We start from the raw sequence: 117,184 nt of genomic DNA on the forward strand, positions 1-117,184 counted from the left end.
TATCATGGCTGAAGTGCCCTTGAGCAAGGCACTGAACCCACAACTGCTCCGTAGGTGCTGTAGCATAGCTGCTCTGGGTCTGTCTGTCTGTCTGTGTGTGTGTGTGCTCATTGCTCGTGTGTTCACTGCTTCAGATACTGTAGGTTAAATGCCGAAGAGGAATTTCACTGTGCTTGTGTACATGTGACAAATAAAGGCTTCTTCTTCTCTTATAATGTCTCCTGTAATATACTGCTTTTATTCTGAAAAAAGTTTGCATGATGTCCTAAAAAGTTCTGAATTTGTTCTGAACAGTGTTAACCTTAGCTGTGTTATTGCACACACAAACACACACACATGTATCAACACAAACAATTTCCCTTGATTGAGTGTAAGCTGTTAAAAGAATACTCTGACATTTTTCAGCCTAATCTCTATCCGCTGCTCCTGTACTGCATGTGTAACTACCACAGAGACACATTTTGACAAGAATATATGAAAAGCATTTTTGGACAATGCTTCAGTCAAAGTTGTTCAGAAATTAAGCTTTAAATTGGGATAATTTCACAGATGAGACTATTTTCTCAGAAGGAAGAATGAATTTGTTGAATTTGCTGCTTTTCAAGAAGGTTCCGGGTTCGAGCCCCGTGGCCGGCGAGGGCCTTTCTGTGCGGAGTTTGCATGTTCTCCCCGTGTCCGCGTGGGTTTCCTCCGGGTGCTCCGGTTTCCCCCACAGTCCAAAGACATGCAGGTTAGGTTAACTGGTGACTCTAAATTGACCGTAGGTGTGAATGTGAGTGTGAATGGTTGTCTGTGTCTATGTGTCAGCCCTGTGATGACCTGGCGACTTGTCCAGGGTGTACCCCGCCTTTCGCCCGTAGTCAGCTGGGATAGGCTCCAGCTCGCCTGCAACCCTGTAGAACAGGATAAAGCGGCTAGAGATAATGGATGGATGGATGGATGGATGGATGGATGGATGGATGGATGCTGCTTTTCAGTCTGTCACTAGCATTGGCAGGTCAACAGCAATGTGCCAGGCGTCAGCCTCATGGGGCCTGGACATCACAGGAGCCTTCAGGAAAGACAAAGAAACTAGAATTACTTTTAATTGTTCAAGGTTTATATTTTAAATGTTTATATATCTTGGTAAGGTCCAGATGTCCCCACAGTGACAGGAATATCTGACAAATAACCGAAGATCTGTTTTTACTGGGTATCACACTGCAGTCATAAACTGCTATTAATAAGATAATACTTTGTTGTCAGTGGAAAGTCCTCACAAAGCTAAAAAAAACCCGAACATGTGTGTGTGTGTGTGTGTGTGTGTGTGTGTAGTGCTTCCACAACCTTAATTTAATTTATTAATCGCTGCTGAGGAGGATACAGGTTCAAATGGCATCAGTGTAATTTATTGCAATAAATCATATTTGACAAGAATAGATTGTGGCACCTTTCACACAACAAATAGTGAAGGATAAGTGAGTACATCGCTCTCTCTCTCTCTCTCTCTGTCTAGCTTTCTTTCTATGCATGTGTATCCCTCCCCATCTTCCTGTCTCTCTTGCTCACTCTCTCTGTCTAGCTTTCTTTGTCTATCTGTATCCCTCCATATCTATCCGTCTGTCTTTCTCTTTAGCTTTCTTTCTGTGTATCTGTATCCCTAGACTGTCTGTCTGTCTGTCTGTCTCTCACGCTCTCAATCAGTTAGCTTTCTTTCTGTCTATCTGTATCCCCCTCTATCCATTTGTCTGTCTTTCTCTTGAGCTTTCTTTCTGTGTATCTGTATCCCTCCCTCCCTGTCTGTCTGTCTGTCTGTCTCCCCCCACTTCTCTTTCTGCTATACTGGCATAAGAGATTTTTGGCAGACTATTTTCTTTTGTGTGTGTGTGTGTGTGTGTGTGTGTGTGTGTGTGTGTGTGTGTGTGTGTGTGTGTGTGTGTGTGTTTTTATATACCACTGAGGACCAAATGTCCTCGCAAGGATAGTAAAATCTGACAATTTCGACCTTGTGGGGTCCTTCGGATGCTGTTGTGTTTTTTTTGGTTGGTTGGTTGGTTGTTTTTTTTTTTTTTAAATGTAAAATTAAAAAAAAATAAAAGAGCCAAAAAGTTTCCTTTTCATTACTAAGGTTAGGGTTAGGTGAAGGCATGGCATTAATTATCTGCAACAATAATTATGTCAATGGAAGGTCCTCACAAGGACAGTGAGACAAACGTGTGTGTGTGTGTGTGTGTCTGTGTGTGTGTGTGTACTAGGAGATCTTGTTATGAATGTGTGCACCTTTCACTTTTCAGTCATCAACACAAAAGCTTTTCCTTGCTTTTTAACTATTTAGCATTCCCAGGAAGCGCATGTGTTCGGTGTACACCTCAGCGGCTTTGACATGCTGAAATTTCTTATGACCACTCTTTTTTTTCCTTTTTTTTAATCATCTCCACAACACACTGCATGGAGGTAATAAAGTGGCCAGGACAGGTTCAGGTTCACCATAAATGTGCTCTCCCTCTCAGATTCAACTGTCTGGGAAAGCAGCTGCATTATTGATTTCCAATCGATATTTTATACTGTGCATTGGTGTGCACATATACATGATCAGAAATGTTGAGAGATCAAACAAAGCAAAGTGTCCAAACTGCCGGGAGAAGCGTGCGGAGGTAACAAAACACACATCAGGAGTGAAGAAAGAAAAAAGTGAGGCGTAACTTCTGAAGCTTTTTTATAAAACTTTAAAGCAAGCGTCAAGTTTGTTTGTATAGCACTTTTAACAATAGACATTGTCCCAAAGCAGCTTTACAGAATCTGAATGACCCAAGACATGAACCAATTTTATCCCTAATCTATCCCCAATGAGCAAGCCCGTGGCGTCGGTGGCAAGGAAAAACTCCCCCAGACGACACGAGGAAGAAACCTCGAGAGGAACCAGACTCAAAAGGGAACCCATCCTCACCTGGACAACAACAGACAACATGACTATAACATTAACAGTTTTAACATGAAGTCAGTTTCGTTGATGTTATAAACTCTTCATTGATGGGAACTTGAGTGCAAAACTGTTCATGACAACTGCAGTCCTAACGTTAGCAAGTCAACTGTAGTCCTCAGCCATAAAAGCATTACTGTAAAAGTCCAGAGCGTCCTCCAGGTGCGACTTTCAACTGTCCACATGGGGCCGTCCTCCACAGGAGCGATGTGATGAGACTCCAACCAGACACAGGGCACCAGGACGGATCAGGCAGGTCCGAGGAGCAGAAGAGGTCAGCACCTCGATCTCAGGATTGACATGTAACTCAGAGGGACAGATTGGGGGGGCACAGGTTGTTAGGTATGCCCAATGTCACCTGAATAAGTAGGAGCAGTATACATATTGCACTGAGTACAAGCAGGGACTCCGGCAACTAACTATGACAGCATAACTAAAAGGAGAGAGCCAGAAGGTAACACAGGCATGAGGGAGCCCCGGGACATAAAGCAGCAGCCACTACACCATCAACAAACTCAAGCGAGTGGGGACTGACAGCATCCATACATCCCAGTTTACCAAAACACTCTGTCTGAGGACCCTCCAGATCTACTCCTTTACCTCATAAACACCATTAACAAAAGGCTTGACTAAACAGATGTTTTCAGCCTAGACTTAAATGCTGAGACTGTGTCTGATTCCAGAACACTACTTGGAAGGCTGTTCCATAACAGTGGGGCTTTGTAAGAAAAGGCTCTGCCCCCTGATGTAGCCTTCACTATACGTGGTACCAGCAGATAGCCTGCACCTTTTGATCTAAGTAGGCGTGGCGGGTCATAGAGGAGCAGAAGTTCACTCAGGTACTGTGGTGCGAGACCATTCAGTGCTTTAAAGGTCAATAGTAGTATTTTATAAACAATACAAAATTTGATTGGGAGCCAATGCAGTGTGGATAAGACCGGGGTGATGTGGTCATATTTTCTAGTTCTAGTAAGGACTCTTGCTGCTGCATTTTAAACTAACTGGAGCTTGTTTATGCACTTATTGGAACATTCAGACAGTAAGGCATTACAATAATCCAACCTGGAGGTAACGAAAGCATGAACTAGTTTTTCTGCATTGTGTAGTGACATTAAATTTCTTATCTTAGCAATATTTCTGAGATGAAAGAAAGCTATCTGGGTAACGTTATCAGTGTGAGTTTCGAATGAAAGACTGGGGTCAATAATCACTCCGAGGTCTTTTACTGCTGCACGTGAAGAAACAGAAAGGCTATCCAGAGTTACTGTGGAATCAGAAAACTTACTTCTAGCTGCATGTGGTCCTAGTACAAGTACTTCAGTTTTGTCAGAGTTAAGCAGAAGGAAGTTAATAAGCATCCAGTGTCTAATGTCCTTTACACATTCCTCAATTCTATTAAGCTGGTGTCTCTCATCTGGTTTTGCAGAAACATACAACTGTGTGTCATCAGCATAACAGTGGAAACTAATACAATGTTTATGAATAATATCACCCAGAGGTAACATATATAAAGAAAAAAGCAGCGGACCCAAGACAGAACCTTGTGGAACACCAAACTTTACCTCAGTATGTCTAGAAAAATCACCATTTACATCAACATACTGATAGCGATCAGTTAAATAAGACCTGAGCCAGGAGAGGGCCATTCCCTTAACTCCCACAACATTTTCTAGTCTATCCAGGAGAATTAAATGATCAATGGTATCAAATGCTGCACTAAGGTCAAGCAACACAAGCAGCGAGACACAGCCCTGATCAGACGCCAACAGTAGGTCATTTACGGTACTACTTTAACCAGAGCTGTCTCTGTGCTATGATGAGGTCTAAATCCTGACTGATACATTTCATGGATGTTATTCCTATGTAAATATGAGCATAACTGCTGTGTGACAGCTTTTTCAAGGATCATGGAGATAAAGGGGAGGATTGATATTGGCCGATAATTGGACAGCTGACAGGGATCAAGGTCAGGTTTTTTAATCAGGGGTTTGATAACTGCTAGTTTAAAGGATTTGGGTACATAGCCAATCGTAAGAGAAGAATTTATTATTTTTAGAAGCGGTTCAATTACTCCAGGCATTATCTGTTTGAATAGACGTGTAGGTAAGGGATCTAGTACACAAGTTGAGGCTTTTGATGCCGAGATTAATGAAAGTAATTCAGTTTCTCGAAGGGGAGTAAAACATTCTAAATGATGATCTGATACAGTTATATTGTTAACTACAGGGTCACTTACATTGTCTGACCTTAAATTAGCAGTTTGAATTTTTTGTCGGATATTCTCAATTTTGTCATTAAAAAAATTCATGAAGTCGTTGCTACTACGTACTGCAGGTGTGCATGCGTCTATAGTGGACTTATTCCTGGTTAATTTTGCTACAGTATTAAATAGGAATCTAGGGTTATTAGCATCCGGTCTGGGTTTAATGGGGACTGATATCGACTATTCAATTTTTGCATGTGTTTTTTTGTTTTGTTTTGTTTTTTTATTGGAATGTTGTTGTAATTGCAATACACTGAGCAACAAGTGTACTTGGTTACTTAGTAATGTTGTGTCAAAGTTTACTGAGCTCAGTGAAGGTGAGGCTTTGCAGTGTCATATACAGTACACTTTAGCCTTTGCTTAGACATTTTTCTACTTTTTCCGTTATTTTTTAAGCATTTTGTCATCAGAACAAATCCAAATAAAATTCACGCAAAGGAAACACCAACTCACTGAAAGCGAAGCATGGAGATACAGAATGTTTAAGATGCACTTTATTTATTTATGTATGTATGTATGTATGTATTTATTTTTAATGATCTTTATTGAGGATGCGAAGGTCACAGAAGTGATTAACAGAAGGGTCCTCAAAAAATATAAATAAAATAAAAAACTATAAAAATAATACGGGTAAAATTGTGCAGTTATGAAATTCTCATCTCATCTCATTATTTCTAGCCGCTTTATCCTGTTCTACAGGGTCGCAGGCAAGCTGGAGCCTATCCCAGCTGACTACGGGCGAAAGGCGGGGTACACCCTGGACAAGTCGCCAGGTCATCACAGGGCTGACACATAGACACAGACAACCATTCACACTCACATTCACACCTACGGTCAATTTAGAGTCACCAGTTAACCTAACCTGCATGTCTTTGGACTGTGGGGGAAACCGGAGCACCCGGAGGAAACCCACACGGACACGGGGAGAACATGCAAACTCCACACAGAAAGGCCCTCGCCAGCCATGGGGCTCGAACCCGGACCTTCTTGCTGTGAGGCGACAGTGCTAACCACTACACCACCGTGCCGCCCAGTTATGAAATTGTGCATTTTAAATATAAAATATCTTTTCTGACTGGAAAACTAATTTGCAGAGGCCGTTTTTAAACTTTCTTAATGATGTCACTTCCCTGAAGGACTTCTCAAACTTGTTCCAATCGTCTACAGCAAAATTTGATGTCCACAAGCCCCAGTTTCTATTGGCTGCTGTTTTTCGAATATTACAGTTAAATCTAGTGTTATAGTTGTGATAAGCCTTATTGAAATTAATTTCAAACGTACGAGCAGATAGCTGGTTTAGACAAGTAGCTTGATGTTCAGCACGTCTGTGGCTCAGCGACTTCCACTTAAGCTTTTCTGACGCTTACTTTCACCTTTTGCCGACTTTATCTGGGTGAACTTTAATCTGTGACTTCATGAACCTCAGTCTTGTTAGCTTTGTTAGCCAATAAAAACCAAGATGGCTGACTTGTTGTGTCATTTCTTGGTTTAAAAAAATGGAAGAGCTGCTTATTATCCCCCCAGCACAGAATGCGGAGGGATATAGCTATCACTCTGTCAGTCCGTCTGTAAACATTTTAGGTTTTGGCGCATAACTCAAAAACTATTAGGAATTTTCTCACGAAACCTCACAGTTATGTCAAGTGACTAGGGCAGTTGTGCCTTTTGACATTTTGGGTTTTCTGTGATTTCTATTTTTTCTGTATTTCCATGACAACCAATTCAACTTTGGAAAATTTGGACTGGGGTTTCATGTAGGGCCCGGGGGGATATGTCATCTCCTGATGACTCTTGTTATGAAGTAGCAGTCAGACTTGATGTTTTCTTACTCTTGCTTATTTCATCCACTGACAGATTCGTGGTAAGACCCTGTTCTGTTCTCTCTGCATGCTACAGTATGGCTTTCTTGTTCGCACTGATGCAGTGCAGGATGGGAAGGTGTGAAGAAGTGTGAGGCCTCTGTATGCAGCTGTGGATATTTTCCCAGCTCCCTTCAGCACTAATACACTAAGATATGTTTGCTTATTTATTTACCATTACACACGCTGTCTTTTATTCATCCCTGTTTCTCTATCGTTCTTTTTCTGGTTGTTTAACGGTTGGCAGATGCAGTGTGTTCATCACAAGGTCTCAGACGTATGTGTTTGTGCTGGCTGCTTTTTACAGACTAAACTGGTATTGGGCCCCAGCAGCTGCTTTCGATCAAAACACCAGCGAGCGTGGAGACTCCACCTGGCAAAACAAGATGGGGGTGAGGCTGACAAGAGCTTTACATCTCTGCTAACATAGGAGTCATTTTCTGAAGGAAACCACCTGATTCCTGATTCAGACACCTTTAAAAAAATGCTGTAAAATAGTGACTGTTGAAGTGTCTGCTTTTATCAGCTGAAAGATAATCAGACTGAGTTATTGGATTGGAAGAAGTCTAAATGCTGAACACTATATTTATGTAAGAGGATTGTACAGGAGAGAAAGACGACGTCTCTGCCTGATTTTGGAACTGAAAACAAATCCACCAACCCTGTGAAAAGCAGCAGCTGACAAGTCATGACATATCAGTATGGAGTTTTTGATCACCCACAGTGCGAGGCAAATCAGTCTCAGCCAGTGCTCGGTGTCTCATTAAGGTCAGATGTGTTGTCTTTAGTAGGTATGAAAAGTTTACTTTTGTCCACTGTCTGTGTTGATATGGTGCAGCATAACAGTTGTGAACTCCGAGAACCCAGTGTGGTGCTGGAGAGTGCATGTGACCTTGTATAAAAGCTGTCACATAATCCTACAATATCAACACAACACAGCTTGTGTCTCACCACTGGACATCCACAGGTGTGTCACATTCTTCTCCAGCTGGAACCGACGCTGGGGCACAAGGGCAGCCTGCTCCCGTCTCTCTGCTCCCCTCTGCAGGTGGGTGGATGTTTAATGAGTCTTAATTGATTGGCAGTGGGAGCATTAGGAACTCTGGGGACAACAAAAACATTTCTTCATACCCTGGTTTGTGACACTTGTCTGTGATTGTCTCAGCTTTGCTGGACTGGACATGGTATCTCAAAAACACTACAGAGTTTACAGTGGTGCTTGAAAGTTTGTGAACCCTTTAGAATTTTCTATATTTCTGCATACGTTACCTAAAACATCATCAGATTTTCACACAAGTCCTAAAAGTAGATAAAGAGAACCCAGTTAAACAAATGAGACAAAAATATTATACTTGGTCATTTATTTATTGAGGAAAATGATCCAATATTACATATCTGTGAGTGGCAAAAGTATGTGAATCTTTGCTTTCAGTATCTGGTGTGGCCCCCTTGTGCAGCAATAACTGCAACTAAACGTTTGCGGTAACTGTTGATCAGTCCTGCACACCGGCTTGGAGGAATTTTAGCCCATTCCTCCGTACAGAACAGCTTCAACTCTGGGATGTTGGTGGGTTTCCTCACATGAACTGCTCGCTTCAGGTCCTTCTACAACATTTCGATTGGATTATGGTCAGGACTTTGACTTGGCCATTCCAAAACATTAACTTTATTCTTCTTTAACCATTCTTTGGTAGAACAACTTGTGTGCTTAGGCTCGTTGTTTTGCTGCATGACCCACCTTCTTTTGAGATTCAGTTCATGGACAGATGTCCTGACATTTTCCTTGAGAATTCGCTGGTATAATTCAGAATTCATTGTTCCATCAATGATGGCAAGCCATCCTGGCCCAGATGCAGCAAAACAGGCCCAAACCATGATACTACCACCACCATGTTTCACAGATGGGATAAGGTTCTTATGCTGGAATGCAGTGTTTTCCTTTCTCCAAACATAACGCTTCTCATTGAAACCAAAAAGTTATATTTTGGTCTCATCCATCCACAAAACATTTTTCCAATAGCCTTCTGGCTTGTCCACGTGATCTTTAGCAAACTGCAGATGAGCAGCAATGTTCTTTTTGGAGAGCAGTGGCTTTCTCCTTGCAACCCTGCCATGCACACCATTGTTGTTCAGTGTTCTCCTGATGGTGGACTCATGAACATTAACATTAGCCAATGTGAGAGAGGCCTTCAGTTGCTTAGAAGTTACCCTGGGGTCCTTTGTGACCTCGCCGACTATTACATGCCTTGCTCTTGGAGTGATCTTTGTTGGTTGACCACTCCTGGGGAGGGTAACAATGGTCTTGAATTTCCTCCATATGTACACAATTTGTCTGACTGTGGATTGGTAGAGTCTTGTCAGGAATGGTGAGCTGAGGTAAAGTGAGGACCCAAGAGCAGACTCAGAAAAACAGGCAGTGTAAAGAGAAAACTTCTTTAATTCAAAAGAACAGGCAGGCAAAAACAGGGACAAAAAACTGGACAGAAAAACTTGACAAAAAACAAGGAAAAATTCAGGCAGGGGGAATCAAGAAGACACAATACCAATGAGCTGTAGTGAGGCGAGGAAAGTCTACAAGAGACAGTCTGGCAAATGGAGTAGCTCCAAGCAGTTCTTAAAAAGTCCTGGCTGATGGGAGAGGAGTGGTAGCAGGTGTGGGAGTGCCGCTTCAGGAAATGGCCTTCAGCAAGGCAGGACTGACTTCCTGTCCTGGATCTGGCCTGGAGCCAGCATGGAAGTCCCACAGTCTAAGGCATACGGATAGATGGACTTGACCGGACTGTGACAGAGTCCAAACTCTTTAGAGATGGTTTTGTAACCTTTTCCAGCCTGATGAGCATCAACAATGCTTTTTCTGAGGTCCTCAGAAATCTCCTTTGTTCGTGCCATGATGCACTTCCACAAACTTGTGTTGTGAAGATCAGACTTTGATAGATCCCTGTTCTTTAAATAAAACAGGGTGCCCACTCACACCTGATTGTCATCCCATTGATTGAAAACACCTGACTCTAATTTCACCTTCAAATTAACTGCTAATCCTAGAGGTTCATATACTTTTGCCACTCACAGATATGTAATATTGGATCATTTTCCTCCATAAATAAATGACCAAGTATAATATTTTTGTCTCATTTGTTTAACTGGGTTCTCTTTATCTACTTTTAGGACTTGTGTGAAAATCTGATGATGTTTTAGGTCATATTTATGCAGAAATATAGAAAATTCTAAAGGGTTCACAAACTTTCAAGCACCACTGTAGATCTCCACTGTAAAGCAGCTGTAAACAGCATGGTTTGGAGTGTGTTATTCGTTACTAATTTGTCTCACACACATTCGACAACATTAAACATAACTATAAACATCTAAAAATGTGTTGTTCTTTAATAAATGAAAAATTGCTGACCAACTTCTATTGTTAAATCGGAATAAAAGACATCCGGACATGCTGTTAGAGGAAATTAATCAACTTGAGCGTGGTCACAGCCGTCTCATAGCCACCGACGGGTTTTGGGCATTTACATCATCTTATCTGTGGTTAACAAACATTTTAAAGAGGATTATTTGTGATTTATTTTTTTTAAACCGAGTGTAACAGCTCCACTAGCAGCTGTACAACAAATCACACAGAATGATATGAAGCACAAGGCTGTGGGCTAACTGTAATGAGCCGATATTCTCTGCTGTAGGTTCATGCAGGGCGGCACGGTGGTGTAGTGGTTAGCGCTGTCGCCTCACAGCAAGAAGGTCCGGGTTTGAGCCCCGTGGCCGGCGAGGGCCTTTCTGTGCGGAGTTTGCATGTTCTCCCCGTGTCTGCGTGGGTTTCCTCCGGGTGCTCCGGTTTCCCCCACAGTCCAAAGACATGCAGGTTAGGTTAACTGGTGACTCTAAATTGACCGTAGGTGTGAATGTGAGTGTGAATGGTTGTCTGTGTCTATGTGTCAGCCCTGTGATGACCTGGCGACTTGTCCAGGGTGTACCCCGCCTTTCGCCGGTAGTCAGCTGGGATAGGCTCCAGCTTGCCTGCGACCCTGTAGAACAGGATAAAGCGGCTAGAGATAATGAGATGAGATGAGATGAGGTTCATGCAGCCAATCAGCAGCAGCCGTGTCACATGACTACACAGCATGAGATGCCCTCCTAGCGTTGAACTCCAATGGGATGATATTTTCCAGCCCATTTTGGTGACGTTTCCATCATATGCCATCAGTAAGCGTGTTACGGACTCAGTTGCAGGTTAATGAAGTGGATTATTTACTCTGTCATTATTTTTCTGCTAAAATATGTTTGGAGGAGAAACTGAACTTTGATAGACTGAGCACATGTCTAATCATCTCATCTCATCTCATCTCATCTCATCTCATTATCTCTAGCCGCTTTATCCTGTTCTACAGGGTCGCAGGCAAGCTGGAGCCTATCCCAGCTGACTACGGGCGAAAGGCGGGGTACACCCTGGACAAGTCGCCAGGTCATCACAGGGCTGACACATAGACACAGACAACCATTCACACTCACATTCACACCTACGGTCAATTTAGAGTCACCAGTTAACCTAACCTGCATGTCTTTGGACTGTGGGGGAAACCGGAGCACCCGGAGGAAACCCATGCAGACACGGGGAGAACATGCAAACTCCACACAGAAAGGCCCTCGCCGGCCACAGGGCTCGAACCCGGACCTTCTTGCTGTGAGGCGACAGCGCTAACCACTACACCACCGTGCCGCCCGTCGTCTAATCAAAGAACAAATTAAATAAAAGGACAGATGACAAAACAGTAAGTGTGTGTGTGTGGGCTAAATCAACAACAATAGAGACCATGATTCGGAGCAACCGCCTCCGTTGGCTAGGCCATGTATGCCGGATGCCAGATCATAGGATACCAAAACAACTGCTCTTTAGTGAGCTCGCCAAAGGCAAAAGATCCCGCGGCCGCCCAAAGAAAAGGTGGACCTATCCATATTTGGTTTTGATGATAAATGGTATGAAGCCACAGCGGAACGACCTAAATGGAGAAACCTCATTTCCGATGACAAAATACTGTCGGAGTTGAGACTGCAAAAACGAGCTGAAGAGCGTAGAGAACGACGACATAGAAGGGTCCCCCATTCTCACACGTGAGAGGGACCATAAGAAGAAGAAGAAGAAGTGTGTGTGTGTGTGTGGGGGGGGGGGGGGGGGGGGGTGTTCCGGTTTGAACAAAAGGGTTACAGCTTTTCTGTGTACTGTTTGTTATTCGCTGTCATGTTATTATTGACTAACAACCAAAAAAAATACCACCAGCCGCCACGGAAGGTGGTAATAGTAACCCTGCTTCATGTTGAGACACATCACACAGTTGATTATTTTCCGATGACAGTACACCTCAACTCTTTTATTCCTTATGTATCATAGATATTTAATGTATATGTGAAATGTAGTGTCTTTGCAAACTCCACACAGAAAGGCCCCCATCAGTCACTGGGCTTGAAACCAGAACCTTCTTGCTGTGAGGCAACAGTGCTAACCACTGCATCACCATGCCACCCCACAGCAAGAAGGTTCTGGGTTCGAGCCCAGTGGCCAACGGGGGCCTTTCTGTGTGGAGTTTGCATGTTCTCCCTGTGTCCGTGTGGGTTCCTCCGGGTGCTCCGGTTTCCCTCACAGTCCAAAGACATGTGGTTAGGTTAACATGGGGCGGCCATGAAGTGCCCTTGAGCAAGGCACCTAACCCCCAACTGCTCGCCGGGTGCTGTAGTATAGCTGCCCACTGCTCTGGGTATGTGTGTGTGCTCATTGCTCACTTGTGTTTGTGTTCACTGCTTCAGATGGCTTAAGTGTGTGCTTGAGTGTACGTGTGATAAATAAAAGCTTCTTGTTGTTCTAAATTACAGAGACCGTAGCTTTAGTTTCTTTACATGGTTTTTTTTTCTCTTTTCCATTTCTCTCTCATCACACAAATGTGTGCTATCGCTATTTTATTTTTTTTTATCTATTATATTCTTATTGTTTTCTTTCTGATCGTCTTCGACAAAGAAACACTTTTTCCATGCTTTCCAGTTCCTTTGCTCCTCTTGTTAGTAATCCTGTCTCTGTAAAATCCTGACACTCTTTCTATCTGGTCAGCAAGTCTTTCTTATATTTCAGACTGTTTTGTCATAAGATTGTCAAAATGTCCAGCATTTTATATTTAGCGGTAGTAAGTGAAGGATTGTGGAGCTGCGTTATCAGCATAATGACTAACCCGTCCTGTCTTAGAGACTTTTTCCCGATGAGATGCTGTGATGCTTTCATATCTGCTATGATGCTTTATGTATTAATACACATGGTCTGGGTCTGATTTTCATTAATGCTCTTGAAGAGATGCTAATGTTACCTGACACCTCATGACCCCGAGCTCGCTGCAGATTGAAAACCCCGCTGAGTGAAACTACCTCTGCTCTTCTCAGCTTCCCTCAGCCTGGACAAGACAGGAGCCCTGATGAAGAGTGTGTGAAGTGTGTATGTGCGAGTGTGCAGAGACAGTGAGGTTGTGGCCGATACTCCAGTCTCAGGTGTGATGCTGAACAAACGGGGCTTTGTTGTGTAGTGAGAGGGATGAAGCTGGTCTTAAGCCCACTGTTATCACTTCTACTGTAGAGAGAAAGGATTAGAACTGACACTACAAATCAAACTCTCTCTCTCTCTCTCTCTCTCTCTCTCTCATTCTGTTCTACACAGTAGGGCAAAAGAAAAAAATACACGTGTCGTATGTAGTAGTGTTATCTATCTGCTACTGAACTACCATAGAGTCACTGATGGAAATGTTACTCATCTCATCTCATCTCATTATCTGTAGCCGCTTTATCCTGTTCTACAGGGTCGCAGGCAAGCTGGAGCCTATCCCAGCTGACTACGGGCAAAAGGCGGGGTACACCCTGGACAAGTCGCCAGGTCATCACAGGGCTGACACATAGACACAGACAACCATTCACACTCACATTCACACCTACGGTCAATTTAGAGTCACCAGTTAACCTAACCTGCATGTCTTTGGACTGTGGGGGAAACCAGACCACCCGGAGGAAACCCATGCGGACACGGGGAGAACATGCAAACTCCACACAGAAAGGCCCTCGCCAGCCACGGGGCTCGAACCCGGACCTTCTTGCTGTGAGGCGACAGCGCTAACCACTACACCACCGTGCCGCCGGAAATGTTACTTCCATTTGTAAAAAAAAAGTTGTTTTAAAACAGGAAAATTTCTTCGCTGGTTAAAATCTGTGTCGTAGTTTTGTATTGAATATGTTTTCAAAAAACATAGGTCTTAATATACAGTATGTTATTATATCAAGTCAAGTCAATTTATTTGTATAGCGCTTTTCTCACCAGAGCCTTTTATTTTATTTTCCCTTCTTTTTATTTATTTATTGTGTAGTTTGATGTTTGTTTTTGTTTGAGTGTTTTTGTCTGCCGGTTGTGGTGTGGCTCCGGAACCAGTTTTGGGCGTCGGTTCCCTCCAGGCCTTGGTTTGCCGTGAGTGATGCCTGTGCTCCTAGCTATAGACTGCAGTGAGCTCGTTGCTCATTTTAACATCGTGGTTATCCAGCTCTCTGTGCAGCAGTGCTTCAGTGCTTGGCGCAATGTTGCTCGGTGGCATTGCGGCGGCTGTGCAGGCGGTTTGGGACATACCAGCACTCTGCGTGGCGGTGCGTCTGTGCTCGCTTTGTGGAGCCATGGCGTGGTGTTCCGAGTGATGTTGCCGGGTGGCGTCGCGGCAGCTGTGCTGGCGGTGTGGGACTTGTTTTCGTGCGCCTTTTGGTCGGACTGTGGCTGCTACACCATTGGAATGACATCCTGACCTCTATTTGGTGGACTTCCCCCTCCCCCATAATTGTAAAGTGACCTTGGGTTTTGAGAAAGGCACTATATAAATGTAACTTATTATTATTATTATCATCATTTTAACAACAGACATTGTCGCAAAGCAACTTTACAGGAAAATAAAGACTCTAAACATATGAGCTAATTTTATCCCGAATAAATGTATTTATCCCTGGTGAGCAAGCCTGAGGCGACAGTGGCAAGGAAAAACTCCCTCAGACGACAAGAGGAAGAAACCTTGAGAGGAACCAGACTCAAAAGGGAACCCATCCTCATCTGGGTGATAACAGATAACTCACTTCTATAATAGTGTCCTATATAGGCACAAAGTACAACTGTGTAACCAGGAAATTCATGATAGCAGGAAGTCTGTTTTTTTGACGTTATCAACTGTTCATTGATGGAGACTTGAGTGCAAAACTGTTCATGGCAACTGCAGTCCCAGAGTTATCGTGGCATTTGCAGTCCTCAGCCATCGTAGCAAAACTGTAAGTGTCCAGACCCAATATCACAGCGCTGTTGATTTCTCAAGTCTGTTCACAGGGTGTTGATTCATTCTCTATAACAGCATGGCTTTAAGCAAATTAAAAAAAAAAAAGAAGAAGAAGGAAAGAAAATTGCACAGTGAAAAGATGTTGTACCGTATAGCTGTGGCTCTGGTAATGACTTTTGCTCGGAGATGTTTAGCATTTAAAGGAACAGTCCACCGTACTTCCATAATGAAATATGCTCTTATCTGAATTGAGACGAGCTGCTCCGTACCTCTCCGAGCTTTGCGCGACCTCCCAGTCAGTCAGACGCAGTCAGACACGCCGTCACTCCTGTTAGCAATGTAGCTAGGCTCAGCATGGCCAATGGTATTTTTGGGGCTGTAGTTAGATGCGACCAAACTCTTCCGCGTTTTTCCTGTTTACATAGGTTTATATGACCAGTGATATGAAACAAGTTCAGTTACACAAATTGAAACGTAGCGATTTTCTATGCTATGGAAAGTCCGCACTATAATGACAGGCATACTAACACCTTCTGCGCGCTTCGGCAGCGCATTGATATCTGAGCTCCGTATCAATGCGCTGTCGAAGCGCGCAGAAGGTGTTAGTACGCCTGTCATTATAGTGCGGACTTTCCATAGCATAGAAAATCGCTACGTTTCAATTTGTGTAACTGAACTTGTTTCATATCACTGGTCATATAAACCTATGTAAACAGGAAAAATGCGGAAGAGTTTGGTCGCATCTAACTACAGCCCCAAAAAATACCATTGGCCATGCTGAGCCTAGCTACATTGCTAACAGGAGTGACAGCGCGTCTGACTGACTGGGAGGTCGCGCAAAGCTCGGAGAGGTACGGAGCAGCTCGTCTCAATTCAGATAAGAGCATATTTCATTATGGAAGTACGGTGGACTGTTCCTTTAAGAAAGACTTCAGGGAAAGCTGTTCCTGTAGGTTTTCTGACACAAACGTCTTCAGGATAGAGGCCTTTGAGTTTTTATGATGTCGTAGCTATTTGACAAGCTCCTTTTTTTTTCCGTTTTAACATATTAGCTGAGAGAGAGAATAAAGAGAGGTGAGTGAGGAAGCAACTGTCATAACGAATGTTATAATAAACAGGAACAGTTATTCCACAAAATTAAATGTAACTATAAACCGATAAAAGTATGATTCTGTTCTTTAATTTCTAAAAAAAAAAAATCCATCATTGAGAAACGAACCAGGGTTTTTCCTCCCATTTTTCTCCCTAATTTATTTTCAGTCAATTCCCATCCAACACACAACAGCTACCAACCAGGGAGAGCAAAGGCGATGAGTTTTTCTAGCTTCCTCCAAGTCACATGAAGCCAGCCGACCCCAGTGATATCCTTTTCGGGGTATAAAATGAGTGAAACACTATAAGACATGCTGTTTTAGGAAAGTAATTAACTTCAGGGTAGTAACAGGTACTCCACTTTGTGTCAGGCTGTATCACACCACCTTGTGGTTGATTATTTTTCTATAACCGCACCCCCTATCCTACTGCATTCCTGACTTATTTAAATTATATTTAAAATATCGTAGCATTGTATTAGTTGGCTAGCAGTCCAGTAAATGTCTTTTCCTGACCATGTGTACACACCCATCCAGAAAAGTCACATTAACTTCACATATGAATTCTGCATTTCTTTTAAACAACCAGGGAGTGATGTCACATGATCTTTCAGGGAATAACTTGGTGAAATGCACCTTCACAGCTTTTTTTTCTCTTATGATACTCGTATTTGAACAACAGATGATCACGTGGCATGTATGTGCATTTTCCATAAGGGGAGCTGCACAGTGGGCGCTCCACACTCACTCACTCACCTTTATTAAAGCACTGCATGCTGTGAGAAACGATGCAGATAGCGATAGCACACAGCGAGAGCTATTTGTTTTCGATCATGTAATTGTAATCGCACATGCAGATATATGACATTATAAACACACACGATTCTGCGAATGAACGAACGCAAACATGCATGGCGTTTGTAACGTGAGATGGATGCTGAGATAGATGCTGTCAGACCCAGGCTCGCCGTGTGCTCCGGCGCAGAATGTTATTTACTAAACGAGTGAAGAGTGATTACCATGAGGAATGCAATAAACACACGGGCGATGGAGGAAGATCCATCATAATTGATGTGTTGCAAAGCAGATTACACACATTAGCACACAGCGGTTTAAAGCTGACAGTGCTAACCAAACATGAAAAATTCCATCATGCGAGGAGCGGAGGGGGAAAAGTGCTGTTTTATTCTTGGGATGTTAGAATTCATGGCAGGTCACAAAGCAGCATTAGCATTAGTGTGTAAGCAATCTCCACCTTTGCGTCTCCAAACGGAACAAGCTTTTATTTGTCCCTGATTCGCTCTGCTGGTGCTTCGGCTTCTTAATACCACCGAAATCAGCATAACATTTAGAATCCATAACTTATGGTTTTATTTAAAAAGGACTATTTATGGCAACAGTAAGCGTTTATTATCATTATTGTTGAAGATGATGATGATGGTGGTGGAGGTGGTTGTGCTATTATTAGTCGTGCTAATAGTATTGTATATGTTAGTATTAGTTGCAGCAGTAGTGCTTTATTTATTATTTTTGTTAGTCTGCTTCTGATTATTATTATGAGTAGTAGTAGTAGTACCAGTATGTTATTTATGATTGTTATTGTTCTTGTTCGTAGTAGTAGTAGTAGTAGTAATATTGTCTTAATTATTTAATATTAGTAGTAATCGTAGCATTGATTAAATAATAGTAGTAGTATCGCTACATGTTAATATTAGCAGTAGTAGTTTGGTAATATTTATCATTAGTATGGTCAATAATAATAATAATAATAATAATAATAATAATAATAATAATTTATTATTATTATTATTATTATTATTATTATTATTATTATTATAGCTGTTAGTAGCAGTAAAAGTAGTATGAATATTTCATTTATAATAATTATTGGTGATAGTAATATTGACAGTATTGCTAATTATTAGTATTACTATTAATTATTTGTAGTATTTATAATCATAATAATAATAATTATTATTATTATTAGTAGTAGTAGTATGTTATTTCTTTGTTATTAGATTTTGTTCATGTGTAAAATTCGTCCTGCGTATTTCATTTTGTGTTCAGTTGAAAATATTTCATGCTCTTATAAGTATAGTATGTTTTTTCCCCCCGAACATATCATGTGAATGTGCAAAGTCCACACACGATGGATTTTTCTTCTTTCTCGTTGTATTTATCTCTCTGAAAATGTAATATTTTCTTGTGTTTGGTTCCTGTGATTATTTTAATTTGGACTATCATCCTCGTAATTACAGAACTAATTAATTGTTCTTTAACGAGACCGAATGTTGGCTGTATTTGTGAGCTGGAAAGCTCTTCAGAAAAGTGTCATTAGTTCCACACCCACTCTCAAGCCCTCTAACTCACACTTCAGATTAATCAGCCTCAGCAGCACAAAGGTAATGAAATATTCCACTGCTCCTAATGCCTCCCACAACATTCCTGTCTTTTGTTACCAAATACGGAAAGGGAGACGAGCCTCTCACATCATGTTGTATGTGAATTTGTTAAATGTGTGTGGAAGTCAGGCTGAATTATTCATGCTGTAAAAGAGATAGTAAAACAATAGTTTCCCTCCAGCAACACTAAACACAATACAACACTCACGCTCAGCCTTCTGTACAGAGCCATATGCACATTCGCTCTCACTGATTTGTGTTGTACTCGACACACTAATAAAGCAGTGCAGCTTTTTACGCTGCGCTGAACACCCTTACAGTTTGCAGCAGATATTTTACATAAATGCATATTTTACATAAATTGTAAACATGAACTGTCATTAGTGGAGTAACTATTAAAGCAGTAAAAAAAATTTTTTTTACATTTTTTTTTAGAAATTTAGTTTCACAGGAAGTTTTTTTTTTTTCTTTTGTAGTACACTGTTGTGATAGATTATCGGTGACCTTTGTAGGATTAATTTCAGGTAAACTAGCTTTTTAGGTATTGCAGCAGTTTAGGTCTTAATTCTTCTGAGAGATGTGTGTTTGAGCAGAACTAGTGCGCCGAGACGTAACCCCAATCCTGCTCCAACACTGTCCTCTAGTGGCCCTCACCTTCTGCCCGCGCTGGGGAAAAGAAATGACCTTTTATCCCATTCAGTGCCTCACACATACACCTAGAACTACTCCAGCTGTCATGTTCAAGCTTCCACTCCTTCACTAATGATCTTACAATTGCCCACTTGCCACACTGGCACTGAAGAATTCGTGTAATTGGAATTTCAAGAGTTTGCTCCTCTTATAATCAAGTCTCTCAGGAATACAGGACCGAGTGAAACCGAAGCGTCAAGCAGCCTTGAAATGTTTTTTTTATATACAGTATTTTACAGAGAGAGATGGTTTGGTTTATTCGTTTGTTTTATGTGTGCATTTTAAAGAGTATCACGTCAACATCTTTTAGTAAATAAACTCATGATCACGGCAGTAATATAGCATTTTGTATTCATAAAATTCATTTAATCTTCAAATTATTAACGTCCTTAAAAACCCTGAACAATCATAAATATTGTATTTCCCTTTTGACTCATGAATTCTTTGGTATGTGCCTTCACCTGTTAGCTCTGTCTTCCTGTCTCATCATCATTCTCTCCAGGAGCATCTTCCTCCATCCCTCCATGTAACCCTAGTGCTCCTCCGGTGACTGTAGATCTTTGGAATATGGTAAAATGGCGCTGCTCTACTCTGCAGCCTGTAATAGGCGTAATAGGGTCAAGGCTCTGCATTTAATAAACAATTACCCATAAATATTGAATGAGTCCGTCTCCAAAGGGCCGGGAAGAGGCCTGCTGTCGGATGAATAATGCACAGAGCCATGGTCAAATGGGCCGAGCCACGCGGCGCCAATTATCTCTGTGTGCTAACGAGCCTCCCAAACCTGACACACTAGCCGTACACTCTCCTAGATGCACCCAGAAGAGCAATGAACAGCTACACACCTCACACACACACAGGTTTACACACACTCGGATTAACCTTTTACTGCAGCTTATTTTATTTGTCTGATTTCCCCGCAGTGCTTAGAGGAAGGCCGGCTGTGTTCTCGCGGTCCATGACTCCAGACCTGTCGCTCCCATTTTGAATTACAAATCAATCGCAGGTCCCGTCCACCACTCTACCAAGGTCACTCAGATTAGCAGAGGTTACAGCAGAGTGGAGGACTAGCCGTGGATTAGCATAGTCCCATACAGGGGCTTGAATTAAACAGAAGCACACATTCTGCTGCTCCTCTATATTTGAATCCGGGGCAGAGATAGACAGACTCGGGGAATTGGAGCTCTGGCCCTGTGGATCAAATGGGAACGAATGCAGTTAAACGGGCCTGTTAGCCGTGCAGGACCAGTGCCCCTGTGGGATATCAGTGCCCCCAAAGCCCCCTACAGACCCCCACTTACTGCTTTTAATGAGATAAGCACCTAGCCCTTTTACACGTACTGGAGATATTACACACGGGAACACCAAAGGTCTCTCCAAAGCAGAACAATGTCTCTTTAATGCATTTATCTGCGTTTAAGTCATTTGTAAATGAGTAAATATTTATCACATTATCTCATTTTCTGATTTTGCAGTTAATCATGTGCTGAAATTGTATGTAATTAAATTACGAACAATGCACAGGTTATGTCTTTTGCTTTTTTTTTATTTATAATAAATATCGGATCAGTGATATAATCTATTAAATTAATTTACATAGTTCATCTGTTATATTTTAAATCATTTTAAAGTCCAGCATCTGGATAGTTTAAAAGAAATAAATTCTCACAAATTAAAATCGTCCCATCACTGCGTGTAAAGAATTCAGTTACGTTTTGGTTGATGGCTTTGCTCATCTGCGTGAAGTCAGAAAGTCGGTTCAGACATGAGGCACTGTTTTGATTATTTAAAAAAATAATAATAAATATATATATATATATATATATATATATATATATATATATATATATATATATATATATATATGTGTGTGTGTGTGTGTGTGTGTGTTTTGAGAATTATTTTTAAAAGATTTTATTTTGTGCAATTTGAGTGAATCACTTTTATTTATAACAAAATTATAATTCAAGTATGATATTCTAACTTTCTATTTTTACATCGTAGCTCAACACTAATTAATACATCTTTTTTGAACGGTTTTTCATTTTATTACGTCTGAAATGGAAACATCAAGTATATAAAGAGTCGATGATGATTTTTTTTTGTGAGATGTGTACAGTGTGAATGCCACGACACGTATCTATTTATCAGTCCTACAAATAAATGTACAGTTGTAAATGAATATGCACTCATGCATGCGAACGTGAGAGTGGGAGATGTGAGTGTCCTCTGCCTGGGATTTCTAAATTAGCATTAAAGAAACCTCCTGGCTAGATTGTGTGTGTGTGTGTGTGTGTGTGTGTGTGTGTGTGTGTGTGTGTGTGTGTGTTATATCGTATTAATGACACCCTCTCCTCTCCTTAGCTGTATTTGTCTTCTCACATCCTGTCCCTCTTTAGGTGATTTAAAACACACGGCTCTTTGCCCTGGCTTTATTGTGGAGCGCAGCACAGCGTGGCCCGAGACACCTTTTTGCCTCCCCACTCCGTCTCCATCTGCAGCACATCTGGAAGTGTGCACCCCAATAATTGGAAGTCAATTTGTTTGAAGTTATGTTTTTGGCATCTGGTTTGATTCAATCGGACTGTCTGGAAATCGCATCGGTGGCTTTTATAGCGCTGACCGCAGCTGGAGGGTTTTCATCTCTTTGTATTCTGTTGTTAATATGCCGTTCACCAGCCAGTGACGTGGGAGTCGCTAAAGTATGGCTGGGTGCGGTCACCATAAACACAGAATAGATTCAGAGCCCCAGAGGATAGCTGTGGACTGACCAGGCACCACAGTGCGCACACACACACACACACACACACACACACACACACACACACACACACACACACACACACAGGATCCACTCACTAATGAACCTTTAAATCCAGCATGTGATGCCGCCACATCAAGTTTTTTTTCTGTCTCTTGTTTGAGTCACTTATTGATTATGAATTATTTATTGTTGTTAGATCCATATAATGTAAATGCCACTAAGCCATGACAATTCAGTACTGTCTTACAAACAAAAGTTTAGTTATAAATGATGCACTTGTACAGTATAAGCACGGGAGAGCTGCAGGTTTGTGGTGTGCAGACGGCTTTAGGTTTGTGTGCGTGGACATGTTTTTATATCTCTATTTTTCTCAATATCTATATTTACAAATGTCCCCACAAGGATAGAATTTTTGTTATTGTTAGTTAGTTAGTTAGTTAGTTAGTTAGTTAGTTAGTTAGTTAGTTATGACCTTGTGGAGACATTTGCCTGGTCCCCATAAAGAAATTTATTTATTTATTTATTTATTTATTTATTTTTACACAAACCAGCACTTTTATTTAAAAAACAACAATAAAAAAAAAAAACCCTGAAAACTAAAATGTTTCCTTTTGGTTACTGAGGTTGAGGTTAGGGCCAGATGTAGCATAGCATTAATAATTATATTAATGGAAGGTCTTCACAAGGATAGTAAGGTGTGTGTGTGTGTTTCATGTTGATGCAACCCCTTAAGTCTGAACTGTTACTACCACAGACCTTAATAAAGCCTTTAATATGTAGGCTTTGTTAAAAAGTGCAGTACACTACAGTATACCCGAGCTGCTCCATTAAATCCTACATTTGCTTCATTTTTTTTAGCATTAATGCAACTCAGTGCAAATAGCTGAACCGAGCTTTGAGCAGTGTGTATATCCTATAGCTAGTTTTAATGATGGAAGCTGGGACTGTTGTGGAGAGGAAGGAAGGAAGGAAGGAAGGAAGGAAGGAGTTTGTGTGCATGCAGAGGGAGGACGCAGTGTGTTACCTCCATCTACTGGTGAAGTAGGACAGTGAACAGAGAAGGGTTAAATAAATTACAAAATGGCCACACAAAACACAAAAATAAAACACAAAAATAATTTACTGCTGTTCAAAGTTAGTGAAGAATCCTGATTAGGGTGAATGAACAGATGCGTTACAGCATAGGGTTTGTTGCATGAGTTAACACACAAGACATAACCTGACTCGATCTTTAATCAGGCAGGTCCACGTCTAATCCTCAGTCGAGAGCTTTAAATAATAGCTCATCCTCCAGAATTACATCCTGATGAGGACTTTGTGAAGTATTATGTATTAACCCTGTATTAACTCAGGTTTTTCTGTAATACCTGGGATGGAGCTTTAGTGAAAGGAAATAACGCATGCTGGGAAAATTCACAGCAAGTTCACGTGACTTTTTTTTTTTTTTAATTGCTGAAAGCTGATTCAGTTCATTTCACTTTTATTTGTATAACACTTTTAGGCATGTACATCATCACAAATATGTTTTACAGAAATATATAAATTCTGGATATAAATTGCACATTTATAAATTTATCTCTAATGAGCAAGCCAGAGGTAGCAGTGGCAAGAAGAAGAAGAAGAACTTTATTGATAAGATATATATGTTATTTACCAGCTGGGAGGTCTGTATCGTGAAATACCGTAACCGAGGTCTTGAAAGTACTGAGCGAGGCCCTCTGGCTCGAGCTCAGTATTCAAGGCTGAGGTCATGGTATTTCACCATACGGACCGATCTTAAGCTGGTAAATAATATGTTTATTTTTTTACTTTACCAAATTCTAACAGAAAACGAGTGCGCCCGAAAGGGAAAACCGAGCCAAGCCGCCATTTTGAATCCTCATTCACGGCTGAAATGCAAATGGCTTCCTCCTCGGTATACAAGTGCACTTCCATGGCAGGAAAAAAACATTTTGCCACCTATGTAGTCCCCTATTTATACAAAATTGAGTCATTCAGGATTCAGCCATGTTTTTGCTCGGCGTTAGAAAGTTAGAGGCTTTTAGCTTTCTCCTGAAATCTCATCTCATCTCATTATCTCTAGCCGCTTTATCCTTCTACAGGGTCGCAGGCAAGCTGGAGCCTATCCCAGCTGACTATGGGCGAAAGGTGGGGTACACCCTGGACAAGTCGCCAGGTCATCATTTCTCCTGAAATGTTTTCTTTTATTTCTTCTTCCTCAGGGGAGTAAAACTCACTTTCACTGTGAAGACTGTCGTCATCGCTGTCCATGCTGTAAAATTAATGCTATTCTCCTGAGAAATGCTGGCAAAAAATGTATAAGATTTTTGATAATCTTATAAATAAATCTTATTAAAAAAAGATAAATGTTGACCAAAAATGCTACTATGTTTGTCGTTGTTGTGAACGAGTGAGTCGCCAGAGGTCCATAACCAGGGTCCGTAACTGGGGTCCGTACCGTAGGATACTGATCCGCTCGCCAGCCAATCAGAGCGCAGGATTTGGACGGTGAAAAAAATAAAGCCTTTTATTATCCCACGAGGGGAAATTTACATTGTTACAGCAGCAAAATATATAAAGACAAAAAGATAAGGCAGTGAAGGAGTAGTGCAAAAGTACTAAGTATACAAAGGATATATATATATAAAAAAATAAACTACAAATTTAGAGATAAAAAATTAACAAATTTGCATAAATTAACAGGTTTGCAGAAATATAGTTAAGATAAGTGTATTACAAAGGTGGTATTGCACGTGTAAGTATTGCACAGGTATTATTACCAGTATTATCCAGGTAGTATTACACAAGTAAGTAGGTATATCTCACAAGAGCCATTTTAACCATGTAACCATCGCTGTAAAGTACTGATGCTGATTATCATATGTACTGTACACTTAAAGGTCCCATGGCATGAAATTTTCACTTTCTGAGTTTTTTTAACGTTAAAATGAGTTCCTCTGACCTTCTTAAGTCACCCCAGTGGCTAGAAATTTCATAATGTGTAAACCAAACTATGCCCAACATTTGAGAATGGCGCGTCAAAACGGCGCGTTGATAAGCTCTTCCCTTTACTACGTCAGCAAGGGAGATGATCCCCACACCCCCCCTCTGGATTCCCACCCACTGTATGGATTGCCCGCCCAGTTGTAGTGAGGAGACCATAGAGGACACAACAACATGGCATCACCTAAGCGAGCGAAACATGGAAATTGCGCTGTACATGGATGTGACAACACAGAAAAGAGTCTGTTTTTACTGCCGACGGGAGAGCCCCTGAAGACGCAGTGGCTTAATTTTATTTACTTCAATAATACGCCGTCGAGTCTACCTAAGACGGTGTATGTTTGTCGGAAGCATTTTCCTGAGGAATATTTCCACAACTTGGGACAGTACAGGGCAGGTTTTGCACATCAGCTGTCACTGAAGCCTGGGTCCGTACCAAGCATCCCTGCCGCATCAGCAACAAACACCGAACAAGTAAGTGTATAACTGTTAAGTCGTTTTGCCGTGTTTTAAAATCGGTGCGTTAGCCTTGCAATGGCTACATTAGCTGTACAGCTAACCGCTTCCTGCAGTTAGCCAGGTACTCTGCGCTACAAAACCAAAAAGCAGCAGCATGCTCTGTTATAATAGCCAATCAAAACAGTTTTTACAAAGACACCCACATTCTTTTTTTTAAGTCACTCGTTCATTTTATTTGTTTGTTTGTTCAGTAAAAACCCAAACATTTGTTGAATTTATTTTATTTCCTCGCGTCGCACCTTAATGACGTCAGCGCGAGGTATTTTTACCTTCGCGGTTTGTTCCTTCTCTCTCGCCATAGTAAGACACCCACATCCGCTTGTTCTGACCCACTGGAGGTAGCGTCACAGTGCTGTTAGCCAATCAGAGGTAACACGTTTACATGTCATGAATATTAATGATAAGACCCGCCCCCACCCTCTACCCTTCCCCGCCTCCTGCTTCTCATTAGCAAAACGACGCACTGGGAAAAGCGCTGAAATGGGGCTTTCTCCCAGGAGGCTATATCTACGTGCCGAGGGTTCATTTCGAGAAAGGCTGCGGATATAACATCCGGAAACCTCCACGAGCCCGTTTAAAGCATCAACAAACCACCATGCCATGGGTCCTTTAAGCGCAGTGAAATTCCTCCTCTGCATTTAACCCATCTGAAGCAGTGAACACACACATGCACACACACATACCCAGAGCAGTGGGCAGCTATGCTACTGCACCTTGGGAGCAGTTGGGGATTAGGTGCCTCGCTTAAGGGCACTTCAACCCAAGGTCACCCCATGTTAACCTGACCACATGTTCCTGAGACGACATGACGAAGAAACCTTAAGAATGTCATTCATTGCATGTGTTTCACAGATTAAAGCTAAAAGCAGAGACATGAACCCTGGCAGACTGCTCTCTCAGAGTACACTGTAGGGACGAGGACTTTTTCAGTTTCTACATGAAACTCTTTCAGTATTTCAACTTTAATCTAGAAACCGGTGCGGTTAATAGTGACGTGTGAGAAATCTTCATAAATCTGCTATAATAAACTCAGTAAGGCAAGGGCACAATGTTGCCAGGCGTCCTGACATCCTAAACATCTCGTTTGGTATTTGTAGTAGGCAGAATGATCAAGCTGTACTTCTCAAAGTGGCTGAGAAATATGAAGAGTGGAATTACATTCATGAAAATTATTTCCACAAGAACTCCAGGTTTAATCAAAACACACATATAACACACATGTAAACTGTAGTTCGAGTATCCATATTTGATAAAGCTAGTGATATGGTGGAGAGACGCTGATGCTTTCAACTTCATTATGGAGAAACATATGTCTAATATCTAATAGCATTGTAAAACATTAATTTAGCCGGGCTTTGATGAATCCACAGCCTCTCCACTGCAACACATTCACATGGTTCTCGCGCTGCTGTTTGTTGTATTATTCATGCATTACTTCATTTCTGAATTTGCTTAAAAATCTCAGCTAATGAGACGTTCCTTCAAAAGACTAATGATCATACAGAACTGAAATAAAAATTTTAATAAAATTGGCTCAAATCAGCTTGACTAAACAGCATAGAGGCTGATAGGTATTTATATATGTGTTTAATATATATATATATATATATTTAAAAAAAAGAAAAAGGCAGGGCGGCACGGTGGTGTAGTGGTTAGCGCTGTCGCCTCACAGCAAGAAGGTCCGGGTTCGAGCCCCGTGGCCGGCGAGGGCCTTTCTGTGCGGAGTTTGCATGTTCTCCCCGTGTCCGCGTGGGTTTCCTCCGGGTGCTCCGGTTTCCCCCACAGTCCAAAGACATGCAGGTTAGGTTAACTGGTGACTCTAAATTGACCGTAGGTGTGAATGGTTGTCTGTGTCTATGTGTCAGCCCTGTGATGACCTGGCGACTTGTCCAGGGTGTACCCCGCCTTTCGCCCATAGTCAGCTGGGATAGGCTCCAGCTTGCCTGCGACCCTGTAGAAGGATAAAGCGGCTAGAGATAATGAGATGAGATGAGATATATTTAAAAAAAAGAAAAAGGCAGGGCGGCACGGTGGTGTAGTGGTTAGCGCTGTCGCCTCACAGCAAGAAGGTCCGGGTTCGAGCCCCGTGGCCGGCGAGGGCCTTTCTGTGCGGAGTTTGCATGTTCTCCCCGTGTCCACGTGGGTTTCCTCCGGGTGCTCCGGTTTCCCCCACAGTCCAAAGACATGCAGGTTAGGTTAACTGGTGACTCTAAATTGACCGTAGGTGTGAATGTGAATGGTTGTCTGTGTCTATGTGTCAGCCCTGTGATGACCTGGCGACTTGTCCAGGGTGTACCCCGCCTTTCGCCCGTAGTCAGCTGGGATAGGCTCCAGCTTGCCTGCGACCCTGTAGAACAGGATAAAGCGGCTAGAGATAATGAGATGAGATGAGAAGAAAAAGGCATATTTAAAAAAGAAACTCAGTGTAAAATCGATTACCTTTATTTCCAGTGAACAGCTAAAATAAACTCAACCAATGGAAAACATGTAACATTAACAATCATATCCTTAATAAGTAATTAACCGTCATGTCATGTGCTTTTAAGTTGCATCTGAGTCGCATTAAACATATGTGAATTAAGAATGAACGAATTGATTTGGGGGGAAAAAATCGGCAGAATTAAGTATATTTACTTAATAAAGTAATACAACTTTTTTGTTTGTGGTTATTTGTATATTTTTTGCTTATTGTGTTTGAGGAGAAATCTGCTAATTTGTCCCAATAAATAAATTGCTCCTCATTCCTCTAACCCACTGATCCTCGAACCTCAGGACCCCACCAACACTCCGCATTTTTCCTGTCATTGTGCTGCATGAGTTTGGATGCAGATAAAATATGGAGAGCCCTGAAGGTCTGCCCCGAACTCAGTGTGGCAGAGGGGTGCAGCTGTGTTTTAACGCAGTTCAGCTTGTGTGTAATTACGGGTTTATTGTGTGTCATTAGTGTCCTGCAACGGGGAGACGTCCTCATCAGAATGTCACTTAAACGGCAAACCTCTCAGCTGCTGGATCTTCAGACAGGCCAAGACCTCATCAGTCGCACAGCAGTGTAGAGAAGCTATAAACCACAATCAGGCCTGTGTGTGTGTGTGTACTTGTACTTGCTACATATTGAGGACTGGAACACATTTTTAACCAACAAATTTGGGACATTTTTGGGAAGTGAGGACATTTTCGCTGGTCCTCACTTCTTTAAAGGGCTGTTTGGGGGTTAAGACTTAGTTTTAGGGTTCAGTTTAAAATGAGGTTGAGGTTAGGGTAAGGGTTAGAGATGTAGTCGTGATGGTTAAGGTCAGGGTAAGGGGCGAGGGAATGTATTATGTCAGTGCGTGTCCCCACAAAGATAGAAGTACAAGAGTGTGTGTGTGTGTGTGTGTGTGTGTTTCAAAAATGTTTAAGATTTGCTTCTACATATTTAACCCCTGTTGAACCAAGATGGAATATCATTGTGTTCAGACGGAATTAAAGAAAAGCAGACTTGGTTTATCAAAAAGGGGTTTAATGCATTTTCTCCACCCCAAAGATATAAAAAAGAAACTTTGTTAGATTGCCTAAGACACTTCTTTCCAACAATACGGGGATTAGGATGTATAAATACACAAAGTGATATTTTCCTTTAAAAATACTTTAGAAGAAAAAAGACGTTAGTTTTATTGCGATTAAATTACATCACTTCCTCTTGTATATGTTGATAAAGCTAACCCTGTTTTAGATAAGGCGTGACAGAAGAGGGGGGGAAAGCTCCTCTCCTCCATCATCTCTTCACTTTTACTTTTCTGATCCTTATGAACAATGCCATTAGGTTACACTTCAGAAATATGCAGTTTTAATAGTCCAGTGATGTGTGTGACCAGTGTTATAAGTATCGACAGTAAAGGCTGTCTGTCCGACACAGCAGGCTGTACAGTAGTTACAGAAGATCAGTTCATCTCCCCTTTTTTGATGTTTCTGACTTCCAGGAGAAAAAGACGTGTGTGTCTGTGTCTAACGAAAAAGCTGGAGGTCAGTCACATATGCCAGGTCTCGAAGTGGAGGAAAACAGTGGTCAAAGGTCATCGTTGTCATCCGTGCTAAAGCTGCTCCTGCGGCTGCTCCCCTTCGAGGGATTGGGCGAAGTGGCTGAAAGCAGCGGGTCAGTCCCGAATGGAGACAGCGCCTCCTCCATGAGGAGCTCGTCCAGCCGCTGCTCCTCCTTCAGAGTGGCACTAAAGAAGTCCGTGAAGTGTGACAGTGGATCCGAGAAGGTCGTCGAAGAGGCGTCTGCGTGCTCACCAGAGGAGCTGCTGTTGCCTTCTTTCCCAGCATGGAGCACAGACAGGGAGTTCCTCTGCAGGTACTCAGGGCCGTTGAGCTCATCCTGTGGGTAGAGAGAAGTCTGCGCTCCAGGAGTACTCGCAGGAGCTGGGAGTGCCTGCTGCTGCTGCTGCTGTTTCATGAGGTGAGACGAGAGCTCCACTGCTCCCAGATTACTGGGCAGACCGTGAGCACGAGCTTGGATCTCTAACTCCTGTTAAACACACATATATGCTCAAGCATTAGATATCAGATTGTTGTCTCTTCACTTAACCATAATCCAAGTGTCTCTGGGGTACACGCTACTAGGATCTCCCCTGATCATTGATGATGAATGGAGTTGAAGCAGAACCCTAATGAGGTCAGAGGTCATTACTTTTCACTAAATGGTTCTGAAACCATACAAAAGATCACAGAATGCAGCACTCTGTTCTACACCTTACCCCAAGAAGATGGAGAGCTCACTAGGATAGTGCTACCTGTCACTGCAATTTGTGTAGGTAAAAGTGATGTCAGTTATTTTTAGGTGAGAACACTTTCTTCGTGTTCTCTGATTGACTACTACTAGGCTATCAGCTCATATACCGTGAGTAGAGAAAAACAAAATGGTAGAGCGCATCAAGTCAGATATATCACTTTGTTATCAAGTATTTAAAAGAAACAGAAATAGCTAAAAGAATATAGGTTTTTTTTCCCCCAATATCTCCTGTCCCGGCACGGTGGTGTAGTGGTTAGCGCTGTCGCCTCACAGCAAGAAGGTCCTGGGTTCGAGCCCCGGGGCCGGCGAGGGCCTTTCTGTGCGGAGTTTGCATGTTCTCCCCGTGTCCGCGTGGGTTTCCTCCGGGTGCTCCGGTTTCCCCCACAGTCCAAAGACATGCAGGTTAGGTTAACTGGTGACTCTAAATTGACCGTAGGTGTGAATGTGAGTGTGAATGGTTGTCTGTGTCTATGTGTCAGCCCTGTGATGACCTGGCGACTTGTCCAGGGTGTACCCCGCCTTTCGCCCGTAGTCAGCTGGGATAGGCTCCAGCTTGCCTGCGACCCTGTAGAAGGATAAAGCGGCTAGAGATAATGTGATGTGATCTCCTGTTCCACACTCCAGCCCAGTCAGTGGCGGTAAACTGGTTTGCCAACAAAAAAACCCTAAAGAAGAAAAACGAAATGGCGGAGCGTGTTGCTGAACCAACCGAGAATTAAATAAAAACTCTACTTGAAAACACCCCCCCCCCCCCCCCCCCAAAAAAAATACAGAAAAGCAACAAAATATAGAATGAAAGTTTATCGTGGTAAAAACGGATCTTATTTTTATTTTTCAAGAATTATTATTATTTATAACATTTTTCACAAATTGCTACTGTCATTTCGCCGGTTGTGTTTACATTCTAGGCGGAAATTATTTTGTCGGACATGTTGTATCGAATTTGCAAAAAATAAAAATGTCCCTCAAAATCCAGTGAATGTGGATAGAATAAAACAGTTATTCCACTCAATCTTGTCATACATGGCTTATAGCCGACTCGGCACTCTGCGTTTCATCGGCTATCAGCTCATGTACGACTCGATTTCGTGGAATAACTGTTAAATGTACATAGTAATGTTCTCCTCACATGCTGACAGCTATTATTAAAAACATCTTTGAACTGTGCAGCTGCTTCAGAGAATATGATATGGACCTCCAACCTCCAGCCAGCCAGGATAAAGTATATATGAGTGACTTTCCTGTAGTAATAAATAAATATTTATTGTCGTAAGTCATGGGCTTAAAAAACATAGGTCTGCCATTTTCATTTGTAAAATACATCGTCTCGACATTAGATACAAGCCCTGTGTAGAAATCCAAGTGGAAGATCAGTAGCTGCTTGATAGGGGAAATCCGGTTAATTACATTGGAGGCTAATTGGGATGTCTGTGTGTGAGGACTTCTGTAATGTCGCTGCTGCCTGCTCTGTGAGTATCTCAGTACTGCGGGATTGTAATGCATAATTTCAGACAAGCGGAGATGGGAGGATTGCCTGTCCTGCGTTATTAAGGCCCCATAATCTAATTCCAGGTGCATTCCTGTCCTAGCGCTTTAGCTATTAATCAGGCAATTTCCTTCAACTCCCCGTGTTTCCAATCAGAGTTCAGTTACAGACATCAGTAAGACATGGGGCAGTTTCTAAGAGCGTGTGATGATAGCTGCTTTGGTCCATCTTGCTCATATTATCCACGCTTCCTTTTTGTTATTATTTGAGATGAACTCTATTATCTGCGTTCGCTACCTGAATCCGGAGCAGTAGTCTCCTGTTGGCCTGCTCCAGCTTCTTCTGGCGGCTCTCCAGCTCTCGCGCATGTTGCTGCTCTTTCTGAAGCCACTTAATGTACTCCACTGAGGCCTTGAGGATGGTCCCTTTGTTCCAGCGCATATCACTGCCAGGGAACAGAAAAGATAACCTTTTTCACACATGCTTCGCGTCAGCAGAACCTTCACACACAGAGGAAAAATACCTTCACAGAAACCCTATTTTATAGCACGAAGAAATGGTGATTTACATGGCCAATTATTCATTCTCAGATATTACATGGGAATTTGAATGGGAATTTTAATAGAATAGTTAAGTGTGTCTGCAGAAAGTCTATTCCGTGGTCTTTCTGTGGTAAAAATTAATCCTCGAGTAAAAATAGGTGTCACCTGAGGAAAAAAAAAAGAACTTTGAGAGCCGAAGCTGATTGGAGCCACTGCCAGTTCCATGACTTGGTAAAAGGAAGGGAGTGTGGTAAAACTGTGTCTTTCTTTGGAGGAAGATGTTGAGCTAACCTCCTTTATCTTATGTTAATGGCACAGTGATAACAAGAAATTTCCATATCGGTGGAAGCTGAGCCACTGGATTGCCTTTCTGGAGGTTCAGTTGTCCTAAAACCTTTATTCGCATGCTCCGTGCTTTCCCTTTGACCCCATTTCCATCATTCAGATGAGTTTTGGACTGAACTACTGATGCCACTTCATATTGGGTGAGTAAAGAAAGTCCAGTCGGCCTGAGGGTATAGCTAGGAAGATGGGGCATTGTGTATTTTGTGCAATGATTCCATATTTAGTTTATTTTTTGAGGTTATTTATAGACTAACAGTTTAGATTAAGAGGTTAGTCTGGGGTGTCAAAGTCAAAATCTTTCCTGTGCCAGGACCTGGTCTTCCCAGGCAGTCTCCCGTCCCAGTACTAACCAGGCCCTTAAGTCTCATTGGGCGGCGTCAATCTCCGCTTCTATAGACATCAGCCTCTTACCTATACAGCTAGGGGCTAGTACTCTGGTAGCCGCAAGAGTTCAACTCCCCATTCTCATCTATATTGCAGCGTACCTTGCCAGATGGCAGTAGGTACCATTTTTATGATGGTCTTTGGTATGACCTGACCGTGAGTAGAACTCGCTATCTCCCGATCAAGAGGCAGACACGCTAACCACTAGGCTAGCTCGCGGTAGTGTGGGGTAAAAAGGTGCCACTTACGGGTCATTGGACTTCGGTATCAGAGTTCCAAGCTCTTTGATTCTGTAGTTGATGTTATATCGCCGCCTTCTTTCAACTGTCAATAACAATAACAATGATTACTATATATGTCATACACACACACACACACACACACAAATGTAAAAAACATCTTACTCAAATTGTGATTGTCTTTCTTCTGTCTTTCTTTTGCTAAGACTCTGGTGTCATGTTCTGTTCAAAAAGATAGAAGAGAAAAGAAGAAGGCAGGGTTTTAGAAAAAAAAGCACCACTTCACCCTTAACTTTCATAAACCAAAAAGACATAAATGAAATTGCACTGATGGTAGATGGCAAATAACTTAACCCCTTCAATGCCCTTGGACGAGTCACGTACGTCATGAAACCTTTTACCGCTGTGCCTTATGACGGAAGAATGTTTTCGGCATTGACCGTAATTCATATGTGCCACTGTGAAGTAAAAGTAATGTGCCATGTAAGGTACATAAAAGGAGGTGTTCATGACGAGTAGCGTACGTCATAAGGCACAGCGGTAAAAGATTTCATGACATACACTACTGTTTAAAAGTTTGGGGTCACTTTGAAATGTCCTTATTTTTGAAAGAAAAGCACTGTTCTTTTCAATGAAGATCACTTTAAACTAATCAGAAATACACTCTATAGAGGGCTACCAGATGACGTCACTGCGCCACGAGATTTTGTTAGGCGCCATATTGGAAGACCAAGTACATGCACTCACAATATAAAACAAAGTACGAGCGAGAGTAAAGTGACACAATGGCTGATAATTCGGGTTATGTGAGTACATTACCAGCTGCAGAAAGGGCACGGTATGTGGAGAAACTGGCTGTGATTGATGGGTTTGACCCATATGATAAGATTCGCGGCAAGGGAGAATGGAAACATAAGGAGGACCTGACACCAATTCTGCCATCTGTTTGCTACCCAGACATTGTAAACTATTTGATGTTTACACCCAGTGCCTACACTGCTGATGACTTGAAAGCCTACAAAGGGCTACAGGCTTACAATTATGTTGTTAGTGGCTTGGTTCGTGATATTACAGCTGTTGTTAAGAATAACCTACACATAGTTATGGCCAAAGTAATCTTGTTGATATTTATCTTTTAATAATATATCTTTTCAGTTGAAAAATTAATACTTTTTGTTACTATCAAGGTATCCATAATTTAGGTTAATTTATCCAAATTATACATATGTATTTATGATATGCCTACACAACAACTATGCTTTATTTATATAATAGGAGGGAGAGCAAGCCCCAAACCATCCTAAATTATTATTATTATTATTATTATTATTATTATTATTATTATTATTATTAAATTGTAGAAGTCTGGGAGGCTTGCTCCTCATCCAGTTATCAACTTGGGGCCAATTTAGCATGTTTTAAATCTGAATTTCTTGCGTTTGCTTACCTCAAAGCGTCCACAGATCATGCACAGACTTATCCATTATATCCACAGTTTTTTGCCAAGTCTCACACAGGTTTCTTTCAAGTCTACTGTTGGGCCAATAAATCATAAATAAAACAGCTCAGATTTGTTTGTTTAAGTCGTTTGCCACTCCACTTTATTCTCGTGGGTTCACATACCGCTGCCGTTATTTTCCCCTAATCACGAGTTTGTTGATCTTCCAAAATGGCGCAGGGTCTGTTTACTTCCGGTTTCGGGTGGCGTCAGTGAAATCCCTCTATACATTGCTAATGTGGTAAATGACTATTCTAGCTGCAAATGTCTGGTTTTTGGTGCAATATCTCCATAGGTGTATAGAGGCCCATTTCCAGCAACTCTCACTCCAGTGTTCTAATGGTACAATGTGTTTGCTCATTGCCTCAGAAGGCTAATGGATGATTAGAAAACCCTTGTACAATCATGTTAGCACAGCTGAAAACAGTTGAGCTCTTTAGAGAAGCTATAAAACTGACCTTCCTTTGAGCAGATTGAGTTTCTGGAGCATCACATTTGTGGGGTCGATTAAATGCTCAAAATGGCCAGAAAAATGTCTTGACTATATTTTCTATTCATTTTACAACTTATGGTGGGAAATAAAAGTGTGACTTTTCATGGAAAACACAAAATTGTCTAGGTGACCCCAAACTTTTGAACGGTAGTGTACGTGACTCGTCCAAGGGCACTGAAGGGGTTAATGCGAAACTAAGCTAAGTTCACTATGAACCTGTTGAACTTACAACCATAACTGTATGCATACACACAGCAGTATGAGTTCTATCCTCATTCCCATGTGTCCTTAACACCACTTCTGTGCTCGCTTCTGAAACACCCTCACTCACTGACAATTAACTCAGCTTTGCAAAGGAAAAGTACTCCCTCGTTCCGAATCTCACTTGCATTCTTCCAAATTATGTAAATGGAATCCGTGATTAGATTTCTCGATTCATTTCTGCTGATTCGATAGGAACGTTTAAGCTGTGTGTAACCGCTCTGTGTCCTGCAGCACACTTCTATGAAAAAGATAGTAAGTGACTTATTTTCTTCATTGGAGTGAAGTGTTCTTGAGGCATCCTTAACATTTCCTAAATCAATTAGCTTTAGTTGATGCATGACATTCACGGGTTGGGGGGAGGGGGCTCTCTTTCAAGGAGCTCTTTGTGCAATATGTACGATACAAGAGATACACCCCATCGTATTCAGTTAAACGAAGCATTGAAAATGAGAAATGCGTGTAGTGAAAGAGGAAGTCGAACAATGTGCACTTTGAGTCGCTGTAATAAAGCAAGCAGACACTGACATGAAACATGCTCGTGTGTTTTCCTTACAAATTCAACCTTGTTATGTTACGGCACTGGTCATGGACTCGCAAGTGTTAGACTAGATGCATCCATGTTTTTACAGTTTCGGGATGTTTCGGGATCTTAAAAGCGATAATTGATCTACGGCAGTCTTTCTGCAGCTTTGCTCCGTACCTGTGACTTCCATTTTAACAGAGAGCTTTGTGGGGCATGAGGGGGGTGGCAGTCCACCATGAGAGGCAGTCATACCTTGGTCACCGCCATAGACTTCCAGCATGCTGCTGTTCAGGGCCACCTTTGAAATAAACAAGAAAAGGAAGAAAGAGATGAAGTGTTTTGAAGAAACCTTTATTCGTCACATGCACGCTTCAAGCACAGTGAAATTCATCCTCTGCATTTAACCCATCTGAAGCAGTGAACACACGCACATACACCCAGAGCAGTGGGCAGCCCAGAGCGCCTGGGGAGTAGTCAGGGGTTCGGTGCCTTGCTCAAGGGCACCTCAGCCCAAGGCCGCCCCACGTTAACCTAACTGCATATCTTTGGATCGCGGGGGAAACCCACGCAGACACGGGGAGAACATGCAAACTCCACACAGAAAGGCCCTCGCCAGCCGCTGGGTTCAAATGGCTACACCACCGTGCCATTTTTTTTTGGGGGGGGGACATGTTTCACTGACCTTCATATTTCTATTCAAATATTGTGGTGTTTGTATCTGTTTTAGAGAAAATGACTGATTATTTTTGTGTTTTCAGCTCGATTGAGGATGTGACTTCATGTTACGTACAGTATGTGCGGATGTACATGTGGTTAGGTATGGTACGTATCTAATCTCAGAAGTCCCTGTCACTTGCTGGCATTATAGAAAACCTGGACATGCCTGATCACACTTGTTTACCAGTCTTTCATTTTTCGCCTGAAATATTTGACAGGTGTGTTTTGTGACGGAACGTGCCATCTGTCAGGGTTAGCCTCCTGCTGCAGCCATTCAACATGCTGTATATACAGCGGAGTACAGTCAACACACACTGTGTGGATTACATACTGAAGGATTTAAAAAGATGGCATGTAATCAGTACTAGATGAAGAGATGGGCAGATGCGGTGTTTGACTGTTAGCTTTGCTGTGTGTGTATGGCATTATCTCAGTAGAGGAAAATCGTGCTGATCAAAAATGAAAGATTGTTTCAGTCCCTTGACTCCTGGCATCGTAATCACGTCAATCCATTCCCATCCGTGTTCACGGATATGTTGACACGTGCAGCAACGTGATGAATCGCACTGTATGACTAATTAAAATCAATTGATCCATTTAAGCATGGTATCATTTCTGAACAAGCCCACTGGGAGTCGAGGCATTAGCCCAATCCAATGCCTCACTGCATCGCTGAGACATAATCTGTCTTCTGTTCTCTCTCTCTCTCTCTCTCTCTTTCTTCTCCCATCATGTCCTCTGTAATGCTGGACTCCTCTCCGTTGCTGTCTTTTTGCGTGTGGTGGAACGCAATGCAACAGTTTCTCTTTCAGTGATGCATTCCTCTGTGGTGAGTTCAGGTGTCATTATAATCACTACTCAAGCACTTCTTTGTCCAGGCTAAGCGTCAGCAAAATGTTGCCGAATTTCTGCCCAGTCAAAGAAACACAGGGAGCGCTTATATCCCTAGATGCCTGTGTGTGCATTTTTATTCCTTCGCTAAATTGTGGTTCTTAAGATGAACATGAAACTTTTTCCACATTTGCATATATATATGCATTTCTCTCTTTGTTATCTAGTCACATTACTCCCATTCTCCCTCCCGTAATTTAATTTTGGCCCAAAAGTATCTGTCAGAGTGCTCACTAAGAGTAGAGGAACATATGTATGTTAGGCTTGCACTCATTACAACTCATTTTCTGCATACCACTCAGTTCCCTGATTGTATTAAGTGACTAATCTATATTGTTACACAGCAAAGAATGTGTCGTTTAAGCCTCTTCCCCACACACATCGTGAACTTTGACTCTTACTTGGACTTAATCTGACCTCACAGAAAACAATCCCCCCCCCCCCCCCCCCCCCCCCCCCAAGCACATCAAGAATCAACATTTCGGTTTGATCTTTCGAAAGAGATTTATCAAAGCAGACTAGTCTAAAACCTCAACAGATTTGTGTTGAAGTAATTTAAGTAATTAGAGTCTTATCATTTCTTAATTCTTATTCCGTAGCAACATTTCATTCCTGAAAATGTTAACGTTAATAGGGTTTATATTAGATTTTCAGTGGCAAGTTCACTGATCCACACACTTAAAGAATGAACTTAATTCATACTCACGTTATTTTGCATTATGATGCTAGGCGACATACACTCCAAGCTCCCATCATTGAACCCGGATTCAAAGCCAATAAGATCATCAATAACTTCATCCACTGGAAACTAAAGGAAAACAATGATTACTTTCATTATAACACACTTACCATGCTCAAATGTCTGTTTTCAGCTTTATCTTCAAATGTTAATAGTCATTAAGTCACTGTCGAGGAGAATGGTGCAGAGGGAGGGACAGGCTGCTTCTTAATCCAATAACAAGCGTTTCATCATCTCCACACAAGAAGACTGCATGGAAATGGCTTTTATCATATTAGTGAGCCCTTTTACTGTGGTATTGATCAGCGCAACATGTTTGCTGTTACTGATGAATGGTGTGGGGGAGAATGAGGGTTGGAGCATGGTACTCACCTCAGTGTCGTGACTGTTAGCGAGGGTGAACAGGGTGACGGGGCTTCCAGGCGTGCTGTTGTCACTGACAGGTGTCATATGGCCGTTACGCATGACAGGCATCGTACCCAGGGCCTGGCCCGGGTGTGGGTGGGCCTGGCCGGCAAACTTGGTCCCTAGAGTCAGGTACTGTTTGACCTGCTCGGCCTGGGCTTGGTGGAGGTGGTACTTGGAGTTCTCCAGGTGGTTCTGAACCTGAGGAATGAGAAGAATGGTCAGTATTACAAATTGTACTTCTATAAAGGTTTATAAAGTTTAAATTTTGCATAAATAACATAGCAAGGAATAGTCCTTTTAGGAAAATGCACCATATGCCCTAACTTAGACTAATCAGAGGTTATAAAAGAACCAAGTGACTTCAATATCTCTTCTTGACTTTTTTTTTCCCCAAAAACAGATTTCACTTCTTACAAAATATTTAACAACATGTAATGAAATGCTAGGTTGTACATGATAGTCAGCTACCTCCAGCCTGATAGCTGAGGCCATTTCTCAAGCTGAACCTCATATCCATACCTGACATTCAGCCAATAGATAGCTTCAAAAAACAAAATCGCAAGACAAACAAGTCCTTACACTGGCAACTTGGGGTCCGTCTCGCATCATGTAATAGCTACAGTCAGATAAATGTGGCATTCTCAGAAGCTGTGTCTCCTCTGCAGCTCTGAGAAGGAACTCTGGTAGGATCCCAGGCTAAAGATATTTGTTGAGTGGCTACGTTGTGACTCTCTCCTCCTATCCAGCACGCTTTATAAACCGATTGGGTGTAGTAAAAGACCTAATTAACAGGGAGGCTGGCTTGCCCTTTTATGGCCTAGTGTGCTAATCACCTCAAACAGAGAGCCATCAGAATACTGATCTGTTGGTTTGATCACCATGGGATGCCTGTGTTTTTCCTATATCACCAATTCAAGAGGACCGCCCTATTCTGTTTGTACGACATAGCCTGTCCCCAAACTGCCCCCCCAACCCTATTCCACTTCTGCTTCAGGGTCTCGAAAACAAATGCTGCTTGTTGTGTGTGGTTTCTCAATAACCCCAGGGCTCATCTTAGACACAGCTCTCTGAGAACCATTGTCCTCTATCAGCTCTCAAAAACTAACTGTCAAGAACTGGACCCTTCTCTTATTTTAGTCCATAACGCATCATAGAACTATATATAGGATGGACCTATTCAGTTTCTGAGCGACCAAAATGACCCTGTTTTGTCTTTGTGTTGTCTGGGTTCACAAATGGCCAGCTGCGAAGTTACCCGATGGCGGCTGAGTGTATTTCTAGAACATCCAAAAATAACTTTTATTGCCATGTGGCTAAAAATATACTCAGTGACTGTCAAGCTTATTTTGCCTAATGGTCTTCTGAAAAATTTTATCAATTTTATTTGAAATGACTTTTGAATCATAATTATTTGTATATTGATAATATTGAGATAATTATTTTTTTGCTTGTTTTAGACTAATTCAATCTCACCAGCAGACCATGCTGCCCCTCAGAATACATCCAAAGCTATTGAAATGAAATCAAAATTTTGTAACAGGTGGGGTTTTGTTTTATTTTGTTTTACTTTCTAGATATCTGAGTACCCAAAATGACCCAGTGATGACCCGGACATCGAAAATCAGATTGAAATGCATTTTTAAGAGTTCAGCGCATCTCTTCTTTTCCAATTTCATAATGTCAGCTTGTTTTGTGATTTGTTCGAAGAATCAGATTTTTCTCTGTAAGAAAAGGTTAACCGATCTCCAGCATTTCAAGATGATGTGTCCAGTAAACTTGGTAGTAGGGATGTTCAGGCTGCCTGTGGTTTTGGAAGAATGAAACCCTTTGTTTTCTTTTTTTTTATTATAAATGTAGGAGATATGCATATTCGTTTATTCAAAGTTGATTCCATCTGCATGAGCTGATGAGTAATGTAAATATTTTGAAAAGTTGGTACTTTAAATACAGTCTTCACTACTGCAAAGAAAATGTTTTATATGCTTCTTCACAGGAAAAATAAATCTTATACATTTTCCGTTGTAAATTTGGATATTTGCAACAAAGGGTCACAGATTTGTCCAATTTAAGAGTGGTTGAACTGGTAGACCCACAAATATAGAAACAATACAAGAGTTTGTTTGGTTTTGTTTAAATAATTCCAGATGAATTGTGCAGCAGTACAGAAGATTTTGTGCAGGGGAAGCACAGCTGTAGCTTCATAACTTCATCGTGTTTATTTAACTCACTCAGATAAGGAATGCTGCACTGGCTGTGCACAGAGCTAATCTGATAGGACATAACGAACACACACACACACACACACACACTTTCACCAGTGTAATAGGACAGCTTCTGCTCTTGAAATTATCCCTCATGTTGTGCCTTTAGGTTTAAGACACTACAAGTCATGTTTACACCCTGTAGTTAAATTGTATGGTACTAAAAACAGTGACATGCTGTAAACTTTAAATATATAGACTAATAAGATCTCCTGCTAAAGCTGCATCCACAGTGTAGTTATATTCCCCGTCTTGCTCAAATCAATCCAGCAGTTTGATCTTGAACATGGTATCACTCAGTTGCATGAGAAGGAAGAATCACTAAAGAGTCACTGATGTAAATAAACGTTTGCATTACCTTATTGATTTGTGGTGTCTAGAAATGTTAGTCCATACATCAGGCTCCTAGACAGGCACTGACTGTGAACTGGAAATGGGAATGTAATCTATATTATGGCACAGACGTTGCTCAACTCTGTTTCAGTATTAGCCAAGTTCTTGTTTCACTTCAGGTCAAGTTATGAAACACCGGGGTGGGTGATTATCACTAACTGTAGAAATCATGGATAAAACCTTAACGCCCACGGGTCATCAGATAAACTTCTCTCAGCCTGAAAGTATTTTACGGTATATGGCATATTATACAGCACAGCTAAATGTACATTATTTGTATAGAATTAATATAATTAACGCTATATTGGTTTGCCCTCAAGAAGTGTATGAGCTCCATTGTGTTCAGTCACAGAGGCATGCAGAATCGTTGCACCACAAAACTTTCTAAAGGGAAGAGAAAGTAAAGCAGGAATAAAAAAAAAATGTGAAATTCATTAACCCAAGCTTTCTCAAATTTCTTTCCTAGTTATTTATGTCTGCTATCTTTATATATATATATATATATATATATATATATATATATATATATATATATATATATATGCCGACGCAAAATCTCCGGCATCAAGTGGCAGGACCGTGTGCCTAACACCAGAGTGCTTGAAATGTCTTGCCAGTCCTCTATTCCTACCATCCTGAGCAAGACAAGAATGAGATGGCTGGGCCACATCAGTAGAATGGAGGACACTCGCATCCCCAAGCAGCTTCTGTTTGGCGCTCTTACTGGAGGACAACGTCATTGAGGACGCCCTAAATTATGCTACAGAGATGTGTGCAAGGACACAATGAAGAACCTCCAGATCAGCCCTGATGCATGGGAAAGAACGGCTAAAGACAGGAGCGAATGGAGTGCAATGGTCTACAGGGGAGCCTCAGCGTATGAGAGACAGCAGCGTAGTAACGACGAAGCAATGCGGCAATGCAGGAAGGTCAGAGCTGCCTCCTCCTCAGCATCCGTCGAGTCGATCTTCCCCTGCCGCAAATGCATTCGCCCATGCCACTCCAACATTGGATGAATTAGCCATGAGCATGCATGTCACTCATCTACAAGCAGCTGCTAAGATCGTCTGCGAAGACGCAAAAGAGCCAAATATATATACAGTATCTCCATCCATTTTGTCATATCACTACAATGACATGGCCACTCTGACAGCTTCAGCCATCAAAGTCTCTAGGGAACGTTACAGTAGTGGTTTCCCATTGCGTTCTACTGGATTATTACAGAGATTTTCTCCTTTCAACCATTCACACCTATGGACAATTTAGAGCCTAACCTGCATGTCTTTGGACTGTGGGGGAAACCAGAGCACCTGGAGGAAACCCACACAGATACAGGGAGAACATGCAAACTCCACACAGACAGGCCCCCGTCGGCCACTAGGCTTGAACCCAGAACCTTCTTGCTGTGAGGCGACAGTGCTAACCACTACACCACCGTGCCACCCAATATATACAGTATGAATACACGCCCCAAATCAGATATGGTGTAAAATGTATGGGAAATGCAAATAAGAATAGAATCAGAAAACAGTATGAACCAAAAATATTTCATGCTTTGTCTGGTCAACTTCATTTCATTTGTTAATATACATCCATTCCTTTGTTTCAGATCTGCAACACATTCCAAAAAAAAGTTGGGACTGGGACAATTTAGGGCTAATAATGAGGTAAAATCATATCATTTCAAATCATAATGATATGATTTGAAAGAGATGATATCAACAGGTGTCCGTAATCATGATGTGGTACAAAATCAGTATCCAGGAAAGGCCTAGCCTTTGAGGAGCCAAAGATCTCCAGTTTGTCAATAAATGCATGAGAAAATTATTGAAATGTTTAAAAACAATGTTCCTCAAAGAAAGATTCGAAGGGATTTGGACATTTCACCCTCTACGGTGTATAATATCATTAAACGATTCAAGGAATCTGGAGGAACTTTGGTGCATAAAGGGTAAGGGTTAAAGCCTAAGCTGAACAGCTGTGATCTCTGATCCCTCAGACGGCACTGATTCAAGAACCATCATTCATCTGCAGCTGATATTGTCACATGGGCTTGGGATTACTTTGGCAAACCTTTGTCAAGCACTACAATATGGAGTTACGTCCACAAATGCCAGTTAAAACTTTACTGTGCAAAAAGGAAGTCTGATGTTAATTGTGTCCAGAAGCACCGTCAATTTCTCTGGGCTCGGAGGCATCTGGGATGGACCATCACACAGCAGAAACATGCACTGTAGTCAGACGAATCAGTATTCCAGGTCTTTTTGGAATAAATGGATTCCGTGTGCTCCAAAGACCAAAAGGACCATCCAGACTGTTACCAGCAACAAGTCCAAAAGCCAGAGTCTGTCATGATATGGGGTCGTGTCAGTGCCTTTGGCAAAGGTAATTTACATTTCTGTGATGGCAGCATTAATGCAGAAAAGTTTGTTGAGAATTTGGGGCAACACATGCTGTCATCAAGACAACATCTTTTGCAGGGGATGCCCATGCATATTTCAACAAAACAATGCAAAACCACATTACAAAGGCATGGCTGTGGAAGAAGAGGGTGCCTGTCCCCTCTGTCCCCAATAGGGAATGTGTGGAGAATTTTGAACCGAAAAATATGGCAACGACGACCCCATACTGTTGCACACATTAAGACCAGTTTACAGGAAGAATGGGACAAAATAACACCTGAAATGCTTCATCACTTGTTGTCTTCAGTCAACATCTGTTAAGGAATGGCAACATTATAAAGTGGTAAAGGCTTTACCATGCTTTAAATGCTTTATCTGAAAAATCAGGTAAGATAAATCTGAAATCCAGTAATCCTATTTTTCTTCTTTTTTTCTACACTGTAAACAATTGCTGTAAAACTTACGGTATAGCACCGTATTATTTTACAGTAAGATACTGTGTGACGCTTATACAGTAAATAACTGTAGGTGGCTACATTTATACAGTACAGTGTACTGCTACCGTAACGCGCGAAGGTTTCTGGGAATTTTTTGGCGCTAAGCACGAAGCGAGTGGACGGATGCTGATGCAACCCACTCACCCACTGCCGTGAATCTGGTAAGGGAGCAGGAAGCGAGCTCTTTTGCAAGTTGCCTCTAAATATAATAAGCTTTACTGGATGTTGAACTCATACTGATTTGTTTTTATAACTGGTATGTGGCAGCGGGGGCGTGGTCAAGCGCCGGTCTGTGACAGGAGGGCGGAGTCAGGGAAGGTAAGTGGCAGAATCACTACACCTGAGAGCAATTAACCTGTGTTTGTGTGTCTTCCCAGTGACCGCGCCCTACTTAAAGAGGGAGAGCAGAGAGCAGAGGAGCTCACCCCCGGACTAGACGCTGGTTGTGTGTGTGGGGTCAATGAAAGATTGTTCACTGAAAAGTGTGACAATAAAGCCCTATTTCGAACCTGATCTCTGTCCTGCCATCCTCTGTGCTCCACCCACGCATAGCGAACTGTCACAGTGGTGCTTAAACCAGGGAATAGTGGAGCACAGTAGCCGATCAGCCCCATGGAGTCCTCCCCGTTCGCTGATCTGGTCCACGCCCTCGCCACGGCCCAGCAAAGCCAGCACCAGGCGCTAGTCACCCTCCGCAAGGAACAAGAACGGCGCTTCGAGGCCCTGGTGCTGGCCCAGCAGGAAGACTGGGAGGCGTTCTGGCAACTCCTCGCGTCGGCAGGGTCCACCAGCGCTCCCACTGCGGGCCCGTCCCCCCTCACCTTAACCAAGATGGGTCCGCAGGAATACCCCGAGGCTTTTATCACACTCTTTGAGCAAGTCGCAGAGGCCTCGGGGTGGCCGATGGAGCAGCGCGCGGCGCGCCTCCTCCCCCTGCTAACGGGAGAGGCGTAGCTGGCCGCGCTACAGCTCCCCGCCGACCGCCGGCTGGCCTACGGGGACCTCCGCCGGGCTGTCCTCCAGCGCGTGGGGTGCACCCCGGAGCAGCAGCGCCAGCGCTTCCGCGCCTTGCGCTTGGAGGAAGTAGGCTGGCCATCCGCGTTTGGCCAGCAGCTCCGGGACGCCTGCTGGCGGTGGTTGAGGGCCGACAACTGCGACGCCGAGGGGATCATCGACCAGGTGGTGCTGGAGCAATTCATCGCTCGCTTGCCAGTAGGAACCGCGGAGTGGGTCCAGTGCCACCGCCCGGCGTCGCTGGATCAGGCAGTCGAGCTGGCGGAGGACCATTTGGCGGCTGTTCCGGCGGCAGGACAGCAGACGGCGTCTTCTCTTCTCTCTCTCTCCTCCTGTGTCCCGTCCTCGCCCATTCCCCCACTGCGGAGGCGGGGGCCGGCGCCACCCCAGCCGGCCCGCCGCACCCGTGGTGCCCTCCCGTTTCTCCCTTCTGTGTCTGTCTCTCCCCCCCCCCCCCCCCCCTCAGGTGAGTGAGCCCCAGAACACCGGTGCAGAGGGGAAGCCCGGGCTGGTTTGCTGGCGCTGCGGGGAGCCGGGCCACCTTCAACAGCAGTGAACAATCTTTCATTGACTACACACACCCAACCAGCGTCTAGTCCGGGGGTGAGCTCCTCTGCTCTCTGCTCTCCCTCCTTAAGTAGGGCGCGGTCACTGGGAAGACACACAAACACAGGTTAATTGCTCTCAGGTGTAGTGATTCTGCCACTTACTGTACCTTCCCTGACTCCGCCCTCCTGTCACAGACCGGCGCTTGACCATGCCCCCACTGCCACATACCCCGAGAGAAAATGGCCTTTTCCACACCGTTTGGTTTACACCAATTCGTCACACTTCCGTTTGGGCTGTTTGGGGCGCCCGCTACGTTTCAGCGGCTGATGGACAGGGTCCTCTGCCCCCATGCCACCTATGCGGCCGCCTACCTCGACGACATCATCGTCTATAGTAACGACTGGCCGAGGCACCTCGAACACCTAAGGGCCGTCCTTAGGTCGCTGAGGCGAGCGGGTCTCATAGCCAACCCGAAGAAGTGTGTGATTGGGCGAGTGGAAGTACGGTATCTGGGCTTCCACTTGGGCAACAGGCAGGTGCGTCCCCAAATTAACAAGACCGCAGCAATTGCGGCCTGCCCGAGGCCCAAGACCAAAAAGGGGGTGAGACAGTTCCTGGGGCTGGCTGGCTATTATCGTAGGTTTATACCTAATTATTCGGACGTCACCAGCCCGCTGACTGATCTCACTAAAAAGGGGGCACCAGATCCGGTCCAGTGGACGGAGCAATGCCAGCGGGCTTTTTCTGAGGTAAAGGCTGCACTGTGTGGGGAGCCACTTTTACACTCCCCTGACTTTTCTCTCCCCTTTATGTTGCAGACCGATGCGTCGGACAGAGGGCTGGGGGCGGTTTTGTCCCAGGAGGTGGAGGGGGAGGACCGCCCCGTCCTGTACATCAGCAGGAAGCTGTCGGTGCGTGAGGGGCGCTACAGCACCATAGAGAAAGAATGTCTGGCCATCAAGTGGGCGGTCCTCGCCCTCTGGTACTACCTGCTGGGGCGCCCTTTCACCCTCTGTTCGGACCACGCGCCCCTCCAGGGGCTCCACCGCATGAAGGATGCCAACGTGCAGATCACCCGTTGGTATCTGGCACTCCAACCCTTTAATTTCAAGGTGGTCCACAGGCCGGGGGCGCAGATGGTCGTGGCGGACTTCCTCTCCCATCAAGGGGAGGGGGGGAGTCGGCTGCAGGCTGGACAGCTGCCTGGCCTGAGTCAGGTGGTGGGGGTATGTGGCAGCGGGGGCGTGGTCAAGCGCCTGTCTGTGACAGGAGGGCGGAGTCAGGGAAGGTAAGTGGCAGAATCACTACACCTGAGAGCAATTAACCTGTGTTTGTGTGTCTTCCCAGTGACCGCGCCCTACTTAAGGAGGGAGAGCAGAGAGCAGAGGAGCACACCCCCGGACTAGACGCTGGTTGGGTGTGTGTGGTCAATGAAAGATTGTTCACTGAAAATTGTGACAATAAAGCCCTATTTCAAACCTGATCTCTGTCCTGCCGTCCTCTGTGCTCCACCCACGCATAGCGAACTGTCACATGGTATTTTTCAATGTGTGCATAAGTCGGCAACATCTGTATCAATTCTACAAGTATACGGACACAATCTAACGTTGGTTTTTAGGCCTAAACATTAGCCTCGGGGTGGCATGGTGGTGTAGTGGTTAGCGCTGTCGCCTCACAGCAAGAAGGTTCGAGCCCCGTGGCCGGCGAGGGCCTTTCTGTGCAGAGTTTGCATGTTGTCCGCGTGGGTTTCCTCTGGGTGCTCCGGTTTCCCCCACAGTCCAAAGACATGCAGGTTAGGTTAACTGGTGACTCTAAATTGACCGTAGGTGTGAATGTGAGTGTGAATGGTTGTCTGTGTCTACACTGTTAAAAATTTACAGTAACATCTTGCAGTAGTGTAAAAATTACAGTAACATACTGTTCCACAATTTACAGTACTGTAAGTTTTACAGTAAAATACTGGCTACTCTGCTGCCAGTAATTTACTGTAAATTGTACAGTAAATTTTTAGCAGTGTACCTACAGACGAAATTTTATTCATTTTTGTTTGCTACTAATATATACAGCATATTTTATATAACAACTACTCTTGAACAGTATCAGACTGATACCAGATAAAAATGGGGGATTTCATATTGGAGGAAAAAAGAATGACATTGATTCTGTAACAAATGGAAAGGATTGGAATTCCTTTGGAAAAGTTTTTTTTTTAACTGTAAATGTTTGCACATACGGAGACTTGTTAGGGTAGAGTTTTATACTTTAATATAGTTGCAGTATAAGTGATTTTTGTGTGAAAGCCATAGTTTTGTATAGTAATCTGTGGTTGGTAGAAGAGAGCAACTGGACTTGCTTGTATCAGGCAAGTCCAGTTGCTCTTTTCTACCAACCACAGATTACTATGTACCTGGATGACTGAGTATCTTCACAGATAGTTTTGTATAGATTGTGTTTTAGCTGCATATTTTTTCCCGTATTTCCTAGTACTTCTGTTAACATCATTTTAAAGCATAATCGGATGGATATCGATATCGACTGATACTCAGGGTTTCAGTATCAGTATCGATATCGGGTGAAACGATATCATGCTATCTATCATATATTATACATGCAAATATATACCGTTGTTAATAGTAGTAGCAATAGTAGTATTGTATTATTGTAACTGCAACAGTATCAAGTAAAATAATACAATACTACTACTGCTACTACTAATAATAATGGTATATATTTGCATGTATAATATATGAGAGATAGCAGTCGTAGTACGTTATTGTATTATTGTAACTGTATCGGGCAAAATCACAGTATCAGCTAAAGGTTGAATGTTATTTATAAATATCAAGTCAGTTCAGTAATTACTGTACATTATATTAATGCACATAAACAATAGAGGAAATATTGCATCAGTACAACTTGTATAGCTAAACATTTCTTCTGCAGCTTGTCAGTTCCTCTTTGCTAACACACACACACACACACACACACACATATAAAGCTTTCTCATTGAGGTGTCGACTTTCAAACCATAACCAAGCCTTGCAAATAACACATCTCTGTCTGTCTCTGCAGCTACCTACCGGCAGCAGCTGGACCTCAGTCAGGGAGATGACTTTAACTACACAGCGGTGGCTCATGGCTCCAGCAGCAGCAGTGTTCAGCAACACAACCTCTATCTTTGACACACAATCCCAATGTCTATACACTGAAACCTCAATGAAGAAGGGGTTGCGGTGAGTCAGCCTGCTGGGTGTGCAATCAGTCACAGAAAGAAGAAGGATGAGTATATGTGTGTGTGCGTTATTTTCCTGAACAGTGTATGTTAAAAGCCAAGTCAGGGAAGGAAGACATGACACATCAGCGTTCTGAGCACCCAGGCTTCCTCTGCGAGGCTTTACTCCACCACTAGCTATTAGCCAAAGGCCTGACTGAGGCAAATTTTTTCGATGGCTGAAAGCAGAGGAACAAGGGACAAACGGGTTGGGAAGTGGAGGGGGGGTGTTGTGTTCTAGGATCTTTCCTTTCTGCCTGTGCACATTTTCTTACTCAGCACATTCCAGTCACAGGTTATCTCCCTGACACACACCTCTGGACAGAACGCACACGCATGCACTATATACAACATCACATACGGTAAACACACTAGCAAAAAATCATTTTATAGGGGATTTCCTGACACACATTTTCGTTCACTAAAGGTCACACATTGCATGACTCTGTAAATCAGAGTCTCTGGATCCAGAACATGGAAGAGGGAGGGTTTGAGTTTGTATCTGAGCGCACAGTAATCGGAAATTCAGTTGTTTTGACAGTATTTCGGCAGCACTGAAAAAACTGAACACAGATATGCTGTGCTGTATTTAAATCAGTGAGCCCTGCTGAATTGTATCGGTGCACGGCTGATGAGGCTCGGGTGAGGATAACAGCAATGCAAAGGCAATAAGTGCATTAGGGTAGTATCTCACTGGGCTGCGACAGCCTGCGACTAGTTGGAGACACAACAATTGCGATAAAATATGCAAATTAGCGACAATTTTCACTTGGAATCACACTGAATTGATATTCGCATATTTTATCGCAATTGTTGTGTCTCCAGCTAGTCGCAGGCTGTCGCAGCCCAGTGAGATACACTCGCACTTCCTGTCTCAACTCGCACTTTCTGTCTCACGGAAACTGACTTGAGAAGGGTTCGTGACGGCTTTGTGACACCAGCAACGCATTTGCGGCTATTTTGAGAGAAATTTTGTCGCACTAATTTTTGAACATGTTCAAAACTTCAGCGACGAAGGAGCAACACTTTGCGACTCATGCGAGGAAATTGAGAAGCCCCCCGAATGTTTCAAGACACTTTTGAAAATCTTTCGCGAATGACGTTCGCAATTTGTCGCAAGCTGTCGCAGCCCAGTGAGATACTGGCTATACACAACCAACAGTGTGATGGACAACATTGCAGTGATTACAGTTCAAATGGTAAATAAAGTGTAGTGATCTCTCCTTAGCATTCACATGCTGTAGAATTTGGGAGAAGCCATGGCCTACCGGTCAGAGAAGCAGCGTTAGGACTTAAAGGTCACAGGTTCAATTCCCTGGACCGGCTGAAGTGCCCTTGAGTAAGGCACCTGCTCCCCAGGCTGCTCTGGGTATGTTGTATGTCGCTCTGGATAAGAGCATCTGCTAAAAAACATTAATGTAAAAGTGCTAACGTAATATCTCTCTGCTTGTTTGTTTTTTTGAAATGCTGAGGAAGTTTTCTGAAAATACACAAGAAATGCTTTGAACGTGCACAGTACTGTACTCCAAGTGTGTGTGCGTTTAAATGTTTAGCCCTGCTAAAAGTACGAGTTAGCCATTTTCCCCCTCACTCACTCACGTCCCAGCATGACGGCTCACCTTTGTTAGTCCCGCACACAGCGTGCATAAAACATGAGCTACTTCCTGTAAAAGTTGGTCTGCTTCTAAGACAAGACTTCAAAGTCTGGCTCACACATCTGAGGTCTGTTTTATCCAAGTAGAAACGGAATACATAATACCAGGTGCACTTTAATGATTTATATATAAATTAAATATTACACCAATTTTTGCATTATTACAGGAATGCTGGACCGTTCTGTCCATTCCATATATCAACATAGAGTAAGATACACATATATGTTTATATATGCATTATAACATGTATAAAATGTATATGTAAACATATATTTTGGTATATAGAATATGATAAGATGTCATTTTGACTTGTACATTTAAACAGGCCTTATATGTCCAGGTCTTTTTCAAATAATTAGAACAGGAGAAAAGAACACGACATGCAATGTGGATTATATCATCAGCTTCATCCATTACTAAGAGGTTTGTATGCTTGGACAGAAAACGGGAACTCAGTCCAGCCGGACTTCTCAGAAATTATGCAATTAGCACTAATGTAATTTTTGCTCTAAATTAAATGCCATAAATTAAACTGTGCCCGTGTTACAGCCAACAAGGCAAGCCATTCACAGGCACACCTTAAAGGAATGCCTTTCTTCTTTCCCAGCTAAGATCTAATTTTGGCCTTAGGACATGCATGCCAGTGATCAGATAAGGACATAATCAAAACTGCTGCTGCCAACTGAAATACATGCTTGTAGGCATACAAGGATCCAGAAAATCAAGTAAGGTCACAGCAAGACCCACTTTCTGTATAGAATAAATCAGTTGCAACTCTCTGAATGACCTCGGATAATGTACAAAAAGCACTGGAGCACCTCAACAATGCAGCAAAAACTCATCTCATTATCTCTAGCCGCTTTATCCTGTTCTACAGGGTCGCAGGCAAGCTGGAGCCTATCCCAGCTGACTACGGGCAAAAGGCGGGGTACACCCTGGACAAGTCGCCAGGTCATCACAGGGCTGACACATAGACACAGACAACCATTCACGGTCAATTTAGAGTCACCAGTTAACCTAACCTGCATGTCTTTGGACTGTGGGGGAAACCAGAGCACCCGGAGGGAACCCACGCGGACACAACATGCAAACCCTGCACAGAAAGGCCCTCGCCGGCCACGGGACTCGAACCTAGACCTTCTTGCTGTGAGGCAACAGCGCTAACCACTACACTACCATGCCGCCACAGCAAAAACTGTAACTGAAAATCATCACTCAGACAGGCACCACTCAGCATTAGTATTTTGAACACATGTACTTGCATCTCCCACATCCTCATTTTTGTCATTCAAGTTTTAGTTTCAATGATATATTAAAAAGCCTGAACAAATTGTCCATAGTTTACTGCTTAATGAATTACAGCCAAGTGTTCATCGGTTTGTTCAAAATGATCACATATGGCCATACATTTTTTTATTTATTATTATTACAAAATTAGTTATTGCACTCTTAAAAAAAAAGGTTTTGTCTGTCAGCATAAAGAGTTCTTCATTTTGTTTCGCTGGAGGTGACGAGGTTCATATTTACTATATATTGCAATCTTTTGAGAGTCTGCTGCATACCAAAGCAGTTCATTTTTTCCCATAGCACACCCAAGTCCCAACGGAAGCAATAGAAACTGCAGAAACAGAAGTAGTTCCAAGCAGAAACCCATTAATAACCTAAAACACATGCAAAACCCGTTTTCAAGAGTGTGTCTTTTACTTGAAGGCTTAAAAAGTTGATATTATTTTGAGCACATTACTCATTTGATTGATGTTTATATCCAGGTTCGCTTACAGTTGAGCAGTTGAAGGTTAAGGGTCATGCTCAAGGACTGGTATTTGAACCATTAGGTCAGTAGTCCAAAGTTCCACCAGTGTACATTAGTCAATTTTGACCGAACAATACGATTCTGAGCTCATGTTACTGTCTGTGTGGGTTTTGTCCAGGTTCTCCTGTTTCCTCTCACCTCCCAAAAAGGTGGCTTGGTTATGCTAAATTGTCCCTAGATGTGAATGTGTGTGTGTGGTGTCCCACAATGTATCGGCGTCCTATCCAGGGTGTCTTTTCGCCTCATGCCTAGTGTTTCCAAGATAGGCTCCAAACCTAATGCCACCCAAATGAATGAATGATACACACACTTTTCTTTTAGTTTCACTCAGTATCCTGTTTCAAACCTACCCAAGTTATTTCAAGTATTTACCAGCGAATGTCATGTGCAAACTACATCATAAGATCTCAGAGTCATCCAGGATTCTCAACGTTTCTCCGTTCTGACCTTCCTCTGTATACTGGTCCCACTTCAGATTTTACAAAGTGGCCAGCCTGTGTCATATGACTTCCCCTCACACACCGGGGTCCACAAACAGCACTGAGTGCCTGGAGTGCAAAGGCTTATGGGTAAGCTGTTTGTTTTAAAGAAGCCCTTTATCTGGGCTTAGCCAAATCACTGGCTTGTCACAACAAAATAGATTGCCACAGTCTGTGTTTCTTACACTAATGTGGAGAGATTTAGTATGGTCAATCAGAATATGAATGTCAGGGCTCGGCACAGGAAGAAGTTGAGGTGGATTTGAGCTGTTAGGACATTTTGGACTAGATTGTTTGATAAAAGTTTTACATTTGATTGCAACTGAGTGCAACATCTTGAAAGTATGGGTAGATGCATTCACACCTTTATGAAAAATACTGCAAACAACATATTTACACACTCATGAGGGCAAAGTCAGTATCGATTATACTATATAAGTCTATAATCTTATATGAAGCTGCATATTTTAAAAGCTTCAGTGCAATTATTTGAATCCATTTTATTCTAAATTTCAAGGAAGATTGAATAAGAGGAAAAAAACGGAATCATACAACTACAAATCAGAAAAAGCTGGGATGGTATGGAAAATGCAAATTAAAAAAAAAAAAGCAGTGATTTCTATATTTATTGTAGCATATTTCATTGTAGACAGAATGAACCCAAGATATTTCTTGTTTTGTTGGTCAGCTTCATAAAATACATCCATTCCTACATTTCAGGCTTGCAACACATTCCAAAAAAAGTTGTGATGGGGAAAATTTAGGGAGAGTAATGAAGTAAAACAATTCAATAATGATGTGATTATCAACAAGTGATCGTAATCATGATTTGGTACAAAATCAATATCCCGGAAAGGCCGAGTCTTTGAGGAGCAAAGAAAGGAAAGAATCTCCAGTTTGTCAACAAATGCATGAGAAAATTATTGAAGTGTTTAAAACAATGTTCCTCAAAGAAAGATATGACATGATTTGGAGATTTTACCCTCTATGGTGCATAATATCATTAAACAATTCAAGGAATCTGGAGGAATTTTAGTGCGTAAAGGTCAAGGGCACAAGCCTAAGCTGAACACCCATGATCTCCAATCCCTCAGACAACACTGCATCAAGAACCATTGTTCATCTATAGCTGATATAACCACATGGGCTTGAGATTATTTTGGCAAACCTTTGTCAAGCAGTACAATACAGAGTTACATCCACAAATGCCAGTTAAAACTTTCCTGTTCAAAAAGGAAGTCTTCTGTTAACTGTGTCCAGAAACGCCATTGACTTCTCTGGTCTTGGAGGCATCTGGGATGGACCATCTCATAGTGGAAATGCATACTGTGGTCAGACGAATCAATATTCCAGGTCTTTGGGAAAAAATGGACACCGTGTGCTCCAAAGACAAAAAGGACCATCCAGACTGTTTCCAGCAACAAATCCAAAAACCAGGGTCTCTTATGGTATGGGGTTGTGTCAGTGGTAACTTACACTTCTGTGATGGCAGCATTAATGCAGAAAAATATGTTGAGATTTTGGAGCAACGTATGCTGCCTTCAAGATGAGGGAGACATCTTAAGACCAGTTCATCGGATGAATGGGGAAAAAAATAACATCTGAAACAATTCATCACTTGTACCCTTGTGGGGAAGCCATGGCCTAATGGTTAGAGATGCAGCTTTGGGACTGAAAGGTCACTGGTTTGATGCCTTGGACCAGCAGAAATGGCTGGTGTGCACTTGAGTAAGGCACCTATCCCCAGGCTGCTCTGTGTATTTTGTACATCGCTCTGTTTAAGAGCATCATGTTAAACGCCATTAATATAATGCACCCCTTTTTGGCCAACAGGGAACAGGTTCTTGAACTGGTTCTGTTCAGGACCCTTTGAACCTTGGTGCCAGCTAGTGAACCAGCCTATGTTTTTGCCAGTTTTGAACAGAACCGTTGTCATCAAGGATACGTCATGAATAATGCGCAACGGGAGTACACAGTGGTAGCAAGATGGCGGTGCACATTGATTACCTGTGAGCTTTTGTTCCGTTATTGCAGATATTTGTTTTCGGTCCATTTTTTCTGAAGATGTATCCTTTTCTGCTGTGTTCTTCATTGCTGTGTTCTGTTTCCTCTCCAAACTAACACGCCCGCTGATGTCATCACAGTTTGCACTGGAAAAACCAGCTGTCTTTCAGTTCCAGCTGGGAATCAATTTTTCAGGTTCCAAACCAATTTATTTTTGGTTGAAATGCTCTGAAAGGTTCAAAATTTGGTGCACAAATCAGACCAGAACCCGTTCCCTGTTGCTCGAAAAGGGGGATTGGTTTCTTCACTCTCTAAACATCTTTTAGATGTTGTGAGAAGGAATGACATTATAAAGTAGTAAATGCTTTACCATCTGCTGAACTTTTTAAAAATGTGTTGCAAGACTAAAAATTGAAATAAGTGTTTATTTTGGAAAAAAGCAATAAAATTCATCAGTTAAAACATTAAAATGTGCTGCTGTATTATTTTGAGTGCAATACAGATTAAAGATTATTTACACATCATGGTTTTCAGTTTAGGGTGGCATGGTGGTGTAGTGGTTAGCGCTGTCGCCTCACAGCAAGAAGGTTCTGGGTTTGAGCCCAGTGGCTGACAAGGGCCTTTCTGTGTGGAGTTTGCATGTTCTCCCTGTGTCCGCGTGGGTTTCCTCCGGGTGCTCCGGTTTCCTCCACAGTCCAAAGACATGCAGGTTAGGCTAACTGGTGGCTCTAAATTGACCATAGGTGTGAATATGAGTGTGAATGGTTGTCTGTGTCTATGTGTCAGCCCTGTGATGACCTGGCGACTTGTCCAGGGTGTACCCCACCGCTTGCCCATAGTCAGCTGGGATAGGCTCCAGCTTGCCCGTGACCCTGTAGGACAGGATAAACGGCTACAGATAATGGATGGATGTTTTCAATTTCAACATACTGTCCCTTTTTCTGATTTGGGATTGTCGTATCCCTCTTGCCGTATTGTGTGCAGTGCATAGTGGATGTTGATTTGTGCTGGATGGGAGATGAGTTTGAACAGGATTTAGGCATCTGTTTCTAATATCATCTAAATGGATCTGAAAAAAAAAAGTCACAAGTCAGCTGAAATTCTGTTGACTACGATTAAAAATACCTACAAGACAACATTAGCACAGCTGTGTCTCTTAATTATCACTTTCAGTAGTTCCTCTGACCTTTGTTCTAGAGCAAAGTAAAATACATGGAACTCTTTGCAAGTGCACACAAAGTGCATTGATGGACTACATTTTTGAAGTGCTATTCAGAAGTTTTGGCTGAACATATAATTGTTACAGCTGTAAGTAAATTGGAGGAAATTAACAAATTAAATAATGCACTAGCCACTTAATGAGAACTAAGCAGAAAATTAAATCAATTTTGACCTTACCCGAACTAATAATACACAGTTTGGGTTTGGACAAAGGACTGCTTGTGCTGTAGTTATTCAAGACTGTAATGTGCGTGTGTGTGTCTGTGTCTGTGTGTGTGAGAGAGAGAGAGAGAGAGAGAGAGAGAGCGCTCACACTTGTGCATGTGTATTTACAGTATGTCCCACTCTTTACAGTGGTGCTTGAAAGTTTGTGAACCCTTTAGAATTTTCTATACTGTATTTCTGCATAAATATGACCTAAAACATCAACAGATTTTCACACAAGTCCTAAAAGTAGATAAAGAGAACCCAGTTAAACAAATGAGACAAAAAAATTATACTTTGTCATTTATTTGTTGAGGAAAATGATTGAATATTACATATCTGTGAGTGGCAAAAGTATGTGAACCTTTGCTTTCAGTATCTGGTGTGACCCCCTTGTGCAGCAATAACTGCAACTAAACGTTTCCGGTAACTGTTGATCAGTCCTGCACACCGGCTTGGAGGAATTTTAGCCCATTCCTCCGTACAGAACAGCTTCAACTCTGGGATGTTGGTGGGTTTCCTCACATGAACTGTTGTGGTCCTTCCACAACATTTCGATTGGATTAAGGTCAGGACTTTGGCTTGGCCATTCCAAAACATTAACTTTATTCTTCTTTAACCATTCTTTGGTAGAATGACTTGTGTGCTTAGGGTCATTGTCTTGCTGCATGACAATTGAGATTCAGTTCATGGACAGATGTCCTGACATTTTCCTTTAGAATTCACTGGTATAATCCAGAATTCATTGTTCTATCAATGATGGCAAGCCATCCTGGCTCAGATGCAGCAAAACAGGCCCAAACCATGATACTACCACCGCCATGTTTCACAGATGGGATAAGGTTCTTATGCTGAAATGCAGTGTTTTCCTTTCTCCAAACATAACGCTTCTCATTTAAACCAAAAAGTTCTATTTTGGTCTCATCCATCCACAAAACATTTTTCCAGTAGCCTTCTGGCTTGTCCACATGATCTTTAGCAAACTGCAGACGAGCAGCAATGTTCTTTTTGGAGAGCAATGGCTTTCTCCTTGCAACCCTGCCATGCACACCATTGTTGTTCAGTGTTTTCCTGATGGTGGACTCATGAACATTAACATTAGCCAATGTGAGAGAGGCCTTCAGTTGCTTAGAAGTTACCCTGGGGTCCTTTGTGACCTCACCGACTATTACATGCCTTGCTCTTGGAGTGATGTTTGTTGGTCGACCACTCCTGGGGAGGGTAACAATGGTCTTGAATTTCCTCCATTTGTATACAATCTGTCTGACTGTGGATTGGCGGAGTCCAAACTCTTTAGAGACAGTTTTGTAATCTTTTCCAGCCTGATGAGCATCAACAACGCTTTTTCTGAGGTCCTCAGAAATCTCCTTTGTTCGTGCCATGATACACTTCCACAAACATGTGTTGTGAAGATCAGACTTTGATAGATCCCTGTTCTTTAAATAAAACAGGGTGCCCACTCACACCTGATTGTCATCCCATTGATTGAAAACACCTGACTCTAATTTCACCTTCAAATTAACTGCTAATCCTAGAGGTTCACGTACCGTACTTTTGCCACTCACAAATATGTAATATTGGATCATTTTCTTCAATTAATAAATGACCAAGTATAATATTTGTGTCTCATTTGTTTAACTGGGTTCTTTTTATCTACTTTTAGGACTTGTGTGAAAATCTGATGATGTTTTAGGTCATATTTATGCAGAAATATAGAAAATTCTAAAGGGTTCACAAACTTTCAAGCACCACTGTATGTCATGCTGTTCAGAGTTTTGTTGCCAATTGTGCAATAAAAGATTTTGGCTATGCTTGTGACACTGTGTTTACAGTGAACTTACATCTCTACACACACACACACACACACACACACAATCGTGCTGCATTTTTGCACAGTTCTCTCCTAATGTCCCCCTCTTTTCAGTCACTGCACTACTTCTTGGGTTCTTCTTCTATTGAAACATAAATCCTAAGAATTGAAATCAGTTAAATCTCTTTTCACGCACTTGTTTTTACAGACCTGTTAATCGTCCAATGTCCTTTTAAAATTGAATGTTGATTCTTGAAAATTGAATCTGAAATTGAAATGTTACAAAGCTGTTTCAACCTTGTTCCCTTTTTCTAAATCGATCGATCACCTGGGGCTGAGTTACATTCGAAGGTGTGCTGTGTGTAGCTTCCTTCCTGTTTTCCTGCTCATCTCTGTCACACTGGAAGTTTCCACTGATTTTGGAGTGCATCACGTAGAAATTGCTACTCTCTGTAGGGCAGTTTCTGATGCAGCGACAGTAAAGCGGAAGACGTTCAAAGACTTGGACATGTCCAGTTAAAGCATACTGCATGTATTTCCTTTTGCTATAAATATGCGCAAATGAAATTTATGTAAGTGTACCCTGAACTCTCAAATTTGCGTTAAGATTTTTGTTTGTCTGTTTTGTTGTTTTCCCTTTTTTTTTCCAACTCAGTATTTCAATATCACGACAGTGCTAATTCTAAAATGATGTCTCTTTCAACAGCACACACTGATAAGTCAGTCAGCTGGAGGAAATCCCACATTCCTGACAGACTATCTCTCTAAAGTTTACTCGGAGCTTTGCTCTTGTGTGAGGTTAACATTGCGTGACACCTCTCTTTTCATCCCCACAGGATGCCCCTCAGACCAAAAGCCAAACTTCAGACATGTTAGACTATTACTGTTAAGTGACATGACTCCCAGGTTTGGAAAATTTCTGAAGTTAAGCAAGATCAAGGTTGGATTGTAAGGACAGGCTTTCTACTAAATCTCGGCCTGATCACGTGCGATAAGCTTTATCGCTCAGATTTCAGCAATTGAATTAAGCATGGATAGGTGGAATTGCATGAATGAGCATGGCTAATTGCACGTGATGCAGTGGGTCATGTCCTGAATTGCACTTTTTGACACCAGAGACATTCACAGGCTTTCCCTGAGCATGAAAGAGGTGAATGACTGATAGTGTCCCCAAGGAGGAAATGCCCCATGTACACACACCCATACACAGTGTTGCGTATGCTTAAACATGTACTCTTTTATAAGTGCAAGTCCTAAACCTGATTCGTCCATAAAGGTCTTGCGCAGTATGCGCCTCTCACATCGCAATAGAACTGATGTTATATGACTGTCTAATAACTTTCAGCAGCTGGAACAGTAAACATTACAGCTAGATGCTCTTTACCTTGCGTTTTGTACTTTTCGTTGGTGCTGTTTAAACTCTTTAAGTGAAATGTTTAAATAGAGAATTCTTGCAGATTTAATCAAATATAAAAAGAGCACTCTTTTTTACTTTTTAATTTTACTCTTGGGGTTCGATGCCAATAAAAATGATGGTACACACAATAATATTGTCAGCTTTTTAGATATATTCCTTTTCAAAATAAGTGTCAGAATGACATTGATAATTTAAGCTGTTGTATTATTTTAATGTTCTATTAACATGTTTTATTTATGTGGCCTTTCCCATTGTTTGTAATTCATAAGTGATTGTGAGCGAATGACAGATCATCCAATTTTTTTTCATTAGGTTACTGTTAGTACTTCTAAACTATTCTTGTAACTTAATAGCAATATAAAAATCATTGGAGATAACATTTCTACCTTATATAAATATTTTTAATTTCAATGTGATGACTTTCAAAATGTAGACGCAGTATAAACGTATATAGTTTCACGTCTTGCATTTTCATCTCATCTCATTATCTCTAGCCGCTTTATCCTTCTACAGGGTCGCAGGCAAGCTGGAGCCTATCCCAGCTGACTACGGGCGAAAGGCGGGGTACACCCTGGACAAGTCGCCAGGTCATCACAGGGCTGACACATAGACACAGACAACCATTCACACTCACATTCACACCTACGGTCAATTTAGAGTCACCAGTTAACCTAACCTGCATGTCTTTGGACTGTGGGGGAAACCGGAGCACCCGGAGGAAACCCACGCGGACACGGGGAGAACATGCAAACTCCACACAGAAAGGCCCTCGCCGGCCCTGGGGCTCGAACCCAGGACCTTCTTGCTGTGAGGCGACAGCGCTAACCACTACACCACCGTGCCGCCCCGTCTTGCATTTTATTTATCATAACCTATAAATGCTTGTCACAATATGTCATGATGCAGTCTGTCCATATATATATATATATATATATATATATATATACACAAAAGTTTGGGGTCACCCAGACAATTTTGTGTTTTCCATGAAAAGTCACACTTTTATTTACCACCATAAGTTGTAAAATGAATAGAAAATATAGTCAAGACATTTTTCTGGCCATTTTGAGCATTTAATCGACCCCACAAATGTGATGCTCCAGAAACTCAATCTGCTCAAAGGAAGGTCAGTTTTATAGCTTCTCTAAAGAGCTCAACTGTTTTCAGCTGTGCTAACATGATTGTACAAGGGTTTTCTAATCATCCATTAGCCTTCTGAGGCAATGAGCAAACACATTGTACCATTAGAACACTGGAGTGAGAGTTGCTGGAAATGGGCCTCTATACACCTATGGAGATATTGCACCAAAAACCAGACATTTGCAGCTAGAATAGTCATTTACCACATTAGCAATGTATAGAGTGCATTTCTGATTAGTTTAAAGTGATCTTCATTGAAAAGAACAGTGCTTTTCTTTCAAAAATAAGGAAATTTCAAAGTGACCCCAAACTTTTGAACAGTAGTGTGTGTATATATATATATACACACACTAATAGCTGTTTCTTTGTTAGCCTTGATTGTGGGTTTCGAAGTATCCAATGGTCCCACATTCGCTGCATGTATCCCCTCTCTCTGGGATTGCTTGTATAGTAGCATTCCAGCAAATCCGTATTTTCTGTCCTCGTCCACCGATGTCTTGCTCCAGTAGCCCATTTCTCATCAGTTTGCCCTGGTTCCCTAGCAACTGACACAGACCTTGTTGACCCGGGCAACATCTGAGCCGGTATGACTCTATCAGTTATGTCTTCACTCATTCCTGAGGTAGGCTGATGTATCATGAGGGGTCTTGCCTAAGGACCCTTACTGGATGATCTTTTGCCCCGACCGGGATTCAAACCCCAAGCTCCCGCGTCATAGTCAGTGAGCATTACCACTGTACTATCCAGCTGATATATATATATATATACAGTATATTAAAAATATTTGCTCTAAGACAAAATTACTTTGAAAGACCAGGCAGACTTACCTGGCCATACCAGCTATATTCCAGCATGATGATGAGACAGGTTAACAAATTGTGCCAAACAAGTGACAACCTCAGCCTCTTCTCTGGCACAGCAGTATCACTCACAGCTTTTCCCTTCCAGCCTATTGGCAAGTCTGTGGGTATTAGTCAACCATCAGGACTACACACACACACTACACACATCCTCGCACACATGCACAGCCTAGTCGAAGTTTTGCACTGCTCAGCTTACGATCTGTTGATAATGAACCTGAACCCATTATTTTGAGTCAATGAATTGAAAGAAATAGGGCGAGGAATGAAAACCGCAGGGCCAATTACTGGCATTCTTTGATGTATAACTTGCTTTCACTCACCCCATCTACTCTGTGCCTTTTGTCTTTATCCTCTCTGTTATTCATTAATTATTCTGCTTGGGGTCAGAGGTCACTTGCCTAATTGTGCAAATGGTCTAACTTTGAGGATAGCTCAGATTCTTCCAGTACTAGTGCTCTCTCTTGCTGTGCTCAGCCACCTTGCATTATGCCAATTAATCCAACTCTTTGATTTCCCTCCATTTTTCTCTCTTGTTCATTCTGCTTCTATTGCTCTTCCTTTATACTTCATAATCTCCTCAGTAGAGAGTAATGTTGGGGGTCCTGAACTAATTCAGGGGGTTGATGTGTGTCAGAGAGAAGCTGACACGACCAGCAGTAATAAGATGTTGGGTGTCATTTCTTAGTGTCCCAGAGGACCACACGACAGCAGACTTATTAATTAGGTACCAAACTTTAAGAAATAGGAGAATTCTTAAAGGGTTCTCAAATGAGATGTAGAGGTCTGGATGGCCTCGTTTTAAATGACAGACAGATGGACGTTATTGGTCACCAAGGGAACTTGAGATGCTAACGATGACAACACACTGATAATATTCCAAACAGAGGAACAGTGGTACATTACAGCTGTAAGGTTTATGGTTAAATTACTTTCAAAAAGAACCTCGAGTATTTGTTTCCTTGTACCCGTGATTGAGATATGTCAACCAAGTGAAGGTGAAATGTGATTCATTCATCTCCAGTAACGACTTTATCCTGGTCTGGTTCATGGCAGATCCAGAGACTATCCCAGGAACGAAGCAGGAATACAACATCGTTGGGATGCCAGTCTATCGTAGGGCATGGAAAGTGATTTAATACAGAAACTTTAACATTTGTAGAGAAGATGGAAAAGTTTAGGAAAGTTTTTGCAAACTTAATGTCGAGGGATTTCAAATCCAGCAATTTGAACTCATATATTTAGGACATTTGGCAGAAACCCTTATCTAGTGCGACTTACAGAAATGCTTTGAAATCTCTATCAATAAATACATCCTGATACTGGTTTACTAAGTCACGGACTCAGAATGCAATCAGTCTAAAACTCTGGGGAGGTAATACAGTAAGAAAAGCACACAGACAACCTTCTGGTCATTAGCAAGTTTGGAAAGCTGCTCCTTTATGAGTTTCAGTTCTCCTTTAACCTCCCAACACATACCGGTAGACTTCGATTGCTCCCTCTCACAATTGCATAACATTTAGTGTTAGTTTCAGTCAATAATTTATAGTAGCTCCTGAACAATATTATTTCAAATGAATAATTGATGAATAAACGGGTGTTTGAGGGGTTAAAGAGATTTTTTTCAAATACCATGAAAAGTTTTCAGCAGGTTCAAACCAATCGGGGGACGCGGTTCTACCTTTATTACTTTGTAGTCATTGCACAAAGACATCAATGAATCACATGTATTTAACCTTATTCACGTGTTTCTTAGAAGTTGTCTCAGCATCTGGCCTTGTTACTGTCCTTGACACCTTTTTCCCAGGACAGATGACTCCACACCACAGTGTATTTTCACAGTGTGAGCCAGTAATGTGAGTGCATTCAGTAACCCATCACCCTAATTATAGCTTTCAAACCCAGTTTCTTCACATTGATGGTATTGAGGTATTTCACTCACATGACCAAGTCATGTGATGCTGCCATTTTGGACGTCACAGCTCGAATCAGTTTGAATGTGAGGAAGGTGACAAACGAAAAACATAAAAGAAAAAGGAGCGAGATGCAGAAAACACCTTCACTATCCAGCGACGTAGGGCATTTACAGGGCGAGCAGAGGGAGAGGTATTTGCAAAAATTGAGGTTAGCAGGCTTAGAGAACGACGTTTACCTGCTTCCACCAGGATTGTTCACTGACGTACGGAAGTACACGAAGCCCTCGTCTTTACCTGACTTCGGCCCACATGATCTGTATACCTATGTCGTTAAAAACCCATCGCCATACACAGGTATTGATCTGAAAGCGTATACGAGTTTGGATACCTACAAATATTTTGTGTCAGGCTGGGTAACATGTCTACATCAGCGGGTCGTCCCTGGAGCCGGTGGTCGCCATCTTATTACAGCTAAGGTTTGTTCACATTTTCATTTACTTTCGGTCCTCAGGATAAACAAAATGTTATTAAATGTCATTGAAATAACTTCTTAGTCTGTTGAGACATGGCCCGTTATAAATTTGCTGTTACCAGGCAATGACCAAGGACTGTATTATTAGGGTCGGTGTAGTTGTAGCAGTGCACTAGCAGCTAGCTGTTAGCACTAGCTAATGTCAACAACATCGTAGCTGGTATGTTACTGTAGCAATGTTTACGTTCAGTCATTTGGATGACTGTTAAAACCTTTCAGTCTCAAGTTTTTCCTTTACTGGATTTACTAGTTTACTGAGCTAGCGCGCTCGGGCAAGCTGGGAGCTAGCGCGCGCTAGCCTGCCGGCGGCCAGCGCGCGCTAGCCGGCCGGCGCGCGCTAGCTCCCAGCCTGCCCGAGCGCGCTAGCTCAGTAAACTAGTAAATCCAGTAAAGGAAAAACTTGAGACTGAAAGGTTTTAACAGTCATCCAAATGACTGAACGTAAACATTGCTACAGTAACATACCAGCTACTGTTGTTGACATTAGCTAGCTTGACGTCCAAAATGGCGGACACCGGGGCGTCACGTGACCCTGTGACGTCAGGTGAAATACCTCAATAGGTGGTCATTTCTCTCAGCCAGCACCTCTCCTACAAGGCGTTCTACAAGGTTCTGTTTTGGCCCGTTTTATTCGCCCTATATCTGCTCCCTCTGGGGCTCATTTTTCAAGAACATGGTGTTGCTTACCATTGTTATGCTGATGATATCCAGTTGTATCTCCCAGTGAGACCTGACATCACTTCATCTGTAAAAAGTTGATAGTGTGCTTTGGTGATATTAAACACTGGATGGCTCAAAATTTCCTACAACTAAATGAAAATAAAACAGAGGTCTCCCCCCCCCAACCTCATCTACTGCTGAACTCGGCACTCAGTTAGGCTCCTGATCAGCAATGATTCATAATGATGTCAGGAACCTGGGTATCATTTTTGAGTCATCTCTAAGTTTTGATAAGCAAATTTCTATGGTAGTAAAGTCTAGTTTTTATCAACTGAGGCAAATTTCAAAGGTAAAATCTTTTCTCTCACAGAAAGACTTGGAAATAGTCATTCATGCTTTTATCACATCTCAGCTCAACTATTGTAACTCCTGATATGTGGGTTTGGCCCAATCTGCTCTGTCTCACTTTCAGCTGGTTCAAAACGCAGCAGCTAGATTTTTAACTAGCACTAGAAAAAAGTCAAGTCAAGTTTATTTGTATAGCGCTTTTAACAATAAACATTGTCGCAAAGCAGCTTTACAGAATTTGAACAACTTAAAACATGAGCTAATTTTGTCCCTAATCTATCCCCAATGAGCAAGCCTGTGGCGACGGTGGCAAGGAAAAACTCCCTCAGACGACATGAGGAAGAAACCTCGAGAGGAACCAGACTCAAAAGGGAACCCATCCTCATTTGGGCAACAACAGACAGCATGACTATAACATTAACAGTTTTAACATGAAGAGAGTTTTGTTGATGTTATAACTCTTCATTGATGGAAACTTGAGTGCAAAACTGTTCATGACAACTGCAGTCCTAAAGTTAGCAAGTCAACTGTAGTCCTCAGCCATAAAAACATTACTATAAGAGTCCAGAGCGTCCTCCAGGTGTAACCCTCAACTGTCCTCATGGAGCCGTCCTCCACAGGAGCGATGCGATAAAACTCCAACCAGACACAGGGCACCAGGATGGATCAAGCAGGTCCAAGGGGCAGAAGAGGCCAGCATCTCAATCCCAGGACCAACATGTAACTCAGAGGGACAGATTGGGGGGGGACCAGCAGTAATAAGGATCATATCGCACCTGTACTCGCTTCTCTCCACTGGTTACTGGTGAGATTCCGCATCTATTTTAAAAATTTTGTTGTTTGCTTTTAAAACTTTGCATGGTCTCTGTCCAAAATACATCTGCGACCTCCTTCATCCGTACTCAGTACCGAGATCACTGAAGTCCTCCAGACAACTACTCCTCGTAGTCCCAAGATCTCGGCTGAAGTCTAGGGGCGACAGGACTTTCAAGTTCTTGCCCCAGGCTTTGGAATTGTCTTCCTCTCCACATCAGGTCTTCTTCCTCTATTGCGATTTTTAAAACATGTCTTTAGACCCACTTTTTCTCCTCCGCATTTTATTGCGTGGAATTGTGAATTAAAATTTTTAATAATCTGCTTTTGCACTATTCTTGGCATTGTGTTCATTTTATGTCTTTTGTACAACACTTTGGCTCCACACCTGTTGTTTTAAATGTGGTTTGTAAATAAATTTGACTCAACACACTGGAATACATCCCTTGATGTGTTTTGGTGCATGCATGCGTGTGCGCATGAGTGCGTGCATGTGCACTCCAGATACAAACCAGCATCTATTTGAATGCAAAGGTTTGTATAACCTTCAGACAAAATGAAGAAGACAAAGAAATGTAATTGATACCAACAAAACTCTTAGTATGTTAAGGCTCATAGATGTTATTGTGTTGTTACAGATGGTCAAAAATATATGTTAAAGCATATCCGCAGAACCATGGCCTCACTTTTTGTTTATAAATGCCGTGAGACCTCAAGAATGGCACAGGAATAGTTTTAAGCGTTAACAATAAATCTAATGTAGTAATTTTTATGATTAAAATAATTCATATAGGTAGCGGTCTAAGTGAATGACCTTGACATCTTTGACGTCACCACAGGAAGGCTATTGGTCTCATCTCCATTTCCGCTATACTAAAACACAGCGCTGACTGCAACTTCGAGCTTCCATTTTGAGCTAATTTATCGCCATGCCATGTAGATGTGTTGCTGGCGGGTGCAGCAACACGACAGAAGGTGGATTTATGCTGCATTCATGGCCCAAGAATGTTCAAACTGCAAAGATTTGGACGCATTTTGCGAGAAGTTCACGGGCACATTGGGCGCCTACGAAGTGGTCTCTCCTCTGCTCTGCACATTTTACTGAAGACTCGTACGAGACCTCTGATCTGTTGAGGAGCGTTGGCTATAAGCCCGTATTGAAAGAGGGTGCAGTATCAACAATTAGAGGAAAAGAAAACTCCAAGAAAAGGAAAGTAAGTTCAGTTGCACCAGTTCTCCGGGAGTGTGGGCTGAGGGTTGTTGCTAAAACCCGGGACGGGACATATCGCTCGGGCAGTGACCTCCCCGCAGTTGTTGCTAAAACCGGTGATGTCCCGTCCCAGGTTTTAGTAATTGCCTGAGCCAAGCAGTAATGGCGGAGTACTCAGTATGGAGAAAATGGAGAATAAGTGGACCAGCCTTATGCTTTCTCCGCTGGATATGCTTGTCTCAGCAGCAATATCTCGCCCTTACGTGGAAGAAGTGAATGAACGGAGAACTGAACGAAGAACTGAAAGTCAGATCGTTTCAAAACAATCGGCCACAAGATCGGCCTTCAAGAAGTGAGAACACGGACAGGTAAGATATGACTTTCATTTGGATACAAAACAACAAAAGTGCATTGTGAGGTGTCACTCACTGACACCTGTGTGAATTAAAAACCTCACACTTGTGTGACTGTTTTGTTGTGTCCAGTGAGCTCTCAGTCCTGATGCACACTTTAAGCCTCAGCCATATGCCCTGTGAATATATCTGACAAGCTTTATACACACACACACACACACACACACACACACACACACACACATATAGTTTGCCTCCTGTTCTTATCTGTATTTGAATGTATTTAGAAGACATTATCCGTGTTATTTTCTCCATAGCAGCAATCACAGAAGCAGTGCTCCCAGGCTGGGGAATCATCCCTCTCCCGCTCCCATCATGTGTTAGACAAAGTAGACATATCAAAATGAATCTTTCTGGATAATTATATTCACGAGAACATCCGTCACCCCAGAAGGGCTCTTTTCTGAAAAGGACAGCTGTTTCAGGAACTGTGTCAGAGCACTGCCTGGGCCTAATCGCTGTCGAGAGATGCTGGCTGATGGGGATGGAAAGACCTTTAGTGATGTGTTCAGGAATCAGATTTTATTCCTGAATAGACACACCCTATCACACTGATCAGGATAGCATACAGAAAAGTAGATGCAAAAGTTACAAGACGCAAAGTGGGTTTATTTTAATAGGTTGGTATAAGTATCACCTACATTTCGAAAAATTGCCTCTTTGGTTTCTTGATTCCGTATTAAAAGCATATATATATATATATATATATATATATATATATATATATATATATATATATATATATAAAATATACAACCCCGATTCCAAAAAAGTTGGGACAAAGTACAAATTGTAAATAAAAATGGAATGCAATAATTTACAAATGTCAAAAACTGATATTGTATTCACAATAGAACATAGACAACATATCAAATGTCAAAAGTGAGACATTTTGAAATTTCATGCCAAATATTGGCTCATTTGAAATTTCATGACAGCAACACATCTCAAAAAAGTTGGGACAGAGGCAATAAGAGGCTGGAAAAGTTAAAGGTACAAAAAAGGAACAGCTGGAGGACCAAATTGCAACTCATTAGGTCAATTGGCAATAGGTGATTAACATGACTGGGTATAAAAAGAGCATTTTGGAGTGGCAGCGGCTCTCAGAAGTAAAGATGGGAAGAGGATCACCAATCCCCCTAATTCTGCGCCGACAAATAGTGGAGCAATATCAGAAAGGAGTTCGACAGTGTACAATTGCAAAGAGTTTGAACATATCATCATCTACAGTGCATAATATCATCAAAAGATTCAGAGACTCTGGAAGAATCTCTGTGCATAAGGGTCAAGGCTGGAAAACCATACTGGGTGCCCGTGATCTTCGGGCCCTTAGATGGTACTGCATCACATACAGGCATGCTTCTGTATTAGAAATCACAAAATGGGCTCAGAAATATTTCCAGAGAACATTATCTGTGAACACAATTCACCGTGCCATCCGCCGTTGCCAGCTAAAACCCTATAGTTCAAAGAAGAAGCCATATCTAAACATGATCCAGAAGCGCAGACGTCTTCTCTGGGCCAAGGCTCATTTAAAATGGACTGTGGCAAAGTGGAAAACTGTTCTGTGGTCAGACGAATCAAAATTTGAAGTTCTTTATGGAAATCAGGGACGCCGTGTCATTCGGACTAAAGAGGAGAAGGACGACCCAAGTTGTTATCAGCGCTCAGTTCAGAAGCCTGCATCTCTGATGGTATGGGGTTGCATTAGTGCGTGTGGCATGGGCAGCTTACACATCTGGAAAGACACCATCAATGCTGAAAGGTATATCCAGGTTCTAGAGCAACATATGCTCCCATCCAGACGACGTCTCTTTCAGGGAAGACCTTGCGTTTTCCAACATGACAGTGCCAAACCACATACTGCATCAATTACAGCATCATGGCTGCGTAGAAGAAGGGTCCGGGTACTGAACTGGCCAGCCTGCAGTCCAGATCTTTCACCCATAGAAAACATTTGGCGCGTCATAGAACGGAAGATACGACAAAAAAGACCTAAGACAGTTGAGCAACTAGAATCCTACATTAGACAAGAATGGGTTAACATTCCTCTCCCTAAACTTGAGCAACTTGTCTCCTCAGTCCCCAGACGTTTACAGACTGTTGTAAAGAGAAAAGGGGATGTCTCACAGTGGTAAACATGGCCTTGTCCCAACTTTTTTGAGATGTGTTGTTGTCATGAAATTTAAAATCATCTCATTTTTCTCTTTAAATGATACATTTTCTCAGTTTAAACATTTGATATGTCATCTATGTTCTATTCTGAATAAAATATGGAATTTTGAAACTTCCACATCATTGCATTCCGTTTTTATTTACAATTTGTACTTTGTCCCAACTTTTTTGGAATCTGGGTTTTATATATATATACATATATATATATATATATATATATATATATATATATATATATATATATATATATATATATATATATACATACAACCCAGATTCCAAAAAAGTTGGGACAAAGTACAAATTGTAAATAAAAACGGAATGCAATGATGTGGAAGTTTCAAAGACAGTTCATGATCATATATATATATATATATATATATATATATATATATATATATTTATATATGATCATGAACTGTCTCACGCTGTCAGAAGCATGAAAAAAAGTAGTCACATGAGACTGCTATGCTGTAGTTTATTATAGTATGTGTTTGTGTGAGAAAGAGAGAGTGGAAAGCATTAAAGCATGTCCTTAATGCATCTCTTTCAGCATCTTTGGCTAGTTTACCCCCTCAGGAACCCTTGGACATAGAGATGCCCTTGTCTCCTTCCTAAAACCTCACATATTCCATGCATTGAGCCTTTTTTTTTTTTCTTTTGAATCCTATTAGTGGCTGAACTTGGTTAAACTGAAAAAAGACTGCCGACTTCACTCAATTAGAGCTAATAGGATTACAGGGCTGGTATGGGCCGGGTGGTTTAAATAGGGCTGGAATTTTGGCAGACACCTGCTCCATGTACTGCATTAATCTCATAAAGGAGAGTATGTAGGCTCATTAGCGGGACCTACCAATGCCAGGGAGGAGAGAGTCGAGCGGGAGCTTTCTGGTTACACTGGGGTAAAGCTGCTGGTGCTGTGAGGGCCTATGGGTATAGGATACGGTGAAACATCTTACTCGCCATGTGGCTCAGTGCCATCACAGCCCATTTAGTTTCTGTTAAATAGGTCTTAATCTCCAGCTAACCACACTGGTCTTCTGCCTGCCTGCACTCAACCTCTCAGCACTTTCACTAATCTCGATCAGAAAGCAAGTATTTATGTTTCAGCTTTGTGTCCTGTGCAAAAGACTTAACTTACATTACCACTAGCGAGCAACAAATTAACAAGTGCTACATCTGCACCAGAGTCTACTAAAGACTCCATTTTCCATGAAATCACACAGCATAGAAACATGGCCAACACAGAATACAGACCCCAATAACACATATTCTCAAGTTTTCCTGAGTACTGATGATTTATACATGTCTTTCTTTTCAGGTCATCAAGCACACAGTATATAAGGACTCTTCTCATATATGCCATTTGTGAAACACTTGCTCAGGACTGTCTAGTCTGACCTCACCAAGCCTTTTGTTCTGTATTGTTATCCTGTTTTTGATTCCTGTTTTAGCTTACTGGTTTTTGATACCCGTCTTGTCTCTGATATTCTGTCTGCCAATTGCTGGATCTTTAGACTGTTGTTTTTTTTTTTTTACCATTGTACTAGGTTTACTCTTTAGATCTGTTTGCCTGTCTGTGCTAAGTAAAATACTGAACTGCAACTGCATCCTTTCCTGTCCATTTGCTGCACTCACCATGATAAGCCATTCATTTTCGACATGCCTGACATGGAGACATGGAGCAAATGCAAATTTTATACGACTTGGTGAAAGAACAAATTCAAACGACTTTCTCAAAAGATTTCTCAGACCAATTCTATGGCAAATGTGGTCCAACATTTCTTCAGTTCCCCACTCACAACTTTAGTATCTGCAAGTAATTCCCATTTACAGTTTGACACACAAAAATGGAAGAAAATTTTAGAACCATTGTTTCATCTTGCCCTGTCATATATGACCTTTTATTAAATATGTATCAAAACCTGAGGAAAAATAAAGCTTGGAAGGAAGTAGCAAAGATTATTGGTGCCTCTGGTAAGTGGACGTAGCTAGTACAGTTAGCTTGCTTTGCTAATCTTGTGACGAAGTGAATACAAAGCTGAGCATATAATGTAAATCAAACCACCAATTTTCACACTGATTAGTGTGTTATTCAATTTCATCTCATCTCATTATCTCTAGCCGCTTTATCCTGTTCTACAGGGTCGCAGGCAAGCTGGAGCCTATCCCAGCTGATTACGGGCGAAAGGCGGGGTACACCCTGGACAAGTCACCAGGTCATCACAGGGCTGACACATAGACACAGACAACCATTCACACTCACATTCACACCTACGGTCAATTTAGAGTCACCAGTTAACTGTGGGGGAAACCGGAGCACCCGGAGGAAACCCACGCGGACACGGGGAGAACATGCAAACTCCACACAGAAAGGCCCTCGCCGGCCACGGGGCTCGAACCCGGACCTTCTTGCTGTGAGGCGACAGCGCTAACCACTACACCACCGTGCCGCCCGTTATTCAATTTGTGTTGAACAAATTATTTTTGATATATGTATATATATTTTTGATATACACTGCCTAGCCAAAAAAAGTCACCATTTGGATTTAAATAAGCAAATACTCAAGAGCCATTGATTGGAAAATTACTGCAGTGATTAATGTTTCAGCTGTCAGCAGTTCTTTTAAACCGAACTGATGCAGTGAGTAGCTCCTCATTTCTTAAACAATCATGTCCGAAGAAGTATCCCATGGTCATGGAAAAGATGTAACTGTGTTTCAGAAGGGTCAACTCACAGGATTGGTATTAAATGCATCAGAAAACCACTTGTTAGTGAGGCTAATCAGAAGACAAGGCTTCAATTTCCTAGGGAGCATCAAGATTGGACTCTGGAACAATGAAAAAAAGGTCATGTGGTCTGATGAGTCCAGATTTACTCTATTCCAGAGTGATGGGTGCATCAGGGTCAGAAGGGAAGCACATGAAGCGATGCACCCATCATGCATAGTGGCCATTGTACAAGCCTCTGGAGGCAGTGTTATGATCTGTGGTTGCTTCAGTTAGTCAGGTCTAGGATCAGCAATGTTATGGGGCAAAAAAAAAAAAATGGAGTCAGCTGATGACCTGAATGACCAGGTTATCACATCAATGGATTTTTTTCCTCTTCCCTAATGGAACAGGCATAAAATTAGGGCACAAATAGTGAAAGGGTGGTTCAGGGAGCATGAGGAATCATTTTCACCATGAATTGGCCGCCACAGAATTTTGACCTTAACCCCATTGAAAGTCTTTGGGATGTGCTGGAGAAGATTTTACAGACTCTCCCTTCGTCAAGACAAGATCTCTGGGTGGACATCAATGTTGTAATGTTACATAAGGTTATTGAAACAATGCCACGGTGAATGTGTGCCATAATCAAAGTTACAGGTGGTCCAACAAAATATTAGTGTTCAACTGTTTTGTTTTGTTTTTTGGGGGGTTTTTTTTGGCTGGGCAATGTAGATCTCCATAGCTACTACTGTTTGTCCTCAGAAATTAAAACACTGGACACAAGCAACAACAGTGACAACGCGCCACAAGAGATAAACTTCAACTAAAATGAGCAAAATGTCACTTGTAAGTATGAACATAGGGTGAGACACTTCATTCCATGTATTCATTCCATCGAGATGTTTAGTTTAGCAAAACATTTTACTGCTTTTGCAGTGCATTTATTTGATATTTAGAGACTTCATTTAATTGTTTAAAAAGCATTTTTCATTGACAGAATTTCTTTACATATCCAGTACATATATATTCTTATGATATTCTGTAGTCTATAGTTTTGTATTTTGGTGATCTTTCCATGCCTAACTGTTTACATATGAAGCACAGTGAAATAATAAAGGTCAATGTTGAGTTAGTTTCATTCAGCTGACAGTCACTAGTTGGTGGTCCTTCTTTATATCACCTGACCCTTTCCCAGTGCACATCTGTGTCCAGTACTTGAGCTTCGTCTGGTCGGAGTTTTATCGCATCGCTCCTGTGGAGGACGGCCCCATGAGGACAGTTGAGGGTTACACCTGGAGGACGCTCTGGACTCTTACAGTAATGCTTTTATGGCTGAGGACTACAGTTGACTTGCTAACTTTAGGACTGCAGTTGTCATGAACAGTTTTGCACTCAAGTTTCCATCAATGAAGAGTTACAACATCAACGAAACTGTCTTCATGTTAAAACTGTTAATGTTATAGTCATGCTGTCTGTTGTCGCCCAAATGAGGATGGGTTCCCTTTTGAGTCTGGTTCCTCTCGAGGTTTCTTCCTCATGTCATCTGAGGGAGTTTTTCCTTGCCACCGTCGCCACAGGCTTGCTCATTGGGGATAGATTAGGGACAAAATTAGCTCATGTTTTAAGTTGTTCAAATTCTGTAAAGCTGCTTTGCGACAATTTTTATTGTTAAAAGCGCTATACAAATAAACTTGACTTGACTCGACTTCTTGTCTTCTCTGTACATGGTACAAACCTGCTATGGCCATAGTGATAGGATTATTTGAAATTTTATGTTAAATTCCTCCTTGTTTTGTCTCAGGGTAATGCTTGGCAGGTCAGGCCCTGATCCACAGTGCGCACGGTACTTAAGTACAGAGCACATAAAGGGACTCAGCCTTAATCCTATTAGAAGGAAGTAACCTTCATAGATCAAAGTTTGAGTCAACAAGCACAAAACAATAGGGTATTGCCACACTAAAAAAGCAATAGGAACATCCCAGTCTGTCATGTCTTTCAGTCATCTTGGGGAAACACTCAAATCTAGGTGGTGTGTGATAAAAGACATAGAAGCCTAATTGGAATCCACAAAGTGTGTCACACTGTTGAGAAACTCTAATTTCTGTATGAATATGTGACTTTTTGTCATAATCAGTTTCACTAATGAAGTCTTTCATCTTTGTTTGCTCTCTTGTTAAATTATCTCCTGTAAAAGTGGGTTTTTTTTATTTGCAGTTTGTTTTTCTATATTTATGTGGTGTTCACTGATTTCATATCTGTCACATTCAGTTTGATCTTTCTCCAACCAACTCTGTCATAGAAACACAACAGGACTCCCTGACATTTGTACTTACTCTTCTTGATAATGGAAGATTTTTTTTTTTTTGCAATCACTATCAACCCCTGTAGTTGTACGACATCATATAGTGTATACCATCAAATTAATGCTAATACAGCTGTGTTTTTCCACAATGTTGTGATCTTATGTATGTGCATGATGATTAGTTTTGATGTGCATTAACATTACTTATACATCAGCACTGTTGATTTCATAACCCTGATTGGTCAGAAGGTGTTGAATAATTTTCTGTAACAGTAGCTTAGGCAGTAGTCCCAGCTGTAATTCAAGTGATAGCTTTATATTAATTCACTTGTTCTAATATTTTATGTTTCTATAGTAACGGCTCATTCACAGCGACTTGTATGGCTGATTACCTACATAGTCTAAGGCTAATAATAATAAAATGCTTTTAAAACCAGTATTATTTGACAAAGAAAAGTCATTTAATATTTATGGAAGGAGTCAGTGCTTTGTAACACTTTCTGGTTTTGTTGTAACTGTTCGTCTTATTAACTTCAACAGAGATAAAAATGAGAGGCTGGTGAGATTGATAAGCGAGAACAAGAACTACAGGGGCGTCACAAAAAAATTAGAATATCGTGGAAAAAGTTCATTTTTTCATAATTTAATTCAAAAGGGTAAACTTTCATATATTCTATATGCATTACTTGTAAAGTGAAATATTTCAAGCCTTTTTTTTGTTTTAATTTTGATGATTATGGCTTATAGCTCATGAAAATCAGAAATCCAGTGTCTCAAATTTTTGGAATATTTCCTAAGATCAATCAAAAAAGGATTTACAATATAGAAATGTCCAACTTCTGAAAAGTATGTTTATTTATATACTCAATACTTGGTTGGGGCTCCTTTACCACAAATTACTGCATTAATGCAGTGTGGCATGGAGGCGATCAGCCTGTGGCACTGCTGAGGTGTTATTGAAGCCCAAGTTGCTTTGATAGCAGCCTTCAGCTCGTCTCTATTTTTGGGTTGGGTGTTTCTCATCATTCTCTTGACAATACTCCATAGATTCTCTCTGAGGTTCAGGTCAGTAGAAGCGGCTGGCCAATCAAGCACTGTAATATCATGGTCAGTAAACCATTTGGTAGTAGTTTTGGCACTGTAGACAGGTCCTAAGTCCTGCTGGAAAAGGAAATTGACATCTCCATAAAGCTTGTCAGCAGATGGAACATGAAGTGCTCTAAAATCTCCTGGTAGATGGCTGTGTTGACTTTGGACTTAATAATAATAATAATAATAATAATAATAATAATAAACTTTATTTAAAGATGGAGCAAATTTAGCACCACTAATCTTATGTTGGGCCATCTGACTTGATAAAACACAGTGGACCAACAGACTGCAGAAACTTCACACTGGACTTCAAACACCTTGGATTCTGTGCCTCTCCACTCTTGCTCCAGACTCTAGGGCCTTGATTTCCAGATGAAATGCAAAATTACTTTCATCTGAAAAGAGGACTTTGGACCACTGAGCAACAGTCCAGTTCTTTCTCTCCTTAGCCCAGGTAAGACACTTCTGACAGTGTCTCTGGTTCAGTAGTGGCTTGATATTAGGAATGTTATAGCCCCTTTCCTGGAGATGTCTGTGGGTGGTGGCTCTTGATGCATTGACACCAGCCTCAGTCCGCTCCTTATGAAACTCTCCCAAGTTCTTGAATCGACTTTTATTGATGATCCTCTCAAGGCTGCGGTCATCCCTGTTGCTTGCGCACCTTTTCCAACCAGCCTTTTCAGCAATGACCTTCTGTGGCTTACCCTCCTTCTGGAGGGTGTCGATGATCGTCTTCTGGACAACTGTCAAGTCAGCAGTCTTCCCCATGATTGTGGTTGCGTGTACTGAACTAGACTGAGAGATACGCTGTATTTATACTGTTTGAATAGTAATTTGCTTAAACTTGAAATCTAACATTTTGAGTTGTTTTTTTTGGGGGGGGGTGCACCGTTGGTCATCTCATCTCATCTCATTATCTCTAGCCGCTTTATCCTGTTCTACAGGGTCGCAGGCAAGCTGGAGCTTATCCCAGCTGACTATGGGCGAAAGGCGGGGTACACCCTGGACAAGTCGCCAGGTCATCACAGGGCTGACACATAGACACAGACAACCATTCACACTCACATTCACACCTACGGTCAATTTAGAGTCACCAGTTAACCTAACCTGCATGTCTTTGGACTGTGGGGGAAACCGGGCACCCAGAGGAAACCTACGCGGACACGGGGAGAACATGCAAACTCCGCACAGAAAGGCCCTCGCCGGCCACGGGGCTCGAACCCGGACCTTCTTGCTGTGAGGCGACAGCGCTAACCACTACACCACCGTGCCGCCCCTGATGGAAAATATTGAACTTCTCATCTCATCTCATTATCTCTAGCCGCTTTATCCTTCTACAGGGTCGCAGGCAAGCTGGCGCCTATCCCAGCTGACTACTAGCGAAAGGCAGGGTACACCCCGGACAAGTCGCCAGGTCATCACAGGGCTGACACATAGACACAGACAACCATTCACACTCACATTCACACCTACGGTCAATTTAGAGTCAAATATTGAACTTTTTCACAATATTCTAATTTTTTGAGATGCACCTGTAAATTGTCTCACAGATGTTCAACATTAAATGTAATTATAAGCATTCATCCATAAAGTAAAAATTGCTATTGTTGGCAAACTACTGTAGGATGAGAGGAATAACACAGTTCAGGACATGCTGTTATAGGGAAATATTCAACTCTGGGTGGTAAATGGGATCACACCACCCTGACATGGATTATTTTCCCACAAAAGGATACCCCTAAATGTTTTATTCATTACTTGTTCTGCTCTCTTAACCAGCAGCCCAGTATGCCACAGCATGACATGACTAGTCACAGTTGGCCCTTTGCCAGGAGGGATGGGTGGTCTCCAATCACAGCTCAACCAGAGTGGCTCAGGCAGCCAGGAGCCAGTCCTCCTCCTCATGCTCCCCCTGATGAAGTTCTGTTCCCCCCCCCCCCCCCCCATTACACATCTCTCAACCTGCCCTGACCCTCCATCAGCCTCACAGCAGGGCCCACTTGTACATACATGGCCATGGATGTGTCTTTGTCTGTTTCCAAGTGTGTGTGTGTGTGTGTGTGTGTGTGTGTGTGTGTGTGTGTGTGTGTGTGTGTGTGTGTGTATGCTTGTGCATGACTGCCTCAGGGGATCCCCTCTTCCTGAAAGACAAGTTTCCCTTCCTAGGCACAGGTTGTGCTGCGCTCTCATCCACATGTATGTGCGCACACACACAAACACATATATATACACACACACACACACATATAGACTTTAAACTTGAAAGGCTTCCTGTGGAACTGACCAAACTCAGGGCTACTTTGAAGTGTCCAAGTCAACCCACCTCAACACCTCTTTCTCCCCCTCGACCAACAAAACCGACTTCTGCTTTTTTTCCTCCTTCTCTGAAGTATATAGCTCTTTTTTCTCCGTTTGAAAATTTAGAAGGTAAAACTGCAACAGGAAGTTGGATATTTTTTCTTGGCTTCACTTCTATCTCAGGTGGAAGTAAAAAAAAAAATCCACAGTAAAAACACCATGTTCATTTTCCCTAGATCTACATGTGCAATATAGTTGGAAATGCCCACACACATACACATACCGTAATATCCAAATAGCATGATTACACTGAGCCAACCTGTCAGTGCTTAGCAGACTTTTAGCTGAACCAATGCTGCCACAAAATCCTGTGGGTAAGAATTCCTGAAAAATATCTCCTACAACACAAAGAGCCATTTGGGTGGTTTCTGCGTCAGTTTGCGGATATCTGCATTCATCTGTAATCACATTATGGGCTTAAATACCAGAGTAGCAGGCAAGACAAAAGGTTCAGCCTTCACATTCACTCATTTGTGGCGATGTGAAAAGTCACAGATATAAACACATACACTGAGGCATCCATTTTTCATTTCTAAAACTGTTGCCCACCCTTAAGTAGGTTTAACTTCTAATGCCAATAAATATGCTGTTTGTGAGAATGTGAAGTTAGATAACAATGAACTTGCTTTTTAACAGTCTTGATATAAATATGAAGAGATAATTCCAGTTCATGTCTTGCATTGTTCATTTATCCTTGGATATTTTTCTGAATCTACTCTTATTTAGTTATTTAGGGTATGCTTTGAAAATGTCATATACATATATACAGTACAAAAGTTTGGACACACCTTCTAATTCAATAGTTTTTCTTTATTTTTCTGTAGTTTTGATGTCTTCAGTAGTGTTCTACAATGTAGAAAACAGTCAATATACAGAAAACACATGAATGAATTGGTGTGTCCAAACTTTTAACTGGTACATATACTGGTGGATCTCAAAAAATTAGAATATCTTGAAAAAGTTCTTTTTTTTCATAATTTAATTCAAAAAGGTAATTTTTCATATATCCTGTATTCATTATACATAAAGTGAAATAGCCTTTTTTTGGTTTAATTTTCATGACTATGGGATATAGCTCATGAAAATCAGAAGCTCATAAGTTAAACATTTCTGTATTGTAAATCCTTTTTTATTGATTTTGAAATATTCTAATAATTTGAGATACTGGATTTCAGCTTTTCATGAGCTATAAACCATAATCATCAAAATTAAAACAAAGAAGGCTTGAAATGTTTCACCTTATATGTAATGAATATAGAATATATGAAAGTTTACTTTTTTAATTAAATTACAAAAAAAAATTAACTTCATGATATTCTAATTTTTTGAGATGCACTAGTAGTACGTATGCGTGTATACACACACACACAAAACCCTGATTCCAAAAATTTTGGGACGCTGTGTAAAACGTAAATAAAAACAAAATGCAACAATTTGCAAATCTTTTTCAACCTATATTCAATTGAATATATTCAAATAAACCTGTTGTTTGTAAATATGCTCTCATTCTGAATTTTTGCCTGTAACACATTCCAAAAAAGTTGGGACAGTGGCATGTTTACTACTGTGTTACATCACCTTTTCTTTTAAAAACACTCAGTCAGTGTTTGGGAGCTGAAGACACTAATTTTTGAAGTTTTGAAAGTGAAATTCTTTCTCGTTCTTGCTTGATATATGACTTCATTTGCTTAGCATTCTGGGGTCTCCATTGTCATATTTTGCACTTAATAATGCACCACACATTTTCAATGGGAGGCAGAGAGGCCAGTTTAGCACCCACACTCTTTTACTATGAAACCACACTGTTGTAACACATGTAGAATGTGACTTGGCATTGTCTTGTTGGTATAAGCAGGGACATCCCTGAAAAATATGTTGTCTGGATGGCAACACATGTTGCTCCAAAAGCTGGATGTACCTTTCAGCATTAATGGTCTCTTCACAGATGTGCAAGTTACCCATGCCATGTGCACTAACACAACCCCATACCACAGATGCTGGCGTTTAAACTTTGTGCTGGTAACAATCTGGGTAGTCCTTTTACTCTTTAGCCTGGATGACACAATGTCCACAATTTCCAAAAATAGTTTGAAATGTTAGAGCAGAGCACACTTTTCCACTTTGTATCAGTTCATCTTAGATCAGCTCGGACCCAAAGAATTTGGCAGCATTTCTGGATGTTGCTGATATTTGGTTTTTGCTTTGCATTGGTCGATGCAGTAACGAACTGTGTTTAATGACAACAGTTTTCCGAAGTGTTCCTGAGTCTGTGTAGTAATGTTTTTTATTTATGTTCCACCTGAGCGATCATGGGTATTCAGTGTCTTACGTACAGAGATTTCTCTGGAGTTTCTGAATCTTTTAAAGATATTATGGATTGTTGATGGTGAAATCCATAAAATCCTTGCAGTTGTATGTTGAGAAACATTGTGCTTAAACTGTTGAACTATTTTCCCCACATAGTTTTTCACAAAGTGGTGAACCTCACCCCATCCTTGCCTGTGGAGGACTGAGCCTTTCCGATTACCAATTAACCTGTTTATCTGTAGAATTGGGGGGGGGGGGGGGGCGGGGGCTGTGTTTTTTTGAGCATTCCACAACTTTCTCAGTTTTTTGTTGCCCCTGTCCTAACTTTTTTGGAACATGTAGGAGGTATCAAATTCAGAATGAGTGTATATTTACAAAAGACAAAGTTTATCAGTTTGAACATTAAATATTGTATTGTATTCCTGTTGAATATACAGTACCAGTCAAAAGTTTGGATACTTCTAATTCAGTGGTTTTTCTTTATTTTTATTAATTAGAAGACACTTCATGTCTTAATGATGGATGTCATTTCTCTTTACTTAGTTGAGCAGTTCTTGACATAATATGGATTATTACAGTTTTGGAATAGGGCTATTTACTCTATTTTTATTATTTTCTATTTACTAATTGATGACTTCAAACACATCATTAGATTCTGTTCTTATGTTTGGTACAACGTCCCAACTTTTTTTAGAATCAGGATTGTGTGTGTGTGTGTGTGTGTGTGTGTGTGTGTGTGTGTGTGTGTGTGTGTGTGTGTGTGTGTGTGTGTGTGTGTAAAATTCTCTAAAAAAGTTAATGAGAACCTGAAGCATATAAAAAGGATTTTCCAGAGAGGAAGTAGCTAGAGGAAGTATAAGCCTTAAATGTTTTCGAACCAAAATCTGTTGGTCATGCTTACATCGACCCCTGGCTCCACTAAAGTGAAAATGGTCTCTTTCTCTTGCTTACATTCACAATTGTTATTTTACACTTTTACTCACTCACACACACAAGATTTTTTTTAATGAATGTCATAATGCTGGAATGAAACAGTTATAACACTAACATTAATACATGAAGTCTCATAATTTTACTATTTATAATATTTTTATGAATGCTAAAGTCATGACACTGAACTGAACCATGTTAGTTATAAAAATCTGAAATTGACAAGTTTTTTTTAATAAGTACTAATGTCAAGACAAAGAAATAAAAGATATAACAATTATAAAATGCTCTTAAAGTTACTTTGCATAAGGTTTGTATGAATATTGATGTCAGAACTCTTGAATAGAACAGGTAGAATAGCAGTTTTTAAAATCCCATTATATGTTACTGTTTGTTTTAGCACAAGTTATCTAGAAAGTTCAACAGAAATCTGCCACTTCACTCAGGTGTTAATGACGATATCCGCATTAACGGAAGCAGTCTTTATACCTGTTAGAATAAGCTCTTCTGTACGGTTATGTGTTTGGCTGAATGTATGTAACAGCAGGAACATGAAGGGAGTTAAAAGTACCTTGCGGTTGGAGTAGGACTGGCTCCAGTTTGGAGAATGGGAATAATGGTAGGTGCCATGCTGGGAGGTGGAGGGGTAGTGACAGGCCGAGTACCATGGGCCAGAATCCCACTGTTCGTTTTCACCATTTCTCGTAAGAGAAACAGGCATACTGGAGTGGCCCTGGAACATTCTGGAAGTCTGGTTCTGTGAAAAATGGGGGGGGAAAAAGAAAACCAAAATAATGTGTGCTACTATGTAGACTCATGCAGGAATTAGTACTACTTGGAAAAGAGTGACTTGCACATGACTAAACATGCATTCATGTCTGTAAATCCAAAACTGATTAAATTAAATTGTACAGTTTCTGCGAATTGTCTGTTGAGGAGAAGTATCAATTTATCATTGAAATCTCAGATTAGATTACAAATGTGTATTTATTTTGCTTTTCTTTGAGTTTGTGGCAAAGTAAATAAGAGACCGCATGCTACGAATAAACTCTCTTTTTAGACTGACACAGAATCACTTGAAATGTAAACTAGCACCAGGGTAACACTCACATTTACTCCCTGTGCAGTGTTAACTCCCATTTAATAATTTCAGCCTTTCAGCTCAGAGTGACAGGGAAGTTAATTTAATAGAGGGAAAAAAGGATGCATGACATTCAGTATTTCAGTAATATGTAATCTGTAATCTTCAAGGCCTATGCTAGAAGTGTGTGCCAGGATTAGGATCCCACGGGACCTGAGTAGACCTTGATGGGAGCATGCAGTTTTTACTTTCTTGTGGACGTTCAAGTATAAAACTTGCAGGACACCAAAAGGAAACATTCTTTAACATGAGAGCATGGCATTGTGTGATGTATTTACTGCTTTTGTTCATTCATCATCAGCAACTGCTTTATTATGGTCAGCGTCACTGTGGTTTAAGTTACTTATTTGTTTAGAATTTGACAAATAGGACCAGTTACATTTATTATAAATTATAGTGAGCAATAATAATAATAATAATAATAATAATAATAATAACTGTGAGAGTCTGCAGGATTTGACAAACTTTCAACAGGAGCATACATGATTGGTTAATAATGTCTGCAAGAGCAGGCAGGTTTGGTCGAGAGTCTACAGGAGCATACAGGATTGTTCAAAATCTGGGTGGCATGGTGGTGTAGTGGTTAGCACTGTTGCTTCACAGCAAGAAGGTCCTGGGTTCGAGCCCAGTGGCCGGCGAGGGCCTTTCTGTGCGGAGTTTGCATGTTCTCCCCGTGTCCGTGTGGGTTTCCTCCGGGTGCTCCGGTTTCCCCCACAGTCCAAAGACATGCAGGTTAGGTTAACTGGCGACTCTAAATTGACCGTAGGTGTGAATGTGAGTGTGAATGGTTGTCTGTGTCTATGTGTCAGCCCTGTGATGACCCTTGGAGCGTTCTCTAATCGCTAATCAGTTCAACACTGATGACTGAGTATCTTGTCGGGATGTACAGTATTTCACTGCCAGAAAATGTTCGAGTATGATGGCATTCCAGGCCTCTTTATGCGAGAGTTGCGTGACTGGGCCCATGCCATTCCACTATGTGGCCTTGCCTCATAATTGGCTTAACCAAAATGTGTCTTTATAGTGTTTGTCTGATCCAGACCACTTGTCCAGAATGGGGAAAGGCTAATGAATATAAGCGGGACAATGGAGAGACAGAGAAAACCTAGAGCTCCCTTCTGAAGGAAAAGCCAGACCACAGTGAACCAGAACATCACACCCTCTCCAAATCCCACAGGTCATGATAACTGAATGTGTGAGGTAATGCAAAGGCCTTGCTATAACTCACTGGCTGTTTTATGATCTGCTAATTACACAGAACTTGTTTGAACAACAGAGGCTATATTCAGGGTCATGTAGCGTCCATCCTTTCATACATGGACATCTAACCAGTTACAGATGAGCAGTTGTGTTGATATGGAACACTGTAGCTCTGAACTGCAGCTGCCCTTTCTTCGTCATTATAATGTCTCTCCATTATGAGAGCAAAGTGATAGTGGGACAGTTTCATCCAATCTGAGGAGCTAGAACTTAGGCTCCAGTGCTCACAGAAAGATCAGAGAGGAGTAAAGAGAGAGGAGAGAGCTGCTTAATAGGCTGACAAGAAGCTGTCCAAATATCACCTTTCATCACCTTTACCTCATGCATGAGATAATTGGCAGTTTTTGCATTTTCTCTCCTCATCTTGATTCATCAGTGCAACCACTGTTAAGTTTTGTCTTGTCCATCGTCTTTTTTTTTCTCTCTGCCTTCAGCATTTTGAATTGCTGGTGCTGTATAAATGCTGATTCAAGACTCTGGTAAATTTGATGATGGCTTGGAGGAGTCCTACATTCCTAGGAACTGTGTCTGCTTTAGCCAGTGCCGTTTGAGACAATTGTTCCTGTCTGTACTTGACTTGAGCCAGTGTTAGCCATTATTTCTGTGAAAGCTTTTTTATAAACCAGAGACTCTGTATTCCTCATAAACAACGCAGGCATTTTGTATGAGTAATCAACTAACAAGGCCTCTCTCTCGACAAGATAATGACACTAAACATAGATTTTGTCACTGCCACCTATTCTCTTATTCAGCACTTGTTGGCTGATGCAGAGGTCAAAAATTTTAAGCTATTTACGATGAGATGAAACAGTGAATGCTTATATTTGGAACTCATTTTAACAAGAGGCTTATGGAAGTGCAGCCTGTTCGAAAACCCTTTCCCTTCATTGTGCAAGAACAGTGTTTTCTATGGTTAGTAACAGTTTTTGTATACTGATTATTTTTATTGGCATGCCATTATGTAGTGATCTTAGAGACAAGCAGGGGCCAAAATGAGGAAATTTGTGCCTAGTAATGATTTACTGTGAGCAATAAACCTCTCCAGATGACTGAAGGACCTGCCTAGAGGTAATTGATTGTATAAAGGAAATGATGACGTAAGCAAGTCTCAGGATGCTTTTAGTATCAGCAGTGGAACACGTGTGTGTGTGTGTGTGTGTGTGTGTGTGTGTGTGTGTGTGTGTGTGTGTGTGTGTGTGGCTGACACGGAGTTAGAACAGAGACGCAGTGTGTGTGTGTGCGTATGTGTGAGAGAGAGAGAGAGAGAGAGAGAGAGAGAGAGAGAGAGAGAGGTCTCTCAGGATGAGTTATAGTCTGATGAGCTCTTCTTTCCCCAAGGGCCTCATTAAAAGGCTTTCGTCAGAAACAGCTCTGTGTGATGCCGCAGTCCTTCCCCACCAGCCTTTCAGCTTAGCTCTTTCCTCTCATCAGGCCTGGCCAAAACACACCACACTTATGTACCCTCACTCATTCTCTCTGCCTCGCTCTGGCTCTCACCTGTCTGTCAGGCACTCACCATGCTTTGTTGTAGACCTTTTAAATAGAAGCACTCATTTATTTGCTCTTTTCGCCAGTACTTCTTTGCTTTTTGCCCCTCAGAGCTCTGAACAGAGCTGCACTGGCTGCCTTTGTCTGACCTTTCATTTACTGAGCCAAAGGAACACACATGGAGGTCCTGTTCTTAGAAGGACCCAGGTGTAACCATAGATGCTGGATTATCATTTGATTCCCATATAAGTAACATGTATAAAAATAGTGAATATTGTCTGATAAGCTTTCTGACTGTCTGACCGCCTCCTTAACAAAATTTCAGGTAGCTCAGAATACAGCAATCCACCTGCTTTCCAGGAAAAGAAAATCGGTGCACATTCACACAGATTTATTCAAGCTGCACTGACTTTACCTTTTGAAATATATTGTTGATCTCCTGAACCACTATAGCCCACTCTGAGCATTTTACTCAGCTGAGGCTGGTCTACTGTTAATCCAGACAATCACAACTCAGCGAAGAAGGTATTGTTTCTTAAAATGTGCCTCAACTCCACTATAATGTTCCAGAGAACACTAGGAAAGCCAGCTTGTGAACTACTGTATTTTAAATCCAATTTAAAAAATATTTTATATTATTAAATATGCGTTTATTTATTCACAGTAATTTTCATATATTTATTGTAATTTTTATGAGTGATTGCGCATCATCATTATTATTATCCATCCATTCATTATCTGTAGCCGCTTATCCTGTGCAGGGTCGCAGGCAAGCTGGAGCCTATCCCAGCTGACTATGGGCGAAAGGCGGGGTACACCCTGGACAAGTCACCAGATCATCGCAGGACTGACACATAGAGACAAACAACCATTCACACTCACATTCACACCTACAGTCAATTTAGAGCCACCAATTAGCCTAACCTGCATGTCTTTGGACTGTGGGGGAAACCAGAGCACCCGGAGGAAACCCACACGGACACGGGGAGAACATGCAAACTCCGCACAGAAAGGCCCTCGTCAGCCGCTGGGCTCGAACCCAGAACCTTCTTGCTGTGAGGCGACAGCGCTAACCACAACACCACCGTGCCGCCATCATTATCATCATTATTAATATTATTAGTGTTGTTCAAATTGTGATTAATTAAAATATTTAGTTGTACAATACATTCAGATACATTATCTGAATGTATTGTGTAATGTATCAATACATTACCTTTAATGTTACATTGCCCAGAGTGAAAGTGGTATTTTCTGAAAGGAAATCCCAAAGAGATAATGTCACAGGTTTATCAGAAACTTGCCTACAGTACACTTCTCACACTATCCAGCAGTAATATTTCTGTTCCCCTGATGTAAGTATAAATCATGAAAAATGAATAAATCGACCATCTTCTACTCATCATGTGTGGATTGGAATAAGGAATATTTTTTACAAAATTTAAAAGACACAGTTAGGCTGAATCCCATATGACTTCCTGTTCACTCACTGCACTACGTACTTAATTGAATATTTGAGATTCAGCTAAAGTGACTCCACTGTTTGCCTGTTGAAGATCTTTAATTATTTCCATTTTGATTTGATTTAGTTTCAAAATTCTAAAAAGAAATTAGGTAAAATTAATAAATACTTGTAATTGTTTAGAAAGTATGCCAGAAGTGATGTACAGTATTATTTAGACCCTACTCCTACATCAATTGTCATTCAGACAAAGGGTTTAGCAAGTACACTTTGGTTAAACAAATAAGAGTAAATCATGGCCTATTATTTATTATTATATATTATTATTATCAGAAGGCGGCACGGTGGTGTAGTGGTTAGCGCTGTCGCCTCACAGCAAGAAGGTCCTGGGTTCGAGCCCCGGGGCCGGCAAGGGCCTTTCTGTGTGGAGTTTGCATGTTCTCCCCGTGTCCGCGTGGGTTTCCTCCGGGTGCTCCGGTTTCCCCCACAGTCCAAAGACATGCAAGTTAGGTTAACTGGTGACTCTAAATTGACCGTAGGTGTGAATGTGAGTGTGAATGGTTGTCTGTGTCTATGTGTCAGCCCTGTGATGACCTGGCGACTTGTCCAGGGTGTACCCCGCCTTTCGCCCGTAGTCAGCTGGGATAGGCTCCAGCTTGCCTGCGACCCTGTAGAAGGATAAAGCGGCTAGAGATAATGAGATGAGATGAGATTATTATCAGATATTATTTCCAATAGTGGCAGCATGGTGGCGTAGTGGTTAGCGCTGTCGCCTCACAGCAAGAAGGTCCGGGTTCGAGCCCCGTGGCCGGCGAGGGCCTTTCTGTGCGGAGTTTGCATGTTCTCCCCGTGTCCGCGTGGGTTTCCTCCAGGTGCTCCGTTTTCCCCCACAGTCCAAAGACATGCAGGTTAGGTTAACTGGTGACTCTAAATTGACCGTAGGTATGAATGTGAGTGTGAATGGTTGTCTGTGTCTATGTGTCAGCCCTGTGATGACCTGACGACTTGTCCAGGGTGTACCCCACCTCTCGCCCGTAGTCAGCTGGGATAGGCTCCAGCTTGCCTGCGACCCTGTAGAACAGGATAAAGCGACTAGAGATAATGAGATGAGATTTCCGATAGTCAAATTTCTGACTCAGTTCAACAGCCCAGGTGAATGCACACACTTTGCGATTTGTACTAACAAATAATCTGATTCTTTTTTTATTTGCATTTTCCTATCATGTTTTAGTAATATAGTGTTCTGCTGATGTGTAATCTGTTCAGCACCAACTGCATGAATGTAAGATGCAGGGCTCAGAGTTTTGAAAAATGCTGTATTTGTAGCTGAAATGCTTTAAAACGTATTTAAAACCACCAACTGACTCAAAAAAGGTGAAAATTCTGTTTATGATGATTTTTTTTTTGAGAATCACTCAAGACATTTTTTTGTTGTTGTTGGGTTTGTTTGTTTGTTTGTTTGTTTGTTTGTTTGTTTTCTTGGTGATGCTGGCCACATTGCCGCCAATGTTGCAAAAGCTCAGGATTATTGATAGGTTCATTTAGATGGGCATGGATATAGTGAAGTGTGTGTGTGTGTGTGTGTGTGTGTGTGTGTGTGTGTGTGTGTGTGTCAGGCCAGTGCCCCTCTTGAGCCCCTCGGCAGAAAATAGGACAGAGCATGGCCACTTGCCTGCTGCTGAGAGCGGCGAATAGCAAACAGACAACCCTTTCAATGTCATTTCTGATTGGTCAAGGGTGAGCAGCGCCTCACCTTGTGCTAAACCCTGTCGCTGCCCCTGATTGGATGAAGTGAACCGAGCCTCACTTGTGGCTGAACTCTGTGTGTAGCAAGACGTCCCACTCTTAAGCCATCACTCGGCAATGGAGCGCATGAAGAGCTCCTTCATCAGCACGTCACTGGGATAGTACTCCATACAAGTGCACCAATACACCAGAGCCAGCCACCGTCAATGAGGCAATTCACACATCCCTCCCTGTTATTAAGCAATAGGAAGTCTGAGTGCAGTTGCCGAGATTTCCAGCCCATGCCCTTTGTGAACTTAGCTGGGTTGGGATGAAGTGCAAATTCTCTGGCCTTGTAGTTTAAGTGCTGTATCTCCTCCTACCACAAGAGGTCACTAAATTCTAAACACTTATTGTAAATGGTGTTCTGTCTCTCAGACACTACTGTGAGGTCTGTTGTCTGGATTGACTATCTTAAACGATTAATACCCCCTGAGTAACAAAGCAACAGCACAGAAATTCACGTGTATGCAAACTGAATGGATAAGGGGAGTAACGTCTGTTTTAACTCATCAGCTGATTAACAAACACTTTTAAGATCTGATTCAGTTGTGTTGAGCAAGAAAAAGTTGAAACTCGGACCAATAATGTCGATTGCCATAATAATATTGAGAATAATGGTTCTGTATTTGAGTATGACGTTTTGGTGGGAAAGGGAGGATTTGAGGAAATTGTGCAATGACAGTCAACAATGTCTGAATCAGTGCTGATTTTCTGTAATGCCACACAATGCACGCCTACATGTGGCTCATGCCTTCCTACACAAACTACAGCAAATACACTTCAACACCAGTGCCCACGACTCTTGTGTCAGCTCTCCACTCAACCATTCTACACTATACACGATACCTCAGACACCAGTAACACCAAGCTACTGTATGGGCTAGTGTTCTTGATCCAAAAATCTCCCTGGCTATACATGAACTCATTCTTTCTATCTCCTCCAATATTACTGCTAGAAAACTAGATAGATAGATAGATAGATAGATAGATAGATAGATAGATAGATAGATAGATAGATAGATAGATAGACGGCACGGTGGTGTAGTGGTTAGCGCTGTCGCCTCACAGCAAGAAGGTCCTGGGTTCGAGCCCAGCGGTCGACGAGGGCCTTTCTGTGCGGAGTTTGCATGTTCTCCCCGTGTCCGCGTGGGTTTCCTCTGGGTGCTCCGGTTTCCCCCACAGTCCAAAGACATGCAGGTTAGGTTAACTGGTGACTCTAAATTGACCGTAGGTGTGAGCGTGAATGGTTGTCTGTGTCTATGTGTCAGCCCTACGATGATCTGGCGACTTGTCCAGGGTGTACCCCGCCTTTCGCCCGTAGTCAGCTGGGATAGGCTCCAGCTTGCCTGCGACCCTGTAGAACAGGATAAGCGGCTACAGATAATGGATGGATGGATGTTCTGGACACCTAAGGTCACAGGAAGTGAGTCAGTGTCCACAGACTTCCAGTGCAAGTCGTACTGTGTTCTCTTCATAATAATAATAAAAATAATAATGCAGTGCAGTATGAATGGTTGTTTGTCTCTGTGTCAGCCCTGCGATAACCTGGCGACTTGTCCAGGGTGTACCCCGCCTCTCGCCCATAGTAAGCTGGGATAGGCTCCAGCTTGCCTACGACCCTGTAGAACAGAATAAGCAACTACAGATAATGGATGGATGGATGGATGGATGGATGGATGGATGGATAATGCAGCGAGAACTGTTGTGATTGTCATAGCCATTCTCCATCTGGACCCTAAAACATTAACATTAACATTAACACATTACATGTGACTGGGCGGCACGGTGGTGTAGTGGTTAGCGCTGTCGCCTCACAGCAAGAAGGTCCGGGTTCAAGCCCCGTGGCCAGCGAGGGCCTTTCTGTGTGGAGTTTGCATGTTCTCCCCGTGTTTGCATGGGTTTCCCCCGGGTGCTCCGGTTTCCCCCACAGTCCAAAGACATGCAGGTTAGGTTAACTGGTGACTCTAAATTGACCGTAGGTGTGAATGTGAGCGTGAATGGTTGTCTGTGTCTATGTGTCAGCCCTGTGATGACCTGGCGACTTGTCCAGGGTGTACCCCGCCTTTCGCCCGTAGTCAGCTGGGATAGGCTCCAGCTTGCCTGCGACCCTATAGAAGGATAAAGCGGCTAGAGATAATGAGATGAGATGAGACATTACATGTGACTGTGTGGCATGAATGAATGACAATAAAACCTATATTTGACTGATTTTCTTTTCCTGGTAAGGATTCAGGCTGCTGCGTTCTGAAATGCACTGAAAAATGCAAAGAACTAGCAGGGTGACCAGCCAGCAACATTTTACAATAGTCCAAATGGGACACCATGAAAGCATGGACTATTTTGTCAGTGCCATGTACAGTTTCTTATATTTTCGTAATTTGGCTGTTTCTCAGATGATGATTTTTACTTACATTTACTAACAAAGCTGTACCAGTGTCAAGATTTACACCAGTGACTTTTTTTTGGTTTCACAGAGCAATCATTAAGCATGATCAAGGGGAAGAAAGTTTCTGTTTAGCCAAGCTTTTATGCGTACCGTAGCTCTGCTGAATCAGACCAGAGTGATATACTACGGTACATGGCCAAATGTATATGGACAACTGATCATCACATCCATATATAGTTATTCCCCAAACTGTTACCAGAAAGTTGGAAGCACACAATTTTCTTGAATGTTTTTGTATGCTGTAGCACAATTCCCCTTCACTGGAACTACGGGGCCCAAATCTCTTCCAGTATGACAATTCCCCAGTACACAAAAAGACATGGTTTGCCAAGGAAGAACTCAAAATGGCCTGCACAGAGCCCCACTGAATACCTTTGGGATGAATTGGAGCACTGTCTGTGTCCCAGGCATCCTCATCTGATAACAGCCTGATCTCACCAATGTTCTTGGGACTGAATGAGCACAAATTTCCACAGCTACGCTTCAAAATCTAGTGAAAAGCCTTCCCAGTGGAAGTTATTTCAACAGCAAAGGGGGACTACATCTGGAATGGGATGTTCAACAAGCACATATGGGTGTGATGGTCAGGTGTCCACATACTTTTGGCCATATAGTGTATATAATATATAATTGTTGTTCTATGATTATAAGGTTAACCCATTTTATAATCATAGGAGGACAGCTATGTATTATGTACAACCCCGATTCCAAAAAAGTTGGGACAAAGTACAAATTGTAAATAAAAACGGAATTCAATAATTTACAAATCTCAAAAACTGATATTGTATTCACAATAGAACATAGACAACATATCAATGTCGAAAGTGAGACATTTTGAAATTTCATCCCAAATATTGGCTCATTTGAAATTTCATGACAGCAACACATCTCAAAAAAGTTGGGACAGGGTCAATAAGAGGCTGGAAAAGTTAAAGGTACAAAAAAGGAACAGCTGGAAGACCAAACTGCAACTCATTAGGTCAATTGGCAATAGGTCATTAACATGACTGGGTATAAAAAGAGCATCTTGGAGTGGCAGCGGCTCTCAGAAGTAAAGATGGGAAGAGGATCACCAATCCCCCTAATTCTGCGCCGACAAATAGTGGAGCAATATCAGAAAGGAGTTCGACAGTGTAAAATTGCAAAGAGTTTGAACATATCATCATCTACAGTGTATAATATCATCAAAAGATTCAGAGAATCTGGAAGAATCTCTGTGCGTAAGGGTCAAGGCCGGAAAACCATACTGGGTGCCCGTGATCTTCGGGCCCTTAGACGGCACTGCATCACATACAGGCATGCTTCTGTATTGGAAATCACAAAATGGGCTCAGGAATATTTCCAGACAACATTATCTGTGAACACAATTCACCGTGCCATCCGCCGTTGCCAGCTAAAACTCTATAGTTCAAAGAAGAAGCCGTATCTAAACATGATCCAGAAGCGCAGATGTCTTCTCTGGGCCAAGGCTCATTTAAAATGGACTGTGGCAAAGTGGAAAACTGTTCTGTGGTCAGACGAATCAAAATTTGAAGTTCTTTATGGAAATCAGGGACGCCGTGTCATTCAGACTAAAGAGGAGAAGGACGACCCAAGTTGTTATCAGCACTCAGTTCAGAAGCCTGCATCTCTGATGGTATGGGGTTGCATTAGTGCGTGTGGCATGGGCAGCTTACACATCTGGAAAGACACCATCAATGCTGAAAGGTATATCCAGGTTCTAGAGCAACATATGCTCCCATCCAGACGACGTCTCTTTCAGGGAAGACCTTGCATTTTCCAACATGACAATGCCAAACCACATACTGCATCAATTACAGCATCATGGCTGCGTAGAAGAAGGGTCCGGGTACTGAACTGGCCACCCTGCAGTCCAGATCTTTCACCCATAGAAAACATTTGGCGCATCATAAAACGGAAGATACGACAAAAAAGACCTAAGACAGTTGAGCAACTAGAATCCTACATTAGACAAGAATGGGTTAACATTCCTATCCCTAAACTTGAGCAACTTGTCTCCTCAGTCCCCAGACGTTTACAGACTGTTGTAAAGAGAAAAGGGGATGTCTCACAGTGGGAAACATGGCCTTGTCCCAACTTTTTTGAGATGTGTTGTTGTCATGACATTTAAAATCACCTAATTTTTCTCTTTAAATGATACATTTTCTCAGTTTAAACATTTGATATGTCATCTATGTTCTATTCTGAATAAAATATGGAATTTTGAAACTTCCACATCATTGCATTCCGTTTTTATTTACAATTTGTACTTTGTCCCAACTTTTTTGGAATCGGGGTTGTACACTATATGGCCAAAAGCTGGGAGCTTTAGAAAGGGGGAGAGTGGGGAGACTTGGAACTTGGGACAGTTTGTATTCCCATAAATTAATTTCAACCAATCAGGTTTTAGATTACATCAGAAGTTAGATGTTGCCCCACCTCAACCTCCATTCTATGGTGTAATGTTGCTGGCGAATTGGGGATTTGTTAGGAATTAAAGTATGTAGCGTAGACTTACCGTATTATTTATTACACTTAGATTCTGGGGAAAAACATTTAAGGTTTTGTTTGTTTGTTTGTTTGTTTTCCCAGAATGGCCAGATGAGGAGAGTTGGGACAATTCATGTTACAGTTTTTTTTTTCTTGTGGTTTACAAATAATTTTTTTTTATTGTTGTTAAAAATGTGGGACTGTACCTGCATGAGGATTAAGCTTATTTCGTTCCTTCTTGAGAATGGCTCTGTTTTGTCAAGTGAGATTTTGGGTAAACTGATATTTTTCTATCAATGTACCAGCATTGTGTGTTCACCCAGTTCATATGTTACAAGTTTATAATAATAAATAAAAATTAAACATGTAGGCCTAGGTATTTTATTTTTGTTCCATGTCTCCCCATTATGTCCCAAGTCTCCCAACATAATGTTTCATGTCTCCCCTCAGTGTCTCATGTTTCCCTGCAAAAAATAATGACAGAAAAAGTGACGCCTGAAAACCAGTATATGTGACAAGCTGAGAAACTAATGCTGTGGTCAGAGAGTATAGTAAATCCTCTCTAATGCAATATGAGCGTGACGCTACGTGTAAAGAATTTCACACAATCTACAAAAGCTGAAAACTTTTCCCAAGTCTCCCTGCTGTCCTCTACTGTTTTGTGTAAATGTGATTAAAATAAATTCTGTCCTAAGGGCTTAATTTACCTAACAACAATAACTACAAGTTCAAAATACCTTCAGAGTGTTTTCTGGAAAAGGTACACAATAAAGGAAAGCCTTTAGACTAGCAATGTGAACATATTTTTCACAATCAAATACAGCAGTTAACAATTGCCATGACTAGAGGGAAAATAATTTTGAAATGAAAAAATTTCTCTTTAAAGCAGTGTAAGCAGCCATGATATCAGTATTGGTATTATGATTATTTTTCTATAAGTTAAGGTTTCATCAAATGATTTCCTGCAACTCAGCTCCTTTTGGTGTTCACATAAAGCCGGGCTCAGCTCATATTCTGGTTTCTGACCCCTGGTTCTGATAAACGCATCACCTTCAAACTGATTGATGATGAGCTTTTACATCCCCAGAGCATCTTTAAATTGTTCCCTTCCTCCTTATATCCTCCCGACTTAGTTTCCCTAATTTTCTAATTTGTTTACAGCAACAAATATTCCATATGCATTTGCAGTCAGTCTCCGTCCGTCTTGTGGCTTTGATTTCCAACAAAACTCAGCACCCTTCCAACTTCATTCTCATTGCAAGAAAACGTTTCTTCATTTTGCTATAACTTCTGCTTTTATTAAACATTTATTTTAACTATGTGATTTCATTTCCTTTCAGTTGTGTATCTTATCCTAAGTGCCCATTGCAGTTCAGTATATCACTCTATCACCCATCTATCGATGCAAAACCCTATGATTACCACAATACATTTCCTGAACATATGGGTTTCAAGCAAAATATCGGATGACACCTAAAAGAGGAAGCATCCTTTATTGGAAACTTTTTTTTGCTGTGTCATTCTGTGGTTTCACATGCACGAAAACAATCTCAGAACCAGGAATTCCTGTAGACACACTAACAACAAAATATGCTATAATCCATACTAGGTTTCACTCAACAATATAGAGAATAAAAATGGCATTTTTCTTATTATGCATCTTCACGTGTCACTGTATGTGTGTGTCTTAACGCTTTTATTAATTGAAGCTTCTTTAATTATTAACTAAATACACCTGCATTGACTGATTAATCAATCCATGACTAAAAATACATCCATAGAAATAACTATGGATAATGTCATATTTTACCGAACCTTGTATTAATATTGGAACTTGCATTTCAGCCTCATCTCCGAATTTTTCCAGTTAAAAAACATGTTGATTAACATATTTTGTGGGTTTAATTTTACTCAATGATGGGATGAACATTAATGCTTAATGCAGGTGTTGCTTATTTTGTTCTTTTTTTTAATCAGTTAAAGCTAGACGGCCTTTCAATTTAATAAAATCGGTGAAATTTAGTTCCCTCTGCAATTTGGTCCTTGTGATATATGTTTATTTCTGTAATATCTAAAAAAAAAAAAATAGGCCATTCTGTAGTTGGGAAGTTATTTAATTTGAAGGGATTCCCTAGGAAATAATGTGCATGAAATCGCTCGCTTTGTGCAGTCAAGCAGACAGAGGAAGTCCGTGTGCGCATGCGCAGGTTTATCTTCTTCTTTTGGGTTTTACGGCAGCTGGCATCCACAGTGTTGCATTACTGCCATTTACAGGTTTACCTTTGAGCGTGCACTGACAGTTACAACATTCTGTCGCTAAACGAACAGCTGATCACACCGAGGTGCTCGCTGACCGCCGATATTTATTAGTTTGGTGCTGCATTTCCTTTCCTTCACAACATAATGTCTTTTCTTCTCACTTTCCGTTACTGTCGTCGGTCTTTCACGTTTCATTCACACACTCATGTCCTCCATTTTTCTCACCTGTTTCAAATATGTATCCCACAATGCCTTGCGTGAACAGGGAAAGCCCACCATGTGTTGCATGACGTAGTATCTTGAATTGGGTCCTGGTGAAGCAGGAAAAAATAGCGGAGAATTTAGGGCCACATGGCTCTAAATTCATTAATTGTTCTATTTTAAAAAAACTCCAAAAATTGGAAGTCTGTGATTCAAATTCATCAGCTTTTGGTCCATTAAACAAAAATAACTGGGTGTCAGGGAAAATTCTTTTTATGACCTACACTTGAAAAATCTGAAAGGTACTTGTATTAAAATACTTTAATACAAGTATTAGTTACTTTGTTGATGTTACATACAGTGAAGCTGAAATAATGTCCTTTAAGGGAACCTTAATATAAAGTGCTACCATAAAATATTATTCAAAACTTCAGTTTATATTTTCTTATCTATCTTAATATTATCTGTATTAAAACATACACAAGTATCGCTAATACACGGACATTTTCACATAATTGCAGTAACTAAGTTTATACAGTCTGCTGATGTGAGTATTGTTACTTCACATTTTATTTGTTTATGAATGTCAGACATACATGAAAATATCAATTTTCCTTAATATTCAATATTTATTCCTATTTTCTCTTTCTTCATTTATACTACATTTGATACCAAAGTGGTTTATAAGTCTACTGAGGTGTAAAGTGTAATGAGTTATTTAAATGCTCATGCTGAATAATTTTATGCATTATGAAGGACATAGGAATAGTGATTGGATGTGGTTATTACATCAGTCAACTTCGGTTATGTCATGGTCATGTTATCAGGACAGGATATGCAAATACCTTGTATTTTTCAAACCCATTTAAAAACAACAACAAAGCTTTTATAATGTCTTGAAATGGCTGATTCAGTTTTTCTACTTAAATAGGAAACTTGATGTTTACAGCAATAAATAAATCCTTTAATTGCATAGCAGTCACATAGCACGGTCCTTTTCCTTGACCTGTGTTGTATAACTAGCTGATAATAACGCTGATAGATTTGGCTGTGATATCCTTGTGTGCTAAAGTCAAGAGGGAAATCATGATGCAGTTCCTCTGTAGTTTGCCTGATTTGTGTGATGAAAATGTTCTTACCTGTCTGTGACAGTAGGTCTGATGAATAGAGTCTTTTCCTGTCAGTGAGACACTGGTCTTTTTAGATATTTTAGTATTCGCCGCTAAGACATAGTCGGATATAAAGCTTTATTTGTTTCCTCTTTTCAGGCTTTGTAACTGAGTGCAAAGGGAAGTTTCTACGCCAGCATCTTCTATATGGTCCAATCCAAATTTAAAGCAGAAAAAAGTGACTTGTCATTGTTTTTGTTTTGTTTTTTAAATTGCACAACAAAATTAATTGTCTTGATAAAAAATACATTAGTATTTCCAGAATTCAAAGAAACTGAGAATGTAATGTTACTGCATGTTTTTTTAATGGTTTTTTTACATCCTTATCTGACTTGTTAACAGCAGCTATTGCAGATTTCTCTAATTTACATCAGTATCTAATGGAAATACAGCATAAACATATCCAAAGACATGCAGTTAGGTTAACATGGGACAACCTTGGGCTGAAGTGCCCAAGAGTGGCGGCGCGCATGTACGCAGCGGCTTTGCTCTCCAATGATGAACTAAATTTCATTGTACATTTGTGCAGTGACAATAAAGGCTTTCTATTCTATTCTAAACCTAAACGGCCTTTCAATGTCATAAAATCGATGAAATTTAGTTCCCTCTGAAATTTGGTCATTGTGATATATGTTTATTTCTGTAATATCTCACAAAATATCAGGCCATTTTGTGACTGGGAAGTTATTTATTTTGAGGGGATTCCATAGCAAATAATGCACATGAAACCACTCACTTTGCGCAGTCAAGCAGACAGAGGAAGTCTGTGTACTCATGTGCAGGTTAAAGTTTGCCCATGCACTGACAGTTACATCATTCTGTCGCTAAACGAACAGCTGATCACACCGAGGTGCTCGCTGACCGCCAATATTTATTAGTTTGGTCCTGCATTTCCTGCGTTCACAACATAACGTCTTTTCTTCTCGCTTTCTGTTACTGTAGTCGGTCTTTCACATTTCATTCGCACACTCACGTCCTCTATTTTTATCTCCTGTTTCAAATTTGTATCCCTTAATGCCTTGTGCGAACAGGGAAAGCATGACATAGTATCTTGAATTGGGTCAGGTTGAAGCAGAAAAAAATAGGGGAGATTTTAGGGCCAAGTGGCCCTAAATTCATTAATTGTTCTATTTTTAAACAAAGAATAAAATTGGAAGTCTGTGATTCGAATTCAGTAGCTTTCGGTCCACTAAACAAAAATAATTGAGTATGAGGGAAAATTCTTTTTATGACCTACACTTGAAAAATCTGAAAGTCAGTCTACCTTTAATTAATTTGGAAACGAACTAGGAAGTGTGTGTTTAATATAGACTCCCTGTCAGTGAGGACTACTAGAGCTCTGCTCACTGGAGAATTCTTCAGGACACAAGGTTTAGATTGAAATGCTGAGGTCTGCAGGCTACTGAGCTCCTAACTTCATCTGCATAATGACCATAATGATCCATTTGTCCAGCATGAGCAGAAAAAGATCAGCATTTGATTTTTTTATTCCGTGCCAAATGGATGTGTTTATTCACGATACACTGTTATCATAGACGTATAGAGAAGGCTGGATAGCCACTTGGCTCTAACAGATAATCAGGAATCGACAGAGAAACAAACAGACACCCTAAAAATCAAGCTCATCACCACTGCAGCCCTCACGAATGGAGATTCAAAAGCACTTCATTAATCTCTTCACTCTGCAATCTGCTTGTGGAGAGGCTGTGCTGAGAAAGTAATCATAACTCAAGCCTTCTAATGAGAGAGGAGCTTCTGAGGGGAGGAGATTATATGAGAGGAAAGGAGAGCAGATAAAGATGGAAGAGACAAAGAATGGAAAAATAAAATACAGAGAGGAGGGGAATGGAGAGATATTGAGGAGAAAAAAAGGATCAGAAGAAACAAGAGAGTTAAGGAGAGAGTTAAGGAGAGTGCAGAAGAGGAAAGGTGAAGAAAAGATGAGATAAGCAGAGAAATAATGAGAGGAGAGTAGAAAAATGAAAACAGAAAGAGAGGCAGGGAAAGGAGAGATAAAGGGTGGGGGAATTATAAGAGATATAAAGACGAGAAGAAAGTATGGATGAGAATTCAGGAGAGTGCAGAAGAGAAATGATGAGAGGAGGAAAAGCTAAGGAGATAAGGGGAGAGATAAAGAGAGGGAAGGGGAGATGAAGAAAGGTGAGGAGAGAAAATGATGAAAAGAAGGGAGGAATGAGGAGAGAAGCACGGAAAAGGTGAGAGAAAGAGAAGAAGAAAAGACGAGATAAGAGAAAATCGGAGGTGATGAAAGGAAAGATAAAGTGAGTGGGGTAGAAATGTGGAGAGATAAACAGATGAGAGAAAGGAGAGGCAGGGAGAAGTCTGTGGAGAACAAGAGCAATCGTTCCAGCTGCAAGAAAAATGGCATGTTCAATGTGTATGCTCTAATACATTATCGTTTCCATAGTAACTATAATAACAGCTCACACAGGGACTAAAACTGACTTATCATTTTTGGAGGACTGTCCAGTGCCAGTGCTTTGTAACAGTCAGAGATAAAACTGCAACTTTCCAAAACAGTAAAGTCTTCCGGATGGAGGTTTAGTGATTTCCCTGAAATCACTAAAAAAGATGAGATAAGAGAAAATAGGAGGTGATGAAAGGAAAGATAAAGTGAGTGGGATAGAAATGTGGAGAGATAAACAGATGAGAGAAAGGAGAGGTAGGGAGAAGTCTGCGGAGAACAAGAGCAATTTTTTCTTGTCGTGTGAACTTTGAGAGAAATAAAGATGCATGAGAGAAAACAACTGTTTATAGCTGTTATAACAACCTTATAAGTGATAACCTTACCTTGTTTTGTGAACATTCAACACAAGGAATGAACAGATAAAAAGTACCCATGTGTCATATTTTAATAAATAAAAATAGTTACTATTGCTGAAATGCTGTGGTATATGTAAGTGGAATAAAACATTTTGTGATGTGCTGTTAGTGGAGAATAATCAACTGATGGCACCTCCGCGAACAGTAACTCCAATTCTCATTGGTGTGCATAACAACAACCTGGAACTGATTATTTTCCTTTCACAGCCGGATAACATGCCTTTGATTTGTTTTATTCCTTACATACAGGGTTAGTCAAAATTATGTTAACACTAATGGATTCTTTTTCTCCTGCAGAAAGACGTACACCATGGGTGACAGATTAAATGGTCCTGTTGCTCGCTAGTTTTTGTGTGTTGAACACGATGGCGAATAGGTTGAGACCGTCCTGTAAATCATCTTGCACATATGATGTACAGTGGTGCCTGAAAGTTTGTGAACCCTTTAGAATTTTCTATATTTCTGCATAAATATGACCTAAAACATCATCATCAGATTTTCACACAAGTCCTAAAAGTAGATAAAGAGAACCCAGTTAAACAAATGAGACAAAAAATATTATACTTGGTCATTTATTTATTGAAGAAAATAATCCAATATTGCATATCTGTGAGTGGCAAAAGTATGTGAACCTTTGCTTTCAGTATCTGGTGTGAGCCCCTTGTGCAGCAATAACTGCAACTAAACGTTTGCGGTAACTGTTGATCAGTCCTGCACACCAGCTTGGAGGAATTTTAGCCCATTCCTCCGTACAGAACAGCTTCAACTCTGGGATCTTGGTGGGTTTCCTCACATGAACTGCTTGCTTCAGGTCCTTCCACAACATTTCGAATGGATTAAGATCAGGACTTTGACTTGGCCATTCCAAAACATTAACTTTATTCTTCTTTAACCATTCTTTGGTAGAACGACTTATGTGCTTAGGGTTGTTGTCTTGCTGCATGAACCACCTTCTTTTGAGATTCAGTTCATGGACAGATGTCCTGACATTTTCCTTGAGAATTCGCTGGTATAATTCAGAATTCATTGTTCCATCAATGATGGCAAGTCGTCCTGGCCCAGATGCAGCAAAACAAGTCCAAACCGTGATACTACCACCACCATGTTTCACAGATGGGATAAGGTTCTTATGCTGGAATGCAGTGTTTTCCTTTCTCCAAACATAACACTTCGCATTTAAACCAAATGTTCTATTTTCGTCTCATCCATCCACAAAACATTTTTCCAATAGCCTTCTGGATTGTCCACGTGATCTTTAGCAAACTGCAGACGAGCAGCAATATTCTTTTTGGAGAGCAGTGGCTTTCTCCTTGCAACCCTGCCATGCACACCATTGTTGTTCAGTGTTCTCCTGATGGTGGACTCATGAACATTAACATTAGCCAATGTGAGAGGGGCCTTCAGTTGCTTAGAAGTTACCCTGGGGTCCTTTATGAACTCGGCGACTATTAGATGCCTTGCTCTTGGAGTGATCTTTGTTGGTCGACCACTCCTGGGGAGGGTAACAATGGTCTTGAATTTCCTCCATTTGTACACAATCTGTCTGACTGTGGATTGGTGGAGTCCAAACTCTTTAGAGATGGTTTTTTCACCTTTTCCAGCCTGATGAGCATCAACAATGCTTTTTCTGAGGTCCTCAGAAATCTCCTTTGTTCGTGCCATGATACACTTCCACAACCATGTGTTGTGAAGATCAGACTTTGATAGATCCCTGTTCTTTAAATAAAACAGGGTGCCCACTCACACCTGATTGTCATCCCATTGATTGAAAACACCTGACTCCAATTTCACCTTCAAATTAACTGCTAATCCTAGAGGTTCACATACTTTTGCCACTCACAGATATGTAATATTGGATCATTTTCCTCAATAAATAAGTGGCCAAGTATAATATTTTTGTCTCATTTGTTTAACTGGGTTCTCTTTATCTACTTTTAGGACTTGTGTGAAAATCTGTTGATGTTTTAGGTCATATTTATGCAGAAATATAGAAAATTCTAAAGGGTTCACAAACTTTCAAGCACCACTGTATGTTTTGTGAATAAATGGTTTCTACCATTTAAGTGTTAACATAATTTTGACTAACGCTGTATTATTGCAGCGTTGCATGTGGTTGTGATCGAGGCCATGGCAGAACTTCCTTTTACTGATGTAGGCTGAGCATGTGTTTGCATGAGTCATCAAAGTTTAAAGGGCTGTAAAACCTATTTGTATGAAGGACATCAAACATAATTAAAAGGCCATTAAAAATCAGACTTTGTGCCAGCTTCTTGTGAGCCGTTCAGTGGATTACCCATTAATCTAAACATATCAGTTTAGATTAATGAGTAATCCACTAAACATTTGATTTTTCAACAGTCTATATTCTTCTTGTTTTATTTTCCACAAGGCATTTGAGCTCCTGCTGTACAGTGGTATCATCGGTGTTTTCCTATTGCTCATCCAAATACTTACTATTTTTCATGTCCTTTGTAATTTTACAGAATGTGAAAGCTGAAGGAAGGAGAAGCGCAAAAGAAGCTACCTTCTTTTGCGCTTGTCCTTCCTTCAGCTTTCACGTTCTGTAAAATTACAAAGGACATGAAAAATAGTAAGTATTTGGATGAGCTCAAATGATTGCAACAAAAAAGCTCAAATGATTGCAACATTGCTTTTGGTCCATAGAAAGAAGTGTATCATGACCGTCATATGGTCATCACAGATTACAGGTCTGGAGAGTTCCAGTCATCCAGGCTTTGACAAGTGTCTTTGATAAATGACCCAGATTTATAATAAGTTAGATTAGATTAGATTAGATTCACTTTATTCATCCCACATCGGGGAAATTCTTGTGTTACAGTAGCAAGAAAATGTCAAACAGATAACAAATAAAACTGAAATAAAAAATTAGACAAATGAAGGATTAAATACAGACGGCTATTTGCATTATCTACCGTGAAAAAGTATAGAAAAATTGCCTTATTGAGAGGCTCGGAAAAATTGCACATTACAGATAGACTCTGTATATATACACACATATATACATAAATAATATACACTACCGTTCAAAAGTTTGGGGTCACTTTGAAATGTCCTTATTTTTGAAAGAAAAGCACTGTTCTTTTCAATGAAGATCACTTTAAACTAATCAGAAATACACTCTAATTTTCATTTCATTTCATTGCTAATGTGGTAAATGACTATTCTAGCTAAATTCTACTAAACGTCTGGTTTTTGGTGCAATATCTCCATAGGTGTATAGAGGCCCATTTCCAGCAACTCTCACTCCAGTGTTCTAATGGTACAATGTGTTTGCTCATTGCCTCAGAAGGCTAATGGATGATTAGAAAACCCTTGTACAATCATGTTAGCACAGCTGAAAACAGTTGAGCTCTTTAGAGACGCTATAAAACTGACCTTCCTTTGAGCAGATTGAGTTTCTGGAGCATCACATTTGTGGGGTCGATTAAATGCTCAAAATGGCCAGAAAAATGTCTTGACTATATTTTCTATTCATTTTACAACTTATGGTGGTAAATAAAAGTGTGACTTTTCATGGAAAACACAAAATTGTCTGGGTGACCCCAAACTTTTGAACGGTAGTGTGTATATATATATATAAATATAAGTATGCATAAAAATAGTTTAGGGCCTATATTATTGCACATAATAATTGCATTGATGAGAGATGGCAGAGGTAGTAGTGGTGAAGTAGTGCAAATTAAACGACAAACAGGTTATTGGTGCTACGTTAAAAGTTGTGGGTGTTATACAGTCTGACAGCAGCAGGTATGAATGACCTGCGGTATCTCTCCTTCTTACACCGTGGGTGTAGCAGTCTACTACTAAAAGAGCTGCTTAAAGCCCCCATAGCCTCATGCAGGGGGTGAGAGGGGTTATCCATGATAGAGGTCAGCTTGGCTAACATGCTCCTCTCACCCACCACCTCAATGGAGTCCAGAGGACAGTCCAAGACTGTCATGTCAAGACTGTCAGTCCAAGTTCATGAAAATGTTTTGCAACTCAATCAATTTTGAAATCTTCATGAATGTATGACATTTCCAGTAAGAAGGATTTACTACTACCACAGAAGACAATGTAAGTGAGTCAAAACAGGTCTCAGACACCAAAAAGCTTGGTGTTTCATGTCTCATGATGAAACACAAGTAATCAGAAGAAATTAAAAGTATCACCAGGGTTTAAACATCACCTTCACCTCTATCTCAGCTCTGTCTTTGTCCAAAAGTTTCTGAGAGGACAAACTTCTTGTCACATCTTCAAAACCCGATCGCTTTGCTTTATTCTGATCGATGTGCTCCATTTCCTGGCACCGTAGCAGAGTAGTTGTGAGGGAAGGGGGGAAATGGCTCATTCTTTGAGATGGCAATTGTATGTGGCTCTGTGTCTTCTTACCTGTGTGTCTTTGATCATAAGAGAGCATGGGGCGGCGTTTGATTCCATGGATACTTTGACAGCTCGCAGGCTGGCAAAAGCCTCTCGGATGACTGTGAGAAGATCAGAGGAGACAGGGTGGAAGGCAGGAGTCCAGCTGCGAGAAGATCAGAGAAGGCGCAACTTCAACCACAGCCATTGTGTGAGAGCGCAAATCACTCAGATAACTTTTTTTCCCTCTTGTTTGAAAAAAAAAACTTTGCTCTTAGAATATTGAATGGCGCAGTTTACGGATTGAGAGGTTTTGTCAAACTTTGATAGAAAAGATATGCTTCTTTTTTCGTACAAAAAAAAAAGTTCAGGAGGCTTTGCTTTACCCCACAGTGCAAAATTTCTTGCTGTATTGTAAATGTCCACTGTTGATCCTCATATACTTATCATCTAGCACTCTGAAATCACTAAAGAAATGGATCACGCTCCACAGACAGGGTAAATAAAATACAAAAATTTGAGGATTTATATTAAACTTTGGTGAGCTGGTTACTTGGTTGGTTACTCGTGTTTGTTCAAGTCACGTAGATATTCTGATTCTGAAATAAAGTCTTAAAGGAGACATAATATTCAATATTGCACTTCCGTCAGTCCACATGACTTGTCATTACATTTACCAGCCATGAAATTGTGAAATGCAGTCTCCATCATTGTGTCGTATTTCCCTTTTTAGAGATAACATGTGACAAGCTGTTTCATTTTGCTCTTTGTTATGACACAGAAACAAGAAAATACCACACCCCACATGAATAAAAACTCCCACTCTCACAGCCTAAGCTACAAAGCTGTTGTGATCTTAATGTCATTTGCATCATATTCAGTGTGAATGGACAGAAATGTGCCGTTGGTCGTGTGGCTATGGAAATGTATTTTCGTTGGTGTATTGTAATATTTCACACAAGACTTCTTTAACGTTGGCAAAATATAAAGAGATATATACTTTTCACATAGGTGTTTTTAAAAGTACAGGACCTTGTTAAATTGTGAAGGAACACAAGAAATATGTCTTTTCAATTTCCTTAATATTGTGGCCTTTCGTGATAAACTTGTCATGAAGTAATTATTTACTATCACTATCCGTTTACGTCATTATGTTCCACCTGGGGGCGGGTATGACGTTGCATGTGAGTATTCACAGCCTTCTTCCAGGCAACCCGGTCAGTGGCCACTTCCGGGGACAGATGGGATGCCTTCAGGTTGTCAGCGACCACCTTGGCCCACGTCTTCCTGGGTCTGCCTCTTCTCCTGGTGCCAGCGACCTCCAACTTCTCAATGGCTGATATTGGGCCAGATGCTCTTTTGGTGTGGCCAAACCACCGAAGCCGTCCACGGCGAAGTGCGGCTTCAAGGGGGACAATTTCAAGTTTGTCCCAGATACTTAGGCTGGTTTCATCATTGGGATTCAGGCCACACATCCACCTCAACATAGCCCGCTCATTCCTTTCAAATCTTGACAGGTCAACCTTTTTAGGGGCCCATAATATATATATACTATGGCCCCATAGGGGCCATAGTGTATATATATTTATTTTTTTATTTTTTTATTTTTTTTACTCCTACTGTCCCCTATGCAGCTATTAATTTTCATTTCATTCATTTTCATTGTGGTTTATCTGAGAGGCTTGATTAGTAGCATATTAATTAGCTTCTTACATTAGTGAGATCAGGTATGTTCGAGCAGGGAAAATAAAATATGTAAGGTAACTCCAGGACCAGAGATGGGAACCACTGACATATACAACAACACACATTCAATGTGTATTTTCCCTTTAATATCTAGGGTTATCGGGATAATCTCCAGATTCACCATAATCACAAAGTGATTACTTGAGATGAAGCAATGAATGCGTCATCTGATAAAGCCTTCTGTGAGTTTATGTCGCCCTCTAGTGGCATCTACAAAGCTGGTAATGGTAATTACAGTATATCAGAGTATCAGTCTGGAAGGCAGATATTAGAATCACTAAACTTTGGCAGTGATGTTATATTTTACGACAAAGAACCCCTCACTGATTGGGCCATGAGTTTAATAGACAAACAAGAAATGAATAGCCAAACATTCATTCATTAGGGTGGCACGGTGGTGTAGTGGTTAGTACTGTTGCCTCACAGCAAGAAGGTTCTGGGTTTGAGCCTAGTGGCTGACGAGGGCCTTTCTATGTGGAGTTTGCATGTTCTCCCTGTGTCTGCGTAAGTTTCCTCTGGGTGCTCTGGTTTCCCCCACAGTCCAAAGACATGCGGTTAGGTTAACATGGGACGGCCTTTGGCTGAGGTGCCCTTGAGCAGGGCACCTAGCCCCCAACTGCTCCCCGGGTGCTGTAGCACGGCTGTCCACTGCTCTGGGTATGTGTGTGCTCATTGTTCATGTGTGTTCACTGCTTCAGATGGGTTAAATGCAGAGAGGAATTTCACAAGTGTACATGTTATGAATAAACTACTACTTCTTCTTCTTCTTCTTCTTCCATACGTGGACACCTGATCACTGCAGCCATATGTGGGTCTTCCTCAAACTTTCGCCACAAAGTTGGAATCAAAGAATTGTCTTGAATGTCTTTGTATGCTATAATATTAAGATTTCTCCTCACTGGAACTAAGAGGCCCAAACCTGTTCCAGCATGATGACACCCCTGTGCAAAGTGAGGTCCATGAAGATATGCTTTGCCAAGGTTGATGTGGAAAAACTCGAGTGGCCGACACAGAGCCCTAATCTCAACCCCACTGACCACCTTTGGGATGAACTGGAACACTGACTGTACCACAAGCCTCTTTACCCAACACTGCCGCCTGAGCTCATTAATGTTATTGTGGCTGAATGAGCACAATCCCCATAGCCACACTCCAAAATGTAGTGGAAAGCCTTCCCGGAAGAGTGGTGGTTATTGTAAAAGTAAAGGAGCATGATGTTCAGCAACCACATCTGGGTGGCAGGTGTCCACATACTTTTGGCCATATACCATGTATTTGTCACATATACATGATCTAGCCTACATCAAAGAATCGCAAATTCTAAAATACTTATTTCGTTATGATTATTATTATTTTAAGACAATATAACTCTATTTCTACAAATAAATGTCAAAATGCAATAAAACATTGGCATGAAGTTGTACTTGATGATCCAGGAGCGTACAAATATCAGTATACTGGAGGAGAAGAAACAGCAGATGTTCTCTGAATTGTTCTCTGGTGTGGATGATGTGATATATTGTCGCCCCCTTTTGGCCACTTTAATAAATATTAGTCTTCTTGCTAGTATTTGAAATCGCACAAAATAATTTTCATATCTCACTATATTTATCTTCACATATCAGGATTTTGTATGTCTATAATAACAATCCTTAAAATCTGAGTCTAAAGAAATAACTTCATTAGAACAATCTCCATCCACAAGTGGATCACATACAAATTCAAGAACCGATACGATTCATGCTTTTTTATGGTTTACTTGAGCATTTATTTGAGCACACACTTTTGGTCATGGTGGCTACTATTATGATGTAAGACTTGGCTCTCTTCAGGACAGAAATATTTTAGCATACTCCTACATGACTCTTTTACGAAACACTTGTTTTGCTTTTCCCCCCCAGAACTTCTAAATGAAAAAGCACATACACTGTTAAAAATTTACTGTAAAATTTACAGTAAATTACTGGCAGCAGAGTAGCCAATATTTTACTGTAAAATTTACTGTAACAAAAAACCCTACTGTAAATTGTGGAACAGTATGTTACTATAATTTTTACACTACTGCAAGATGTTACTGTAAATTTTTACAGTAAATTTTTAACAGTGTAGACACAGACAACCATTCACACCTACAGTCAATTTAGAGTCACTAGTTAACCTAACCTGCATGTCTTTGGACTGTGGGGGAAACCGGAGCACCCGGAGGAAACCCACGCGGACATGGGGAGAACATGCAAACTCCACACAGAAAGGCCCTCGCTGGCCACGGGGCTCAAACCCGGACCTTCTTGCTGTGAGGCGACAGCACTAACCACTACACCACCGTGCCGCCCTGAGGCTAATGTTTAGGCCTAAAAACCAACGTTAGATTGTGTCCGTATACTTGTAGAATTGATACAGATATTGCCGACTTATGCACATGTTGAAAAATACCAGTCATAAAAACAAATCAGTATGAGTTCAACATCCAGTAAAGCTTATTATATTTAGAGGCAACTTGCAAAAGAGCTCGCTTCCTGCTCCCTTACCAGATTCACGGCAGTGGGTGAGTGGGTTGCATCAGCATCCGTCCACTCGCTTCATGCTTAGCGCCAAAAAATTCCCAGAAACCTTCGCGTGTTACGGTAGCAGTACACTGTACTGTATAAACATAGCCACCTACAGTTATTTACTGTATAAGCGTCACACAGTATCTTACTGTAAAATAATACGGTGCTATACTGTAAGTTTTACAGCAATTGTTTACAGTGTAGCTTTACCTGCTACATCAGTTTCAGCATATCAACAAGAGGAGGCAAGATTTTAACCACCGAGATACATCATCAATGCGGCCTCAGCCGAGCTTTCTGCCTGGTGGTCCAGTCATCACGATTGTTGATGCATGATGTTGGTTCAGAGCCCCAGTGTCCCTCATTAATTGTGTCTAGAAAGGTGACTGGAGGGTGGCCCCTCCTCAGATGGCCATGGGTTGGGCGCCACTGCACCAGCTGACTTGCAAGAAGGTCAGTGTGGTGATAGCAATGACCAGCAAGGCCAAGTTTCCTGTAGCCAATCTTGTCCGAGATATGAGGAATGTCACCGTACAGTTCTAAATTGGTGATATGTTCTCTCCAGTTGACGTTAAGTATTCTATGGAGCATGCATGTGTAGGTGCCATTTAGTGATTTCTCCAGTGCAGTTGTGAGGATCCAGCCCTCGCAACCATAAAGCAAATCAGATTCGACAGCAGCTGAGAAGAAACAAAGCTTTCGCTGTCTAAATAGATTTGATCGCCAAACATCCATCATGCTGTTGAGTGCTTTCCAAGCTACGTAGGCCTTTCCTGACTTTAGCTACTGATCTGACATTTATTGGAGTGTTTGGCTTGTACAAGTGGAGGCTTGATTGACTAAATGAGTGTGTGTTTAGATAACATCTTTTTAAATGATTTTTAAATGCAAAAAGGTATCTTTTTACATTGTTCTTATTTTGTTCTACCTAATCTTTAATAACAATTCATATCACTCTGTCTCTCTATATCAGATGGCTCGTAAACGAGCTGCTGTGGTCTTTTTGAAAGCACACCATTCTCTGCGATCTTCTGCCATCCTTGACGCCTCCGACCAGGCTTTTTTGTGTCCACCTAGTGATGTCTTGTCGCCATGTTTGTGGGGGTCTGCCTCTTTGTCTTTTTCCAGGTGCTTTTCCTTGGATGATGACTTTCTCTAGTCCTTCATGTCAGATGGCATGGCTGAAAAAAAATCTTTCTTTTCTCAATTTGTTCTCGGAGCATCATCTTGGTATTCAATGTTTCTAGAACCCAAACATTGGTTCGATGCTCTCTCCATGAGGTTCTAAGCAAGCACCTGTATGCCCACATCTCAAATGTATCTACCTTCTTCTCAATTTGCTTGGTCATTGCCCATGATTCGCATCCATAGGTGGCAATAGCAAATGCGGTTGCTCTGATAATTTTGAGCTTTAAGTTGTTACTGATTGCTTGGCTTTTCCAGATGGTACATATGCTTTGAATTTTATTCTTCGCACTGGCGAGCCTTCTAATTACAGTACTTCCTGCTTACACTTTACCTGGGTGTTAATAGTTGAGCCCAGGTAAACAAATTCTTCTATTTCTTCTAATGTAACTCCTTCTAAGTTGCTGTTGGTTCTGCCATCTCTGTTTGGGTCGATTACCATTATCTTAGTCTTTCTGGTGTTTAAGAGCAGGCCTTTCTCTTCACTAACTGTTTTGATTTTCTTGATAAGCTCCATAAGATCTTCTTTGGAGGTGCAGATTAGCGTAGTGTCATCTGCAAATCGCAAATTATTTATTCTTCTTCCTCTGATCATGATGCCTGCCTCTGAGCTCTCTAGTGCTTTCTTCATGATGTCTTCAGTTCAGTGTAGATGTACAGCATAGGGGATACATTGCAACCTTGCCTAACACCTCTTCCAATGGTAAACCACTCACTTTCTCCACATGTCGTCCCCACCATCAAGTCAAGTTTATTTCTATAGCACTTTTAACAATAGATATTGTCGCAAAGCAGCTTTACAGAATTTGAAAGACTTTAAACCTAAGTTAATTTTATCCCTAATCTATCCCCAGTGAGCGAGCCTGTGGCGACGGTGGCAAGGAAAAACTCCCTCAGACAACATGAGGAAGAAACCTCGAGAGGAACCAGACTCAAAAGGCTGGGCTGCCAACTCTCACGCAATGAGCGTGAGACACACGCATTTGATTGTCTTCACACGCTCACACGCCATACCTCCGATTTCTCATGCTAGAAAAAAATCTAGTTTATCTATCTAATCTAGGCTACCCATTGCATCGCGCCAACCACTTGTGATTGATCAATTACGCCTTACGCATGGATAAACAGGCAGAGAGGTGTTCCCTTCTGTACACACTCCCCTATGGTAGGTGGCGCATCTAATGATGCTGCACTCGCCGGAAGTTGGATAATTGCCTACCGTCAATTTAGAGGAAGAGGAGAGAGAAGAAGGTATCCGAGTTGAAGACGGGTGTCTCAGACAGGTTTGTACATATGCACGCCAATGTGTGGTGTTACTAGCGTAATTATGAACTTATATAAAGTTTCTTAATCGTTTTAGCCTATAAGTGTTGTGAGAATATTTAATGCCATATCGAGAGCTGTGTACTAGGCATGCTAAATCATTATAGGCCTACTGCCGTGCCACAGCCTCTATCTTCCCCAACAAGCAGCACAGGAGAGCACCTCCTTAGCACACGGTTATTAAGGTGCATTTTTAGTTTGTTTACTGTATGTTATCATACTTTATGACTTTATTTGAAGCCATACTGGAAATGTTGTAAAATAAAGCAAGTAAGAGATAATATTGCAAATGCAAGAAGAGCCATTAGCCACCATACCTATTGTTTATTTACAGGGTATTTATTTTTAATTATTTATGATGTATGTAATTGCTCAGTTAAAGTAAATAAAGCATGGTCACCTGTAATATCAAAGAACTTGAACTTGTGAATAATTAAAAAAAAAAGACAGAGAACAATATACTGAGGAGACAGGGTTTCAAAGAGGGTAAGACAGGTAGAGAATATTTGTCAGATAACAGGCCCTGATGAATGCTCTATTACTAATAAGAAACATATTAATATAGCTTATTTAAGATGACCAAAATTTTTAAGCCCAACTTTGTGTGCACATTCCCACCTATGGCCAAGGTTCAGCTTTTTGTGTTTCAATACTGTTCAAACTTAATCATTTTAATGTTTCTTGTAGCACATGCACATTTTGCTTACTGTTTAAGCATTTTATTTGTTCTTTTGCTGTTGATATTTTTCCCCATGCCAATCTTCTGCTGAACCCAGTGGTGGGGAAAGCCCTTAAATGCATAATGAATAGTCAGTGAGGGACAATCTTATTTTTTGCAACAGTTATTAAAAACTTAACATTTAGTTTCAATTCAGAAGGTGTTTAGGCTTAGCTGATGAAATATTTTCAATCATGAACTTGCCTTTAAATCTGAAACACAGGTCTATAGGGCTACAGGAACATTGGCAGTCATCTGTAGTTTTCTAGTGTGGGGGCTTTTAAGCCAAAACTTGGTGCTTTTGTTGGCCACAAGCTGAAGGCCTGGCAAGTCAGAGTGTGTAAGAATGTAGGTATGGCACAGCAGGCCACTCCAAAAATCCACCAGAATGCAGGAACATCTACTAAATCCAAAATCTCAACCAACCCCCTCCCTCCCCCCCAATTGTCCATCTCCAGCTGGACGACCCACAAACAAAACACCAGAATGCAGGGGGACAAGTGAATATCAAACTGAATACAAAATTCCCACTTACTGCATGGTGTGCGGAAAAATTTTGCCGTCGACCCCCCCCCCCCCCCCCCCCCCCCCCAAAAAAAATCTCACTCCAAGGAATTTCGAAAAGTTGGCAGCCCTGCAAAAGGGAACCCATCCTCATTTGGGAAACAACAGACAACATGACTATAACATTAACAGTTTTAACATGAAGTCAGTTTCGTTGATGTTGTAACTCTTCAACTGATGGAAACTTGAGTGCAAAACTGTTCATGACAACTGCAGTCCTAAAGTTAGCAAGTCAACTGTAGTCCTCAGCCATAAGAGCATTACTGTAAGCAAGGGCATAGCTGGGGGGTCCTGAGGTGCCTGTGACCCCCCCCCCTTTTTTGTACCATACATTTTTTCAATAGCCGCATAAGAATATTAGAAAAGCGCCCACTGTAATTTTTCTAACATTTTTTTTATAAACTAGATTGTCACTGCAGCCTCATTAGGGTTTCTATAACCTTGTATGGACTTCCTGTGGATTGGGCGTGAAAACCCAGTTCTGTGCAAGCACAACACGATTGCACAAGAAAGCATGGTCAAACGTGTAGCTGCAGTCTTTTTAGTTGTGGAATACGAGTATTTCCTCTTGTGTTAATAATTCACCATGTCAAAACAAGTGAAACTTTCCTCCTTCTTTTGAACCCTTTAGAATTTTCTATATTTCTGCATAAGTATGACCTCAAACATTATCAGATTTTCACACAAGTCCTAAAAGTAGATAAAGAGAACCCAGTTAAACAAATGAGACAAAAAATTATACTTGGTCATTTATTTATTGAGGAAAATGATCCAATATTACATATCTGTGAGTGGCAAAAGTATGTGAACCTTTGCTTTCAGTATCTGGTGTGACCCCCTTGTGCAGCAATAACTGCAACTAAACGTTTCCGGTAACTGTTGATCAGTCCTGCACACCGGCTTGGAGGAATTTTAGCCCATTCCTCCGTACAGAACAGCTTTAACTCTGGGATGTTGGTGGATTTCCTCACATAAACTGCTCGCTTCAGGTCCTTCCGCAACATTTCGATTGGATTAAGGTCAGGACTTTGACTTGGCCATTCCAAAACATTAACTTTATTCTTCTTTAACCATTCTTTGGTAGAATGACTTGTGTGCTTCGGGTCGTTGTCTTGCTGCATGACCCACCTTCTCTTGAGATTCAGTTCATGGACAGATGTCCTGACATTTTCCTTTAGAATTAGCTGGTATAATTCAGAATTCATTGTTCCATCAATGATGGCAAGCCGTCCTGGCCCAGATGCAGCAAAACAGGCTCAAACCATGATACTACCACCACCATGTTTCACAGATGGGATAAGGTTCTTATGTGGAATGCAGTGTTTTCCTTTCTCCAAACATAACGCTTCTCATTTAAGCCAAAAAGTTCTATTTTGGCCTCATCCGTCCACAAGACATTTTTCCAATAGCCTTCTGGCTTGTCCACGTGATCTTTAGCAAACTGCAGACGAGCAGCAATGCTCTTTTTGGAGAGCAGTGGCTTTCTCCTTGCAACCCTGCCATGCACACCATTGTTGTTCAGTGTTCTCCTGATGGTGGACTCATGAACATTAACATTAGCCAATGTGAGCGAGGCCTTCAGTTGCTTAGAAGTTGTCCTGGGTTCCTTTGTGACCTCACCGACTATTACACGCCTTGCTCTTGGAGTGATCTTTGTTGGGTGACCACTCCTGGGGAGGGTAACAATGGTCTTGAATTTCCTCCATTTGTACACAATCTGTCTGACTGTGGATTGGTGGAGTCCAAACTCTTTAGAGATGGTTTTATAACCTTTTCCAACCTGATGAGCATCAACAACGCTTTTTCTGAGGTCCTCAGAAATCTCCTCTGTTCGTGCCATGACACAATTTCCACAAACGTGTTGTGAAGATCAGACTTTGATAGATCCCTGTCCTTTAAATAAAACAGGGTGCCCACTCACACCTGATTGTCATCCCATTGATTGAAAACACCTGACTAATTTCACCTTCAAATTAACTGCTAATCCTAGAGGTTCACATACTTTTGCCACTCACAGATATGTAATATTGGATCATTTTCCTCAATAAATAAATTACCAAGTATAATATTTTTGTCTCATTTGTTTAACTGGGTTCTCTTTATCTACTTTTAGGACTTGTGTGAAAATCTGATAATGTTTGAGGTCATACTTATGCAGAAATATAGAAAATTCTAAAGGGTTCACAAACTTTCAAGCACCACTGTAACTCGGGGGGGGGGGGGGGGGCATAGGTTGTTAGGTATGCCCAATGTCACCTGAATAAGTAGAAACAGTATACATTTTGTGCTGAGTGCAAACAGGGACTCCGGCAAAACTAACTATGACAGCATAACTAAAAGGAGAGAGCCAGAAGGTAACACAGGCATGAGGGAGCCCCGGGACATAAAGCAGCAGCCACTACACCATCAACAAACTCGAGTGAGCAAGCGAGTGGGGACTGACAGCATCCATACATTCCAGTTTACCAAAACACTCTATGTCTGAGGACCCTCCAGATCTACACCTTTAACTCATAAACACCATTAACAAAAGGCTTGACTAAACAGATGTTTTCAGCCTAGACTTAAATGCTGAGACTATGTCTGATTCCCGAACACTACTTGGAAGGCTGTTCCATAACTGTGGGGCTTTGTAAGAAAAGGCTCTGTCCCCTGATGTAGCCTTCACGATACGAGGTACCAGCAGATAGCCTGCACCTTTTGATCTAAGTAGGCATGACGGGTCATAGAGGAGCAGAAGTTCACTCAGGTACTGTGGTGCGAGACCATTCAGTGCTTTAAAGGTCAATAGTAGTATTTTATAAACAATACAAAATTTGATTGGGAGCCAATGCAGTGTGGATAAGACAGGGGTGATGCAGTCATATTTTCTAGTTCTAGTAAGGACTCTTGCTGCTGCATTTTAAACTAACTGGAGCTTGTTTATGCACTTATTGGAACATTCAGACAGTAAGGCATTACAATAATCCAACCTGGAGGTAACGAAAGCATGGACTAGTTTTTCCATGTCATGTAGTGACATTAAATTTCTTATCTTAGCAATATTTCTAAGATGAAAGAAAGCTATCCGGGTGATGTTATCAATGTGAGTTTCGAATGAAAGACTGGGGTCAATAATCATTCCGAGGTCTTTTACTGCTGCACGTGAAGGAACAGAAAAGCCATCCAGAGTTACTGTGTAATCAGAAAACTTACGGTACTTCTAGCTGCATGTGATCCTAGTACGAGTACTAAAGTTTTGTCAGAGTTAAGCAGAAGGAAATAAATAAGCATCCAGTGTCTAATGTCCTTTACACATTCCTCAATTCTATTAAGCTGGTGTCTCTCATCTGGTTTTGCAGAAATATACAACTGTGTGTCATCAGCATAACAGTGGAAACTAATACAATGTTTACATACACCCAGAGGTAACATATATAAAGAAAAAAGCAGTGGACCCAAGACAGAACCTTGTGGAACACCAAACTTTACCTCAGTATGTCTAGAAAAATCACCATTTACGTCAACATACTGATAGCGATCAGTTAAATAAGAGCTAAGCCAGGAGAGGGACGTTCCCTTAACTCCCACAACATTTTCTAGTCTATCCAGGAGAATTAAATGATCAATGGTATCGAATGCTGCACTAAGGTCAAGCAACACAAGCAGCGAGACACAGCCCTGATCAGACGCCAACAGTAGGTCATTTACGGTACTACTTTAACCAGAGCTGTCTCTGTGCTATGATGAGGTCTAAATCCTGACTGATACATTTCATGGATGTTATTCCTATGTAAATATGAGCATAACTGCTGTGTGACAGCTTTTTCAAGGATCATGGAGATAAAGGGGAGGATTGATATTGGCCGATAATTGGACAGCTGACAGGGATCAAGGTCAGGTTTTTTAATCAGGGGTTTGATAACTGCTAGTTTAAAGGATTTGGGTACATAGCCAATCGTAAAAAAAGAATTTATTATTTTTAGAAGCGGTTCAATTACTTCAGGTATTATCTGTTTGAATAGACGTGTAGGTAAAGGATCTAGTACGCAAGTTGAGGCTTTTGATGCCAAGATTAATGAAAGTAATTCAGTTTCTCGAAGGGGAGTAAAACATTCTAACTGATGATCTGATACAGTTATATTGTTAACTACAAGGTCACTTTCATTGTCTGACCTTAAATTAGCAGTTTGAATTTTTTATCGGATATTCTCAATTTTGTCATTAAAAAAATTCATGACGTCGTTGCTACTACGTACTGCAGGTGTGCAT

General features: G+C 41.3%; 1 protein-coding gene across 8 annotated transcripts; it reads right to left on the reverse strand.

Moving 5' to 3' along the window:
- Nucleotides 1-29,362: 29,362 nt before the first annotated feature.
- Nucleotides 29,363-97,695, reverse strand: tfec (transcription factor EC). Of its 8 annotated transcripts, none has more exons than XM_060903203.1 (10): nucleotides 97,613-97,695; nucleotides 96,498-96,583; nucleotides 82,510-82,695; nucleotides 39,145-39,378; nucleotides 38,740-38,841; nucleotides 36,678-36,723; nucleotides 33,813-33,869; nucleotides 33,657-33,732; nucleotides 32,435-32,582; nucleotides 29,363-30,387 (listed from the first exon to the last, which is right to left on the reverse strand). In XM_060903203.1, the coding sequence occupies exons 2-10, from the start codon at nucleotides 96,558-96,560 to the stop codon at nucleotides 29,926-29,928; spliced, it is 1,374 nt and encodes a 457-aa protein (XP_060759186.1). In that variant the 5' UTR covers nucleotides 96,561-96,583; nucleotides 97,613-97,695; the 3' UTR covers nucleotides 29,363-29,925. The 8 variants fall into 8 exon arrangements, with proteins under 8 accessions (XP_060759186.1, XP_060759185.1, XP_060759192.1 ...); XM_060903202.1 differs by having other exon boundaries at nucleotides 36,603-36,723; XM_060903209.1 differs by lacking the exon at nucleotides 96,498-96,583 and adding an exon at nucleotides 87,044-87,081 and having other exon boundaries at nucleotides 36,603-36,723; nucleotides 97,613-97,650.
- Between the last annotated feature and the right edge of the window lie 19,489 nt (nucleotides 97,696-117,184).

This window comes from Neoarius graeffei, chromosome 21 (genome assembly GCF_027579695.1).
Source record: "Neoarius graeffei isolate fNeoGra1 chromosome 21, fNeoGra1.pri, whole genome shotgun sequence".
NCBI classification, from domain to species: domain Eukaryota; kingdom Metazoa; phylum Chordata; class Actinopteri; order Siluriformes; family Ariidae; genus Neoarius; species Neoarius graeffei.

What these genes read in the sequence shown, in the direction of transcription:
- tfec (XM_060903202.1), bottom strand. Translation starts at nt 96,560, where the DNA reads ATGCAACACATGGTGGGCTTTCCCTGTTCACGCAAGGCATTGTGGGAT. An exon ending in AGTCCTACTCCAACCGCAAG is followed by an intron (nt 39,379 to 82,509) that starts GTACTTTTAACT and finishes CTCATTCCTCAG; the next exon opens with GTTCAGAACCACCTGGAGAA. An exon ending in TGTTAAAATGGAAGTCACAG is followed by an intron (nt 33,870 to 36,602) that starts GTACGGAGCAAA and finishes CTTTTTGAACAG; the next exon opens with AACATGACACCAGAGTCTTA.